Below are 139,608 nucleotides of genomic sequence, written 5' to 3' on the forward strand. Positions count from 1 at the left end.
AATGACAAATTTAACTTACAAGGTTTTTATAAATGTTTTAAGCAACTTATAATAGAGATAGAACACACACAAACTACTACATTGATTACCTGCGCTGCAGGATTTGAGTGGTCAAATGATTGCTTTTCAACTGATTTTGGAATTGAATCATACAGTCCAAAATGATTCTGCCCCAAACCACTAGTTATAAAATTAAGCTTCTATTACAACTAAAACTCACTTTTACTTTTAATTAATTGCCTTTCCTATAGATTTTAGCTTTTTGACACATGATTTCTCTCTACTAAATGATACATTCTTTCATGTTTTCTACGTCTGGCAGTATCTAACCCATAGTCTTACCACTACGGTGTAATAGTCTGACCTGAAGGAATCACTGGAGACTTCTGTTTTATGAGTATCTCATTATAGCTAGCAGAAGATCTAGATCAGGGTTTTGCAAACTTTAAGGTGCATGTGAATCTTCTGGGAATCATGTTAAAACACAAACTTTGGTTTAGTAGGTCTGGAGTGAGACCTGAGATTCTGCATTTCTAACAAGCTCCCAAGTGATGCAAATGCTGCTGGTCCTTGAACCACACTTTGCACAGCAAGTATGTAGAGATTCTTCTCCTGGGTGGTGAGGGATTGAGTCTATGTCATTAATTCTCTTCTTTGGGATATCTCGCTCTTTTATTTTCTTGGAATACATTATCTTCCAGCATGGCTATCTTGTGTACTGAATAATTGTCAAACCCCCATTCTGCTGGTTACTTCATGTGGCTGCTGGTGTCGATCAATTTTTCTCTTTCTTGGAACCATATCTACTTCTTCTCATGTTCCCTGTGTATATTCTTTTCCGTATATAGACATAGAAAAAAGACATTCATAAATTATAAACAGACTGGCAGGAAAAATTGTGAAAGACTTTGAAATAGGCAAAAAAAAAAAATTGTTGGCTGTCCTGACTAGCACACTTTTCCAGGTTTCATTGTCTTTGAACTTGATGGGATTTGGGACATGCTACCCCAAAATACGGCACGTTGGTATACTGAATATTTTAAACTGAAGGAATTTGAGAAATGACCAGTGCAAGAAGGACTTTCTGACCTTCCCCTGAAGAAATGCTCTCCCTATGCCAGGAGGAAAGGAACACCCTTATCTCCAAGATTCCAAGAGGAATCCGAACAAACAGGAACAAACTATACTTAGATGTTTACTATACTTCGTTCATACTCTTTTTTTGTCCTATCACATTTCTCCACCACTCTCCGCTCTTCATCAAGCCTCGCATTACAATACTCAGGTCTTCATTTCTTAATGAAGCCTCCTGTGTCATGTAGAACTTAAACAAATGTGAATGCATTTCTCTTGTGAATCTGTCTTTTTGTTACAGAGGTCTCAGCTGAGAACTTAGAAGGGTAGAAGAAAGTATTTTTCCTCCACTACAAACTATGTTACAACTCTGTAATTTGCAGTAACAAATAGTAGTACAAAGGATTCTTGAACATAGGAATGCAAATTAACTGTTGAACGCAATTTATTATTGTCTGTGGATAGACACATTTTGAATCTATTTGTAAATTCATTTCAGCATTCCTTATTTCCTAAATATGTGTGGTTCTTTGAATTCTCCTTTGACCAAGTGGTAACTCAGGGCTTGTTCCCTCATTAATTAATGAGTTAAACAAAATTTTTCACATGGATTCGTTTTATACCTACATAAGAGAGTCATATAGATACAATGCTCTTTTTTAAAAGACATCCTTTAGCAAGACATTATTAAATAAAAATTCAACTCAGTAAATGTTAAAGATCTAATCAGTTTTATTGAATGATTAACGACTTGGCAGCATCCATCTAGCAAACAGAAAGGAGCTCTGAGGAGCTGTACAAAATGGCAGACTTTTATAGGCAAAAGAGGAAGGGATAAGGAAAGAGCAGATTACCTCATCGTCCTTTAGGGGATGGAAAGGGTCTGTGGGGCAAATTACCTCACTGGTGCTGACCAGAGATTGCAGACTGACTGGTTGAAGGTCACAGTCCTGAGAGGTTGAAATTGCAATTAGATTAGGTATTAAGTCTTGGTTTGCCGACGTGGAGCTTAGCACAAGTGACTCCATTTTAGGCCTCTTGTCTCTTTTTTAAGAACATATAAATTGAAAAGAAGGGGCCAGCCCCATGGCATAGCGGTTAAGTTCAGCGTGCTCTGCTTCAGCGGCCCCAGTTCACAGGTTTGGATCCCAGGTGTGGACCTACACGCTCGTCAGCCATGCTGTGGTGGCAACCCACATATAAAGTAGAGGAAGACTGGCTCAGGATAATCTTCCTCAAGCAAAAAAAAAAAAAAAAGAGGAAGATTGGCAACAGATGTTAGCACAGGGCTAATCTTCCTCAGGGGGAAAAAAATTGAAAAGAAGAAACTACCCACTGTCTTACTTACTTTTACTAATGAATTTCATTAATAAGTAAAAATTAAACAAATCTGTTCATCTTCACCATTCTTTTTTCTTATATCCACCTTTTTTCTTATACTTTATTTTACCTTTTTTTCTTTTGAGAATCATTATGAGCTTAAAATAATAATTTGATTCTTGATTTTTCAAAATATAGCAATAGGAGTACCTCTAATTTGGCTCCTTTGCCCTTTCAGCCTTGACTCTAATATATTTTTAAAGAATCCTTGTTTTCTGGTGATAGGATATTTCCTGATCCATTTAAATATTTTTCCAGACTCTAATCTTGGAAACTACTACAGTCTAAGGAGTCCAGTCTCCTTCTAGTGGAGAAAAATATCAAAGACTCAAATCTGACCATTCTAAGTACACATGAGTGTTGGAGGTAAGTGAGTGCTACTGCTGCTGGGGCATTTGAGAAGTCACAGAGCTGGTAAATACGTCTTTTTAAAGTCTTGGGTTTACACTGATTTTCCCAAGTATATTAAGTTGCTATATCCTACTTTCCCTGTAGGCCAGGGTTTTGTGGACCTCTGAGACTTTCTCCCGTGTGTGTTTCTGCTTGGGAAAAGATGCTGGACCCATAAAAAAGCACAGAGACATAGGTTTCCAGATACAAAGGAGAAGGGTTTGGGGGAGGGCTGCAAAACAAAGCTTTGTATTTTAATTCTATTTCCTTGCATTTTCTTTAAATTAAATAAATTTAATTTTAATTTATTTATTTCTAATTTATATCTTGTATGGATAGTTATTTATATATAACCAGAGAAAGGAAGAGAGTGAGAAACCACAAGGATTTGGGAAAATCACTTTAGAAACAGAATGAGGACAAGATACGAACCATGAGCAAGAAATCAAATATTCTGTCTCAATCAGTCTCCGTTCCTCTGGTTTCAAACTAGGTTCTGAAACTAGATCAAGTAAAATATTCATTTAACCTCCCCCTTAGCAGTGACAGGAGTCAATGTTCTCCAAGGACACTGAACCTGTGGATTATGATCCCCTGGACCTTTCTCTAAAGCAGGAAATACAATTTTTTCCATTGTGGGGTTTTTTGCTTTATCTATGAGAATCAAATATCACTTGATTCTAAAGAATTTTCCTCTTGCCAGCTAATTCCCCACTGAGTTTCCTCCCCTTAGTTGCAGTTTTCGTCAGTACAAATTGCACCCTGCCTTCCTCTACTCCTCTAGAGGACTGGAACCATGGCTAATGTCAGATTCTTGTATCTAGCCGTTAGATACAGCCACGTCCAAGTTACAGGGCTCCAGCATCCTCCCAGTCCCCTTGTGAGGCAGTCAGCAGGCAGAGAGAGAGGACAGCTACTGTCTCATGGATTGGCTGTGCTTAGCACAGACCTCATGTCACCTGGGGCTGATGTCTCTCTAAAAATCTAGATTGTCCATCAAAGACAATCACATCAAACATTTAAGCACCTTCTCTCTCTCTCTTACATACACCACACAAACACACACACACACACACATAAGAATGCACACACAAATTAGTTAAATACTATTGTGTTATAATAAGATTCTTCCCAAGACTATGTCACAGATTACTAGGTGAAAAATATACTCACGGTACCGGCCCTGTGGCCGAATGGTTAAGTTCACACACTCCACTTCGGTGGCCCAGGGTTTCGCTGGTTCAGATCCTGGGTGTGGACATGGCACCACTTATCAAGCCATGCTGAGGTGGCATCCCACATGCCACAACTAGAAGGACCCACAACTAAAATATACGGCTATGTACTGGGGAGATTTGGGGAGAAAAAGTAGGAAAAAAAAAGAAGATTGGCAACAGTTGTTAGCTCAGGTGCAAATCTTTAAAAAATATATAAATATATATATATACTCAATTTTTATTCACTTTGTGGGAATACTATAGGGCCTGTCAACTGACATTATTATATTTCAGTCATGAAAACAGCTTCTTCCCTGCTTGTCTGAAGGAAGTAGCAGTTAATGCCAAGTGAGTATGGAGCAACGAAGTGCTGTGTTCGTTCCTGATCAGCGAGAAGTTATATTACCCCAAAGGACAGAAGCTATCCTTTACAAACCACAAATGAACCAAATCTGGGAGCACATTTAAGTTACTATGCCTTTTGAAGCATTGATAAAAGACAAAGTTTGGGGTACTTAGTGTCACAAATGCAGGAGGATGAAGAAATGCATAAAAGATTTTGCATAATCAAAGACATGAGGGTGAGGTTTACAGGATACTGGATTGCCCCCCTTTCTGAAAAGATACTGAAATTTGAACAGGCAATTCACAAACTCCATTTACCCAATTTTATCACATTCCAGTACTAGGTCAACTTCATGGACAAGCGGTATTTATCATCTAGCTCAGTTTGTGGAGGCTTACTTCATTTACTGAATGCCTACTATGGGCCAGTCCCCATGTTGGGACTAAGGATACAAAGGTTAGGAGGAATAAATCCCTGCCACCAAGATTTCCCTTGGTCCTTTGTAAAACGGTTCTCTGACTCTTGCATTTAAGAGAAGCAGCACTACATGTGAAGGTAGCTAGAAAGGGAACGGTCATTTTGCCTAAAGAGAACTCAATGGGGAATTAGCTGGTGAGCAAAAGAGGTTTCTGAGCAACCAAAACCGATTGCACACATTCCAAATACTAAAAGTCATGGGTTGAATTCCTAGACACGCCTCCTGGAGCCTGTTTATTCCTACTCTATACACAATTCTAGTAATATTGGCATACGAAAATACCGGCTCCCTTACACAGATCAATTTTGAGAACTCTCAGGTTAACATTGGAAGGAGACTCTCCAGCAGGAAGGCAGAGTGAAACCGTGCAGTCCTGGTTTGCCTCACCTGATTCTAGTGGCTACTGTAACTTTGTTTTCAAAGTATATTTGACTAACAACCCACAACTGATAAAAGGGCAAACGGTGCTACAGCCCTGTAAAGTTGGAGGTTACCTTGAAGGATTTGATAAGGTGTTATGATTTTATACCCTTTAGAGGAATTAACACAGAATATGTTATGGTTCTCTTGCCCTGTCAAATGTTAACCAGTTTTGTATCTCAATTAGCAATTTTTTCTTTTACTAACTGTGCACAAATTTGTGCATGTGTGTGTCTGAAAGCATTCACGGAAACCAATCTTTTTGTCTAATTGTCTAATTCCCGGTTCCTTCATTAGTGATTTAAATTAAAATTAGATACACTCTAACAAATAACTTGTTCAAGAATTTTGTTTTTAAAGCTCTGATTGTTCCACACATTATCTGACATACCTACCGCCCTTCAAAGACTGACAGACGTGCACAGGTACTTGACCTATGTCACTTTCTTCTTAGCGCCTACCTGTCAATAGAAGGAGGAAGCCATCTTAACATCCACTCCAGAGTATTGCTTTCTTGATAGTTTGGATGCCTTTGTGCTTGTGAGCAAGAGAGAGATTTTTGGCTAATGGCAGCTCCCCAGACCTCTCTTTGTCAGCCTCTCATCAGCTGACTGCCGCTGTGAAGGATCTGACCTGGAGTTTTAAACACAACACTATAACCATCTTACTGTGAAAAAATATCAAGATCTCACTATAATAAACTACCAAAGCTCTGTGCCAAGAGAAATGGGCCCAGGGGACCTTTCTGAATGAACTTTGCAATATTTGTAATTTTCTTATATTTTCTGTTTCTGTTACTCCTTATTTGTTTGTCTCAAATAAGTGGTAAAACTTAAAATAAGAAGAGCCTATGTTGAGGGGTTATAAGAATATATATTTGTTTATTTATTTATTTCTGTTCAAATATCTTTCATCTCCTATATACAAGTACTGTTAACAATTTGGTTTATAATTTGGTTTCCAGATAGTTTTTTCTATGTATGTTCAATATGTTCGGCTATCTTGCCATGCCAAAAGCCTGTCTTTTTGAACCATTTCTTCATAATTATGAAAGATTTTCCCAACAGATTTTGAATGTTTGGAAACAGATAGCAATGGAATCCTCGGGAATTGTGTTCAACCTGTTTGGGGATTTAGCAAATCACTGTTTGCAATTTTTCTGTTTTTTTATCTATTGTTAGAAACACTTGCGGCCTATGGGGAAAGGTAGGTGGAAACGTGGAGGTGAAGAGAATAGGGAATAAGTCTAGAGAAGCTGGAAAGAGTTACCTAGAAAATCTGGTCTGCAAGTCCTCAGTGAGAAGAGAGTGGGGAGCAGAATTCCTACTGACTTTACAGTCACTCTGATGTGGGTTTGTGGCATAGACGGGAGGGCAGTGAGGAAGAGTGAAGATAAACTTAAGTGTGGGAGAACACAACTGTTCTTAAAAGGAGGGGGAGGCTGGAGGAAAGAGGCAGCAGATGGATATTCAAGATAAGCTGGACAAAGATGTTGAAGCTTGGTGGGAAGGAATTCAGGAAAAGCATGTGCTTCCTCCAGCCAGCTTGATCTGAATTCTGAGGCAGAACTAAGTGCCTTGGACTGAAATCCTTTCATAGAAGGATTCATTGTCCTGTTGTTTTCTTAACTAAAACAGCATTTCATTTACAAGCAATGGTTACAATGAATTAGTGTATGACCCGCAAGCAAAACAGCCAATTAAGCAATTATAAGAAAGGTTCAATCTCCTTGGATTTCCCCTGTGGTCCAAATAATTGCTTGAAGGTATATGAGATATTGTCTTTCATTCCTGAGTCTTTTTCACTAGAGCACCTGTGCATATAATTCACATCTTTTAAACTGAGGATGTGACTAAATTATACTCCCCCCGCCCCTTAAGACGCGTCTGAGTTTGGAAGACTAAATATGTTTGGCACTTGAATGGGAAAATAAAAGAACCACTACATTCCTGGGCATGGCCACTTGAATTGACATATTGACATATAGGTTGAAGACTACCATCTTGTCACTTTCCCATTGCATTTGAAAGAATGTTGACACCTTATACTTTCAATATCAGATTTTCATTTTGAGATTTAGACCAAAAGTAAATGGTTTTGAAAGACATTTTATAGCCTTCTTGCCTGGATGTGAAAATTTTTTGTAGTATAACATTGGGAAAGTCAAGGAAATCTAGTGTGCAATTGAAAAAAAGATGGAGTCTCTCATGTTAAGGCACTAAAATGGAGCCGGGTGGACATGAAGAGGAGAGGAACAAATTGCTCCTTCAGGATGAACTCTTGAACTCATTACATGCCTGAAATACACCTGTAAGTCTTCTCAAGGACCATAAGATTATCAAGACAGAGACTTCATTCCCAAGGACAATAAGATTATTGGGGGCTGGACCCTTAGCCGACTGGTTAAGTTCGCACGCTCTGCTTCAGCGGCCTGCGTTTCCAGTTTGGATCCTGGGCGCAGACCTATACACCACTCATTAAGCCATGCTGTGGGCAGTGTCCCACATAGAAGAACTACAATGACTTATAACTAGGACATACAACTACGTACTGGGGCTTTGGGGAGGAAAAAAAGAGGAAAATTGGCAACAGATGTTAGCTCAGGGCCAATCTTCCTCACCAAGATTATTGGGACAGAGATGTTCTTCCTATCAGAGTCATCTCCCACATTCCTAAGTTTTAATGGCTCGTTTCAAGCAACCCTCACCCTGATGATTAAATTGCCTTGTGCCTGGGATTTGTTAAAGCACATTCCTTTCCCTTTTTTATTTTGCCTTTGTTACCATGACTATAAAACCTTTCCTTTCCCTTCGACCGACCGCCGGAACGCAATTCAAGCGCTACTTGAAACTGTGTTCCTGGGCTGCAGCCCCAACAAACCCCAAATGAACTTCTTTTTGTTTAACTCTATCAGAGCCTACCTCATAACTGGTCAACAGTAGTCACCCAGAAAACCTCAAATTTGAGATATGAAAGAAGAAAATAGTGTTTGGTAGTTGAATTACTCAGCTAAGAGCTCAGAGCAGAGCCCCATTTTTCTGGCTGCTTCTTCTTTCTCATTCAAGGCTCATTTTGATCAGGTCTAGGTATGAAGTGAGAATAAATCAATATGTAGGAAACATGGGAAATAAGTTCCCACTCTCCAAGAAAGATATTTATGCAGTTAATAAAATAATAATAATAAAAACCACAGTAACATACAACACTTTTTGATTACCTACTGTGTGCCAAACACCATACTAAGTGGTCTAATTCCCACAACAATCCTGCAAGACGCACGTTACCATCTCTATTTTCCAGCTGAGGAACCTCAGGTTCAGAGAGGTTAAGTAATGTGCCTAGCATTGCACAGCTAGTAAGAAGTGGAAGCAGGGATGGAATCAGGTCAGTCTGATTCTATTATGCCACTTTGCCTCTTAAAAGTTAAAATAACAAAGTTTTGCCTGAGATCAGGTAATGGAGCCAGGTTTTGTGAAGCCTAAAATTTACGTAATTGGGGAGAAAGAACTCTTTAAGAAAAAGGATACAAAAATATCTTACTTTGCAAATTTTACAAAAATATATGAGCATGTGAATACATTCTGAAGGCCCTGTCACCTGGAAGGGGCCAGGGCTAGTGACACTTAAGCTTCATTGACATCATAGAAAGCCCACCTCAGCTGGGGATTCAAACTTTCAGGTCAACTCTGCCAGGTTAAGAGAGAGAGAGAAGGTGCTTTTGTGATGCAACAGGACATTTTGATAGCACCCTCCCATCCCCAAATGTGTCCATTGCTGTTGAAAATTTAGATGCTGCTGGGAATGAGGGTGAGTCAGTTAGTACCCTCAACACATAATGGTGCTCTTGAGAGGAATGGAAATGAGAACTTGTCACTTTCGCTCCCAAGTTCAAGAGGACCAACCCAAATTAGGAAACAGGAAAGAGCAACAAGATCCCTAGGGTTTAATTACAATGAAAACAGGAAAAGATAGGTGAAGCGATCAGCCGGGAAAGGCGAATCCCAAGTCTGGATTCATTAGTGAATACGTCCCCAGCACAGCCACCCAGAGACAAGCTCAGGTTCCAGGGAAGCACCTGTGTGAGTAAGAATTTGAAGGTGGTAAAGTGTGGTCCTAATTTGGTGTAGATCCCATTTGCCAACAAATTTTGCATTTCTCCTCTGTACAGTGAGGAACGACCACAGCCTGGGTCAGGATCTGCAATATCCCTGGTGGCATAATTAGAGCCACAGCTGTTTGGCTTAGCTTGGGTCAGCAGACAGCAATCCTGAGATTCAGCTTCAGCAACAGTAGCGATGGTGCAGACTGTCAGTGGGCAATGGGAGCATGGCCCGGTAAGGGCATGTCTTCAGACTGGTCAGGTTTCAGAAGGCGGTGCACCCGGTGTCTTAGTCTAGCGCTGCATCAGAGGACATTCTAGAGTTACAGCATCAGGGCCACTCTGTGGAATCCTCTAGCCTCCAGGGGGCATACTGAGTTTTGGGTTTGCTAAGAAAAAAATGATACCTAGAAGGACAAACATTTGGACATGAATCAGCACCCCTGGGGCTTCTTGGATATACTTGGAGAGGAAAACTAAAAAAACACTGGGCTTCCTGCAGTCATGCATGCCACACTAAATTGTACAGTAAAAGGAAGTGTGGCTGATAAGGATCATACGAAGACATGTTTTTTCACGTCACTCTGAATACTTTGCCTCTGCTGGATCCAGTTCCTCCTTGAGCTATGATCAGCAATCTGCTTTTGATCATTTGTATTCTTTTCTTGGAGACCTCATCCTGCATCTTCAGTGATTTACTGGACATTTTTACACATACATTAACTCAAATTCAATTTGCCTAAAACCCACCTCAACAAAGAATGCATACAAATAGATAAGCAAAAAAAGTCCAAAAGAAAAATGCACCAAGGATCTAAATAGGCAATTCACAAAAGAAAAAAACACAAATGGCCAATAAACATATGAAGAGATGTTCAATCTCACTAGGAAATTTAAAAATAACACTGCAAAATCATTTTTTGCCTGTCATATTGGTAAAGCTTTCCAAAACCAAGGGTTCCCCAGTTATAGAGCTCTTTAAAAAGGTGATCCCACTGTCTCCAAACTTGTTACCAGCTTCCTTTGTTACTCAGGACCCTTCCCTCCAGGTGAATGATCTTCCATCCATCAATTATTTTAACAAAACGAACAAGGGAAGTCATCTGACATTTAAAAGCTAAGAAAACAATGTGGGTCCAACTAAACAACCGATTTCTTCTCAGTGTCCATTCTTTCATTTACCCTTGAGCACAGCACAGGACAGAGATAGATAAAAAGACAGTCTTGCAAACCACTCCTCTAACTATTTTCACTTGCTACCTTTGACGCTTTCAGGTGTCTTGTAATCCTAAAGAGAATTGAAGCCTTTGAGGGAGGTAGAGGGAGCCAGGAACCATGTTATATTTCTTTGACTTCTCCTATGGTATTTCTCATAGAAAATGAGAGATAAATGTTTGTTCATCTCTTGATTACCTTCCACACAGTATACAAATTTCAACAATAAATATAATTCAAAAGAGCATATGGCATGGTTGTTAAGCACCTGAGCCCTAGAGCTGGGCAGATTTAGTTTAAAATCTTGGCCTGGAGGCCAGCTCCGTGGCCGAGTGGTTAAGTTCAGATCCTGGGTGTGGACATGGCACTGCTCGTCAGGCCACATTGAGGCGGCGTCCCACATCTCACAACTAGAAGGACCTGCAACTAAGATATACAACTATGTACAGGGAGAGTTTGGGGAGATAAAGCAGAAAAAAAAAAAAAAATTGGGAAAAGTTTTTTAGCCCGGGTACCAATTTTTGAAAAAAAAAAAAAAAAATCTTGGCACTGCCATTTCCCAGCTGTTTCTTAACTTTCCTAAGCCTCGTCTTCTTATCTACAAAATGAGGAAAATAGTAGCATGGTTCTTGACACAAAGTACTCGGTAAGTGTTAGATTTGAGAAGACATCTTGCATCTAGTAAACAAGCTGCAACACTTAAATCTGTTAAATCCTTAGATGCTTTTTAAAAATACAAGCAGTTCAAATAACAAAGTGTTATTGCTGATATATATACAAAAGGATCCATGACCTCATAGTTTTTTTAAAACAACTTCATTGAGGTATAATGGACATATAATAAACTGCACATGTTTAAAGTGTACAACTTGATAATTTTTGATGCATGTATGCAACTATGAAATAATAACCCCAGATAATAATGTATCCAGCACTCAAAATTATTTTCTTTTTTTACAGTTTTATTGAGATATAATTGACATATACGTATGTATGTATTTATAATTGACATATGTAAGGTTAAGGAGTACAATGTGATGATTTGATAGACATATACTGTGAAATGATTGCCCAATATGGATAGTTGACACCTCCATCACCTCACATACTTACCTTTTTCGTGTGTGTGGTGAGAACATTTAAGATCTACTCTCTTAGCAACTTTCAAGTATATAATACAGTATTATTGACTATAGTTACCATTCTGTACATTAGATCCCAAAACTTAGTCATCTTATAACTAGAAATTTATACTCTTTGACCAACATCTCCCTATTTCCCCCACCCCCCAGCCCCTGACAACTACCATTTTACTCTGTTTCTATAACTTTGCCCTTTTTAGATTCCACATATGGGGAGATCATACAATATTTGTCTTTCTCTGTCTGACTTATTTCACTTAGCATAATGCCTCAGGGTCCATTCATGTTGTCACAAATGGCAAGAGTTTCCTCTTTCTTGTGGCTGAATAATATACATATGTCACATCTTCTTTATCTATTCATCTGTGAATGGACACTTGGTTGTTTCCATATCTTGGCTGTTGTGAATAATGATTCAATGAACATAGGAATGCAGATGTCTCTTTGAGATCCTGATTTCATTTCCTTTGGATATATTCCCAGAAGTGGGATTGCTAGATTATATAGCAATTCTATTTTTAATTTTTTGAAGAGTCTCCATACTGTTTTCTATAGTTGCTGTACATTTCCACCAACAGTACAAAAGAGTTCTCTTTTCCCCACATCCTTGCCAACACCTATTATCTCTTGTCTTTTTGTTGAATAGGCCTTCTAACCGATGTGAGGTGATATCTCATTGTGGTTTTGATTTGCATTTCCCTGATGTTTAGTTGAGCATCTTTCAATGTACCTGTTGGTCATTTGTATATCTTCTTTGGAGAAAGATCTATTCAGGTCCTCTGCCCATTTTTTAATCAGATTGTTTGTTTTTTGCCATTGAGTTGTATGAGTTCCTTATATATTTTGAATATTAATCCCTTATTGGATAGATTGTTTGCAAATATCTTCTCTCATTCCATAGGCTGCCTTTTCATTTTGTTGATTGTTTCTTTTGCCATGCAGCTTTTTAATTTATGTAGTCCCACTTGTTCATTTTCACCTTGGTTACCTGTGCTGTTGGTGTTCTATCAAAAAAATCATTGCCATGACCATGTCATGGAGTCTTTGCCCTCTGTTTTCATCTAGGAGTTTTACAGTTTCAAGTTTTATGTTGAAGTCTTTAATCCACTTTTGAGTGCATTTTTGTGAGTTGTGTAAGTTAGGGGTCCCACTTCATTCTTCTGCATGTGGTTATCCAGTTTTTCCAGACCATTTGTTGAAGAGACTATCCTTTACCCATTGAGTATTCTTGGCTCCCTTGTCAAATATTAGTTGACTTTTAGGGGAGGGTCTATTTCTGGGCTCTCAATTATGTTCCATTGGTCTACAAGTCTGTTTTTACGCCAGTATCATACTGTTTGATTACTATAGCTTTGTAGTATAGTTTAAAATCAGGAAGTGTGGTGCTTTCAGTTTTGTTCTTCTTTCTCAGGATTGCTTTAGTTAGTCTTCTGTGGTTCCATAAAAATTTTAGGATTGTTTTTTCTATTCATGTGAAAAATGCCATTGGAATTTTGATAGGGATTGCATTAAATCTATAGACGGCTTTGGGTAGTAGGGACATTTTATTTATTTGTGTCTTCCCCAGTTTCTTTGATCAAAGTCTAATAGTTTTCAGTGTACAAATCTTTTACCTCCTGGTTAAACTTGTTCCTTAGAATTTTGTTGGTTTTGATGCTATTATAAATAGAATTGTTTTGTTTATTTCTTTTTCAGTTTGTTGTTAGCATATAGATACACAACTGATTTTTATATGTTGATTTTGTATCCTTCAACTTTATTGAATTCATTGATAAGTTCTAACAGTTTTCTGGTGGCATCTTTAGGACTTTCTATATGTGAGATCATATCGTGTTCAAACAGAGACAATTTTACTTCTTCCTTTCTGATTTGGATGTCTTTTATGTCTTTGTCTTGCCTAATGCTCTGGCTAGGACTTCCAGTACTATGTTGAACAGGAGTGGTGAGAGTGGGCATCCTTATCTTTTCCTGATTTTAGGGGAAAAGCTTTCAGCCTTTCACCATTGAATTTGATGTTAGCTGTGAGCTTGTCATATATGGCCTTTATTATGTTGAGGTACATTCCTTCTATACCTAATTTTTTGGGAGTTTTTATCATGAAAGGATGTTGTATTTGGTCAAATGCTTTTTCTGCATCTATTGAGATGATCATATGATTTTTATCTTTCGTTCTATTAATGTGGTGTATCACATTTATTGACTTGTGTATGTCAAACAATCCTGCATTCAAAGGGTAAATCCCACTTGATCATGGTGTATGATCCTTTAAAATGCTATTGAACTTGGTTTGCTAATATTTTGTTGAGAATTTTTACATCTATATTCATCAGGAATATTGGCCTATGGCTCTTTTCTTGTAGTGTCGTTATCTGGCTTTGATATCAGGATAATGTTGGCCTCAAAAAATGTGTTTGGAAGTGTTCCACCCTGTTCTGTTTTTTGGAAGAATTTGAGAAGGGTTAGTATTAATTCTTTTTTAAACGTTTGGGAGAATTCACCAGAGAAACCATCTGGTCCTGGCCTTTCTTTGTTGGGAGGTTTCTGATTACTGATTCAATCTCTTTACTCATTATTGGTCTGTTTAGATTTCCTATTTCTTCATAATTCAGTCTTCGTAGGTTGCATGTTTCTAGGAACGTATCCATTTCTTCTAGTTTATCAAATTCACTGGCACATACAATCATACACTCCATAACAATGTTTCAGTCAATGATGGACTGCATATGTGCTGGTGGTCCCATAAGATTAATAACACACAGCCTAGGGGTATAGTAGCCTATATCATCCAGGTTTGATCCTTTATATTTCTGTGGTATCAGTTGTAATGTCTCCTTTCATTTACTGACTTTGTTTATTTGAGCATTCTATCATTTTTTTCTTGGTTAGTCTACCTAAAGGTTTGTCAATTTTGTTTATCTTTTCAAAAAAAACCTGTTAGTTCTGCTGATTTTTTTCTATTGTTTTTTCTGATCTTTATTTCATTTGTTTTTGCTCTGATCTTTGTTTTTTCCTTCTTGCAGCTAATCTAGGCTTAGTTTGATCTTATTTTTCTAGTTTCTTGAGATGCAAAGTTAGGTTGTTTATTTGAGGGTTTTTTTCTTTGATTTAGGCATTTATCACTATAAATGTCTCTCTTAGAACTGCTTTTGCTAGATTTCATAAGTTTTGGTATGTTGTGTTTCCATTTTTGTTTGTTTTAAGATTTTAAAAAATTTCCCTTGTGATTTCTTTTTTGACTTGGTTGTTCAGCAGTGTGTTCTTTAATTTCCATATATTTGTGAATTTTCCAATTTGCCTCCTGTTATTGATTTCTACTTTCAGACCATTGTGGACAGAAAAGATATTTGGTATGATTTCAATCTTCTTAAATTTGCTGAGACTTGTTTTGTGACCTAACATATGATCTATCCTGGAGAACGTTCTGTGCATGCATGAGAAGAATGTGTATTCTGCTGCTGTTGGATAGAATGTTCTGTATATGTCTGTTAGGTCCATTTGGTCTAAAGTGAGTTCAAGTCCAAAATTTCCATATTGATTTTCAGGCTGGATGGTTTATCTATTGTTGAAAGTGGAGTATTGAGGTCCCCTAATATCATCATATTATTTCTTTCTCCCTTCAGATCTTTTGATATTTGCTTAATATATTAGGTGCTACAACATTGGGTACATATGTATTTATGGTTGTTTTATCTTCTGGATGAATTTACCTATTTATCATTATATAATGGCCTTCTTTGTCTCTTCTTGCAGATTTTGAGTTAAAGTCTATTTTGTCTGATATAAGCATAGCTACCCTTCCTTTTTTGGTTTCCACTTACATGGAATATTTTTTTCCATCCCTTTACTTTGAGACTATGTGTGTCTTTAAAGCTGAAGTGAGTCTCTTGTAGGCAATATATTGTTGAGTCTTGCTTTTTTATTCATTCAGCCACTCTAAGCCTTTTGATTGGAGAATTTAATCCATTTACATTTTGAGTAATTATTGATAGGCAATACTTACTAATGCCATCTCATTCATTGTAATGAATGAATAAGAATTCTGTCCTATTGAATTGAATTGAACTGAAACGAATACTATTTTTGTAGTTCCCTTGTTCCTTTCTTCCGCTCTTGGTGTCTTCCTTTGTGAAGTGATAATTTTCCATAGTGGTATGCTTTGATTCCTTCTCCTTGTCTTTTGTTTATCTATTGTAGGTTTTGCTTTGCTGTTGCCATGAGGCTACAAAAAACATTTTATAGATATGAAAGTCTATTTTATACTGATAACAATTTAACTCCAATTTTATATACAACTCTCCTCTTTTTTTTTTTCAGGAAGATTAGCCCTGAGCTAACATCTGCTGCCAATCCTCTTCCTTTTGCTGAGGAAGACTGGCCCTGAGCTAACATCTGTGCCCATCTTCTTCCACTTTATATGTGGGATGCCTACCACAGCATGGCTTGCCAAGTGGTGCCATGTCCGTACCCAGGATCTGAACCAGCAAACCCCGAGCCACTGAAGTGGAACATTGGAACTTAACCACTGTGCCACTGGGCTGGCCCCACAACTCTCCTCTTTTACTCCCTCCCCTTTTATGTTTTTGATGTCACAAAATTCCTCTTTTGATATTGTTTATTCATTAACAAATTATTGTAGCTATAGTTGTTTTTAATACTTTTGCTCTTTAACCTTTTTACTAGAGTTAACTGTAAACATACCACCATATTACAGTATTAGAGGATTTTGAATTTGACTATATACTTACCTTTACCAGTCTGTTGTATATTTTCACATGTTTTATGTTGCTAGTTATCATCCTTTCATTTCAGTTTGAAGAATTCCTTTCAGGATTTCTTGTAAGGCAGGTCTAGTGGTGATGAACTCCCTCAGTTTTTGTTAGTCTGGGAAAGTCTTTACCTTCTTCATTTCCAAAGGATGACTTTGCTGAATAAAGTATTCTTGGATGGCAGCCTTTTTCTTTTAGCTCTTTGAATATATCATCCCACTTGCTACTGGCCTATAAGATTTCTGCTGAGAAATCTGCTGATAGGCTATGGGGGTTCACTTGTAAGTGACAAGCTTCTTTTCTCCTGCCACTTTTAAGATTCTCTCTTTGTCTTTCATTTTTGACAGTTTTATTATATTGTGTCTTGGAGAAGATCTTTTTGAGTTGAATTTTTGCAGGGACCCATGAGCTTCACAACCTTGGATGGCCAAACCTCTACCTAGATTTGAGAAGTTCTTAGACTTTATTTCTCTAAATAAGCTTTCTGCTCTCCTTCTCTCTCTCTTGTACTTCTGTGACTTTAGTAATTCACAGATTGCTTCTCTTGATCCCATAGTTCATATAGGCTTTCTTCACTTTTTAAATTTTTTTTCTTTGTTCTCCTCTGACTGGATAATTTCAAAGGTCTTGTCTTCTACTTCACAGATTCTTTCTTCTGCTTGACCCATTCTATTGTTGGTGCTCTCTGTTGCATTTTTCACTTCATTCATTGTACTCTTCAGCTTCAGAATTTCTGTTTGGTTCTATGTTATGATTTCTCTTTGTTAAATTTCTCATTTTGTTCATGTATTGTTTTCCTAATTTCATTGAATTATTTTTCTGTGTTTTCTGTTGGCTAATTGAGCTTCCTTAAAATACTTATTTTGAATTCTTTACCAGGTAAATCACGTGTTCAGTGTCGGTTATAGGAAAATTATTGTGATCTTCTGGTGGTGTCATATTTTCTTGATTTTTACTCCTCCTTGGAGTCTTCTGTTGCTGCCTTTGCATTTAGTGACTAACTTTGGGAGAGATATACCTTCCATCAGGCCTGCCAGGGATTCTGAGGCTTTCTCAGAGCTTGTACAGATATGCCTGCTTCACACCTTTTGGTCCCTCTGTGGCAGAATTCTCAAGCTTATATGCCTTGTCTGGATCTTGCAAAGCACCAGGTCTAGTGCTGATAGCCTCCCTCTTGCTTTCCCAAGGGTGGTACTAAATGCTTGAGTTTGTGGTCTCTCCCAGGCTCACAGATTTTGGTTGACTTTCTACATATGCTCACTAGCTGTCTGCAAAAGCTCCTTCTCACTGCCATTGAGAGTGTGCACAGGGAGTTGGCCACATGGTGGTGGTGTATGTGAGTGAGGCATGTAGAGTACTGGGGGTACTTATGGGCCAGTCAGGGGGATCTGCAGGCAAGATGTCCCCAGTGGCTCATGGGCAGGCCTCCCAATGGAGTCTGCGTTATGGTCAGTGAGATCTATGTCCCTTTGATACAGTCATTCTGAATCCTGGCTGCTGTTCTCCCAGCCACTACCACCCTTCAATCATGCAGCTCATGACTCAGTACTCTGGATTGGGATGAGAGAGAAATGGGCCTCTTTGGCAGCATCCTGCACAGGTGGGATAGTCAGGTGCTCACTCACATGCTTTCACTTTCTGCCACAGGAGAAATCATGGGCTGAGAATGGCTCTCTTGGGCTTGAACTGTGCTCCCTTGTAGGAGGGTTGACACAGGTAAAGTCAAACTGTTTCTCTTACTCTCTCTAATGCATTCAACCTTGGATTTTTTTTTGCTCCAACAGGTGCTGAACCTTCTCTGTTGGGCTCCTGGACCTCCACAAAGGCTCTCTCATCTGCAGGTGATTGTCTTAAATCAGTGTTCTCCAGGAGCTCCTGGACTTTGAGAGAAGCTGGAGCCAGTTCATGGGCCTCTTTGGGGTTCACAGATTGGACTGAGGTCTGTATGTTTATTACCTGACCCACATTAGGCAACTCTCCTCCCAGGTCCCTTGGTGTATGGTGCTAATGTCAGAATCGAAGCCAAACAGGACTGTAGCTAAGTCGTCAGGGGTAGGGAGATGCTTTGGGTCTATAGCTGGGACCATGGTAGGTGGGCCAGCCACTTGAGTGCAGGCCTGTCTTCTCAAAACAGCTCTCCTCATTCACGGACTGCACAGGAGTTTTACAATCACCTACTTGAACCCCACAGCTTCCAGAAAGGCACTTTTGTCCACGGATGAATGCCAAATTATTGTTGTTGAGGGGGAGATACAAGTGAGGGAAGTCTGATTCAGCCATCTTGTTGACATCAACCCTAGAGCTCCCCCAGTTTTTCTTCATGCCCCTTTCCACCTTGTAATCTTTCCATCTCATCCCTCCCTGTTCCCAACCCATGGCCCAGGCAACTACTGTTCTGCTTTCTGTAACTACAGATTAGTCTGTATTTTCTAGAATTATATAAATGGAATCATATGATGTATATTCTTTTTTGTCTGTCCTCTGCTACTCAGCAAAATTATTTTGATATTCATCCATCTTTTTCATGTATCAATAGTTAATTCCTTTTTATTGCTGTGTAGTATTCCATTGTATGGATACATCACTTTCTTTTAATATCTTCACCTATTGAACATGGGGTTGTTTCCAGTTTTGGGCTATTACAAATAAATCTTCTATAAATATTTTTTACAAGTCTTTGTAAGGACATGTGCTTTCATTCCTTTTGTGTAAATACCTGGAGGTAGAATGGCTGATTCATCCAGTGGGTATATGTTTAACTTTAAGAAACTTCCAAACTGTTTTCCAAAGTGGTTATACATTTTACATTCCTGCTGTCAGTGTGTGAGAGTGCCACTTTTTCTATACCCTCGCCAACACTTGATACAGTCAGTCTTTTTAACTTGAGACATTCTTCTAGGTGTGAAGTGGTATCATATTGTGGTTTTAATTTGTATTTTCTGATGGCTAATGATGTTAAGCATCTTTTTGTGTGCTAGTTTCCTATCCAAATATATTCTTTGGGGAAGTATCTACTCATCTTTTGCTTGTTTCCCCTGCACCCCCAAATGGTTTGTTTGTTTTCTTCCTATTGAATTTTGAGAGTTCTCTATATCTTCTGGAAATGAGTCTTTTATCAGATATGTGATTTGCAAATATTTTCTCCCAGTCTGTAGCTTGTCTTTTCATTCTTTTAACAGTGTCTTTTGAAGAGAAGAAGTTCTCAGTTTTTGTGAAATCCAAATTGTCAGTGCCTAAGGTGTCTGTTAGCTCAGAGGGCCATGTGAAGATGAAGGGAGACAATACAGAGAAAACAGGTAACAGTGATCGGCATGTAGTAAGTGCTCGGGAAATGTCAGTTTTTGTTGATTTTATTGCAGGAAAAAATGGCTTAAATAATTAAGACTAGTTACCAACTTAAATCTCTCAGTTCCTTACCGTTTATGATTATGAGCTATGTGGACAGGAACTGGGGATCTGAATTTGTTGAGCACTTATCCATTGCCAGCAAGAATATAACTCATACAACCACTTTGGAGAGCAATTTGATAAAACCTGGTAAAGTTGACAATGCACATTCCCTATCTAAGCAATTCCACACCTAGACCATAGAATCTTGTACACATAGACAAGGAGATACATACAGGAGTATCACGTTCATAGCTATTTTTCAGTAATAGAAAAAAATCTAACCAACCTAAACATCTACTAGCAGAAAATGGATAAAGAATGAATATTGGTATGATAAAAAATTATATTGCAGTAAAAAAAATGAATGGGTTAGAGCTACAAGTATCAAATAGAAGGGCTTCATAAACATAATATTGAGGAAAGAAAAGAAGATATAGAAAAATATTCCTTGTCTTGTCGTAAGCCCTTAGTTTAATTCCAGCATTCCCAAAAAGTTGATTTTGACAATTTCCCAGTGTTCTTGCTGCTTTTATGGAGGAGTGACTTTTCAGAGGTCCTTACTCTGCCATTCTGTTCACACATAATTTATATGCTGTATTGTAAAACATATGCATGACAAATATATTCCTTCCACTTTTGACTAGAATTCGATGAGTACTAAATTTTTTGCTTGCAATTTTACATATCTAAAGATTGAAAGAATTCTCCACAGACCAGCTTCTGGCTTTAGACATTTCAAACTTGTTTATCCTCCACTCCTTACATACTTCCAGTATCAGGCACTGTAGGACATATTGTGACAAGATCTCTGGGCTTGAGTCTTTGCATTACACCACAGATTGCACAGTGGGCATAAGGACTATTCCTGGAAGCCAGACCTACATCAGAAGGGCTAAAAATAATTTAATTATATGGAAGTAACTATGATTTACAAAAACATGCTACTAAACCTCAACAAAATGTACCCCCAACTTAATCTATCCTTAGTTCCCAAAGTATCATGTCCACTCCAATACTACCTGATAGTGAAAGAAGTATGAGACAGGTAAAATCAGAGTAGAAGGAGACAAAAGACTCAATCTATTGTGGTTAAAATATCTTACCTTTGTAAACTTTTCAAAACCAAATGACCATGTGAACACATTGCTAGGACCCCAGTCTTGAAAGGGGCCTGTTAAAGTTAGAGGTCCTGAATTTTAGGCTTAGTTAACCTCATTGTCTCTCTCTCTCACTCTCTCTCTTACACACACACACACACCCCCAACTGGTCTCTTCCCTGACTTCTCTTTGGGTTTGTTTTACTTTTTTCTCTCTGCAGTCTCTGCAGACTCCCTTTCTCTACTTTTGTACGCATATGATGATCCAAAGATGGCTGTCTGAGCCCCTTGTACATATTCCCCACAGAACTGTCACATGCCAGCTCACCAACATCCATCTATCCAGTCTCCAGAGAGAATCTGATGCTCTTCACCTCAGTTTACTAATTGGCTTTCTTTGGTTCAGGTGTTCAAGCTTGATACCAAGTATAAGTCAAGTCCCATAGAACAAGCGCAGCTATGGGGCCCTATTCTGTAAGTGGATAGAGGATTGAATAATTCATGGAAAATGGAAATGAGCTGACTTGACACCTCAAAAGGCAGTATACTACAGCAAATTTGATTAGGTTCAAGCAACAGGTACAGCAAATCATCTTCAGACACTTAATACGCAAACATACTTGGGATTTTCTCCAAGAAGGACATATTTATTTCCCAAAGTTGTTTTCCCAGGGATCCTATTTTGGGAGGGAGGTAGGGGATGGTTCATAGCACTAGTATTCTGCGGGAAATGCTGGATTAAATAATAATAGTTAATATTACATATTAATTCAGTAAAGTAATACTGTTTGTCTCATGCTGGCACCAAGCTAAGCATGTTTGTAATCCTAATACCAGTTCTGTGTGATAGGGTCTATTTTTACAGATAAGAAGACTGTGGCAGAAGAGAAGTTAAGCAATTTGCCCAAAGTTGAACAATGAGAGCACGAGGGTGCTTGATTTTGAATCTAGGCAAAGCCTCAAGCTTAACCTCTGTGCTACAGAACCTCCGTGGTCTCTTTAAGCTCTGAATCCTATGGCTCTTCCATGACCTTTCGTGTTCTATAGTCTGCAATATGTGAAAGGACTGTTCCAACACCACGGAGGAAGGATGCTCTTCCTTGTCTCTTTTGCCATGTTATGGAAGAGCACTCCATCCCATCACCTACATTTCTGCCTTTGAATCACAGATCCTTCGTGTCTCCCAAGGCCTTGGAGGTAGAAGACAGGTTTCCACTTCCTTTCAATTAAAAATGTTTAAATATGCTCTTATTCTCCAGCATTGTAGGTCATTTAACAAAGTAAAAATTTTCCACATGTCTAATTTCATTAGGAATAAATGGTTCCTATTGTCAGGGTCCACTCTAAAACCTCAAATTTTTGACTAGCTAATATAGAAGAAGATTTGAGAACCTCTAGATTAAAAGAAAAAAGATAAAGTACACAGAGGCATAAATGTGTTACTGTTTTATAAAAATGGAGGCTTATACGCCACTTGCTCTTTCATTTGAGTTATACTATATTGTTTGTCTTCATGAAGAGAAAGTATAATGCTTCAATAGTGTAAATTATTTTACATAAAATGTCTCTGTACACTCCTATATAGACCCAGGTAGAAAATCAAGGGGATACGCAGAAAGTTTTTGTAACGTAAAATAATGAACAATTTCAAATAATCCTGTATATTACCATACATTAGAAAGAATAATTACAGTTACAAACAGCATTTTCATGAGTCCTGTGACTGTCTCGTGTTTCCATAGAACACCTGAGGAAGCCTAACTGAAGATTCGTGGAGCTGACACCTGATGTTAGTTTCAAACACTGAGGAGTAAATCAGCCTAAGCAGGCAGGCGTTCTATATCAAGGAGACACCAATGGGACTGTGTGTTCTCGCTTTATGAATCCCAAGCAAATAAACTTTGTGCTCCAGGTAATAAGCCTTTAACTTGCAGTATATGATAGTCTTTGTCAACTGAAATAGAGTCTAGGTAATATTAGTGAAGGAATTTATTCAATAATGCAAATAAGGAGCTTGAGCCCCAGGAAACAGCTCAAGAGTGCTGATGGAACTGCCCTGAGGTGCGTGGGTTTAAGAGCAGCTTATCTATCTTTTACAAACAGTGTACGTGCAGAAAAGAACTTACAACTAAATTTCACATATGTCAAAAGGGATAGGGTACATCTGTTTTTCTCCAGATTATACATTAAGGATAATATAAACCATAATTTCCTGGTCATACATCCAACAAGCTCTGGGATGCTGACGTATATACGTGCAGAGGGAGACAAAGACCAGGGTCGTTAGTTTTCCCCTCAGTCTCTACGAAATGCAGCTCGGAACGTAGGAGCTAGGGACCTTTTATCTTTCCCTGTTTCTGATTTCTCTAGCTTGTGTCTTCAGTCATGAGGTGAGGAGTTGCAAAGTCTTTTTAACACGTGCTGAGGGCGGCCTGCGTGGCTGCAGCACTGTAGCGGGAATTTTTATTGTACTGACTTAAACCCCACGCAGTTCGTTGTTAGATTTGCCTGTTAGACCAGGGAAAGGGGTCCCAAAAGCTTGTTCACATGTTTCATCGTTTAATAAATACTTACTGAGCCTCTGCAACATGTCAGTCTCTAACAGAGCAGTGAAAACACCAGCCCTGTTCCTATGGAGCTTACAATAATGCGAAACATTTTGGTGTGGTCTACTGCCCCATTACCCAAAAAAGATAATCTTGGGACGCAGTCTAAATTCCTAACCTGCTTTGGACAAAAGAAAACGCACGCGCCACCGTGGACCGCCTCGAGGTCAAAACTGACGCTCCGCAGGGTGGCCACAAACGCGCAACGGCGGCGCCCAGCGTCGCTCGGCGCGGCGGCGGCGTGACGCGAGGCCCCGCCCCCTGCTCCCTTCATCGCGCCCCCGCCCCCGGGGAGCTCAGTGCGCAGGCTCCTCGGCCGGGTTCGGGTTCTGCTCCGGACCCAGCCGAGCCCGCGACTTCGCCTCCCCGGGAGCTTGGGAGAGCGTCGCGGGCCTTGTCCTTCGGCAGTGGCCGCGCCGCCCGCCCGCTCCGCAGCAGGACGCTGCCGCCGCAGTCCCGGCTTTGGTGTTTGGTAAACAGAAGCCCCAGCGTGCCCGGGGCGTGCACCCCCTCGCCCGGAGCGGCGAGCCCCGGGCGGTAACCGAGCTGACGGAGGATGGCAGCCTCCGGGGTGGAGAAGAGCAGCAAGAAGAAGACCGAGAAGAAACTTGCTGCTCGAGAAGAAGCTAAATTGTTGGCAGGCTTCATGGGAGTCATGAATAACATGCGGAAACAGGTACCGCCTCTGTGGGAGCGACGGACGGCAGCGGGGAGGTGGTCCGGGACTCGGGACCCCTTGCTGCCTGGGCCGAACCCCGCGCCCTGTGGGTCGCGATCCTCCTCTTCCTCCGTCCTCGCCCTTCCTTCTATTTTCGCACGCAAGCGAAGCTGCTCTCAGTAAGGGTCGCAGTTTTCAAGCAAAAGTGCTTCCGCGGCTGCCGAGGCTGTAGCTCCCAAATCAGAGTCCTGGGGGACGCTGGCATTCGGCGTGGGTATTGGTTGTATAACAGCTCTGCCCTAGTTATCTCTTTGTCAGGCCAGGATCCCTCCATTGGCCAGCAGTTTTAAGGTGTCGTGAGATCTTGTGCGGAGAAGCCCATTGGCACAGCCCCCAAAGCAGGGAGAAGCGTTGCTGGGCTGAAATCAGCTACTCTTAAATAAGGATCCCCGCCCCCCTTCTGTCTTACCCGGGTGGAGCTGGTTGAAGACAAATCCTCCGGTACGTGTTAATTTAGGACAGAAACAGTCATCGATAAATACTGTGCCGTGTCTTAAGGGCACTGTGCGTCCCTGTTGTAAAGAGGAGCTCTTTGTTCTGTCTTTGATGTGTGGCGCATTAATGAAGGTCTTCAGCACGTCTGCGAAAGGTGGGTTATGGAAAAAACGGATTTTAACGCCGGAGAATGTAGACTAGAGAGGTTTTATTTATTTATTTTAATTCCGTAACGTCTTATACTACTAATAAGCATGGAAAAGTCACTTGGTTACTTTTTGATTCTGTAAGCTATATTAATAGAAAATACGCATCTAAGGAGATTTGTGGAAATGTTTCGGTTTTGTGACTGTGGTCCTGTTTTTCAGGAGGACAAAAGCAGGATGTATGAGTAACTGCAATGACTAGTTCGCTTATCTAGTGGTTCTGTTGGGAATAGGGGCAACAGTAGAGGAATTTAAGATTTTATGAAGATATTAACTTCTGGTTTCCTTAAGCAAAACTCTGACTGCTGGGATCTTTTCTTTGTTCATCAGCTCCTGCCATGGTGCAGGAATGCGGTAGATAACTGTGGGAATGCCTTTAAATCTTTCCTGGCCTTTGTGCTGAAGTAGCCGTGAATGTCTGTATTCTGTATTTTATGTAACTTACTTTCATGTATCTATTTTCATGTAAACGTTAATGTTCCTTTCATGTAAACCTTTTTATATTTACAACACCACTGACTTCAGATAACCGGTGCATTTAACTAGTGTCTGCCTGTAAATGGTAGTTGAACACAGTTCAGTGCTCAAATTTGTTTCCAACACCCCTCCCACTCCCCCAAATATGCGTTTTCGTCCTTGGACTGTAGCATTGTAAAGCATTGCCTTATTCCTTACATAGAGTGCAGCTGGGTTGCAGCATCAACTGTTTACTGGAGGAGGAGGGGATTGTCTGAAACTGTATGTTTAGCTCTTTGGGTTTAAAAATTGATTCAAATCCATTCTTAGACTTAGCTTTAGACTATATTAATATCTGTTTATTTACTGTTAAAATAGGAATACAGTTAGAGAAGAATCAGGATTCTCTGAGTAGGAAGGGGAAAATGGATGCTTGGGGAGCAACCAGGGATCTCTTCCGCAATGTTTAACTGACCTTAGTCTGCTGGATTCTCCTTTTGTCAGTAGCTTTGCATGTTATTCAAACAGTTCTCCAATAACCACTTTTTCCAACTTCCTGGAATCCTATTGCAAGATGTGCAGTTTGATTTACGTTATATTTGTATTCTGTTTAACATCATAACACAAGAGAGACTCGCCAAGAATGACTGACAAGGGCAGTTGATGGTAATTGGCAGAAATAGAAGCTGGTCTGAGTCAGAGGAGGAATGAGGACCAATTTTATAAGTGTTCTTGTTCTTTAGTCAATATTTTTGTATTATGAATTTTTGCCATCCCTTATAATTTCATTACTTTGGGGATCAGGATGATGAGTGCCAGATGGCAAGGACCCCTGTATACACACCCGGAAACATTCCTACAAGAATTTGAGAACACTGTGAAATTAGAATACTTGAATTCCAAACCCTGCTCTACCGTTCATTAGTTTTGTGATCTTAGATAATATGATTTAGGTCATTTTATCTCTCTATAGCATAACAGCCAATCCTATACATAGTAGCAAAAGGGGGTTCTGCAGAGCCAGCAGCCTCAGCGTCTTAGGGAACCTTCTCCTCGATCATCCTTTCAGTCATTTCTAGCCTCTTATTTTTATGTAAACTTTCCAATAAAATATAGGATTCAGGTAAAAGGGTATAAATCATAAACATGCAGCTCAATGAGTTATTACAAGGTGAACATACCAACACCAAGAGATAGAACATGACTAGCTCATCAGAGATCCCCCGTTATGCCTGTCTCAGTCACTACTCCCTCACAGGTAACCACTCTTAGAACTTCTATCACCATAGATTTGTTTTTCCTGCTTTTGAACGTATATAAATGGAATCATACAGTATACACTTTTGCATCTTGGTTTCTGAAAGTCAGCATTGTTTATGGGATTCATCTATGTTGTTATGTGTAGTACTAGTTCATCCTTGTTGTAGATAGTATTCTTCTGTATGAATACACCACAATTTATCCATTCTATCATTGTGGACATTTGGGTTATTTTCAGTTTGGGCCTATTACGAAAGTACCACTTTGAACAGTTTAGTACATTTTGTATATGCCTTTGATGTGTACATATATGCATTGCTGTTGGGAAATACCTAAGAGTGAAGTTATTGAGTTAAAGGTCATAGTACTTTCGGCTCTAATAGATACTGTCATAGGGTTTTCCAAAGTTGTGCCAATTTACACTTCTGTCAGCTGTGTATGAGAGAGGCTTTTGCTCTACATCCTTGTCAACACTTGGTATTGTCAGTCTTTATAACTGTAGCCATTCTAGTGGGTGTGGCATCTTGTTTAATTAGGTTGAGCACTTTTTAATTTATTTCCCTAACTTTCCATTTAGGTTAATTTTATTACCTGTTACACTGGAGAGGGGTCTACAAAGCAGAGCTATCCAGTTGCTGTTGATGAAGTCCAGGAGACCCTTAACATTTGAGGAATATGTTTTGAGACCTTCCTGAGTACCGCTGTAATTTACAGTTTTCTCATGTTAAATGAATTAAGGCATAATTGGAACTTAAAAGCTTATGTTAAAGCCCTTATTGAGAGTTATGTGAGAGAACCACAAAGGTGATGTGAGGATTGGATGCTGGGCAGTCAGCTGGGCTCACTTAGTAGCTAAAATGACTCAGTGTCTGTATACTCACCACTCCAAGACTGTAAATTGCTACATGTCGTTAATATTTAGGGTCTCTTGTGAATAGTAATCTAAACTTTCTGTGTTAAATCCTCAATATTAGAAACCCTTCTTGAGCACTTATTTTCTACCAGCCATTCTGCAAAATGTTTTACATGCTTTGTCTCATTTAATTCTCATAATAATTCCCATCATTCATACCTTTCTATTCTTAGCTCTTTCTCTCTTCTCTTTTTGTCTGTCCAGCTTAGGAGATAGCGTCTCTCTCTTCCCTCTCTTTCCAATGCCCCAAGCTTTCTTGACCCTCTGTTCTTTTTTCACATCTCTCTGGCAAAAAGCGTTGATGACCGTTTACCCTCTGTGTGCAAGGCATCCAAGCACAGCTGGAGAATATCCCATTATTGGGCAGCCTTCTGCCAGGTAAGTCCTAACTTCAGCTGGGACTGAAGTACTGGTCAGTACTGGTGAGCAGTCCTACTTTCCATTTATTTTACTATTTTCCTCTAACCTGGGTCCATTTTCTTTATCCTCATTTTCAGCAGATCATCCCTCTTTTGACATTACAAATAAATAGGAGTCATTAGTCTGGAACTATCTAACTTTGAACTTTCTGTCACCAAATCTATAAACCTTTTTTTGACACTTTCTCTTTTTACTCTGCTGCAATGGAGAAGCTGCCTCTTTTTCTATCTAAGGTCAGTACTTTCACCTGGGCTTTGACTCCCTCAATACTAGCCTTGTCAGAAAAGTTATACTGTTGGTTATTCCATCTCTGTTGAGCATCTTTAACTTCTCAGCTGGATTCTTGTCATCGGCATTGAGGCATGTTTTAACCTCTCAAACTTTTAAACCAACCAACAAAGCCATCCCACCACTCGGAGTCTCAATGTTCCACTGTAAATAACACCTCTCTCCCCCTTGTTAAAACCAAAAGTGGGTAGATTGACTGCCTCTTTCGGCTCACTGTTTATTTATTCCCCTGTCTCAGTTTGGCTTTTTAACTCATCCACTCAGATGAATGCTTATTGAGAACACACTGTGTGCTGGGCATTTTGCTAGATTCTGGGGTTGCAATGGTGAACAAAACCTGACAGTCCGTGTCATCATGCAGTTGATAGGCTAGCAGGAGAGTGAGACATTAGTCAAGCAATCACACGACAAAATGTAAAATTGCAACACTGGTGGGTATTATTAAGAAGAGGGACATGATACAACGAGGGCATATAGATGGATGATTTGGCCATCAGGAAGTTTTCCCTAAGGAAGTGATAATTGAACTGAGCTGAAATAAGAGTGTGTATTAACCAGGTACCTTAAGGAAAAGCCTCTTAGAGGGAACAACATATGCAGAAGCCCTGAGTCAGAGACCTTCTTACCAAAAAATGGCAAGTACAAGAGACTGACCAGTGTGACTGGAGCACAGAACATAAGGGGCAGGATGGTGCAAGATGGAACTGGAGAAGTAGCTGGGGACCTGCCCATACATAGCCTTATAAGTCAGGTTAGGAGATTTTGCCTTTATTCTAAAACCCTTTCAAATGTGTGTATGTAAGGAGGGATGAGTGGGTACTATCTGTCTTTTGAAAAATATGACTGACTGCTCCGTGGTGAATGAGTTAGAGAGCTCTCAGACTGGTTGCTGGCCAACTAAACAGGAAGTTGGTACAGTAACCCAGTGAGATAGTCCCTTGGACTAAGGTGGTAGCAGCAGCAGCAATATCAATGAAGAAAAGATGATATATTCAAGGAATTTAGGAGATACAATCAGCAGGACTTGGCAGTGATAACTACTATATGTGGTTGTGATGACTAAATAAGATAACCAAGTTAAGAAAACTTAAAACGGGCTGTGATAATGAGTAAGTTCTCAATAAATGTTGGCTATTTTTGTTGCTGTTGTGATGGTGGTGGCTGACTGGATGCTGAGGCATTCAATATAAGGTATCACTTATGACCCCTAGGGTTCTCAAATGCATAACTAGCTGGATGATGATGCTATTCACTGAGAGAGGAGATACTGGAAAAGGATCAAGGCTATGAGGAAAGGATTATAAGTTGTGTTCTGGATATCTTCAGTTTGTGATGCCCCATAAGACATTAAGGTATATGATGAATTGTATAGGTATATAAGGTATATGAGAGTTGTGGGTTAAAAGTGTAAATTTGTGAATTGGCTACATATGGAAGACAATGTCTTCATTGAAGCTGTGGAGACTCAAGAGTCTAGGATAAAGGCTAGGGAATGAGCCTATAAAGGAGACAAAAAAGGGATGGCCAGAAGAGTAGGAGAAAAATGAGAGTTTTGAGAATCAGAGAAGAAATTGTTTCAGAAGGAGGATGGAAAAATTTGAAGTTCATGAGAAGTCAGAGTAAGATCAGAACTAAAAATGCTTATAGGACCTAGCAACACACAGGGGTTTGTTGACTGAAGTTGGAGTTGTTTTGATGGGGAGACACAGATGGAAGTTGGATTAGTGTGAGTTGAAGTGAGTTGGATATGAGAAAACTCAGACAGCTTTTTTTTCAGAAATTTGGACCTGAAGGGAGTGAGGGAGTCAAATGAAGCTTGTTTGGTTTTATTTAAATGGGAGAGAATGTTTGTTTAAAAACTGTGGGAAGAATTTACTTGAGATGTAGAGGTTGAATGTATATGAGACAGAATGATAGATGATTCCTGAAATGAGATCCAAAAAAAGGATGGTTAATCTAATATAGGAGAGGACAGTTCTCTTCCATAAGAGAGAGAAGGAGTAGAGGGTAGGTAAGTAGGTAGTTAGGTGTGTTTGGAATTGGGAGAATGAAGAAATGTCTACCTGGAGACTTTTGTTTTCTCTGAAAAGAAGGAGACGAGATCATCTGTTAACATGGAGGCCAGTGCCTATAATTCTTCCCCTCCTACTCATGCTTCAGTTCTTACCTTAAATGCCACTTGCTCCCTGAATGCCCTAGATTATGTTAAGGCGCTCTATAATATATGCTCTTACAGCACTCCATTTCTTTCCTTCCTGTATTTATCATCTCTGTAAAGGCAATAATCACTTTTTAGTTTAATGTGTGTCTTTGCTACTAAGCTCTAAGGTCCACAAGGGCAGTGACTGTGTTTGTCTTATTCAGTGTTGTATTGCCAGCATCTACCACATAGGTGCTCAAATATTTGTTAAGTAAATAATTGATGTCGTAGGTATGGTTCGTAACACCTCAAGGGAAGGAGAAAAGTAGACATAGGATGAAACTGGGGAGCATCAACATTTTAAAGGATAAGAAGAAAAATTCATTGGAGATGAGTGGAAGGAAGAAAGATAGCAGGTGGTAATGTCGTTGAAACCAAGATATATTACAGAGAAGAGACAGGAGTATAAATGTTATAGGGAGGCCAAAAAAGGTAAAGCGTCCACTGGATTTGAAAATTGGTAGTTTTAGCAAGTAAAGTTTTAATGGAATGGTGGGGGTGGGGAGCAGATTTTAGAGGACAGAGGAGGGACAGTGGTGAGCACATGGAGAATGACCTGCCTCCTGTGCAGCCCAGGCTTTCCAGGGTGGGATTAATGTTCCTCCTCTAAATTCCAGCAGTATCTAGTGCACTGCCATCGTGACACTTGACACGTGTGTGCTCTCATGAGTGAGTGCAAAAGCACATCTTGAGGGAGACATGATTGTATTAAAATTCCCTTCTGAGGAGAAGAAAGACAGTTAAGATTTGGGAGCTGCAAGAACCTTTGGCAGTCCCAAAGGCCTCTCTTGCCTTTCCCTAGGACCCTGGCCTCATGCCTCCTCAGCTCAGACTGCTCCCGGTCTGTTCCTCTTTCGCATTTTCAAGTCCTGAAGGGAAAGGGTCTGACAGCTTAGTTGTGGTTCAATGTCAGTCCTCTGAGTCGGTTATCCTAAGAAGAGGGCCGTGTAGCACAAACATGGTCTTGAAAGGCCCATTTTGTGTATCGAAGGCATTTCCTGAGAAATTTAAGTCATTTACATTGAATTGTAAGGTAACTACTCCAGTTGGCATCTCCTACAATCATTCATATCAGTGAAACAGCTGGATATATTATATATTTTAGTATATAATAATACAGCATATAATTTAGTTACATTCTGTTGAGCTGTCAAAAATGTGGTGGATAGAATTAATATTTGAGACACTCTTTAAGAATGTGCCATCTATGCTAAATACCATAAATTCTATACTTACATTGGCTTACTGGAAAATGGTGTGCCAGGATTAAATGAGTTCTTTCTTAGACCTTCTTTTTGAATCACAATTAAATTGAATCACAATCTAACGTTATACTGTAACATTACAATCTAACATTGTACTGTAAGCTTTTATTGTGCAAAACTATTAAAAAATGGTTTTCTATAAAACTTCTTTTAGTAATGTCTTTAGTCACTCATTACTTTGGGAAACAGCATGCTATAGTAGAAATAACATGATCTTTGGAATCAAACAGATCTGGGTTTGAATCCTAGCTCTGTCTTCTTATTAAATGTGTGACATTGGGCGGGTCACAACTTCTTCAGCCTTTTATGTTTTTATCTGCACAACAGTGATCATAATGTCATACTTACCTACCTTACTGGTGTTGAGAATAGTGAGAGAAAGAATGTGAAAACTCTGATAAGTTATTCAGTGTTGTACAGATATTATTATCATGATGAATCTGGGATTCTTGGTTCCCAGCAACAGAAATCTATTCGGTCTTAAATAAAAATGGTTTTTTGCAAGGGTATCAGGAGCTTACAGCATTGACCACAGGCCAGAAGATGAGCGGGTGTGGCAAACAAGCAGAAACCAGGGGTTCTCTGGTAGCTAGGCTGCAGAAACTCTGGAGTCAAGGTTACAGTACAGGAACAGTCTTGACCACTTGCTACTGCTGCTGCCATGAAGACAGTTTTCCCTCCATCTTGCTGTCATTCACGGGAGATTCAGAATCCTGGAGGTGGCGTCTAATTAGCTGGCCTTAGATCATTTGCCAGATTTTGGCTCTGCTAAGGAGTGAATAGAAGAAATATTTGACCTTTGGCTTCCGTAATGAGAGGCAGGCTCTGAGAATTGCCCTCTCACCAAGATAGTTCATAATGAGGAATTTTTCCAGAAATGGAAGCTTGGGGTTCTAATAGGCAGGGCAAATTGGATGCTGGATTGCTAGCATCCACAAATGTCCATTATGATCTACACCTTAGGCTGTCCAATACGAATATGCATGCTCTTATTCTCATTCCTATAATTTAAAAAAATGTCACCAATCAAATTTTTTCACTTAACCATATCTAACTTCAAGATCACTTGGTCATATCCATTCCTTCCATAGTCATTTCAAGATCCGAAGGGCTAAGTAATACTAGACTTTTTTATATGATCGTGATGGAGAAAAGAAACTAGTTGAAAACATATGTAAATAGAAGAAGGATGCAAATAAAAGTAGAAGCTACATTCATTTTTTATTATTTATCCATTAATATTTTTATTGTTTATTCATTGTTGTATTTATGACTTCTTCCTTTACTGCCTAGTCCTATTCTTTGTCTTTAGCCAACTCCTCAAAGTTTTTTATCTGATGGAGTGACCTAATACTTTATTCCTAGGTATCTTGAGTCTTTGATCTTGTCTGTATAGGGTTACTTTGGTCTTTCATTAACATTTGCCACTAGATTTGGCAGTACCACTGTTGGGTCTGGGATTTGATTTATGCTGCTTAAAAGTTGATTAGTGAGCCTGTTGCTGTTTCATGATGCTGACAGAAGACATGAGCCTCCTAGGTCAGAGATAACAGACTTGATTACTCATAGCATAGCATCGTAAGCTATGTATGAATCAGTTCTGCTTGCCCAACAAGTGCTGTGAGGACAACATGGTGGGACCCAGATGGATGTTGTACACACAGTGGGTTTGTGTTGCAGCTAAGGAATGAATACTGAGCTTAAGAAATCTGCTATTTTTATAGCAAGCACTAAGTAAGCCTGCTTTTTGTCCTGAAGGGAAATATTTGTCTCCTTAAGATCACTCACTGCCAACACAATGCTGAGAAATGGTGGCTTGGCTAAAAAGTGGCAGGCCCTTGTGTTCTTGGCATGTCCAGGAAAATATGTGGGAACTCAGAAGACCTACAGAGGACTGAGTCTCCCAATAATGAGAAGATATTTGGGGGGATCTCCTGAGTTCCAGCCATCTTATGCCCCATAGAGAAGAGCGACAGTTTTTCTCCTGATGGCCAGAGTCAGTCACCTATCCAAATGTAATAACTTTTGTTCAGTCCACCCAATGGCATGAGGAGGGTAAAATGGCCAGGACACAGTCTTAACTTCCAATTCTGTGGAAGCATTGTTATATCACTTGATTGAATCATTGTTCTCTTGGGTCCCCAAATCACTAAACTAGCAGAACCTGCCTCTGGAAAGACTAATTGCTGAGATGAGACAAAATTTTTGTAAGTAAATTATTAAGCATAATAGAGAGGAAGCCTCTTTTTTCCCTTGGTTGCCAGGCTGATTCTGGCTACAGAGAAACCATTCTGTTCATATAAATTATATGACATCAGATTATTTGAAAATGGATTCTGCTGCTTAAAGAAAAAGATTGAAAACCATTGATATAATGCTTTTCCCTGAAAGGAGAATATACTCTGTGTGTGTGTGTATCTGTCTGTGTGGTGCTGGGAACAGAGGGCAAAGGGGCTGAGAGAGTTGGAGGGGGAGAACATTTCTGACTTTCTCCTCACCCAAAGGAAAGGAAATGAGGTATCTTGAGCTCATATCTCTCTCTCTTCCTAATTTTGCCCAGTGAGAAGAGAGGTTACTAATGGAATTAATTTAGAACTTGAGACATTGCTGTTTTATTAATGGTGAGGTTACTCTGTTGAGACACATACTTCTACTTAAGGTCTCCATCTGCTAAGCAGGACAGGTAAGGAGTGTCTTATGGCGGACTCCATAAGCTGGGTTTGGGCCCAGCCATCTATTTTTTTTTTTTTTTCCTTGAAGGACATATGAATATGCAGATTCCAAGATTTAGATGACTAATCCAACTTTGTTTTACTAGAGAAGCCCTGCATATGGGGGATTACCAAGTACTGCCCGTCTGCCATGTGTGTGTTTTATGATGTCTCACCTGGCTATTGATCCTTATATAAATTTCCTGTGTTGGGCATCTCAGAGGACTGAATGGCTGAATTCAGGCAGCAGAGCCCCACCCCAACTCCCTACAGAACAAGGACCAAGTAGCTCTGAGTTATTTCCAAGTTTCTGTTTTCCAAGTTTTGGGTTTTCTGTTTTCTTCCTGCACAGGGAGTGCTTGGTTCTATCTTAAATGCTGATGAGGCATCCCCTGTCAATGACTGTTCTTTTGTATATCCTCCAAAGACCAGCTCGGGAGGTTATTTAAATTTTTACTCCAGAAACCTTTGAAAGGAGTAGATATCCATTAAGTTAACTTCAAACTGGAAGTTTACTTCCATTTCCCATCTCAAATTTTTCTCAGCGAAAATGTCATTCATAGCTCTCCGGATTGTCTGCTGTGAGCTAAAGGACAGCTTAAAGCACTCCATCTAATTCCATGCTAGCAACATAAAGTCCCCCAAATTTGACTGTTATGAACTCACTCATTATTAAATTCTCACATCTGTGATCTCCTTGGGAATTAAAATTAAAGCAGTTGAATTCCAAATGTCTGCCCTCCCTGGGTTGTTATACTGCTCAGTCTCAGCCGGAAGGCAGTCACTGTCTGGATAGTGTCAGGGTAGCTTCTTCAGCAGCTGCCGTGAGGGCTCCTCTTCCATTGGGATAGATTGCGTTAGTTTAGCCCCTCCAAAGCTGAATTTCTCACTTTCAAGGTAGTTGGTGCCACATGTTTTCAGTGTCCCAAAGGGTCCCTAGGACTCTTTAGATTAACACATCATCATCCCCACCCCCACAAACCTGGAAAGATGCAAGCAGATCTCCCATATCTACAATAAGCAGTGCAGATGTTGACACCTTATTTTACAGTCCTAACCCACATTCTTGTTCCCAGCCAAAAACAGAACAGAAACTTTGGTTTCTGGGGGAATAGAGGGTTTTCAAAGAAAACATAAGAAGAAAAAATTTTGGCTTTTAATTTCGACAAGTTGCCAGTCTGTGCCGGCTGTCTATAATTTTATAGACTAAGACTAACTCAGCTGGGAGGAATCACTTATCAAGAAGCCGATAGGGGGGCCGGCCCCATGACCGAGTGGTTGAGTGGTTAAGTTCACGTGCTCCGCTTCGGAGGCCCAGGGTTTCACAGGTTCGGATCCTGGGCGCAGAAGTGGAACCACTCATCAAGCCATGCTGAAGTGGCGTCCCACATAGCACAACCAGAAGGACCTACAACTAGAATATACAACTATGTACTCAGAGGCTTTGAGGAGAAGAAAAAAAGAAGAAGATTGGCAACAGATGTTAGCACAGGTGCCAATCTTTAAAAAGAAAAAAGCCAGGGGCCGGCCTGCTGGCACAGCAGTTAAGTTTGCACAGTCTGCTTCGGCAGCCTGGGGTTTGCCGGTTTGGATCCTGGGTGCGGACATAGCGCTGTTGGGCAAGCCATGCTGTGGTAGGCATCCCACATATAAAGTGGAGGAAGATGGGCATGTTAGCTCAGGGCTAATCTTCCGCCAAACAAAAGAAAAAGAAAGAAAGAAGCCAGTAGGGACACTGTGTTTACTGTCTGTGGAAGGAGTTTCATCTATGCATAATAATGCTTCTCCAGCGTTGGACACATTCTTTATCTTAGACAAAATGTTAGAAATTGTCCAGAGTGATATACTCAGCTGCCGGGTCTCCTACAGTTTCCCTTTTTTCTGTATTGTCCGTCCTGCACGTTTAAAGCTTAATTTTCATTTTTTTTTTGAACCCTGTGTTCTTGGCTACCCAGTGCTGAAATGAGTGAGTTCTGTCTGGGGACAGTCTTCCCTCCCTTTTGAAAAAAGAGTGACCCACATTTGTAGCAGGCGGTTGTGCAGAGCACAGTTTGTAGCCTTGCGTTCTCTACATTTCTGATCCTCCTGGTTGTTCTGTGCCTTTGTGTCCCCATTATGATCCTGTCCTGCTGTGAGCTTCCTTACGTCTATTTCTCTAAGGAAGAATGACCTTTAACAGATCCCTCTAAGGCCTGTGTTCCCCACGGGGACCAGTATGGCCCTTACAGTATGCTTCTCGAAACCTTGCCTTTCCTCAGTATTTGAGTTTTCCAGGCCTTGGAAACTCAGTGGCAGCAGGCACATTCCTTTCTGTTATCTTTTTGTGTCAAAATGAGCTGTCTCTCTGGTGCCCCATTTTTCTCTGTTATCCGTTTGTTCCTTTCAGGCAGCCCCAGCGGAGTTTTAACCTGTTTAAGTTGAATCTTTTCCTTTCTACATCGTGTAGCGCTAACTCTTAGATCAGAATGCCTTCCTTTCCCTTTCCTTTTGATTTTGGGCCCAGATACTTGTTTTGGTAACATCTTCCTCTAGTGCGTTTCTTATAGACTCTGCCATTTGTGGAAAATAAGGTCTGTGTGTTCAGGATTTGATTCAGCTACTGCCAGCCCTCACCACTGTCAGTAAGGTAATTCCCATTATGGGCAAGTCCAGCATCCAACTTAGGCCTGGACTATGTCTGGGTTAAGTGGCTTTCTTTTAATGTGACCTAGTAGTTTCGTTTAGTCTTATTTCCACAAACTTCCCAGATAGGTTCCGCTGTAATATGTACCATTCCTGTCTTCCCACCCATATCACCTTGCAAATTACTTAATAATGCATAAAGTACTTGTTGCTGGTCTTCTTCCTTTTCCCTTTTCAAATCTACCTGAACTTACTATAATTACTATTATAACTGTCCCAGTCTTTACAGGCAATCCTGTAATTATGTTTTTGATTTCTTATCTTTAAGAGGAATCTTGCAAAAATTTCCTAGATCTGGGCTCTTTCTGAGAGAACCAGTTTAGTCTCCTACTGAATTCTTTGTTTTCTTCCTTCGTTATATCTCTTTGGCCCATACCACCTTCCTTGAATAAATAACAAAAATAACATTTTTTCCCCCTCCTACTCCCACCTTTTAAAGAATAGTTATACCAAAGTATATCTCCTTTCTCTTTTAGAGTTGTTTGGCCTAACATCCTACTTTTCCCTTACAGAAGGAAATCCCCTTTTCCCTCTATTAACCTAGATTATTCTTTTGTTATTCTTTCACTTTCTCACTTCCCTTATTCTTATTTTATGTGTGTTTAAGTCCAATGCTGTTTTTCTTAATTTTATGCACACACATGAATCCTGGAGAGGCCTTTTTTATTTTTCTCTTGGCCTTTGTGTTTGTTGTGGCTTTGTTGAGGCTTTTCTAGTATCTGAATCGACGAAGATGATTTACCCCCATATAATAAGTGTTCTACTTCCATTTATCTTCTCAGTGATTTAAATCCACCACCCAAGTATAGTTGAATCTGCAGTCTGCTCAAGGATTTATACCCAGGGCCAACTTGAAATCGCACTGGGAAGGACTGATTGCAGAACCTTGAAGACAAGCCATGTAAACCCAAAGTTAGTCATTCCTCAGTCCTCTCCTTGGAATACGATGAAGAATTGAATTTGGGACAGCTGATTGCATAGCTCATACGAATGCTAGTATATATTGTTAAAAGCTAGAACCTCAAAAAAAAAGATGCCATGGAACTTACATGGAACCTAGCTGCTTTTGCAGTCCTGCCTGGCAAACGTGTCGTTCCGCCAACAGGTGCCTAAAATGCTTACTTTTTTTGAGGTGAGTCTTTCCTAACCAAAGGACTCTTCCGACAAAACTGTACAATTTGCAATCACTAAAGCAGCACCAAGGTTCCTGTCGCCCTCTGTGGTGTTTTGAGTGTCTATGCATAAAGATTTGAGGGGCCCTCCTCCACTTCTGGTTCTGAACAGTTGGGAAGTAGACTCAGGAGACAGATAAATTAATAGAGATGACAGACTGGAGAACATGACTTTGACTTGAGTGTGAAATTGGCTTTCTCTTCTTTCTCCCCTGAACTAAAATTACCCACCCATTCTGAGGCAGAGCAGCTGATGCATGGGAACAGTTCTCTCCTGCCACAGGGGCAAGCCTGCTCCAATGAGCTTTGTTCCACTTTGGGGACAGACTTATGGAAGAAGAATGAGCCAGGAGCCAGCTGTGTGTGTCAGTGGCCTCTAACATCCTCTTGCCCATCCTATAGTTACTATTCTGCAAGTGACGGAGGCAGAAAGAACTGGAACTTCCTTCCCAGAACTTACCTTCCCCAGAGGAAGGAGGGAGTACAGTATGAGAGAGAAATCTGGTGTTTCCCCTAAATGAGTAGCTTATCCTAGTGCCGTTTTTTTCAATTATCCAATCTCTCACCATATTTTAAAATTAATAAACTTTATTTTTAGAGCGGTTTTAGATTTACAGAAAAATTGAGCAGAAAGTACAGAGTTTCAATCCCCCCACCCTCCCCCCAACCCCCCGTTTCCCCTATTAGTAACATCTTGCATTAGTGTAGTACCTACATGTTTCAATTGATGGGCCAATATTGTTACATTATTATTAACCACAGTTTACATTAGGGTTCACTCTTTGTGTTGTACACTCTATGGGTTTTGATAAATGTATAATGACAGGTATCCATCGTTACAGTGTTATACAAAATAGTTTCACTGCCTTAAACATCACCTGTGTTGCACCTTCTCACATTTTTGAAGTGGTATCTTTATCCTATACTAATTCCCACTTAATGTAGATCCCTCACATTTCTTAGGTTTACTTCTCGATATTTACTTATTTTGTTGCTGCTATGACTTTTTTTTCTCATTCATGTTTCTTTATGGCATATTACTCATATAAGTTAGCTAATTGCTTTTTCATATTTGTATTATTTGTTTCTAGCCATCTTAGTGACTTTTCATATTAGTTCGACAGGTGTTGATTTGTCTTTATTTTTGTACTGATTGGGCTAAAATTTTCAGAACAATAGTGAATAACAGTAGAGACAGGGCTTTGTGTATTTGGTTTCAAACTTGAATGAGAATGCCTCTCCTATTTCACCATTAAATGTGATGTTTGCTGTTGATTTTTGATGAAAGACCTTCAGGATATAGACACATCATTTTATTTATTAAGGAGTCTCAGGAAATGAATTTTTAATTTTATCAAACCTTCTTTTGCTATCTATTGAAGTTTTTCTCTTTTAACCTCTCAATATGATGAGTTACATTAATAGAATTATTGTTCTTGAACCCCCCTTGCATTCCTGGAACAATATTTGACTAATAACCCTGCTGGGTTCAGTTTGGAAATATTTGACAGATCTATAAATAAGTCGCTAAAGGAAGGAAAGAGTGCAAAGAAAATATGTCCAAAATAGCAGCTGGCAGTTAAAGAAAAAAGAAGACAGCAAGGAAGCATAATAAATAGCATGAAAGAAGATGGCATGTGTAAGATGAAACATAAGTTATCAGTAATAAATGTGAAGGATTACACTAAACCCTACTAAAAATAATCTTTGATAGTGAAAACTTCAGACTAAGTCATGCAAAAGTCTGTGCTGCTTATAAGAGACTAAAGATTCAAAAGCTGGAAATAATAAATACGAAGATATAACAAATATGGGGGGGGCATAAACAGAGAAATTGTGAAGTTTTTTTTCTTGCGTTTTTTCCAGTGAACATATATTGTTCAAAAGGTAGTTTTTTTGTTTAAGTTTGTCTTCAATTCGTCTAGGACTTGTTACTTCTCATATTCTCCAACTTATCTGGGTCTCTGTCTCTTCCCATTTCCTGCTTGTGGATATACCTCTTCCCTAGATGATTGATAGCAGGAGGGACCTCTCTCTTTCGCTCAGTCCCATCTCTTGTTGAAATTTATTAATCTATTGTAGTACAGTCAAATAAATGTACCATTTGGATACAAAAGATTTCTCCCATTTCACCCTCCCCACACACACGCACACACACTCTCAATGTTTATATCTAGCTGGAGATAACCTTTGATTAAGGCTAAATTACCGAATAGAGATCTCTGATATCTCTCCTTCAGTGCCTATAAATTCATTCCTCTAAAGCTGCCTCTTGCTGAGTACCCTTGGAAAGGTTTTTATTGCTGCATTTTAGTTTAGGTCTAAGTTTTCTGGAACTTCCCATCAGCAACCATAGATCCCTTTCCTACAAGAACTCTGTGATCTGCTTTGCTTTCTATCTTCTGTCAGTATTCTTTTCCTTTCCCTCCCTTCTTTCCCTTCCTCCCTTCCTTCCCTTCTCTCGTTTTTTTTTCTTTCTTTCTCTTAAGCCACTTGATCAGCATGTTTTGGTGGTAACCAAATAGTTGGCTTGGTTTTTGCTACTTGGTATTTTTTTGGTGTGGTATGTGAAAAAATGACCTAAGAGCTATGCCCACTCTGTAATCCCCTCCCCAAATGAAAGGAAATAAAAATTTAAAAATTTCAGACACTGTTGGGATAACAATAGCTTTAACTATAAGTAATTTGCATATAATTTCTAAGCAATAATCTATAGACCTTATAAAAAAATCTTCAGATAAGCTGTAAAAGTGAAATTTTGTTCATCTCTTAGCCCACAATTTGGGGCCCATTTTCTTTCTCATTCTAAGCATTACTGTCTTGTTTGAATTTTTATTCAAGGAGTAATAAATACTTAAAATTTGCAAAATGCTGTATCCTCTAAACTACTAAACCATTATTTAGATTTGTGAGTGATAGTTTTTTTTTTACTCTGAATATATTATTTGCCTCATATTCCCAGTGCCTAAGAAAGTGCTTAACATACTGTAGGTACTAAATTTTCTCTGAGCCTAACCTGTACATTGTATCTTTAACTTCATTAAGAAACTGAGATTTTATTTGACAAAAAGGACGTTTCTTTTTTCTTGAAATTCATCTTTAAGGATTCTAGTAAACCTTAAATTTTTCTTTAATATTCCATTTTCCCAATATTTTAGTGAAGTATTTAATCTAGATCTGTCTTCTTTCAGCAGCCTAGTGTAACACCATTTTGGCCTTGGTCAGAAATCACAATTTAAAAGTGGCTGCTCTCCAGCCCCTATCAGAAGTGCATTAGAGAGAAGTGTTATTTAAGGAAAGATTGCTGAGTGGACATTCTGTTCATCCACTCTATGTATTTTGAGTTGTTCTGTTTCAAGTTAGATCTATGAAGGCTGCTTTCTTGGGAAATGCAGTGTGCGCTCTGGATTTTATCAAGGATAGATAATTGAAAAAAAACAGACTGCTATGTTTGAAAAACCATCAAAGACATTGCCGTTATGTCATTTAATGTCCCCATAAAAATCTCACCATGAGAAATATCTTAGAATTTGTGTCAGAAAGAAGAAAAATTGGCTTCCCTAGAGAATTAGTGGACTATTTCTTTTCTGACTATAAGGATCTTTTCTTTTTTTCCCTCACTGCTGGGAAACTGCCAAATTTTGATACTGCAAACTTGTGACAGAAACTCTGTACATCCTTCCTAAATAGGTCATATATTATAAATTCTATGCTGGAAAAAGACTGGATTTAAGTAGAAAATAGAGATAAAGCATTTGGCAGGCACCTGTTTTACATGTTTGCTAAGCTAGGCCCAGTGAATCCCTTTTAATTTTATTTATATCTCTCTTGATTAGAAAACATTGTGTGATGTGATCCTTATGGTCCAGGAAAGAAAGATACCTGCTCATCGTGTTGTCCTTGCTGCAGCCAGTCACTTTTTTAACTTAATGTTCACAAGTAAGTATCTTAAAGTAAAACATATTATTTTTTGTGTGTGAGAATGAGGTTGTGTCTAAGTGAAAATATGCCATTTTTCTTAGTTTTTAAAGCACTTAAGAACTTAAGGCATTGGAACATTGAAGAGATTGAAAAGTGGTCATGGTGATGATTGATCAAAGGACAAATGTTCTTTCATTAGCCCTAAAGGCCTAATGTCTTTATTGATGGAGATAACAGCTTGTACTTAAATGCCCCAGGTTTTTTTTCTTAACTTCAGGTGGAAAGGCAAAGGAGCAGATAAATCTTAGGACATTTTATCTCAGAAGTTAATCTAAGTAAAAATGAAATGTAGCATATCGTACTAGAAAGAACCCTAGATTCGGAGTTGGGAACTGCCTCCAAGTCCTGGTTCCTCTACTTAGTTCTGTTTTATGAGCTTGATCAGGTTATATGATGTATCTGCCTGAAGTTTGCTCTTTAGTGCCCTGGCTGCCTACCAGGGTTTTAGGAAGAGTGAGAGCCTTGCAAGCTATAGCTGACTAGGTATGTAATTGCCATTGTGGTTTTGTTCCAGCTGCATCAGAGGCATTTTACTCATAATGATTTAAAAGAGTGCTACTAAATTATTTTAGGACTTGAGAAATTACCAAATCTAGTTTTATGTCTCTGTTCACTTAGGCTTTTTTTTTAACAAGTATACTAATTCACTAATTTCTTAGCTTATTTTAATTTAAGGCACATCTCATGTGTGAAGAATTAATTTGCATTTATTCTAGGGATGTTGGGCTGTCTGAGGTATTCTCTTCCAGAGAGAACTGTTCTGTTATTCTTCTCCATATTTGACATGCCGGGAATGTTCTGGTTCCTCAGTTAAACTCATGGTAGTACTCCTGCCATTTATGTTTTTTCTCATCATTTTAGCTAACATGCTTGAGTCAAAGTCCTTTGAAGTAGAACTCAAAGATGCTGAACCTGACATTATTGAACAGCTTGTGGAATTTGCTTATACTGCTAGGTAAGTTAAGAAGGACCATTTCTGTTGTGGAGGATGGAGGTTGGGATCTGCCGTGGCAGAGCATTGTTAGAACAGATTGATGTGCTCCAAATTTTTCAGCATGAAAAACTGCAAGGATGCGGGAGTTTGAGGATCCTGTGCCATACTAATTCAGGGACTGAAAAGTTTAATTTTTTATTTAATTTCAGGGGCTACTAGGATACATTCTACAGTAACATTATTTAAATAATTTAAAAATTATGGCAATTAATACTCTAATTTATTTGCAGAATTTCTGTGAATAGCAACAACGTTCAGTCTTTGTTAGATGCAGCAAACCAGTACCAGATTGAACCTGTGAAGAAAATGTGTGTTGATTTTTTGAAAGAACAAGTTGATGCTTCAAATTGTCTTGGTAAGAAATCAGATTCCTGTTTTTTTTTAAATCTTTATATTTTAATACAGGAAAAAAGCAGTTATAAGTACCCTCATTTAGTTTTAAAGACATTGTCCACTAGAAAATTTTCTGTAATACATTTTAAAAGGAGCTTAGGGAGCTGTATATTAACCGAGGCAGCAACAAGTCCATTAAACACTGTCTCAATATTTTCCAAAATATAAAATAGCTTTCATAATGAGTTTTCGTGTATCTAGGACGGGATTGCATCTGGTGGTGGTATGATATGTGATAACATAAACATGAATATTTACCTTTGTTGAAGCACTTATGATTGCTATGGTCTGTCACAGATGAGGAAACTGAGGTTGTGTAATTCACCTGAGGTCACATAGCTAGTGTGTGGAGGAACTGGGTTAGAATTCAAGTAATCTTATTCTTAATTGCTACACTATGCTGCCTCTCCACATTGTTGAATATGCTAACTACTTATACTAGAAAGCTTAAAAATCCTAGACTGTAAATTAAGATACTAATTAACAGACTGATACAGCACTCCATTTTAAAGCTATTAATAAAGTACATATTTTGCATTTGATATCAGAAGAAGCAGAGAAAGTTGATCTTAGTTTTCCAAGTGTGGTATGCTTTCCACTGTGAGATGATCCTTAGCGGCATATGAAAGAACATCCAGATGTTTGTAACTACATTTTCCTGCCCTTGCTGTGGTTCAGAGGGGAAGATGATCGGGCTTAGAAGTGCTATGAAAGCAGAGAGGAAAGGAAAGCAGAGTCAAGGAGAGTAGAGAGAGAGGCTTGGGAATCCAGCCAATGCTAAGATTTTTGACCCACAGTAGAAGATGAGCGGTGCTGATGACAAGAAGCTGATGGCTGGGGCACAGGGCTCCTGGAGATGCATGAGAAGTTTTACAAGCCTCCTCTGTCCCTGCTTTTTATAGACTCAGCTCCTACTAGACAGTTCGTTACTCGATCTGGCACCCCTTGCCCCACTGTGTGTGCAGAGAAAATGGTCTTAGAAGGCAGGTGGAAAGGAAGCAGAATAAATTTTAGGGAAGGATAAAAGGCAGGCGAAGGGGATGGGAATGAGATTGTATCCAGAGAAGGAATTGGATTAGATGGAACAGGAGGGAAATAGCTATGCAGGTGAATATACTGATGGAATTTTTTTGAAAGGTAGCCATGGGTCTACATAGTGAAAAGATTCCTATATTAAGAAATAAAAGGCCAGCCTTTAATCCCATCTATACAACAGAGACACTCTGGGCTGAGTCCCTCCATCTTTCTGGGCTATAGTTTAGGGATTTAAGTTTAAAACTTGGTGCCTCTTGTATAAATAAATATTCTGACAAAATTTATTATAAAAAGGGAATTTAAAGAAGTTTTTAGAAGATGATGGCTTAAGTATGTTTCCCTAACTCTCTAGCATTCTAAATTTCCTACTGGGGTGATTCAACTAGAAAGAAAACGAGCTAAAGTAGAGAGTAGTTTTGGCGGTACAAAGCATAGTGTGGGACCTGGAGCAAGTTTGTGCTAACCACACCTTAGACTTTGGGCTTCTGAGGAGACCATTTAGGAATTTCACCTCTGGATGCCTTCTATCATCATTGTTTACAAAGCTAGGAGGAAGGACAGCCTAACAGCGTATAAGGGAGCCTGATTCTTTGGCTAAGCCTGAGGCAGAGACAGTGGCCCAGCCAGCTGGACCAAGTGCAGTCACTCAGTATGCATGGGAACTGCTTCGTCCAGCTTTCTGTTTAGCTCTGAGCATGACTCTCCCTGTGAGCTGATTGGAGAACTGCTGTTTTAGTTTTCACCACTTGTCAATTCTCTGCTGCCTAGAAAATCCCAACAGTCTGACATCCACAAGCGCTAAAGGAGCCCATGGTGGCTGATGGAATTGGGCAAAGATCATACCAAGTTGAGGGAAACCCTGTAGTTTGAGGGACAAAAAAAATCAAGATAAACAGCCAAAAATGACTGGCTCCTCTAGGTAAATTTAATGTAAGAAATGGAAGAGAACTTGAAAGGATGCATTTGAAGGGGGAAGAAAACATGATTTTCCATGAAATTCAGTTGAATTGAAAAATAGAATGAATATGCCTAAAAATCAAACTAAAGATCAGACAGAGGATACTGCCTCATGATACAAAACAAAAATCAGAGAAATGGAAACCATTAGTGAAAAGATAAAAGATATGGAAGAAAGATACGGGGAACTAATGTGCAGTGGTAATTCCAGGAGGAACAGATGGCAGAAAAGCAATACTCAAAGAAATAATAGAAGAAAACTTATTTGAGCTTAAAAAAACTTTAACTTTCAGACTAAATTATACTAAGTACCAGACCTGTCAATGAACTAAGGTATATCCTGGTGATATAGATCAAGGAAGAACTTATATTTGGGGTGATAAAAATATTCTGGAACTAGATAGTGGTCATGGTGGCACAACATTGTGAATGTACTAATTCATTAGTGAATGTCACTAATGGTAAATTTTTTGTGTATTTTATCATAATTAAAAAAATCAATATGGAGAAAGAATTGATAAGCTTTTAGAGAGGAGGAGGTATAGTAGATTACCAAAAATTGGCCACGAATTCTTTCCATCCTTGTATCCTTTTCAGTGTGACTTTGTAACTCCTCCCATCAAGAGGTGGAGTCTGTTTTCCTTGTAATTCAAGCTTGGCCTTGTGGCTTGCTTTACCCCGTGGGACATTAGCAAATGTGACATGAACAGAGGCTTAAAAAAATGCTTGTGCACTGGGGTTTGCTTTCCTTTGCAGCTGGCAATGCCTCTGCCATTATGACAAGAAGACTAGAGACCGTTTGGGGCAGAGATGAGTTATCTCAGCTGAGGTTCCCTATGCCACCAGCCTGCCTGTTACCAGATAAGTGAATGAGACCAATGTAGACCATCCAGTCCCCAGCTGAGCAGCCAGCTGACTGCAGAGATTAGCTAAGCCAGCCCAGACTAGAAGAACCATGCACTTGACCCATAGAATTGTGGGAAATAATAAATTTTTATTTTACCACTGAGTTTTGAGATTGTGTGTCCTGCAGCAGTGGATAAGTGGTATAACAAGTTACTTAGAAAAGAAAGAGAATCAGAAAGACATTTATTTTTTATCTGGAACACAAAGTTGCAAGATAGTAGCATAAGACGTGCAAATGATAGAGGGAGAAGAAAAGAATTATATTCAAAGACATCATTCATTTGGGATATTGCAAAGAGACAGTATATAATCACCTATATCCTTTCTGAGAAGACTATTGGGGGAAGTACTGCAGCCTCGTGAGAAGTAACGATCTCAAGATAGGGATGTATTGGTAAGCTTTCTTAGTCGCAAGCAAAATAAACTGACTTTTGCTGGTTTAAACAGAAAAGAAATTTATTGAAAAGTTTTTGAATAATTCATAGAATTGCCTAGAAATCTCAAAAATCAAGCTTAGAAGAAGTATAAGGATTTGAATAACACAAACTTATTTAGATAGATGTCACAGAATGTTTTACCCAGTAATCAGAGAACACATAATTTTCAGACCCCGTTGGAAAGTGTTTGCAAATACTGATCACTAGCCACGGAAAATCTGGAGCATCAAAAGGAGAAGAGACACAGGCCACATCCACTGATTACAGTGCAGTGAAACTGGAAATTAACCTCAAAAGGAGAGCTATTTTCTCCCACCCCATTCTCAACACTTAAGAAATTTAACCGAAGAATTATTTAGAAAAATATTTTTAAAGAGGTATTAAAAATGAACTTAAAGCCTATATGGAAACATACGACAATAAGCACAGAATAAATCAACATCTTTGGAATGTTACCAATGTATTTCTTAAAGGAAAATTTGTCATCTTAAAATGTTTTGCAAATAAATGCATTTATTTTTATTTGCTCTTACGTATTTCACTCAAACAGGAAAAAAATTTTTTTAAACATCTAATGAAAGTAGAAAATATTCTTCAAAGCATAAATTAATGAAATAGAAAAATAACACTAATAGACTGTAGACTTGGCCAGAAGAACAAAAGCTAATTATTTCAAAGAACATTATAAAATAGTCACAAAGTTAACAAGCCTAACAAAGAAGGAAAAATCAAAGAACAAACGGTATCAAGAATTAGAAGAAAATCAAAGAAGAAACAAAATCAAGATATGAAAGCAAAAGATAACCAAAATTGTCTTTAAAGGTTGAAAACCTAAAACCAATAACCTCAGAAACATTGGGAAGAGAAAGATCTGTTCCAAATGAATGCTTCAGACTTGATGGTTTTATGTGTTAATTCTACCAAGCATTCAAGGAATAGATTAATGCCTTGTTATATAAACTGTTCTAAATCAATAGACAAGAATGGAAAACTCCCCAGCTCATTCTCCAAGGGTAGGGTTATCATGATGCCAACATTAAACAAAGAACGTGTGTGTGTGCATGTGCAAACACACATAAAATTTTAGTTTCACTTAGCATCAGTGTTTTTTTATTCTAAAAACTTTTAGAGTAAAAGAATCAAGTTGAATCCATCAATGAATATATTTTAAAAAATAATGCTTTACCACTGTAGTGTGGGATACTGATAGTAGGAGAGGTTGTTCATCTGTGGGGACAGGGGTATACAGAAACTCTGTACTTGCTACTCGTTTTGCTGTGAACCTAAAACTAATTGAAAAAATTGTTTATTAATTAAAATAATAATACTTTGTGACCAAGTAGAATTTACTTCAGAAATGCCAGAATGATTCAGTGTTAAAAAATCTAACATAATTTACTATACTAACAAGCTATAGGAAAAAAATAAATACTTATAATCATAGCAACAAATGCTGAAGACACTTTTGTGTTTTCAGTACCCATTCCTGATGTTTCAAAAAACACTTCTTAAACTAGAAATAAAATACCTAATTAACCTATAAGTGTCTGAAACCTATAGCAAATAGTCTTTACAGAGAGACATGCTGCTATTCAGCTTTGTGCTGGAGATTTCCATCATGCCATTGGTCAAGAAAAAATAAATAAAGTAATAGGAAAAGCTTCCTTATCAAGCATAATCAGAGCAGTAGTTGATAGGCCATTTTAAAATGTCATTAAAGCAGTGGGGGTTAAACAAGACAGTATCTGCTGTGGAGTTGTTACTTCAGCATAATACGTAAGTATACCAATCTTCCAATCTTTAAGTGTAAGACCAAGCCTATTATTTGAGTATTGATCCATCGTCTGTCTTACATAAATCAAACCAATAATATATCATCTATGATTTTTTATTTTTAGTTTCCTTAAAATGAATTGAGAACTTAGCAAGGTAGTCTAAGTACAGAATCCCTCTAGAATTTTGCAGTGTTTTCTTGGATCTTGTCACTTGTCTTGGTCATGCCTAATTTGAGCTTTTTTCAAGTCTGTCTTAAACCTTAAGATTAGTTTTCGTAGAAACAACTGCTTTCTTTTCACATTCATATTTTATTGATCTGCATGATATTTAATTGGATTGCTTAATTAAAACAAATTCAACTGCCAAAAATTAGTTAATAAACAAATACTGGTTCTTGGTGAAAATATCTCCCTGATGTATAAGTGTACAGATGTAGCAGACTGCTCGCCGTGAGCATCTAGCCTGCCATGGCATTGGTCAGTACGTTTAGAAAATGACAGCTGATCTGACAAATTCGTTAGCAAGCATCAGTTATGAGAACCTTTATGGTATAAATATGAAAACATCAAAACTAATTATCTGAAGACAACATGAAGTTGAAACATGGAAAATCAAAGATAATGAACTGAAAAAAATTCAACTTATGACTTCGAAAGGAGGCCTGCCACAAAGGTCACATACAATAATCAGTGGTTTTATTTAGGAGAGGGGTTGGCAAACTTTTTCTGTAAAGGGCCGGATAGTAAATATTTAGGCTTTGTGGGCCAGAGACATATGGTCCTTGTCTCCCCCCTCTTCCTTCTCCTTTTCCCCCCTTCTTCTTTCCCTCTCCTGAACACCCCCCCCCCCCACATTTTTTATGACCCTTTAAAAATGTGCAAAAAGTTCTCGGCTGCTGATCCTATAGCTGGATATGGGCTGGATTTGGCCAATGGACAGTACTTTGCAGACTCCTGATGTAAAACATAAATAACCAATTTAGGGGGGAATCTTTCCTCCCAAGCAAAAAATAATAAAACAGCTAGGAAAAGGCTGAAGGGGAAATATATAGGGTTGCTATGAAGACAACTGTGTAATTACAATGTAGATCATAAAAAATCTGAATAAATAGAGATATATGTCATGTTCTTAAGTGGAGCTTCTCCATGTTGTAGAACAGTCACCTGTCCCCAGAGTAATCCAAAAATTCAGTGCAATCCTAGTTAAAGTGACATCAGAATTTTTTTAAGTAGAATGTGATAAGGTTATTTTAAAATTTACTTGCAAGAGAAAATGTTTAACAGTAGCCAAGAAAAGCTTGAAAAAACACTGAAGGAGGATTGTCCTACCAAATATCAAAATCAGCCATGCATAAGACAGTATAATGTTGGCATAAGAATAGACAAGTCAGTGCAATAGAAAAGGATCCAGATTTATGAAATTCATTCACTCTTGTTTTCCTGGAGTCATACTTTATCTTCAATTTGTATTTGGTTTTTTAAAAAATGGTTTTCTATTCATTAATTTTCTGTCTGTGTTTAGGTATAAGTGTGCTAGCAGAGTGTCTGGACTGTCCTGAATTGAAAGCAACTGCAGATGACTTTATTCATCAGCATTTTACTGAAGTTTACAAAACTGATGAATTTCTGCAGCTTGATGTCAAGCGAGTTACACATCTCCTCAACCAGGACACTCTGACTGTGAGAGCGGAGGATCAGGTGACTAAAGTGCCTTCTCACATTTTTCTTAGTGAAAATGTCCTTAGTGATTTCTTATGCCTCGTGTTTGGATACATGACAAGGAAAAGAATTATATTAGGAGAGAATGTGTTCTTTACATTCAACAGAGTATTCCAAAGTCTGTTTCATAGGAAAAGTAAGTCTCGGGTGCTTGTAAAGGCCTGCCCTTTGAGAGAGAGGCCACTTGATAGAGATAAAGCTATTGTTTACCATGGTAGGCAAAACAGTGCCTCCCCCAAAGATGTCCACGTGCTCATCCCCAGGACCTGGGAATATGTTACCTTACATGGCAAATGGGACTTTGTAGATGTGGTTAAGGATCTTAAGATGAGGAGATTATCTGGGTGGGCCCAATGTAATCAGAAAGGTCCTTAAATGTGGAAGAGAGAGGCAGAAGTGTCAGTGTCAGAATGATGCAATGTAAGAAAGACTTGACCGGCTGTTGCTGAATGGAGGAAGGGGCCATGAGCCAAGGAATGCAGGCAGCTGCTACATGCTGGAAAAGGCAAGGCAACGGTTTCTTCTCTAGAGCCTCCAGGCAGCCCTGCTAACACCTTGATTTTAGCCTTGTGTGGCCCATTGTGGATTCTGACCTCCAGAACGGTCAGATGAACTGTCAGAGGTGCAAGCTGGATGCAGGCATTTGGGTGCCGTAACGCTTTGATATGCAGACATTCACTTAATCTCTCTTCTTAGTCCCACATCCTTCTCTATATTATAAGATAGTAAATTTGTGGTAATTTGTTACAGTAGCAATAGGAAACTAGTAGAGGTACTGTAAGACCGTATGCTTTGAGTTACTTTTCTTCTAAAGATAAAAGGTTTGCACTGACCGTGTTTTGTCCTGTCTTCTTCATGGCCCAGAGTATCAGTTTGCAAGTTCTCGGGTTGGACCTGGAAGACCTAAATAGGCAAAAAGAAAAAATTCACTCCTGTGATCAAAATTAACTGACTTGTATGCAGTATGGAAAGGGAATAAAAAGTAACTTTAGACTGAAGAAACCTGACAAACATTACCTACAAGTTAACATCATCAGGGATAAGTCATGTTGATAGCATGCACACTTGGTATAATGTCGTGAGAATAGCACGTCACCTCTGTGGTCTTCCTCACAAAAAGTAGCTCTAGTCTAATCAAGAGAAAAACATCAGACAAACCCACATTGAGGGACATTCTACAAAATACCTGAACAGAACTCAAAACTGTCAGTCATCAAAAACAAGGAATGTCTGAGAAACTGTCACAGTCTAGAAGAGCCTAAGGTGACATAATGACCAAATGTAATGTGGTATCCTTTATGGGATTGTGGGACAGAAGAAGAACATTAGATAAAAACTAAATTTTTTTTTTAAGTATGGACTTTAGTTAATGTATCATTATTGGTTCATTAGTTGTGACAAGAGTATCACACTAATGTAACATTTTAACAACTGGTGCAGGGTATATGCACTATGTTTACAACTTTTCTGTAAATCTGAAACTATTCTAAAATAAAAAGCTTATTTAAAAAAATAGACCAATTCCCATAAAAAATTAAATAACTCATGAGGACATCAGAACTTAGGCCTTATTAACACGACACCAAAATTAACAATTTAACTAGCTCAAACGTGTGTGGTAAATGTGTGTGTATATGAAATAATAGATTTGTTTTCAGTTTGTTTAATGATTTGTAAATCAGTTATGTTAATGAACTTGGACTTCTTCAGTGCAGTTAATGCTGCAGTATTATTTGGAAAATAATTCTTCAATAAAGGCCCTGTAATTTATTTTTTAAATATAGAATTTTTATATCTCAGAGGTTCTGGAAAGTAAATGAGTCTATCAATTCACAATTCAGGAATATTGAAGACTGAAATAAAAGCATAGGCGACCTTGATGTCTCCTAGGATGGAAGGCCTCTTAGGAAATTAACCCGCTTTCCTGGTACCAAATAAGCATATATTCAAACTATCGTTGATGAGTAGATTTTTTTCAGTACCAATGCACATCATATCTTCCAAAAATGAAGCTATATTTTGTTTTGAAAAATGTTTTGAAAGCTTCAACATCTTGTCATTACGTTATGTAGCAGTGATTAGTTCTAAAAAACATACTACCTACAAGAATCTCTAGAGCAGTGTGTGAACTGTCCTGAAGTACAGGCAGGTGTTTGGGGATGAAAACAAATATCTGAATAAAATATTGGAAATAAGTGGTTGTGTCTTTATGAGATTCTCCCCTTCAATGTGAGAGTAAACATAGGTAATTGACAATGTCTCTGCCGTCTATGAACTTTGTTGTTTTTCCCCCTTAGGTTTATGATGCTGCAGTCAGGTGGTTGAAATACGACGAACCTAATCGCCAGCCATTTATGGTTGATATCCTTGCTAAAGTCAGGTTTCCTCTTATATCAAAGAATTTCTTAAGTAAAACCGTACAAGCTGAACCGCTTATTCAAGACAATCCTGAATGCCTTAAGATGGTGATAAGTAAGTTGCCTTGATATCCATTTATAACCTGATCGTGTAGCCAGTTTCTCATGGACTTAAAAGCCGTTAGAGTGGATCAGACTCAGTAGCCAGGGAGAAGCATTCAAGACTTTGCTCTTCCAGGTGATTGATCCATTGGTGTTCTCAGCTGTCTACCTGGAAGGGGACTTAGCCCCAGCTTTTTTTTTTAATAGGGATGTTGTGTGATGGAAGGTAAAAGTTACTTACACTTTTTCTCCTTATGTATACGATAGCCTTTATGCACTTTATTTCTTTATTTTACTTAGCCAAATAGTGTACTGTGATCACATGTTCTTGCTTAAACAGCATTTGTTTGTTTGTTTGTTTTTGGCATGGAGCTAGTAATTGCCGATTTTTTTTCATTTTCTTGACTTGCAGGCCAAGTCTCAACCCCTCAACACCTGTGTAAAATGCCACTTAATAAAATTGTCTGCGCAATTAAATAGTCTGTTGCTTTTATTTTATTTCTTGGAAACATCCCTCATAGAGCCTTCCTTCTGCCTGTTCCAGTATGGACTGTTTGCTCTATGGGTCTAAGGCACAGCTCTCGCCCTGGGGCCTCCCTTCTCTGCTCTGCTGAGATGTCCCTTCGCTCATCTCCTGTGTAGATCCACTGTCTTCCTAGACCCCAAGTCTTCTCCTTCCTTAATTCTGTTTGATGGAACATATCCCCTAAAAGTTTCCTGAGAAAGGGTACATGACCAGTAAATATTTGGAGACTTGACAAATCTCATATCTTTATTTTTATTTATTTATTTATTTTTAAACAACAGAAATTTATTTCCTTATGGTTCCGGAGTCTAGAAACCCAGCATCAAGATGTTGTCAGGTTTGGTTTCTCGTGAGCCTCTCTCCTTAGCTTGTAGACGGCCGCCTTCTTGCTGTGTTGCCACATGGTCCTTCCTCTGTGTACATTCATCCTGGGTGTCTCTTTGTGTATCCAGATTTCCTCCTCTTATAGGGCCAAAAGTCATATTGGATTAGGGCATCCTTTAGTGACCTCATTTTACCTTGATTACTTCTTTAAAGGCCCAGTCTCCAAATACAATCGCATTGTGAAGTACTGAGGGTTAGAGTTTCCACATACGAATTTAGTGGGACACAATTCAGTCCATAACAACTTACACGAGTCTTCCCCATCTGAAGATCGTATTTATGTTTTTCTTGAAGTTTATGGTATCAAATGTTATGTTTAAATGGCATTTGGACTTTATTTTGATGTGCAGCATGATTTTTATTGAGAAATAGACAAAGAAAGGTGTGTAGATAATATAAAGAATAATAGTAAAACAAATACCCGTAGTCTCACCACCCGGCTTCAGGACACTGTAATTCCTCTGTGTATCTCAACCCTCTGACATTCCTGTGCTTTCATTAGAGATTTCCACATGCATATGTAAGTGTTTCTAAACAATACATTGGCTTTTCCTCTTTGGGCTCTTTATATAAGTAGAATCACATTGTGATTATCCTTTTGTGATGTAATTTTTATTTTGTGTTCAGCATTGGTTTCTGAGATTCATCCATGTTGATGCATGCTCTTGATTTATTTTTACTATTTGGTAGTCCTTACTTTAAATATACCAAAATCTATCCAGTCTTTTGTTAATAGATATTTAAGGGTTTCTAGCTCTTTGCTTTTATGGAAATGGTTTACATGTATCTGCTCTATGCCTTGGATAAGAATTAATGAGACACACAGCCTGTGCTTGTCCACCTGTGCTGTGTAACGACAAACTGTTGATACTCCCTTTAACAGGGAGTGACGGTTCCTGTTATTCTAGATTTGAGCCAACCTTTTTATTGCCATTCTTAAATGTTTGCCCCACTGTGAGGTGTGAAATGCTGTTTCATTGTGATTTTAATTTGCATTTATCACAAATGAGATTGAACACCAGTATTTCCTTTTCCAGGAAATGTCTCTTTGTCTTTTTGCCATCCTCTATTTTTAAAAAAATTTATTCAATTTATTTAAACTAAAAAAACCCCAGTTCACTCATTTTTCTCACCCTTTACCAGCTGCCTCTGGCAACTGCTAATCTGTTTCTCTGTATCTATGAGGTTAGGTTTTTTTTTATTGGTTGTTTAGATTCCACATATAAGAGAGGTCATAACAATATTTGTCTTTCTCTGTCTGATTTATTTTACTTAGCAGAATACCCTCAAGGTCCCCATGTAGCAAATTGCAAGATTTCATATCTTTATTTTACCATAAAACATTGAAGGATAGTTAAACTGAGGATAGAATTATAATGAAAGTCATTTTCAGGTAGAATGTGGAAAGCGTTCCTCCATTATTTACTAGCTTTCAGTGTTATTTTTGAGAAATCTGATCCTTTTATTTTATTCTTCTTTGTAAACATTTAAGGTTTTTTTTTTTTTTTTACTGATGTTTTGAGAGTTCGTGATAGTGAACCTTGCATCTTTTTTTTTTTTTTTTTAGTTATCATTTTGGGCATTCTCTTTTCAGTCACAGATTTCTCAGTCCTGTTATTGGTACCATGATTCTTCAGCAATTGGTTATCCTTTTTGTTCTATCTTCTGGGAGATAGCCTTAACTTTTCATTAAACAATTTTATTTCAGCTATTTTTAAAATTTCTGTGAGCTTTTACTTATTCTCTAACTTCTTATTTCATGGCTATAATATCTTATCGTTCTAAGGTAGCATTATAGTGCTTTTGAAGTTTTCCCTTGTCTGCATTTTCTCTATTACCTTTGAGTTTTTTTTTTTTTCTGTTTTTGTTGCTCTTGAAAGCTTTTCTTAAATGTTTGGTTTCATCTGTGAATCATATTTATAAGAGTGAGTTGTTATAAAACTGGTAAGTAAGCCTGTGTGAGTCGGCTTTTCAGTGCTTGGGCTGAACTATAGGGTAATGAGAATAGCCAGACAGTTTTTTAATTGAGGATCTCCACACGTCGGTCTCTGTAGATGTTTTCTCCTGTAGCTGGGTGCAGTCGTTTGGGAGCCTGGTCGGGGAACATTTTGGTATACACACTTTCACTTAATTCCTGTTTTCAGTCTAACACCCTTCTCTGTGTGGTTCCCTGAGTCTGGAACATCTCTGATTCAGTATCACCAAAGACCAATCCTCCTGTCTTCTGCAGTGAGAAGGGCATGGTGGTACCTGAGCGTGCAGTGGGGGAAGCAGACCTGGCAGTTCACCTGTCATCTATTCAGAATGTTAGAGTTCCCTTGTTTTCATCCCTACCCCACCTTCTGAGATACTTGGTATCTGATTATGGGCCTTTCAGGGTTCTGCAGGGTGATTTGGCTTCTCATTGGTGTCTCCTCCCACAACCATTTAGGTTTAACATTCTGTCTATCTGTTAGCTGTTGTTTTTTGGGGTTTTTTTTTAGGTAACGTTGGTTTATAACATTATATAAATTTCATGTGTACAGCATTATATTTCTATTTCTGTGTAGACTATATCGTGTTAACTACCCAAAGTCTAATCCCCATCCATCACCGCATGCACGTGCCCGCGTCCTCCTTTCACCCTCCCCTCTGCTCCCTTCCCCTCTGGTAACCACTTTCTATGTCTTTGTGTGTGTGTGTGTTTGTTGTTGTTTTTGTCTCCCACTTTTGAATGAAATCATGCAGTACTTGGTATTTGGCTTTCTCTGTATCTATGTGTGGTTTTTTTTTTAACCTTTCACATATGAGTAAAATCATATGGTGTTTGTTTCTCTCCATCTGACTTATTTTGCTTAGCATAATGCCCTCACACTCCACCCATGTTGTCACAAATGGCAAGATTTCATCTTTTTTATGGCTGTTGTGTATATATACCACATCTTCTTTATCCACTCATCCACTGATGGGCACTTAGGTTGTTTCTAAGTCTTGCCTATTGTGAATAATGGGGTACAAATATCTTTTCAAATTAGTGTTTTCCTGTTCTTTGGATAAATACCCAGAAATGGAATAGCTGAATCGTATGGTAGTTCTATTCTTAATTTTTTGAGGAATCTCCATACTGTTTTTCATAGTGGCTGCACCAGTTTACATTCCCATCAATGGTGTTTGAGGGTTCTCTTTTCTCCACATCCTCTCCAATGCTTGTTATTTCTTATCTTTTTAATTATAGCCATTCTGATGGGCATGAGGTGATATCTCATTGTAGTTTTGATTTCCATTTGCCTAATAATTAGTGATGTTGAGCATCTTTTTATGTGCCTGTTGGCCATCTGTATATCTTCTTTGGAAAAATGTTCATATCCTTTGCCCATTTTTTTTTTTTTTTTTTTTGAGGAAGATTAGCCCTGAGCTAACATCTGCTGCCAATCCTCCTCATTTTGCTGAGGAAGACTGGCCCTGAGCTAACATCCATACCCATCTTCCTCTACTTTATATGTGGGACGTCTGCCACAGCAAGGCTTGACACGCAGTGTGTAGGTCCACACCCAGCATCCAAACTGGTGAACCCCAGGCCGCCGAAGCAGAACATGGAGAACTTAACTACTGCTCCACCAGGCCGGCCCCTGCCCATTTGTTAATTGAGTGGTTTCTCTGTTGTTGAGATGTGTGAGTTCTTTATATATATATATATATGTGTGTGGTTAGTGTTTGCCTGGATTATCTTTATCCATCATTTCTTTTTAGACATTTTGTGTCCCTATATCTTAGGTGAATCTCTTAAAAATAGCGTATAGCTTCATTTTCTTTTTTTAAGCCATTCTATCTTTTATCTGGTGAGTTGTCCATTTAAATTTATTGTAATTACTATCATATTTGTAATTATTTTTAACATCTTATTTTGTGTGTTTTGTTTGTTTCCATTTTTTTTCTGCTTCTCTTCCCTCTTGTCTCCTTTTGGATTGAGGTTTTTTTTCCTTTATTTTTTTCCCCTCTGCTGTTTGGGAAGTTTTACACTCTGTATCAGTCCTTTTAATGGTTATCCTTTATATTTTAACATATGTACCTTAGACATTAATATTTCTCCTCCTGAAGGAAACAGGGATCTGTGAACGCTTTAATTCATATTACCTCTTTCTTACGTGTTTCTGTTGTCCTGTATTTTAGTTCTCTTTTTTTAACCTTCCAAATGGGACGTTAAAAACAAATTTTTTTTAAATGCAGTGAGTGTTTAGATTTATCCATGTTTGCTAGTTTCTTTGTCCACCATTTCATCTTGTATCTTATCTTTGACCTTTCTTCGGAGAGTATTTTCTGTATTCCAAAAGAACATGCTTTACAAAGCTCATACATTATGGTCTATTGATTATAAACTATTCTTGTTATCTGAAAATGTCTTTTTATTCACCCAGTTCTTAAATGAAAAGTTTACTGGGCATAAGTTCTAGGTTGAACATATGTTTTCTCAACATTTTGAAGATAATATTTCACCATGCCTTCATCATCACTGTTGATAACTGCTTGTCATTCTTTGTAGATAATCTGAATTTTTTCTGTGGCTTTTTAAAAAAGCTTTTCTTTGTTTTTTGTGTTTAGCACCAAATATGTCTGGACATTCATTTTTTTGTGTTTACCTTGCTTGGTATTTGTTTTGTTTCCTGAGTCTGGAAGTCCGTGTTTTTCACCAAGTTTAGGAGATGCTCAGCCATGATCTCTTCTAATACTGCCACTCCTTCAGGAATTTTAATTAGAAATGTCAATCTTCCCTCTATGATTTCTAAACTTTTCATTCATCTTTGTCTCTTTGTGTTGCATTTGGGGTAATTTCTTCAAATCTGCATTCCAGTTCACTAGTTCTTCTTTCATCTACTTCTATTCTAATCCATTGTTTAACTCCTCCTTTGAGTTTTGAATATTAATTAAATATTTCATTTTTTCCAAATCAGCCTTGTCATTTTTGATGGTCTTTTTTCCTTGCTCATGTTTTCAGTTCTTTCATTTCTTTAAACATTTTAAATATAGTTATTTTATATCCTGTGTTTGGTAATACCAATATCTGAAATCTTTGAAGACCAAATGCTACTGTTTGTTGGTTCTGGTGACTTATTCTTGGTGGCTTAATTCTTTATGAGTGTTGTTATTTTGGATTGTAGGTTACATTTGATTGATCTTACTCCCAAGGAATATTGGGAGTCCTGGATTGTATTTCTGGGGATCATCCCTGTCTTCCTCAAGAGGAGAATAGTGTTTGCTTTTGCCAAGTGCCCTGGGACACAACAATCCAGGACTACTTTGAATTTTTCTTGGTTTATGTTTTCCTAGAGTTGCAGGTAGGGTAGAGTCAAACCTCCAACTTGCATGAGGGAAAGGTTGTCATTATAAATTCTCAAAAGAGGGAGACTTCACATCAGGCAGATTTTTTTTTTTCTTAGTTTATCTTTTCACTAAACATACATGCAATCCAAGTGATCGGCTTTAGGCAGAGATCCCGGTTCCAACACCTTATCTTGTGGAAGTCCCAGACTTTCTTCCTTCCCTCATACAACCAGTAAAATCAATTTCTGGGTTTCCAGTATTATCAGAAGTGCTAAGAGTAGCTCCAGGGTCTCTTAGTGCTTACCTTTCTGATGTTTAGTTCCCTGTTCATTTTTGGTCCTCTGATCTTTGAGGTGGGATCTTAGCTATGCATTTAAAAGAATGTTTTATTCTTTCCAGCATTATAGTTATTTTGTAGCAGGGAGGTATTTCTGAAAGTCTAATCTGTCGTACTACTGTAAGTGGAAGTTTACATTGTCTTTTAAACAGGCATGAAATATGTAATAACTATGATATGCTTAGTTAAGTATACTCCTGCTAACTCTCCTGGGCTCTTCTTTTTTTTTTTTTTTTTTTTTTTTTTTTTAAGATTTTTTTTCTTTTTCTCTCCAGAGCCCCCTGGTACATAGTTGTGTATTTTTAGTTGTGGGTCCTCCTAGCTGTGGCATGTGGGATGCTGCCTCACCATGGCTTGATGAGCAGTGCCATGTCAGCACCCAGGATTCAAACTGGTGAAACCCTGGGCTGCTGAAGTGGAACGGGTGAACTTAACCACTGGGCCATGGGGCTGGCCCCACCCTGGACTCTTCTTGAATTCATCCTAAACCAAAAACCACATGGACAGTATCCATCAAAGGGGCAGCAGTACAGATTTCAATTTATATGCGATGAATTAGAAAGCCTCCCCTAGAAGGGAGTTTGAACCTACTTTGAACCCTTAAGTTATTTTTTGGTACCTCATCTGGACATCTTAAATTTCATTTATTGTGTAGCTGGTTTCAGGCACAAAGTTAAGGAAATAAATAAAAGAGGAATGAACTCTTTCACTCCTGCCTAAGATATTGTTCTCAAGAGTGGTAATACATTTCAGTGTCCTAATTATTAAATAGTGTCTCTTGCTCTGGAAGTTAAGTAAAATTTCCATTAGACTTACCACACAGCTACTGCTGTGGTTTTAGGTAAATTGACCCAATATTGTCCCTTAGATTGGAAAAATATTGTGATATATCCATACAATGGAATGCTCTATGGTTACTAAAAATATTTTGGATGAATAATAATATGGAAAATTTTCATAAGTGACAAAAGCATAAAACAGTGTATAAAACCTTTTCATTAAATAAAACTGAAATTTAAAAAGAAAACAGACTAGGAGTATTTGAACCTAGATAAGGTTATCTAGGGAAAAAGAGAAGAGGGTATGAGTCAAGGACATTTCCTTATGAATATCTACATTTAAGGCGTGGAAGGAGGAAAAGAATCAGGAAAGAAGAATTCACAGAGCTACTTGAACCAAGCTGGTGTCTTGAAAACCAAGGAGTAGAGAAAGTTTTAAGAAGTTTAGCCAACTAGCCTCCTAAGTGTAGAGAGATGTCAAAAAACCAGGACCAAAAAGATGCCATTAGAGCAAAGGTTTCATCTTTTGGATTTCATACGTGTTAATATCAGATTTTTTGTTATGTCTCCATTCCCAAACCGTCTGTTATTTTTCTGGCCTGAGAGTCTGATTGGGTTGAGAGCTGCCCCTTGCTTCATACATGCGTGAGCTGTTGAAGACAGTTACCCAGTCTCAGTCAGAGTATAGCGTTACGTGAATTCTGCATTGATTTAGAAACAAGATAGCAGAATTATTGCAGAAATTCACCAACGTGTAGAGATTAGCCACTTGAGCAGGAAGTTTTGTTTAGTTTTTGATTTACTAAGCTTATTAAATTTTTCTTTTCCTTTTTTTAAAAATAAAGAGCAATCAGTTGTTTTATAACTCTATGACTAAATGCAAACAGCTGAAACTCTTCCAGGTTTTGGGGCCTAGGCAGAGCTAAATGGGGAGAAGAAGGCCTCTAGCCTCCCTTCTTCAGATCATCAGTTATCTTCCTACCATCTGACTTAGTGCTGCCTTTTGAGAGTAGAAGAAAAACAGAAAAGATGAAGAAAAATAGAATAAAACTAAAGTAAAAGAATTTACAACTAAACGGAAATGAGCTATAAAATAGAAATGAAGAACAGAGTCGGAGTTACTCCAGGGGCCAAAGTTCTTACTCAGAATTTGCAAACGACAATACCTAACTCTCAAAGGAATAACTCCTGAAGGAATAAGCCTAAGGAGCAAAGAGCACCACCCGGAAAGGTGCCAGAGTGTTTGTGCTCAGCCCTGACCTTGGAGAGGAAAAAACCCCTCAGTGAAGGAGTCGCAGCTCAGCACAGTTGACCGTAGTCAGCTACTTTTACCCAATGGCTTGTTGCCTAGAAACAGTTCCCTCCTGTTTCCTTCCCTGCCACCTGTCTTCACTTGTTGGGGGTTTGTGCTCATAGATTCCACAGATTCCTGTGGCCTGTGTGGAACCTTCTAGAACAGTGACACTCAAACCCCAGAGTTTCTAATCAGAAAGTCTGGGGTAGTGTCCAATAATTTGGATTTCTAGCGTCCCCAGGTGATGCTACTGCTGCTGATCAGGGAACCACACTTTAAGAACCACTGTCTTGGGGGCCGGCCTGGTGGCGCAGTGGTTAAGCTCGGACATTCTGCTTCGGCAGCCTGGGATTTGCTGGTTTAGATCCTGGGTGCGGACATTGCACCACTTGGCAAGCCATGCTGTGGTAGGCGTCCCACGTATAAAGTAGAGGAAGATGGGCACAGATGTTAGCTCAGGGCCCGTCTTCAAAAAAAAAAAAAAACGCCCCTGTCTTAGACCTAGAGCAGGAGGAGTGGGGAGTGAGGTCAGCAAACTGCACCCCACATGGTTAAGCCAGCCTTGAGCTGTGGTGTTTACATTTGTAAAGGATTGTGAAAAACAAATGAAGAATATGTGACAGAGGCCATATGTGACCTGCAAAGCCTGAAGTATGTACTCTCTGGCCCTTTATAGACAAAGTTTGACCCCTGACCTAGAACACGCACCAGGGCCTTGGCCGCTGAGGTTTCTAGCTGTTCTAATGCCAGGGCTGCTACTCACACTCTGAAATGGAAGGAAATGCTAAATATTGATGCTCATTCACTCACAGACTATTCTCCAAACCTGTCCTCTCTCTATTCCTCTTATAAAGGCCAACACAACCTCAGAAGTGTTTTTGCATGTGCTGTTTACAATTGTTTGTTTTATTTTGGGGCCAGTAATACGTACTGCACACCAAGTATAATTCAAAAAGGTATAAAAGGGTGTAGAGTGAAAAGTCAGTCAGTCTGATACCCCTGTTCCCTATCCACTCGTCCCCTCATGCTGGAGGTTACCATTATTATCTTGTATGTCCTTCCAGAGGTGTAAGTGTGTGTGTACACAGTCGTTTTCTTGCATATGCATGTATAACTTACTATATATAAAATGTGTGTAGATATGCATAAACAATGTAAATTTTTAAAACAAATGATATCACACTCTGTATACTGTTCTGTATCTTGCTTTTTTTCATTCCACATTATTTCTTGGAAATCATTCCATGTGTACACGTGTACATATTACTATTTCTCATTCTTTTCAATAGCCACATTTTTTAGCCACTTCCCTGACAGTGTACTTTAGGTTGATAAACTCCTAGAAGGGGCATTCTTGGGCTCAAGGGCATTTGTAATTTTCATGGATCATGCTGTATTGCCCTCCAGATAGTTTGTACCCATCCACATCCCCACCCGCAATGTAGGAGGGTGCTGCCTCTCCCCACTTTATCATCTACTGTGTTTTAGACAGTTTGATCTTAGCCAATCTGATGAGTGAAAAAGTATGATTTTAATTTGTGTTTCTCTGACTTGAGCACTTGAGCATCTTTTCCTAAGTTTAAGAGTTGTTGAGGGGCCGTACCGGTGACACAGCGGTTAAGTTCACACGTTCCGCTTCTCGGCAGCCCAGGGTTGCCTGGTTCGGATCCCGAGTGCAGACATGGCAATGCTTGGCAAGCCATGCTGTGGTAGGCGTCCCACATATAAAGTAGAGGAGGATGGGCACGGATGTTAGCTCAGGGCCAGTCTTCCTCAGCAAAAACATGAGGATTGGCAGCAGATGTTAGCTCAGGGCTAATCTTCCTCAAAAAAAAAAAAAAAAAAAGTTGTTGAGGTTCTTTTTCTGTGAACTGTGTTCAGATACTTCATTTAATTTTCTATTAGGTTGGTGGTCTTAATGTTATTATTAAGCAATGGGGTATCTTATATTTCTTTTATATGATTAATAAATATTTTCCTATTTTGTCATTGTCTTTTGATTGTTTTTTTCTTTTTGCCATTCAGTAATTTACCCTGAAATTTTATGTAGTTAAGTCTAGATATCTTTTTCATGGCTTCTGTGTGTTTTGTCTTTTCTTAGGCTTCCTGATTCTGGGCCTGTTTTTTTTTTTTTAACTATCATATTTTTCTTTTAGTGCATTTATGAAATTTTGCGTATTCAAATATTCTGTTGATTTGGAGTTTACATTAAAGTAAAATATGAGGTAGGGGTACAATTTTTTCTCCATATTATTGTCTAACATCTTTTATTGAATTATCCACCTTTTCCCTCACTGATTGAAGATGATACCTTACAACAGTTTTTGTTAAGTGGCCCTTGACAAAATTAAGGAATTGCTGAAGGGAAAGGGTCCCGTTATATCACAATAGTTCTGAATCTTCATTGCATTTTAGAATCCTCTAAGGCGGTACTTCTCAAAGTTTTACGAGCATCTGAATTACCTTGGGATTTTGTTAAATATGTAGATTCTGATTCACTAGGTCTAGGGTAAGTTCTAGGATTCAGTATTTCTAAGAAACTCGCAGATGCTGAAGCTGCTGGTCTTTGAACCACATTTTAATTGGCAATACCAGTGCCTGGGCCCAGCCATCAGAGAGTTTTCATTGGTCTGTGGTAGGGCCCAGGTGTACATAGTTACAGAGATTTCCTAGGTGATTGTAGTGTATAGTTAAGACTGTGAACCACTGAATTAGGAGATCCGGATTTCAGTAATTATTTTGGTAGCTGTTGCTTGAAGAGCTAGATAATTCACTGGTGTATACTAAGTGGGTGGGGCAACCTTAGAATAGTGATGATTGCTGAGAAGAATCAATTGGATAGGACTCAGATCCTTACACATTTATCCTGCCTCTTCCCCCTCCCTCTTTGCTTGAATACTATAGGGAGATGACAAAAATAAAAGCATGATTATGTCTGAGTATTGCCTTTTCAAACCATTAAAGTGCCTGAAGTTCTTGAAGAGTTACCATGTCTTTTTCTACAGGTGGAATGAGGTATCATCTACTGTCTCCAGAAGATCGAGAAGAACTGGTAGAAGGCACAAGGCCCAGAAGAAAGAAACATGACTACCGCATAGCCCTGTTTGGAGGCTCCCAGCCACAATCTTGTAGATATTTTAATCCAAAGGTAACTAATTTTTATTCTTGTTTTTTGTTTTGAAAGCACGTAGACACTGACCTACCACCAGTAGTAATAACTCATGCCCTTAGGGATGTTACAGTTTATGGTGTTCTTTCACACATCTTATGAGATACATAGTATCTTCATTTTACAGAGAAGGACGTTGAGACTTAGTTTCACATGTTTTGGTAATTGCTCTGGAGCACTGCATAGTAACCACTCTCAAAGAAAATAGAAAGCTCAGTCTCCTATATGTTTTGTTAGCAACTCCTTACTTTCCCTATGTGCTGTTTTCAATGAAAATCTATTTCTGGAGCCAGAATTTTCTTTCTTTAGTAATTATGTTTTAATATAAAATAACACACAGTCATTTTAGAAAATTGGGAAAACCTAGAAAATGACAAAGAAAAAAGATAAAATTACTTTTAATCTAACCTTCTAGAAATTATCACCTATTTTAATGTGTTTTCTAGTACATGTTATGCAAGGTGGGCTAGAAGATCCTGAGTAATAGGTCCAGGAACACACAATTTTTAAAAAATAAATTATTAGTTATAATCTTGAGAGAACCCACTCATGTTTCTACCCCTTGTTTCTTAGAACTGTGGTTTTTGGCTGTGGGAGAGACAATACCATATTTTGCTGGTACTGCATATATTGCTGGGGCAGAGCAAATACCACAGTCCTGAAAGATACCACCCCACCTGTATAAGGTGGTATCCATAACTGATATTGAATCTAAGCACATAATGGTCTCTTTTATCATTTTGTTGCCCCATTTTTGGTTGATGATAGACCTAATGAGTCCAGAGCATCCTGTCAACATCAGGATGCTTGTCTGATACTTCTCGCTCTGTGAAGTGGGTCTGTGGAGGCATTCTGTGTAATACTGTAGTGGTGATATACAAGGCATTTATAAAAACACGTATGGTGGTGTTGTAAAGGGTGCAAGAGACAGCAAAGGCCAATCCAAATCCAGAATAAGTATCATTTCCAATGAGGGGAAAGCACTGTCCCTTCAACAGTGGAAGGGTCCCAGTGTAGTTAGCCTGGTATTTCATAACTGACTGGTTCCCTCAAGGTATGGTAACAAATAAAGGGCTTAGGATTGGTCAATATTGCTGACAAAGTGGGTACTGGCCAGTAGTGAATAGCCATGTTGACCTTAGAGAGGGGAAGTCCATTAGCTTCTATCGCTGCTGGCTTATGCAGCCTCTATCACTGCCACTGTGGTCACTCAGAAGCCCATTGAGCAAGCATCCAATTGGGGAGGAAAGATATAGATGCAGTCCTGTCCATATGATTATTAAGAGACTTTTCTGCAGTTCTGGGCAATCTGATAAGAATTCACATGGGACATAAGTTTCTGGAGGCCCATCTAACATTATCCTTCCTCAAATCTCCTTGTCAGCAATCTTCCATTCTTGCTTATTTCAAATCTACATCCATCTGGGTAAACCATTAGCCACTGTCCAGGAATTGATAAAAACTGACCTTAGGCTTTCTCTCCTGAAAAGTGCAATGGACAATAAAAGCAACTGCTTGAAATGTTGCCAATTCAGAATATGTTTCTTCTGTATCGTGTTATCCTTCAGTACCATTCCTGAAGGGGCTATAATGCTTTAGCAGTCCATTTTTGGCTGTTACTATCATAAATGAATCAAACTCAGTCTCAGATTTATCAGCTGATTTATAGGGAACACCACCATGAAGACATAACCTGGGTTGAGGGCTAAGACAATGAATCAGGTGAAGGTACTGGGTAGGAGTTGTGATTATCCTTTTTAGGTATTCTGGGCCTTTGGGACCTCCATAAGCCCAGTCTTGTGTTTACATACCACATTACTGGTTGAAGGCATGCTATCTGTGTAATTAGGTAGATCAGATAAAACTAGTCAAAATGGGTTAATGATGTGGTCATATGGTTTCCCTTGGTGTCAGACATTTGCTGTCAGAACCTAGCAGCCAGCCAGGAGCTATTTCCTGAAGAAATGGTACCTGCTTAAAGTAGGTTGGCCTACTCCTGCAGCTTAGATTATGGCAGAGCTAGAGAGTCAAGAGATCCTCGAGGTCAGATCATGAAGTTATTTTATTTTCCCTGCCAGCTGAAAAGAAATTCCATCTAATGGACTGGGCAGACAGGAACAGCAATACACATTAGCCAAACTGTTAGCTGTAGGCCAAGTTTTAGTGGTGATTTTAATCTAGTCCAGTAAGAAGACCACGTCTGGCCCTGCTCCAACCATTAGAGTCACCAGTCTCAGCAGTTCCTCCAAGACAGCAGTTCCTCCCCTAATTTGGTAGAGAAGGAGACTTGCAACAGCTTCTCTTTCTTGCCGTAAGTCTTAGCGTCATAACTCAGGATATATATGCTGCCAGATAACAACACCACCTCCTCAAGGAGGCAGAATCAGGTTAGATTGTACTCATTCCTATCTGGACTGTTCTTATTGGTCTGCTCTCAGCTCCTACATCTATCTCTGATTCATTCCTCCATCTCCAGAATGTAGCCTGACTTTTTCCTAAAGACATCTGTCTTCCTTTCTCAGTAGAAGACTGGGTGACTGGCAGGTACCATGAGGCTTCATGGCCTGTGCAGTACAATCCAATAAGCACAATGTTAGTATGCTTAAGAGGTTGATACACCTACACATCTGTTTTACACCAGGTAAAGTTAATACTATTGAAATCTCAGTGGCTATTTAATGTGTTTTTTAGTTTTTCAGGATCCTTTTTGAGCTAAGAGCAGGAAAATGATAAATATACTTTTTTTTCCCAAGCAAAAACTGAAATCATAGCAGTTTAAATTATAATTCTACAAACCACAAGCTTTCAGGTGTTGCTAATAGTTACACCCTTCTTGTTTCCCAAAACCTAACTATGGTGTTGATTTTGGCAGTTAAAACGCAATTAAACCAAGATTTTGTATAAAATAGTTGACCCTAAAATAAAGTAGATGGCTATTGTGATGTACAGAGGGACACGGAGAGTCCTGATTTCATTTAAGAGGCAGTGTAACATTGTCTCTAGAATAAGGCAAATGTGGGATGACTCTTAGCACTTTGTTTTTGGTCTGTGGTTCTAACACTTTCCTTGATTTTTTTTTATTGGACAGTTGAAAAGAGATGCATGTTCTACACGAGCCTGGAAGTGAGATTGTAACTTCAGAATTCTCATTTGATGTCTTACTTTGCTCTTAAAAGTGGTCCATAAGTAATTAATCTTTTGTATGTTCAACCACCAATTTTTAGACTTCTGGTGGAAAAATTAAAATAATTGAAGCAATAATTACCAATAAAAACATCCTCATTTCATCAATTATCCCTTATTTCCTGACACTAACACTCTTAGAATCACATTCATTTATTAAATGTTTCTATTAGAAGTACCAGCCCCTCCCCTCTTTTTTTTCCTGTAAAACTTCATCTTGAAAGACTTTCACTATTTACTATTATTTGTATATAGTATTTTAATGTAAGTAGATTAGTCTTTGTTATTTCTAATATGAAACAATTAGGGGGCTGATTTCATTATAAATTCTCATTAACCTTGAATCTCCCAAAATGAACATTATTTCATTATTCAATTCCAATAGACTGCTTAAGAAGAAATACTGTGTAGGAATTGTTTTATTTTAAAATTCCTGAACTTAATATTTTCAGAAATGTTAAAATGATTTTAACTAGTATTAAATGGGATCCACTTGTGTGTGGCCTATACCAGCCAAAAATGGTCATTTTCATTGAATTGATCTCCTTCAAAGGGGACAATTTAAGCAGTACTACTTAATTGAATTCTCCAGAATTAGGCCAATATCCCTATAAACTGTTATCTTTAGATATTCCTTGGATAGCTGATGAGAGGAGACAAATATTTGTATTAATTGCTGATTGAAAAATGATAAGAAAGAACAATTTTTTCCTGAGTATTAACAGAAAAAGAAGTCTTTGGTTGCTATATTGAATTGAAATGATACTGTTCTTGTTATGGTCCTTTTATAAAGCCTGCTCAGCCTCCCCTTCCCCACCTGTCCCTGTTTTTAAAGTTTTCAAGTGCTTAGTTGTTACTAAAAGAGTTATTTATCTGTATCCAGTGCTCTATTCTCTTAGTATTGGTGTCCTCAAATTGTAGGATGGGAATGTCTTATGGTATTGATGCCTAAATAAAAGTTGACTTAATTGACCAGTTTTTATTTGGACTCTTCTTGTCAGTGTAACAATGGGCTCTGAGAGTTTAGAGCTTTGTAAGCTCCACCACTGTGGAGCTTTGGAAGGCTGGCTACTTTATGTGGTGGAGAATTAGGAGACTTTGCTCTAGAGAAAAAAGGATTCTGCATATGCCCTGCCAAAAACAAACAAGGAGTGAGGGCCAGAGCCTGTAAGTTACAAAGGCAGAAAACCATGGTGCCCCGTTATGTGGAACCATCAGGTTCGGAAGATGTACCCTGAGTACATTTTCTTACTCAGAAATCTCCAGTAGACTCATCACTGAGCTTAGTGTCCCACCCAATGTGGGTACTCAAGTCTGTGAGGATGAATGAACCAGTATAACTTCGTACAGCATTTCACAAACAATTTTATCAGTTGGTTTTATGAGATTGGCTGGGCCCTAAATCAAAAGAAATAAAATTCAACTCGGGACACATTTTCCTGTTGGAAATATTGTTTACTAAAGGTATAATGGTGCCTTTTCTCACAGTGTCATAGCCACCTTCCCTCTTAAATGGGCCCTCACTGCGGAGACAGGGTGAGCAGGATGGAAACCAGCAGTTCCACATCGCATAGGATTTTAAGAGATCATGTGCATAAAAGGAGTATAAAGCTTAAGGAAAATGATGTTATATTAAAAATTAATGAGGCTTTTAAGCGTGTATCAGTAGTGTTTGCCGCAGGCAAAAGAGTGTTGTAGAAGCAGTGCACTAAAGTAAGAGAGCGAGCACTGTTAAAAGGATCAGGAACACCTGCAGGAACAAATGTCCAAAATGGGCAGCAGTCATCCCAGGTGGCATGGACCCATAGCTGTGCGCTCCAGGGACTGACGTTGCTGGAATGCAAGTACGTGTTGTCATGGGTATCCCTTAAGCTTCCTTAGTTGTCGATATAATAGTCCCCTAGGGTAAAAATCGGTGTTCTTACAGCTCGTGCAAAGTAAGTATTCCTCACGCGTGATTTTTTCCAAGCAGTTTGGTTAGATAGGTGGTCCTCACACTCATATAGAAGAAGAGATTGGAACACGTTCCGAGGTAAACTGTGCAGTGCTCTGGCTTCCTAGAGTCTCTTCCAAAATAGGATTATTGAGAGTCTCAGTCTTTGTCTTTTCAAGCATCTCCATAACATACTGTTTTATAGTGTTGTTCTAAAAAGCAACCTCATGGCCCCTTCCACCCCACATGGGTGCAGTGCCTGAAGTTCCCACCTTCAGGGATCTGTTTCCTTTTGTGTTAAGTCACTGCACCTGCAAGAAACCCCAGTGAAAACATGACTAACCCTGGAAGGAATGACATCAAACTCATTCTCCATAAGCCACAGCCAGCCATAAGTAATGTAAATTAATGGATCAGTCCCCTGAAAAGGCTCCAAGAGAGTGGAAACAGAAGGATAGCTATTTGATTAAGGGCTGTAAGTGGAAAGGGATGAGGTAACTAGGAATGGTGTCTCTGTGGGGTGATGTTTTAAGGGACTCGAGCCATCTTCGAACTAGCTGGAGGGTAGCAGGCACATGAGTGCAGGGTTAGAGGAATAACCAACAGAGAAGGCATAGCACCTGAAAATTGCGGTCAGCTACCGCTGGTAATTGTTCATGCAATGACCCAGAGGCACAATAACTAGAAGTATTAAATCATGTTCAGATAGGTTTGGTGTGGATTATTTTCCTTGAAAATTGGTGATCAGGTATAATAGTTATCCTCAGTTGTTACAAACAACAGAGCGTATTGTATGACAGCATATTGTACAGTTAACTGGTTGTAAAAGTATAATTTAAACAACATTTTAGCATATATTTACCAGTATCACAGTTCATCTAGAATTTGAAATTTATGGATTGGGTAGCAGCTGGGAATGTGAAAGACACATATATCATGGTCCTATCCTCCAACTCCTAGTGCATGAGCTGTACACAGAAGCATGAGGCAGTGAGAGAACACAGAAGCTGAGGGCAGTGAGGCGGCCACTGAACGTAGCCAGTTAAATGTCCGATGTGGGATAGACAGTGACGGCCTAGGTGGTGTGAAAGGAAGAGATCCCCCTAAATTGGGTTTGTCTATGGAAGCTTCATGGAGGCTTTTTTGAGGGAAAGTTATTGGTAGAGTTTTGATAGGAAGAAAGAGAAAAGACAAGAATATATGGAATCCTAAGTATGAATGCATTTTTTTGGCCTGATAAGTATGATTATTAAAATTTTTTGTAAACGCTTCCCAGAGTATTTACTTAACTGAATGGAATCTAACTTTGTGCTTTTTTTTCTTTCTTTTTTTTGAGGAAGATTAGCCCTGAGCTAACATCTGCTGCCAATTCTCCTCTTTGTGCTGAGGAGGACTGGCCTTGAGCTAACATCCATGCCCATCTTCCTCTACTTTATATATGGGATGCCTACCACAACATGGCTTGCCAAGCAGTGCCATATCCGCACCTGGGATCAGAACCGGCAAACCCCTGGCCGCTGAAGTGGAACATGCACGCTTAACTGCTGTGCCACTGGGCTGGCCCCTAACTTTGTGCTTTGAAAAAGAAAATAGACATATGTGGGAGAACTGAAGGACTAGGTCATTGTTCTTTTTTCTTTTGTAAGGCCTTTTTCCTTTTCTTTTTTTTTTTAAAGGAAGGCAGTTTTGTAGAAAGAGCATTTCAAGTCTAGGTATATGACCTTAGACAAGTCAGTCAGACTTTCTAAACTTCAGTTTTCTGGTCTGAAAACAAGCAGTTTAAATCTCAGGATTTGTGTGAATATCAGTTGTATTCCTCTGACTCCCTCTTTTTCTTTATCTTCATTCACTCAGTCATTTTCTCTGTGACATCCTTAGGTTTTCTCATTTTCCTGTATTTAAATGTAGAAAGGCTTACCATCATCTCCATTTTCTTTTTTCCCTTCACCTTCCCTACCTCTTCCAAACCTCTTGTCCCTCTGTGTTGCCTCCTATACTCTGCACATGTGAGCACAGAGTGGCTGTTTGTCCCGTTGGCGAGAACATTTTATTAAATGAGTATGATACTGCATTTTTGGATCTGAGACAATCTTTAAAGTGTAGTATACCTTGCAGCCAGCCCCGATGGCCTAGTGGTTAAAGTTTGGCACATTCTGCTTCAGCCGCCCGGGTTTGGTTCCTGGGCACAGAACCACACCACTTGTCTGTCATTGGCCATGCTGTGGCGGTGGCTCACGTGAAAAAGGAGGAAGATTGGCAACAGATATCCTTTGCTGTGCCGAGATTAAAACTTACACGTCAAGTCTGTTTAAAGGCAAATCTTGTGTTGAGGTAACTGGCGGGGAGCTCACACTGGGATTCTTCCCTACCGTTTCATTTATTTTCTACGCAAAGGACAACGGCTTGTATTGAGCATAATATCCATATCAGGTTTCACTTTGGGACTGAGTTTCATTTCATACTCAAATTTCTGAGTAGTTTAGGTTTGAGTTTTGTTTTTTGGTGGTGTGGTTTTGGTTTGAGAGTGGAGGGGAAGAACATTTTGTTACTTTATAAAGCAGCAGTTAATTAGTAATTCCCTTTGAGCTGGTTGCTGTCCTCACTTCAGATGCCTCGCTAATTTTAACAGCTGAGAAATGCCTATTCTTGTGTTCATTGTTCTGAATTTTATCTAACAGCTGACAACAACACAATCAGGCCCTCCCCCAACTATGGAAGTCTTTTTTTCTAGCTACAATGCTCTATTTGTTGAAGAACTTAAGTTACAGGAGTATTTTCTCCTAATGGCTGATTATTAATCCCTTTCTGGACTTGGGATGTTAATATGTTTCCATAAATATTTGTGTAACCCTGTTGAAAATGAGTGCATTTCAAAATGGCACAATCAAGTGTTTACTTCTGCAAAACTGGAGTGTTCTAATAAACATGCCATTTGAAAGAAAGGCAACGACTCTGATCCATCCTGTAGTTGGAATTCAGCCTCATAGTATGATAGCTGTTTTAGTTTTTCAATTTTTAAGGCCTTTGACTTAAATTCATTTTCATTTCATGTTTCTGTTAAAACACTTATTATTATAGGCGTCTGCTGTTAGAAGCAGTTATTTTCCTTGTACCATACTTTTGGCACCATTTCCCTGATTGTTGCATTTACTTTTTCTGTTTAAAGAAAGTAATACATGCTCATTGTAGAAAATTCAAATATAGCAAGATATAAAGGAGGAAGCCAAAGAGCTCCCAATTTTGAAAGACAGTTATCAATAGGTAGTGAACACCATTCCAGTCCTCTCATTTTAAGTATATGAGATCATACCATACATGCTATTTTGCAAAACGTTTTTTACTCTCTCAGTATTATATTATGGAGATATTTTCATGTAGTGAAAATACCATCCTTTTGAAGGCTGCAGAGTAGTCCATCATAAGGATAAACCGTAGCTTATTTAATACCTATCTTCTTCATGCATATTTGGCCAATTTCTAGTTTTTCCCTATTAGAATACCCCTGCAGTGAAACACTCTTGTATATGCCAACTTTGTACACTATCTAGTTTTTTCTTCAGGGTAAATTCCTAGGAGAGCAGTTGTTCTAGTAAAGGGATATAAATGGCAAGTATTCAGATTTACCAAAAAAGGAGATGTAATCCTGGTCCCTAACCCCAGGTAATGTGTGTTGGTTGGTCACAGCTCTCCCTGTTCCTCGGTGTTGCAGCCACTGCAGGACCAGAAGCCATAGTGACAAGAAGCACACAGGAGTCAGTGTAATTTAAAGACAGCACTGCAGTGAGGAACTGGTCCGGACCAGGAGCTGATGCAGCATCTACAGTCTCTGCCCTTTGGAAGGTTAAGAATGAAGGTGGCTCTGTTGGATGATACATTTCTATAAATGTGACCTATCACCCAATAAAAACATTCCCTTCAGTATGCTAAGTCCTGGGCCAGATAGCACACAAAGACATGGGGAAAATCCCTATTTTCACAGAAGCTATGGTTTTGGCAGTTGAGCATTGTGTTTGTAAGTGGTAAGATGTGGAGGCAGTAGAGGACCTCAGCAGCCATGCTGCCAACCTCCTGATTTTACAGATGAGACTGTTGAGGTCATTCAGTGTCAAGTCAAGTGCCCAGAGTCACTTAGCTAGAAAAACAATAGGAACAAGAAGAACCCTTGCTCCACTCCCAATCCAGTGTTCCGTAAGAAGATTTTTAGAGAAGCAGGGCAGTGCAGGGGTTAAGAGCACAGCTTTGGAGTCTGGAGGTGGTAGACTTCAGTCTTGGATTCACCACTTTCTTACTCTGTGACCTTTAATAAAGGGCTTAACGTCTCTACGATTTAGTTTTCTTATCTGTAAAATGGGGATGTTACCTCATAGAGTTATTGAGGAAATTAAATAAGAAAATGTTTTAAGGTATTTCAGCATAGTTCCTGGAAAGGGAAGTGCTCAGTGATGAATAAATTAATAGTAGCTCTTTGTTTAGTGATACATTCTACGTCATTTGGACCCTAAGATCATTGGATTTTAGGGCTGAGAGGGACGGGCCCTTAGATCATCTAGTTTCGTCTTTTTGTTTTACAGATGAGAACACTAACGTCCCTGAGAAGTTAAGTGACTTAGATGAGACCCAGGGCTCCTCCACACAGAGCCCAGCTTGGTGCCCAAGATTCCGAGCTCCTTAGGGCTATATTCTTTGTGACCTTGTGAAGTGAAGGAAGCCAAAAGTGTTGTTATGTAATTTTCATGAAACTACTTCTAGGAATGTTCTGGCATCTGGCATAAACCTACTTTCTATATAGATTGTTGCCATAGTTCTGATTTTTTTGTAACAGCGTTTAGAAATTAAGTCATATAATGGCTTAAGAGAAAGTGTTTATAATTTGATCATCTTAAATTCAAATTGATTACCTCTTTGAGGTTTCTGCAAGGAATCTATGGTTTTATCATTTTGTTAATTTTGCTTTCTTTTTTTTCTAAGACTCTGTCTTCCCTAATTTGGCTTGGTTTCCTCTCAAAATGATGCAAAATAAAGTTCTCCAGTCTTAGAAGTAAAAAGTATTTCTTTTAGTTTGGACTTTAGTTGTCTTCATTATTAAAATCTACATCTGTAGTGTTTCTATTATTTGAGGATTCATGTGCTTTCAGACTACAGATTATATAAAATCAATCCGTAATCTCAAGGAAAATAGCAGGCTGATGTTTTTGCCTTGAGGCAATTAGAGAAAATATTACAGCCCCTCATCTCAAGAAGCACATGCTTTGACTACACTGTCCTGTAGCATTGTACTTCAGTTGGAAGACAACACAGGGCAAGATGTGACCAAGTGCTCAGTCATCAAGTCCACTTCAGTGCAGTGGGGATTCAGGAAAAGGAAATCGGGGAAGCCTGCAAGAAGGAAAGGAATCTTGAGCTGGAAAGAAGTCTAGAATGTGCTATATCACAGCAGAGACAAGAAAGGCTGACTAGGACCAAGGAAGACAGGACTTTCTACCTGGGTGTGTCTGCCTGTGTATATGTATGGACGCGTATGTAGGTGATAGTTCAAAACTTAAGAAATCTTGCTACCTGCGTCTTTTCCAGGCTTTCCAGTTTTCTCATTTTCATATCTTCTCAGCAGCTAAGCACAGACCCTTGCATGGAATACTCAATAAAACTTCACCTGAATTAAATTAGATTTTTAGGGTAACAGTTCTCTGCCTACACACATACTCCTCCCCATCTGTGTCTCGTGCTTCATCCATTTTGTTGCTGACATGAAAGCTGCATGTCCCTCTAGGTTGCTCTGTAGCCTAGGAGTGCAGGGAGCCATAAGTGGCCCTCCCTCCACCTGCAGGTCCCAGGTTGGGAGTGGCCTCATCACTAAGGTAAGGCCCGGTGCTCATACCCACTGAGCTGACAAGCCTCACCTCCCATCTATTTTTGCCCTTCTCTTCTTGCTTCCTTATCTACGTACATTATCTCCTAGGCAGTTTAACAAGTTATTAAAAGGCAAACATCAAATTCCCTTCTGAGTACTCTATTTTGGATGAGGGGTAGATTGGGGGAATTAGGTAGACTTCCCAGGGAGGTCTACCCATGTACATATAAGGAAAAGAAGATCATTAGCTCCCCTCCCCCCATAGACACTCTTCCAAAGCCAGAGATGTTCAAACACAGGTGTATTTAACTCCTGACAGGTGTATTTAATTAGCCCAAGTGTAAAACTTTAAATTTTAGCTGAAATAAAGTCTGGTTTGCAGATTCTAGGTAAAAATTCTTGCAGAGATCATTTTACTTATCTGCCTAGAAGAAGAACTAGTAGGCAGAACATTATACATAGTTAGCATTTATCAGCCTTAGTATCTAACATGCACAATGACCGTTGACAGTATTTGGAGAGTTGGGAAATATTTAAAAACTTGAGGATTTCTAGAGAAATTGGAATCCAGATTACAAGTAGATAGAAGCATGTGTCTATTCCTATGTGTCTCTCACACATGCACACACCACATACACACTTCTTCCCTTAGGCTTATAGTGCAAAGAGAGCAATTTAATTCTTAAATCTGAAGCATAACCAAGCCCTTTATGACAGGTACATATGAGCACCCATTTATTCCCTACTCCAATCCCTGAGTAGCATTAGAAAGTTAGAGCTATTCTGTTACCAGACTCATCAGAATTATTTCATTCTTTGGAACTTCATACCCTAGTGTCTAAATATTTAAGCTCATCTGGCTAAAAGAAAAAGTATTTTGTTTGTTTGTTTAATCCCAGCTCCTGCGTGGGCAGTTATTTTTAATTTGAAGAGTAGCATATCTTGGAGATCATTTAAAAGAATATATGACCAACTTTCTCATCCTGAAATTAATTAAGGAAGATCTTGAAGACATCTTTAGAAATATGGCAAAGTTTCCGTATTGCTTTCTAATAACAAATATCAAATAAATTGGGTGTAAGAGTGACAAGACTTGAGATTCACTGAGTTAACAATGTATCTTATTAATGAAATTGTGTTACTTCACTAGTGAACTGTGTCAGGTAGGAATTAGGTGTAGATTTGCAGAATATGTAAAAGAATCATTTAGTTCACCTTTGAGGAATTGCTCCCTGTAGAATGTGGTCATTATTTTATCTCTTTCTTTCATTCTGTGGTATGCAGTTTCTCTAAGAAAACAAGTAAAAATATTTTTCCCCAGTTTTTCAGTGTCCATTGAGTAAAACTGAAGCTTCAGGAAGATGTTATGTTTATACTGTAGTTTTGCATGCCTACCAGTAGGTTTACCACTGAGTAATCCAGGGAGATACATAGATCCTAATTTGAGCACAAAGTCCTAAGGGATTAAGGCTCTGTTTTTCTGGGCACCTAAAAAGCAGAATGTTCCTCATCACCAAGAGTCAAGTATTCTACGTCAGGGGCTCTTCTTTTTCCTGGGAGACCATTCCTTATCTTCCATGATACTTTGATCTAGTCCTATGAATGCTTGAAACACGGGACACACTAGCATGATAGGTAACAGTCGACTTTTCTCAAAGGAACTCAACATTAATAATCACACACTGCTTTGGTCAGTGAGATGGGGAATTGTTTGGATGTCTCTCTGACCCTAATTATTTTCAGCCGTTTTCAGAAAACAGCAGGAACACAGTAGCTTCCTTGCTCAGTAAAGGGGAGGGTCCGAGATGCTATAGCTCTGGGAGTACATAGAAGGGCACAGGTGTCTTGGATGTCATCACACAGAGCGAGGAAACAGTGGTGCTGTGCACAGCCCTTGCTGTGAGGTATTGATAGGGGCTCATTTGCAATCATTGGGAAGAAAAAAGAGAGTTTCCAGGCTACTCAGAACAGATTACTCAAGTATAAGAGTCCAGCTGACTACACTGGCTCAACTGAATATTTACAGAAGTCCATATAATACCTTCTGGCTTTAGACATCAGTAGGATAATGGCAGCTTAAGCTTCATATTATCCATTGATTCTTTATATCACTCTATGCATCTGGCAGGGAAAGGATGAGGTATTTATATTTGAAAAAAAGCTTTTTTAAATAATAAAACCACTTATTTTAGAATTTTCTTGTATTATTAACCTCAGTAACAGAAAGAATAGAAGACTGTGGTGGTGGTGATATATCCACATGTATTAAAGTTGATTTTAGATCCAGAAAAGAACCAAAGCAGTCAGTGTCTTCTGTTTGCCCTCTGCTCCAACCAACGTTCTGAAGAAATCACACAAGATTAAATTGGATGACAGTTTCAGGCCAAACTTTTTTTTTTTTTTTTGCTGAGGAAGATTCACCGGGAGCTAACATCTGTTGCCAGTCTTCCCTTTTTTGCTTGAGGAAGGTTAGCTAGGTGCCTGTCCAGTGATGCAGTGCTTAAGTTCACATGCTCCACTTTGGTGCCCCAGGGTTTGGCAGTTCAGATCCCAGGCACAGACCTATGTGCTTCTTATCAAGTCATACTGTGGCAAGTCCAACATATAAAATTGAAGAAGATGGGCACAGATGTTAGCTCAGGGCCAATCTTCCTCAGCAAAAAGAAGAGGATTGCTGGTGGATGTTAGCTCAGGGCTAATCTTCCTGGGGGGAAATAAATAAATAAATGAAAAATAAAGATTAGCCCTTTGCTAACATCTGTACCCATCTTCCTCTATTTTGTATGTGAGTCACTGCCACCGCATGGCTGATGAGTGGTGTAGGTCCACACCTGGGATCTGAACCTGCGAACCTGGGCCACCGAAGCAGTGCAATGTGCCAAACTTAACCACTATACCACAAGGCCAGCCCCAAGCCAAAGATCTTTTGTATGCACTCTAGCAAATTAACACATTCTTACATTTTGTATTTTTTCAACTATATCTTTTTGTCCTTTCCAGTTATATTTTTCCCTTGCTAAAAACTTCCTGTCCTTTTTGGTTACAGGATTATAGCTGGACAGACATCCGCTGCCCCTTTGAAAAACGAAGAGATGCAGCATGTGTGTTTTGGGACAACGTAGTATACATTTTGGGTGGTTCTCAGCTTTTCCCCATAAAACGAATGGACTGCTATAATGTTGTGAAAGACAGCTGGTATTCCAAACTGGGGCCCCCAACACCTCGAGACAGCCTTGCTGCCTGTGCTGCAGAGGGCAAAATTTATACATCAGGTGGCTCCGAAGTCGGTAAGGACTTATTCAGTCTTTCTGTTTGGGGGAAGTGCTTTAAAGCCGAGTATCTTGGCTTTCATATTTAAATAAACAATTGGTGTTACTTATCCAGATACTTTTTGATGTAATTTAAATACATATCTGTTGCATTTTAGAGCCCATTTTCCTAAAGGTTTACCTTAACTCCTTTATAAATCAGTAATTTACAAGAACTTCAAATTCCTAGATTATGTTAATTGTCACTGTTTTGTCATGATGGAGCTTTCTTTGACACCACCTGGATTTGGGTTCTAGATTAGTTGTTTTGGATATGTTATATACTTGCTTTAAAGCTTGCAGAATTCTGCTTACTCACAGACCCTTTGAGACCTCTTTACTACGTTCAAGCTTTTAAAATCTGTATTATCTTTGCTTTCTTTCTATGAGAAAAAAGTATGAATGATCTTTTTCATTTGTTTTGTTCTTTAGCTTTTTAATCTAATGACTAGTAGTGGTGTTTGATGCTTATTGATCAGAACCAGATGTGTGGGTGTTAAAAACCTTTCACACTGATGAATAATTTGTTAGTGTCCAGTAGTGATCTTTTCCTAAATGAATGATTTTTCTAAATGAATGTTCTAGGTGCAAACTAGACACATAATAGCTTTTACATGCTTTCATCTTTTCAAGTAATTTCTTTAGCTAAATAATGGGCTTCTAAAGAAAACTAGGAAGACCAAGTAGACCTAAGGTATGGAATTTAAATGTTAATTAGGTCTGTTTATTTTCTTTGATGATTTTGATATTACCTTGGTGAATGTTTTGCTTTTGGGCAGCATATTTATCTGTTCTACATTTTTACCCCTGTCTAGGTGCCAAATGAATACGAGAAATATTGTGATTTCCTAAATGTGACTTAAGAGGTGACCACTTCCCCTTTATAAAAGCATTCTTCACAGAATGTCATAATACAGCCTATTTCAAATCTAATATATCCTAATAATAATAATAATAATAGAAAGTACCTGTTCTGTGGTATTACTATATATTTATATAAAACTTCATTTCTTCAGCATTTGCTCTACTGAGTCAGGTTTTTGCTTAAATATGTTACATCTGCTATATACTGTTTATTTCCCCCGGTGTCAACTAACTGAAGCTACCAAATTGGAAATGTTTAAAAAGAAGTTATCATTAGCCATGACCATTGCTTCTTCCATTTGTTACTCTCTGATCTTTGCTTTCATAGGTCTTGGTTGCAATCGGGAATTATAAGGATGTTGTTGTTGTTTTTAAGCATTAGCAAAGTCCAGAAGAATGGGAAATGAGAAATAATTTGGTAAAGTTCTAACTTCTTTTTTCTTGGGAAGGAAAAAAAGCACTTGATCTTTAATAGGATCATTTTTAAAACTCTTTATTGAGCTCCCATAATGTAGAGAAGTTTTAAAACAGGATGAATATACGTTTTGCCATTAAAATGTATAAAGTACACCAGAAACATACAATGATGTCTTGAGTGTATACCCAAGAATGCACAAGCTTGAATTCAGGGTTTACCCACACAACCACTGAGAGTAGTCAGGAAGAACAGTTTTGTTATGGTGCAGTGGCTGTTATAGAATATTAAATGATAAGCCTTAGTATATTATCAAATAGTAGTTTTCCTATTTTACGGTATGGATTTACCATCTGTAAATAGCTGTTTCTCCCCTCTATGTAAACGTTTGAAGTTTGGGTAATTCTCATCATGCACACCTGAGCTTGAAGACGTACATAATGTTTCTTTTTTTTTTTTTAAGATTGGCACCGGAGCTAACAACTATTGCCAGTTTTTTTTTTCTGCTTTTTCTCCCCAAATCCCCCCAGTATATAGTTGTATATTTTAGTTGTGGGTCCCTCTAGTTGTGGCACATGGGACACTGCCTCAACATGGCCTAATGAGTGGTGCCATGTCCGTGCCCAGGATCCAAAACAGCAAAACCCTGGGCTGCCTAGGCAGAGTGCATGAACTTAACCAGTCTGCCACAGGACGGCCCCAGAATGTTTCTTATTTGACATTTTTTTGAGATCAAACCAATTTTTTTCCTAAAGTTTAGTTACCAATAAATAAGTCTCTCCAATAGATCCTTTTTTGAATATTTTCTAAAGTCTATACAAACAGGGTTAGCTTTTTCTTAATTTATTCCTTCCTTTTGCTGTTATTGTTGATTGACTATAGGAATGAGTCTGCAAACCTTAAAGATATTCTTCCCTCTAGTAACTCATGAGTCAGCACTCCATCAGCTTGCTGCAAGCCCACAAACACACACACACACACACACACTAAGTTAAGCATGATTGGGCCCTTTTCTTTTACAGGAAACTCAGCTCTGTATTTATTTGAATGCTATGATACAAGAACTGAAAGCTGGCACACAAAGCCCAGCATGCTGACTCAGCGATGTAGCCACGGGATGGTGGAAGCCAATGGCCTGATCTATGTTTGCGGTGGAAGTTTAGGGAACAATGTTTCTGGGCGAGTGCTGAATTCCTGTGAAGTTTATGATCCTGCCACAGAAACGTATGTATCAATTTAAAACTCTTATTTCACAGTTAATTGTATTCTGTAAGCTCCGTGGAAGAGGATGTCAAAGGCACAAGGAACCCAAGAAGAGAATTTAGTTCTTGTATTAAGAATGTACATACACATTTGAGTGTGCTAGGGTCAGAATTTTAGGAAAGGCCTCTAAGTGGGAGAGAGCAAGGACCTCGTACATACTCTGCCTGTGAATTACAAGAGGAAGGAAGTATGTTTTGTGAAACTTCCTTTATTCTAAACCTTCAGGAGACTTAGATATACATAAAAACGTGTTCTTCCTTTATGTCATGGACATATTTGGAGAAGAAAGAGGTATGCATATTGAAATTTTCCAAGTCACATCCCGTGTTTACTGCACTTGCCAGCTCACTCTGTAAAGCTCGCTGCATGGACAGGCAATGGAGGCCCAGTACTGGCTTGCCCACGGCCACGCTGTATGCTGGTCTTTTCACCCAGGTGCGCGTGTGTGTTTATCCTGGAAACAGGAGCGGTGTTGCCCACCTTACCTTACAGAGTGCTCTGAAAATGAAAGTGGTGACTGTCAAACCATTTTTAAAACAAACAAAATACATAAATATAAGGCAACAAAAGAGTTGTCAATATTTCAGAGTTAATCATTATGCCCTAATTATGTTTTAAAAAATTAAATTTATTAAATTGTTTGAAAGAAGAGATATAAATAACCATATTATAGAATTACACTTATGCCAGATTTCCCTTTTGTTGTTGTTTGGAGTCTTTGGTTTATGTTATATTAAGAGCACAGGCTTGTGTGCCAGTACCACCTTCACAATCACAAATGTCAGTTGTTTGTATCGGAGAGTACGCAGACGGTGGCATTGACTCTCATAGGAAAAATAGCAAAACACAGTTGTCTGTGTATATGATGCTGCTACCTGCGAATTAGTATCCTTCAACACTTGTGTCCACGTGATATTCTCAATCTTATTCCTAGTAGCGCCTGTGAACATAGCAACATGCTAACAAGTTATTAAACTTGTCAGAATGATAGTACTTTTGTTGCCAGAGCTGCCTGAAGTTCTAAGTGTAGATTTGAAGATGGATGTGAATAGTAACAGATACTACTAATTTACTGATTGCTAGGGGCCCGTGATGAATTCATGTTTTACTTACTCATGTAAGTATTGATTAAAACCTCTTGTGACAGTATTAATGCTTTATATTCTCTTAAGTATCTTCCCCTTCTTTTTTGTTACTATTTTACAAGTTATTGTGAACTACAGCAAATGGATTTCTTCCGAAGACGTGTTAATAGTCTTCAGATAGCCTCTATTTCTCATATCCTATCAGAATTGAAAGGAATAAAATCCCTATTACCCCACCTATAAATAAATTACTCAACACCACTGTTAAACTTTTTTCTAGCCTTCCAGGTGTGTGTGTATGTGAGTGATAAATGAGCACTTAATTGGGATAACAGACCTTTCTTATAAATTAGTGGCAGTCCTTTTACTTCCTGTGAGCAAGTACACTAAAAACTTTCTTTTACTTTTTCAGGTGGACTGAGCTGTGTCCAATGATTGAGGCCAGGAAGAATCATGGACTGGTATTTGTAAAAGACAAGATATTTGCTGTGGGTGGTCAGAATGGCTTAGGTATGTGATGTTAATTCACTGTTCAACTTTCCCAATGAGTTTGCTGATATTTCCTTATCTTAAATTATTGAAATGTTCTTAAAATCTAGATACAAGCATTTATCACTTATGTCGTTAGACTTATTTTTATTGTTTCTGGGAACTAACATATTTTATGAAATATTGCAGTACATTTAACATCCCTGTCCGTGAAATGTGGGTAATGGCCACCAGTCATTGTGACAGTCTCAGACAGCTTCCACACATTTCTAAATACCCTCTGAGGAATGGTATCTGCACTAGCTTAAGAACTATTGAGTGACAAACATTTAAACTTTAAAAAAACATTTTAAACTTTTTAAATACAAGTTTTAGGACTTGTATCCAGACTCTGAATGACAAAATTTCCTAAATACTTTTGAACATTGCATGAAAATATCAATATGGGGGCTGGCCCCGTGGTGCAGCAGGTAAGTTCACACCTTCCACTTCCGTGGCCCAGAGTTTGCTGGTTCGGATCCTGGGTGCAGACATGGCACCGCTTGGCATGCCATGCTGTGGTAGGCATCCCACATATAAAGTAGAGGAAGGTGGGCACGGATCTTAGCTCAGGGCTAGTCTTCCTCAGCAAAAAGAGGAGGATTGGCAGCAGTTAGCTCAGGGCTAATCTTCCTCAAAAAAAAAGAAAATACCAATATTGCTGTTTTCTTAAATGAGTGAATTTAACCTTTTTATTTTCTTAACTAAGGCTGTACAATGCTAAAGAATTTTTAAATGGAGAATCTGGACTGAATCTGTAGATAGTCACAAACCTTTAGTTAGTAGATGTCGGTATAACAAAGAAGCAACTTCCTTCCCTTCTCCTGTCTGTATCTCTTGCTATTTTCCATAAACTGCTGAAAGATAAATACCAGAAGGAAAAAGAAGGGTATTTGAATAATTGTAATAAAAGTTAATCAGAGGGAAAATCCACTGATTGGTTTACTTTTTTGTTTTTCCAAAATGGATAGAACATTTTTAATTTTGTAGAATAAATATAGGTACTTATGGTTCTAAAACGACAAACATTAAGTTAAATTTCTCTGGTGTTAAAGTAAGAATAAGAATTTAGGTGGTAGATATGTGAGCATTCATTGTAAAATCTTACACCTTTTCTGCATGTTTGAAAATTTTCACAATAAAATTTTGGAAAAAGGCAAAGAATTACTACTTTAAGAAATCTCAGTTGGTTCATATAGTTGTTCATGTTGATTTATTCTTTCAAAGGTGGTCTGGACAATGTGGAATATTATGATATTAAATTAAACGAATGGAAGATGGTCTCACCAATGCCGTGGAAGGGTGTAACAGTGAAGTGTGCAGCGGTTGGCTCTACAGTTTATGTCTTGGCTGGTTTTCAAGGTGTGGGTCGATTAGGACACATCCTTGAATATAATACTGAAACAGACAAATGGATTGCCAACTCTAAAGTCCGAGCTTTTCCAGTAACAAGTTGTTTAATTTGTGTTGTTGATACTTGTGGAGCAAATGAAGAAACCCTTGAGACATGAAAAGTGAGTGGACTTCAAGACTCATCGGAGACTCAAAAATATGGCCACCAGTGCTTTGTTTCGAGAGTTTGGTTACAAAGTTTTACTTTGGTGTTTTGTTTTTTTAAAGAAAGTTTCAAGTACAGTAAGATCCCTATAAAATAGATGTTTCTTTTATATGGATTTCCTTACTTAATTCAAAGACCGTATTTTAGCTGGCCACATAACCAAGAACATATCTAGAAAGAAAACTTGAAAAATTATAAGCATTGGGTGAAAATATGAATTCTTAAATGAATTTCACATTTGTAACTATATGATTAGGACAGAGTGGGAGATTGGCTCATCAATGAGACAGTCTCATCTTAGCTCTAGATTCTATTTTCATACGTCATAGAAATGCTATGTAGTTAGGTCTGTTTGTTTCTGTTCAGTCAAGAACTAATAAATAGTATGAATTGTAAGGCAAGACAGCCAACTCTGATGGAGCAGCTTAGTCTTACATAATTTTGCTTGTCTTCATTTGTTCCATTTAGTGCCAAATGTATTCCATTTTAAAAGCAAGCCAGAGTGAGTCAAGGCATTCACATGTTCTCTCACAAGACTTCATAAACACATTTTAGGACTTACAAATGTACCCAACTCCTCATGAAAGATATTCCAATTAAACATAGTGTATCTTTTTAACACAAAATGTCAAGCTTAGCACCCATCATTAATTTATATCACTGTTTTTCCCAGTGGTTAAAAAATGATTATGCCTCCTCAGTCCTCACTGTGAAATCAAATCAAATCATAATAAGAATGATTATCTAGCAAAAGATAAGCGTATTTATAGCAAACTTCTAGGTCACTAGAATAGCACTGATAGTTATACAATATCATTGCTGACTTTGAACCTCTTATGGATTAAAAGGTACATCACTGCTTTTCCTTAACAGGACATGTCAGAGGTATTTGACGCAGTTGTCTCTAATAAAAGTTTTGTAATAATTTGAGTTCAGTATTTGTCATCTCGCATTAATTGCTTTTGTGTGCTCAATAAATCTTTTACAAACCCAACTACTCATTTCTTTCTTAGTAATGTTGTGCCCTTTTACATTATGGAATGTATGGAATGAGCCATGTAAAGCTGTCACCATCAAAGTTTTTATCTGATAATATTAAATATTTTTTAACTTAAAATAGACTGCTAAGTTTTATTCATTCTTCATTTCAAATGTGTTAAGTAATGGTTATTTTTAAAATTTAAGCAGTGTTTCTATTTTAATTTTCATTGTTTTCTTTTTATGGGGGTTAGAATCTTAAACGCTAAAAATGTCTAAATGAAAAAGGAATAATAAAAAGCATAATGATAGATATATTTGTACTTATGTAGGGTTTTTAATGTACATAATAGCTTTATTGAGATATAATTCATGTATCATACAATTCACCCATTTAAAGTGTACCATTCAATGGTCTTTAATATATTCACCAAGTTGTGTCACCCTCACCACACTTCAGGAACATTTTCATCACCACAAAAAGAAACCCCATACTCATTAGCAGTCACTCTCTGTCTTCCCCCTGTATGAGTTTCCTATGGCTCCTGTAACAAATTACCACAAAATTCATGGTTTAAAACAACAGAAATGTATTCTTTCACAGTTCAGGAGGCCAGGAGTCCTAAATGAAGATGTTGGCAAGGTTGCTTGCTTTTGGAGGCTCTGAGGTGCAAACTGCCCAGGCCTCTCTCTAGCTGCTTCTGGTGGTTGCTGGCAATCCATGGCATTCGTTGGCTTGTAACTGCGTCACGTCAATCACTGCCTGTGTCTTCACATGGCCCTCTTCCCTGTGTGTCTCTCTGTGTCTTCATGTGGTGTTAAAAGGACAACAGTCATTGGATTTAGCCCACCATCCCCCGATCCAGGATGATTTTATCTTAACTAATGACATCTGCAAAGAGCCTATTTCCAAATAAGGTCACATTCTGAAGCTCTGGGTGGACAAGAATTTTGTGGGGACGTTATTCAACCCAGTAACATCCCCCAGACACCGCAGCCCTAGGCAACCATTAATCTTTGTCTTTAGTTTTACCTATTCTGAACATTTTTATGTTGGGTTTTGAATTTTGCACCCTATTGAAAAAAATGTGTCCAGTTTAAATTTTTTGAGGGAAAAATATCCAGGTATCATATTACAGTTTTGTTGTATTACTTAATATGATAATCTCCCAAGTGGAAATACGCAGCACTGTTTAAGATCTTTTAAATGGACTAGTCTTTTCTTTAGGCTCTGTCAACTGACCAGAACACGGTATAAGTATGTAGACAGGTTTGATGTAGGTTATAATGAAGTGGTTTTTAAAAATTAGTAATTCCTAATTAGTGTCTGTTTTCTGCCTTCGAAATATTCTACAAAATTGTTAATGCCAGGATAATGAATGAGCAAAATATATTGTCAAATAAACTTTCTACTCCTCGCCCCCCGCCAAAATTCCTGTAAAGTGCTCTACTTTCTTTTTAGTAGATACATGATATATTAATGTTATATCCTTTGCAGTGACATTATTGTGATGATACACCTATTTAGATTAATCTTTTTAAAGTCACAACTTTAACATGAAAGTTATTATGTCTTGAAAACAATTGTAATAAAAACAGTAATTGTGACCTAGCTTTCAAAAACCTTATGTATAGTCTCACAGAAACTTTTGTCATGAAAATGAGCCATTTAATAAATAATTATTCAACCAAGCAATCTATATTCCTTTTGCCTTATATGCTATTAACAGCAAAAAAAAAAAAAAAAAAAATTGGATTTGCTGCATAGGCCAGGGTGAAAGGAGACATTTGAAGGAAATTTTGTTTTTTAAGGGTGGTACTATTAACATATACCAACGACTTCAGAAAATTCATTCCACTCCAACATGGTACCAAACCAGCTCTCACTAAGTCTCAATAATTTGGTGATATGAAAGGACACTTTACAGGTATCATCATTCAACACGTGACAAATTCTTTCTTTAAATAGTCCCGTGTCTTTACAATTGGCTTAAAGGTCTTTTAAAAACTTGAATCCGCTTTCATTTGCTTAACTTTCCCCCTTGCCAAGGTGATTCAAACTACTTTGTGAGAAATAAAAAATCTGTGCTGGAAAATTGTCTGAAATGTTATCCTTACTAACTAGAAAGCTTTTTACTTTACAGAGCTTTAAGCCTCCCCTCATAAGAAAGCTGTAAAATGGGGTTCAAAATCTGGTTTGTTCAATTCTTGTAGAGGATTTTCTCTTCCAACCCTCTACTGAATTTGTTCCCACTATTAATGTTTAATTTCATTGAAATTAATTCACTACCAAGAGCACTTTCTTTTTATGATTGTTCTTTTACATAGCATGCTGTTCTTGTTTCGTGTTAGCCTCTCTGAGGATAGTTTAGGTTAACATTTTTTATACTCTTGGTTTCTGTTTCCTCTGACTTCTTTTTCTGTTTGCTTTGCTCTTTCCTGTTGGAGTCTTTCCTCAAATATCTGGTCCCTGGCTGTGCATTTATATTTAAAATGAGACATTAAAAAGTTGAAGTAGGGGCTAGCCTGGTGGTGCAGTGGTTAAGTTTGCAAATTCCACTTCTGTGGCCTGGGGTTTGCAGGTTTGGATCTGGGGTGCAGACCTTCACACCACTTGTCAAGCCATACTGTGGCAGGCATCCTACATGTAAAGTAGAGGAAGATGGGCACAGATGTTAGTTCAGGGCCAGTCTGCCTCAGCAAAAAGAGGAGGATCGATGGCAGATGTTAACTCAGGGTTAATCTTCCTCCAAAAAAAAAAAAAAAAACCCCACAAAAAGTTGATAGCTTTTGTGTACAAAGGTGAGCTTAATTATCATTGAACTTCATCGTAGAGGGAATGGTCCCATTTTGAGGGAGGATTCATGAAAGATCCACAGATATTTTTCTGGGTTGTTTGATTCTCTGGAAAATAATCTTCCAAACCTCTGCTCCTTGGGTGGGGGAGGGCAAGTTGGGAAGAGGGGGTCTCGAAGCCTGGCTGCAGGATTTCTAGAGCTCAGACAAGGGGACTAAGTGACCATTCAATAAGCATAGCTTAGGCCCTCTCTTGTCAGTACCATAACTTGCCTGTCTGTACTTGATGTCCTGGACTCTGAAGCTTCTCTTGTTCCTGTTTTTCAAGAAAAAACCTCTCTCTCATCAGGTAGGGATAGTCACCTCACTGGGTGGACTTATGGCACTGGGTTCTAACTGCACCTCATGGAGATTTTCAAATAATCCACCCTTCTGTGGTACCTGGTGGTTCTCAATTCCTGAGGCTTTTTTGCCTTCTCTGGGAACATCAGTGTCCACCTTACAGGAATCTGACTTTCTTCCTCTCTTCTAGGTAACTTACTATTTACTCTTCTCAATTGTGGTCATTCACTCTTTCATACACTCTTCATACATTGTGGTCTGAGGAGGTCGGCCCTGTGGCCCAGTGGTTAAGTTCATGCTCCACTTCAGCGGCCCAGGGTTTCACTGGTTCGGATCCTGGGCATGGACGTGGCACCGCTCATCAAGCCATGCTGTTGCAGCATCCCACATAACACAACCACAAGGACCTACAACTAGAATATACAACTATGTACTATGGGGCTTTGGGGAGGAGAAGAAGAAGAAGAAAAACAAGATTGCCGACAGATGTTAGCTCAGGTGCCAATCTTTAAAAGAAATTGTGGTCTGAGATTATAATTATGTCCTAGTATAATCCAACATGATTTTTTTCCCTTTTATTTTGAGATGATTTTCAAGAGGAACGGGAGACAGAAGTATTTTTACTCTGCCAACTTGAAACTAGAAGTTTCCTTGCAGTGGCCCCACTTTCCTGTTTTCCACTTACCTCTCCCCTAACTGATCACTACCAAGTTCCACATGCCTCTGATCTCGGCTCTCATCGTCTCACACAGCACTCCATCTGGATGATCTCAGTCAGGACTCTGGCCTTGCCACCTCCACACCTTCACCGAGCACCATGCTCACTCTCATTTAAGCATCAGCCACCACTGTATTATTTTAGGTCTTTGATCCCAGCAGAGTCCTTATACATGCTGCCATGGACAAGAAGTCAGGGACCACAATGTGAGATTTGTTAATACAAGGGGATTGCTCAAAATAAATGTTAATAATGGGAGCCAAGTTTCTGTCAAAGAAGGAAGATAGAAATATAGGAGAAAAATAAAATGAATCCTGTGATCTTGGGTTGTAATTGGAGGTTATCAGTGGGAACTCAGTTTTTTATAAATATACAGAAATATGTATTGATGTAAATGTGTGTCTGTCTATAGTATGTATTCCGTATGTATGCCCATGAAAGGGCCTGGGAGTGATGGGGTTCAGGGCAGGCCGCCCCAAGATGCGCCACTTTGGTATGCAGATTATTTCGAGCTGAAGACAATCAAGGCTCAGAAGACTCAGGAAGAACATTTGATCTTCCTCCAAATTACCTAAAACAATTTAAGATAGAAGGGCCCATCCCGGGAAGGAGCTAGCACCATGGATAATTCTAGGTCTAGTAGGCAGGAAGGCATCTAGCAAGGGCCATTTTATCAAAAGATCTCTCTCAGGTCCCATTGTCTATAGATAGCCCAGCAAACATTTGTTTACCAAATATTAACTCTTTGCATCTTTCTGTAAATTGCCTTCTCCCTCTTTGAAGTCTCAGATGTCTATCTCCCTATCCTTAGTCCAGAGAGACATATATACCTCATTTTGCCTGACTGTCTTTGGAATTCGTCATGCTTATGTGAATTCCCCATGTACATGCATTAAACTTTGTTTGACTTTCTCCTGCTAACCTGCCTTATGTCATTTTAATTATTTGACCAGCCATAATAACCAAAAGGGGAAAAGGGGAGTGGGTAGAGAATTCTCCCTCTTTTCCTACAGGAGCAAGGACATCACAATAGCAATGAGCAAACTTAGAGCTTAGATCTTGGCTTCTAAGGACCATCAAAAAGACCCAGGGCTCCTTGGAGAAATGGCTGATTCCAGGACTGGAGTAGGGAAAGTGTAAGATGAGCCTGTAGCATCTTTTGGTCCAGGAAGTGAAGAAGTGCCCAAAGAATCATGGGATGTGTCAAAAGGACGAAAGAACTTAAAGGGTCTCCCAATGGCCAAATTGGGGCTAATTTGAGCATCAAAATAAATAATGATAGTAAAGCTTATAACACATTGAGTAAAATTGGAAACCATGAATCCATACTGAGACAAATAAATAAATGAACTAAAAGTTTGGTAAAGTGAGATTTTTTATATATTTTCAAAGTATCTCCCCACCAAATCCTTATTAATAACAAAGAAGAAAAGATTAATTTTACAGTGGAGCAGCTTGGTAGACACCACCTTAATCAAGTGATCAAAGTGAACATAACAGGTAATGGGACAAATTGAAATCGTGCACAACCTGACAGGTGCAATGTGACGACCATGGCATCATTTCCGTGATAATCCTGCCAGAGATGCATATCAGGAGAAAATAGATAAATCTGCATTGAGGAACTGCTGCAAAATAACCAGCTGTAATCGTTAATAGTGTCAAGGTCATGAAAGTCAAGGAAAGACTGAGGAAGTGTCCCAGAATGAGAGAGACTAAAAAAACATGAGTAAAGCAACAATGATTCTGAACTATAGATCCTTTTCCTGTAAAGGACATTATTAGGACATTTGGCAAAACATGAACGGGATCTATGGATTAGATAACAGTAATGCATCAGTATCAATGTCCTGATTTTGGTGATTGCATTGTGGTTACGTAGGACAACATCCTTGTTTGTAAGAAACAGTATTTAGGTGATGGAGCATCAGGTCTGTAATACAGTTTCAAATGGTTCAGGGAAAAAGTTCTTTGTACTATACTTGTAACTTGCCCATAAATTTGTTTCAAAATAAATGAAACCGATTTTTAAAAAATAAACTAAGTTGCACCAATTATTCCTAGTGCTCCTATAGATTCCCCTCTCCTCAAAACCCAAAGTATGTGGGCAAGAACAACGGCCAATCGTTCTAAACCACCAGGGACAAATCTGTAATCCAACAAAGGCAGATTTATTGACTGGTTGCAACCAAGGAGACTGCACACCAGAGGAACGATAGGGTTGTCTCACCATACAAAAGACAAGATAGTCGTTGTAGGATTTGTGGAGAAGGTGGAGGTTATGTGAAATTTAAATGAAAGTTTTCATAGGCTCAAAGCAGAGCTGTGTGTTAAGGCATCGACATCAGACATGGACTGAGAAGTGGATGCAGGGTCATGTTTCCTTGGAAACTACAAAGTTAAGAAAATATGCAATGTTCTTTTCAGGAACCCCTTATCTAAAGCTCTGCACCTGGATAGAAATCGAGGCTGCTTCTCTGCATCAAAGTGTCTTAGATCCTGCAGGCAAGAGCGGGATGTTTCATTCTTACCGATGTAATTTCAAATAGCAACGTTTACATGGACCTTAAAAACAAGGTTTCTCAGCGTCTAAGAATGTAGTACTCATCCAAAGATGGGAGTTACTATGATACTTTTCCCTTGCAGTCAGTCCTTAAAAGAAACACTGTTTCCCGTTAACGTTACAAGTGGTTTTATATGACTCTATTAATCATCCTGATGAACGACTGGGCAAATTTTTACTTTCTCAACAGTTACAAATGAAAAAGTACGACTCGGTCTCTCAAACCACAGTTACTTCTCATCTCAGGGAGGCGGAGGTTTGCTTGACCCGCTTTCCTCTCATTTCGGACCTCAAGCTTCCATTGAAGTCCGGTCCGGCACCCGACTCAAACCCTTCCAAGTCCCCTTTCAAACATTCCGCCTCGCCAGGCCACACTCGGAGCGCGGGGCGGTCCGGCTTCTCTCAAACCCTATTAGGTAAAATCCACGCCTCTCGCTGCACTGGGGCGGGACAAGAGGGAGGACATTTCCCGGACGCGAGAAGATGACGTCACAGTAGCGGGCCCGACCCTTCGGTTGCTTTGGGCTCTCCGCTCGCGAGGGTGCCGACTGAAGACCGCTCGTCGGCGACGCCGGCGCAATGACCATTTGTCAGTTCTTCCTTCAAGGCCGGTGCCGCTTTGGAAACCGGTGCTGGAACGAACATCCCGGCTCCGGGGGTGCGGTCGGAGGACGGCAGCCACAGCCCTCAGGTGACGTTCCCTCCATCCTCCGCCGCTAGCCGAGCGGGGAAAGACCTGGCGCGGGAACTCGCCGTGGGGAACGGGCGTCCCGCGTGGGGCCCGCCGCTCGGCGCAGCACCGCGGCGCACGGGTCACGTGACGCAGACGTGCCTACGTCGCCCCCTTCCCGACCCCGCCTATCGGGCCAGGCGTACAGTTTCTCTCCAATGTTATTTATTCGCGTCTTAGGAGCGTCGGATTTTGTGGGTAGTAAAGGCAGAAAATGAGTGTTTAAGTCGGAAGTATGGTCAGAATCACCTTGTGCCTGGGTGGCAATGGTTCGGCGAATTGGCGGCTCTTTGCCTTACTACCCTTTTGGGTACTTGTTTTTTCGCTTGACACTTTGTAATTTTTACTGAATTTTTTTCTAGGGAGAAGCTAGCAACTCGGGTCAGAGTCAGAACTCTTAACTTTGGGGAAGTCGCAAACTCCTTGGAAAATCTAATAAAAGCTACAGAGTTGTACCTTAGACAAATGCACATGCTCATAAATTTGGGGTGAAAGTGGGAGGGCGGGACACTCCGTGAAGAACTCTGGGCTGCGGGAGAAGGGGATGTGGGGTACCAAGCTGACCTGTTCCCTGGGCCTAAGTTGTTGTCGAAGCTTTTAGAATATTTCACTAAACCAATTGTGGATGATGCAAAAGGACCGTCTTCGAGGAGAGGAGGGATCAGACGTGAAACCAGAGTACAACACAAAGTTTTAAAGGTCAGATGAATAGTTTTTATTTTCTTGGGGTTGGAACTTAGTCCTTAAGGGTATCACACGATGCTAACCCTCTCCCCTCCCTTCCCTTCGTTCGGACTATTCACCTGACCTTCTGATCCCTCTTCTGGAAGATAGCCTTTTTGCATTACCCACAATTGATCTAGTGAAATATTCCAAACCAAAAATTAAGACTTGGGGTCTAATAAATGAGAGTGTATTTCCAGGAACAACATAATGTAATATTTGACATTCTGTGGAGACTCACTCTAAATGTACTAATTAGAAAATAAATGTTGATTGGATAGATTGATACATGAAAAAGTATAAATAAAACTTCTCAAATAAACACTATTTAGCTCCCAGAAACAAACGAATACTTCTGGAATTAATTAAGTATGACACCAAAAACCATATACGAAAGATGGAATGAATTTTTTCAGTTGTGTTCTCTCTCAAAGGATTTGGAACGTTAGAAAAATAAGATACCACTAACCCCTACTTGAGGGATCTGGTCCAGCAGTTTACTTTCTTTTGTCTTTGATTTTATTAAGTAATTTTAGAGTTAGGAGATGAATTTTCGCAAAAGGGTATATCTCCCGTCACTCCATTTTTTAATACATTTAATGGCATATCTCCTAATTCAGTCAGAAACGAGATGAATTATCTTGGCCCCAATTAGGAAGTGATGAGTAAATGAGATAGTTGAAGTGATAAGGTGTTTTTTAAATATAGAGATACGAGAGAGTCATCTTGGCTCATTTTGATAATTATGGAATATTAGAAATCTCATACCAGAGGAACTCAGTGCACTTTATTCACATGTAAATTACCTCTATAATCTCCCTATGAAAAATAGGTGGGTAGGGGTCCTTTTCCAAGAGGGAAGACTGAGCCAAATAGATTTAAGCATCTATTCAAGGACAGAGGGTAGAATCTAATCTTTTACATTCAACGAACTCTTTAATACATCGTCCATTTTTCAGACTTTACTACTATGTAGGGCCCAGTGGGGGAGCAAAGAATGATAAAGACACAGCTTTTTATCTTGAAGAAGCTTATGATTTAGGTTACATGCCGTCTATCCACTCCACTGTTAAGCAGTTGTTTACCTAATGAGCTTATATTAGCTGAACTTAGTAATATATCGTTATTTTTCTATGGATTTACAGAAGTCCTGTTAAACAGAAATGCAATTATACCATTATGTGATTTGTTGATATTATATGTAACTATATAAATCAAAAATGAAGAGTTTTGTGATTTAAAATGAGCAGAAATATAGCGCTTGTTGAATCTTTGCATAATGTCTGCACATAATAAGACAAAATATAATAAAATTTTTGAGATTTAAAAGAGGACTTGCCAGTAAAATTGTCTTATTTTTTATTTCAGGTAGTAACAGACGTGGATGGAATACCACCAGCCAGAGATATTCCAATGTTATCCAGCCATCCAGTTTCTCCAAATCCACACCATGGGGGGGCAGCAGAGATCAAGAAAAGCCATCTTTCGGTTCTTTTGATTCTGGAGCTTCAACTAGTAGGAACAGGGGGTTTGCATTGTCTCAGAATCCATTTGCTTCACCTAGCTCTGATGAAGACAAAGATGAAAAGAAACTTCTGTGAGTGAAAGCCTTCAGAAAAATTACTACTCATTTGCTTACTTTATTCAAAAGTAACTACAATATTTTCTTTAAAAAAGAATTAATACGTTATTAAAAAATCAGATCAAGCAAAAAGAACAAGCACCTGTGATGCTGTCACTCAGAGATAACCACTATTTTGCATATATCCTACTAGACTTTATTTCACTTAAAAATATGTCATCTTTCCATATCACTACAGTGACTTCTTAGGGCTAATTATACTTTCTCTACTTTTCTGTTGATAACACTGTATTGTGAATATCTTTCTAAGGTAGTCCTGCATAACATTTTTGTAAATTATGAGTTCTTTACAAAGTATGAGGTAATTTAAAGCAACTTGTGATCTTGGAGGTCACTTATAGCATCTCATATTTTTCTTTCTAAAACTTTTACTTTGGTTACTTCATTCAAACTGATTTCTCTTGATTTCCTTCATTATTGTGGAGTAGATACCTTATCATATCTTGAGAACATTCATGGTAGAATTTATGACTGGTGCCAAAACAGTGCCGGGCTGTCTGTAACTCTTCTCTCAGCTCCTAGGACAGAACTTAAATATGCTCACTAGTCTTTTACTTCCCATAACCAAATTAGAACCAGTGGTAAACATTTTGAGCCATACACCATATACAGTTGATTTGGAAAAAAGTAGAAGAACAAATGAAACCTTCCTTCTTATATTTGATGTTGTAAAAGTCCTAAATTTAATACAGTACTTTCTGTGGTATCTGTCATTTTATTAATTGTAGCCTTCTGGATGGGGGGAGGGGGGACATTTAATTTAGAGCTGAATCTATCCACAGCTTTGCCAACAAATTAACTGTGTGGCCATGGGTCCATCTCCCCTTTTGCAAAATGTGAGAACTGGACAAAATGATCTCTAAAGTCCACCCACTTTAAAAATGTTACGGTTCTACATTACTTATGTGGTAACATCTTTCCCAGTTAAATGATCATTGATGTTTATGATAACGAACAAAGAAAGATTAAAGTTAGTATTATGTGTTTTATTTTATTGTAGCTCTTTAAAATATATATGGTATGATAGTTCTCACTTAATAAATGTATTGGTTAATGGTTCAATGTACTGGGAAACCAAAATTATGAACTTCTTTGATAGTATAATAATATTTATAATTATGAAATATCGTTCATATTTCTGTAAGTTTGTGCTTTAAAGAACACTTCAGAAAATATAATGGAAAAATTTGGAATTATATATTTACTACAATTTAAAATTTCAGTCATTGAAAATTATAAACAATAAATTTTAACAAGCAGATGAAAAAGATCCTTTGCTCTTTTTTTTTTTTTTCAGGGAAGGAATTGTAAAAGATATGGAAGTTTGGGAATCATCAGGGCAGTGGATGTTTTCTGTTTATTCACCAGTGAAAAAGAAATCTAATATTTCAGGTAACTGAGAAATTGTGTGCTGTTAAAATAAGTTTTACAACCATTATTTTCTAAAACCAAAACCATACCAAATAAAGAAATTAACTACAAATGTAGCTACAGTTGGGAGAGTTTGGACATTGTTAAAATATCTGAGGATTCTAGATGAACTTGGTAATTCAGAGATTGAGGGTGGAAGATACAGTTCTTTTAAGATACATAGTTCTCCTGAGATAATAGTAAAATCAGGACCCACCACAATTTTAATTCTGTAAGCCCAGGAATAGACTGTGCTTTCTTGGTTCCCTGTGGGTACAGCTGTAGAACCTCTGAGCTGCCTACAGTGACTGGAAGAGTTACATCCTGCCTCCCATTAATTGGCTACCTGATTCTGGCTTCCTGACTGTGTACTCTCTTTCTTCCCTATCTCTCCTTCTAAAGGCAGTTATTTTTCATAGACCATGTTGAAACCTATCCTGGAGATAATGTTTGAAGGTAGGGAGCCTTAGCTGGGCTACAGGGATAGCTTTTCTTTAGAATACTCCTTTCCATCCTGTTTTCTTTTGTCCATAGTTGCAAAGCCCTTTCTGGGCTGCAACCTGGACCACTACGCTTTTCTGAGCCCACTCTGGGAGGTCCTGGGCCTCTGCCCTATGGAGTAAACAGCAGGTACCTAATGGGTGAGAGCCCTTGCAATCCCTAGGGACTCTGGGATCTCTACTCTGTCTCAGCTCTACCCGCTCATTCTCTGTGAGCATTTGTGTCACTGCGCTCCTTAGTTATTTATTCACTCAATCATTCAACAAATACTTACTGAATGTCTTTTGTGCCCTGCCCTGTTCCAAGTGCTAGGGATATATTGTTGAGCAAGATAGACAAGATCCCTTCCTTATGAAGCTTATGTTCTTGAGGGAGGGAGACAATAAGTAATACAAATAAGATAATTCCAGATAGTGATTTTTCTATAAAGAAAATAAAGAAGTATTAAGCCTTTTTTAATCAGTTCAGAATTGAACCTAATGCCTAATGCCTTCCTAAAGCAGTGGTTCTCAAAATGTGGGATGTAGATCCCTAAGTAGGGTGGCCAGATAAAATATGGGACACCCAGTTAAATTAAATTTCAGATAAACAAAGAATAATACTTTTAGTATATGAGTATCCCATGTGATATTTGGAATATATTTATACTAAAAAGTATTTGTTGTATGTCTGAAATTCAAATTTAACTGGGCATTCTGTATTATTATTTGCTAAATCTGGCAAACCTATTCCTGAGACCCTTTTAGGGGCTATTACAAGTTCAAAAATGTTTTCATTAATTGCCATTTTCACTGTGTTGATTTTTGCACTGTTGGTACAAAAGCATTGATGAGTAAAACTCCTTGTATCTTAGCGTGAATTAAGGCAGAGGCAACAAACTGTACTAGCAGACTAAGTAGTCAATTAAAAAAATTTTAATGCCATTTTCACTTACGGTGTCCTTGATGAAGGGGTAAAAATTATTAATTTTATTAAATCTTGACCCTTGATTGCAGACCTTTTTATTATTATTATTATTGAGGAAGATTAGCCCTGAGCTAACATCTGCCTTCAATCCTCCTCTTTTTCTGAGGAAGACTGGCCCTGAGCTAACATCTGTGCCTATCTTCCTCTACTTTATATGTGGGACACCTGCCACAGCCTGGCTTAACAAGCGGTGCATAGGTCCATGCCCGGGATCTGAGCCGGCGAACCTCAGACTACCGAAGCGGAATGTGCGAACTTAACTGCTGCACCACCAGGCCGGCCCCAATTGCACACCTTTTTGATATTCTGTGTGATGAAATAGGAAGCACACATAAAGTGTTTCTGCCACATACTCAAGTATGTATGGTTATCTTGAGAGAAAGCACTGGTGGGATCGTTTGAGTTGTGAGCTGAACTAGTCACTTTTTTCACAGACAATTTTCATTTGAAAGAATGACAACTATGGTTATTTAGACTTGGGTATTTGGTAACATTTTCTAAAAAATAAATGAATTGAGCCTGTCACTTCAAAGAATACAACTGGCAGTGTTTATTGCCAATGCAAAAATTCAAACTTTCAAGTGAAAATTAGAATTATGAAAAACTGTTTTCAACCACTGCGAGCATGACAGTGTCTTAATACTTAAAGTCTCCTCTGATGAGATGGATAGTGACATTAACAGCTATGTTTTTTTTGATATTGTAAGATCACATGTGCCAACATTTGGAAGTTCTGAGTAACTCAGTTAACCAATATTTTCCAAATGGCCAATGTATGATGTTACAAAATCATGCATGGCTGAAAAATCCATTCTTAGTGCAAGGTACACCAGTAAATTTAATATAATAGTCCAAAAAGTTCATTAGTAGGGTTTGAATCCACATTATAGCTGACCTTTGAGAAACTACCACCTGTCAAGTTTTGGTGTAGTATCAAAGAAGAATATCCACAATTATCTGAAAAAGCCATTAAAGTCATCCTTTTCCAACTACACATCTGTGTGAGAGCAGATTTTCTTCATACACTTCAACTAAGCAATATATTGCAACAGATTGAATGCAGAAACAGATATAATAACCCAGCTGTCTTCTATTAAGCCAAAAATTAGAGATTTACGTACATAAAACAGTGCCACTCATCTCATTAAATTTTTATTTTTTGTTTTGGAGAACTGTTTTTTATTTAGGTTTCTTATTTTTAAATGTATTAATAAATATTGTCTACGTTTCTCAGTTTTCATTTCAAATATGGTAAATATTGATATGTATAACCCATGTAAGCAAAAGCTCTTTGGGATCCTTAATGATTTCTAAGAATATAAATGAGTCCTGAGACCAAAAAGTTGGAGAACTGCTGACGTCCTTAGGCATCATTATAATGAGTTAACTTTTCTTTTGCAGCTCGAATGGTACTACTTTTGTCCCACCCTTGAGAGAACTGAGAAAACAGTCACTCAGATCATTTTCTGTGCTCTCTGGTTCAGATGCAGAACAGCTGGAGGGAGGAGAAAGTAACTAGAGGGACAATGTTCCTTTTGACAAGGTGGTTATCCATTCTTTGGATGCAATATTGGAGCTGAGTCCTGAATGAGTAGAAGATATCACTTACACGAAGATTGGGGAAACATTCCTAGCAATAGGAATAGCTAGCGCAAAGGCCCTGGTGGGAACAAGGTTGGCATGTTTGAGCACTGGTGAGGCCTGAATCGCTGGAGGAATGTAAATGAGGGAAACAGTAATATGACAGAAGGCCAGAGAGGCAGCCAGGGGCCAGATCACATTGGGCCTAATTGCACTGGGCAGCCTCGAAGAGCTCTAAGCGGGATCGGGATATGATCTGATTAGAAAAAGCTCACTCAGACTCTTGTGTGAAAGGAAATGGTCTGTTGGGGGCAAGGAAGAGGAGGTGAAATAGAGGCAGGGAGATGAGTTAGGAGACAATTGCTAATGACTTGGTTAGAGTTACTAGCAGTGGAGACAGAATTGGTCCAATTCGGGTTCTGTTTTGGAGCTGGAACTGGCAGGATGCTGATTAATTAGATATGGGGAAAGAGAAATGCAAGGTGATTCTTAGGTTTTTTGGCCTGAGCAGTTAATAAAGATAGTAAAGACAAGTTGTTAGAGGTAATCCAGGGTTCTGATTTGAACATTTAGTCTTTTCTTTGTTCCCACCTAGTGGTCCTTGGAGTTAATGATATATAGGTTACATGTAATTCTCTGTAGAAAATATCCTGAACATTTTTTTTCCTTTTTAAAAAAGTTTTCATAGTTATAAAAATTATAGCTGTTGCCATGGAAAACTTGAAAATTACAGAAATATGTAAATAAAATAAAGATCACCTGATCTCACAGAGATAACAGCTGTAACATTTTAGTATATTTCTTTTAAAACATGCACTCACAGGACCAGCCCTGATGGCCTAGTGGTTAAAAGTTAAGTGCTCACCACTTTGGTGGCCCAGGTTCACTTCCCCGTTGCGGAACCACACCACCTGTCTTGTCTGTTGCCATGCTGTAGCAGCAGCTCACGTACAAGAACTAGAATGCCTTACAACTAGCATGTACAACCATGTCGAGGGGCTTTGGGGAGCGAAAAGAAAAAAAGAGGAAGATTGACAACAGATGTTAGCTCAGGGCGAATCTTTCCCTGCAAAAGGGAAAAAAAAATGTACACACAAACATATTTCGTGTTTATGTGTATAATGAGGATCGTAATCTAATTTTGTATTCTACTTTGTTGTTTTCAGTTTGTCTCTATTACTAAAATACTAGAATGACCATCTTTATACATGTTTCCTTTACACATCTGATTATTTCCTGAGGTTAAATCCTAGAAATTTTATTCAAGTCAGAAGTTATGAACATTTTTAAGGCATGTGACACTTATTGACAGTTTTCCTCCCAGAAAAGTTGTACCTTTTTAATTTCCTTAACAGCAATTTAAGAGAATATCCGTTTCACCACATAATAATAATAACAGTAAATATCATCCATTTTTAATTTTTGCCAGTCTAATAAAGCATTTTATCTCTGAGTTGTATTTTTAAATTGAACTTTTCAGTTTCATTTATTTACTGGCTCTTTTTTGCAAATTGCCCATTCATTATCTTTGCCTATATTAACTTATTTTTCTCAGTGATTTGTAAGAGCTGTTTATACATTGTCATTAGCTCTTTTTTTGTCATATATATTACAATTGTGGTTTTCCCAGTTTACCATTTGTCTTTTAATTTTGCTTATTATACTTTATGATATATAGAATATTTTTTAAGACAGAAGTTTGAATGTATATGTAGTCAACTCTTTCTTTTCTTTGTTATTCCTTCCATTCCATTCGTCTTTAGAAAACTTTCCCCCCTCAAAGATGAAATAACCAACTACATTTTATTCTAATTTTGTACTTTATTGAATATTAAATAGAGTGTAGGCTTTGATTTTTTTCCTTATGATTATGAAAATTTTCTAATGATCAACGTTAGCATGTTTTCTTGTCTAGCCCCTCTAGCTTTACTATCCTATCAAAAGTATTAGTATTTATGTTAAAGATTCCAATTAATTCCTTACTTCAGGTTTTACAGACATTTCACCAGAGGAGTTGAGGCTTGAATACCATAACTTCTTAACCAGCAATAACTTACAGAGTTATGTAAGTTTGTTTCGTGTTCCTCTACCTTGGTAACAGATTAGCTGTTAATTGCTATCTTCTTTCTAGTGGCTTGCTTGTGTGTTGGCAAAGTGGATGAGGTCTATAATATTTTTGAGCACAAGGCTACCTTTATTTTCGAAATTACTTTCTTTGGAATTGGTTGGTTATCTAAAATGGCACTAATATATTTTGACTGTAGTAACTAGGAATGGCATTATTTTTATGACAAATTATCCAGCAATCAGTCCCAGAAATCAAACCCTTTCATCATTTGACAAACATTTTATGGAGGATCTCTTAGTTGTAGACACTGTGAAGAATGCCAGAAAAACAAAGTTAAATAAGATGCAGTCTGTTATACAGATTAACATCCTCACATATCAAATATCAAAAAATAAAAACGCTAGACTTTGGGGGCCGGCCCAGTGGCATAGTGGTTAAGTTCACATGTACTACTTCAGCGTCCCAGGGTTGGCAGGTTTGGATCCCAGGCACATACCTGCGCGCCACTCATCAAGCCATGCTGTGGCAGCATCCCTCATGCAAAATGGAGGAAGATTGTCACAGATGTTAGCTCAGCAACAATCTTCCTCAAGCAAACAGAGGAAGATTGGCAACAGATGTTAGCTCAGGGCCAATCTTCCTCACCTGAAAAAAAGCTAGGCTTGAATAAATTGGGAAAGAACATAAACTCTCTATTTTTCTGTTGTTTACAGTCATGATCATGCATTTCAACTAGTGCACATGTTCGCCTCCCATCCAAATATAACTTAACCAAGTACTTGTGATTCTTAACCAGATACAAGAAGTTGGAGAACAGAGAGAGGGACGCCAGCTGGAATATCTGTCAAACAGGGGGAAGTCAATGCAGATTTTACAAGTTGTGGGCCATAAAATGTTTTTAAAACTTTTGTGATTTTTGGCAAATAAAGATGTGAAGTTTTATTGGAGAGATTGACTTAAACACTCAGAATTGACTCATTTTTTTCTGTCTTCTCTCTTCAGCTAAATTCCGTCCAACAGTTAATAAATCAGTGGAGGAACAGGGTAAATGAATTGAAAAGTCTAAATACATCAACTAAAATAGCTTTGGTGAGTATTGGAGAGTTTTCTGCAAGGAAGTGTCTTTTCTGTTGCTTTTTTTACAGAGAATTTCACTTTGGATTTGGAAAGCAAAGCTAGCATTCTCTGTCAAGAGTTGATACACACATTCTCAAGAACTGTATTGTCATTTAGAGTCAAGGTCCTGAAATTGCTTTCTCTCTCTTCCTCAGTCAGAAAAGCACAAATAATTTTGCTTTTCTAAAACTATTCTTAGGGTGAAATTTTTAACTTGATAGTACTAGTTTTGAAAATTGAAAAGTATTATATAAATTCAAGGATTCCAGGTTATCAGCATTTAAAAAGAAACTGCTTTGGAACAATGCTATGAATGCACCTTTAGACTAATGTATCCTTTCGTGACTGAAGGACACTTACTCACCGTATGTTCTTTGTCTTATACAGAAATGCCTGTAGGAGCTATATACCCACTTGTTTCCAAAGATATATGATCCTGACTATAGCATATTCATTATCTCTGTCAATAAAGTTATGTCTTTTTTCTTAGAGAGCCCACCCACAACTGGCTTAGCATGTATCACTAGTTCATTCTTTATTCTTTTAATTCATTGTATGGTTATAATGTAATTTGTTTATCCATTTACCTGTTAATGAATATTACACTGAGGGAGAGAAACTAGACAAAAAAAGGTATATGCTTCTGTTTATGTGAAACTCTAGAAAAGACAAACTTCATCTGTAGTGATAGAAAGCTGATGAGTGGTTGCCTGGGGCCAGGGTTGACTGGAAAAGGACATAGGGAACTTTTAGGCATGATGGAAGTGTTCTAAGTCCTGATTGTCGTGGTAGTTATAAGTTTGTGAAAACTCACTGAAATATATATATATAATGGATACATCTTATTGTATGTAAATTATACCTCAATAAAGTTGATTTTTTAAATATATTATTGGGGCTTCCAAATGAGAGAAATTATATCTGCTTGAGTTGATTAGGAACAGCTTCTTGGAGGTAAGTGAAAAGTTCCTTGAAAGGGAGATTAAGATTTTAGTAAGCAGAGGTGAAGACATTTCTACAGCAGGAAATAGCAAGAGCATAAAGTATTTTCGGAGAATAGGAAATGTTTAAGAGATTATAGTGATAATCTTTTAATAACGTTATTGTGAATCAGCTTCAGTTCAAGCATTAGAGTAAGTAGACTGTGTAGCCTCTAAAGGTCCCTCACCTAATATCTAGATTTCTCTTTTTTTTTTTCCCCTCCCCAAAGCCCCAGTACATAGTTGTATATATGCTAGTTATAAGTGATTCTAATTCTTCTGTGTGAGCTGCCACCGCAGCATGGCAACAGACAAGACAGGTGGTGTGGTTCTACGACCAGGAAGTGAACCTGGACCGCCAAAGCAGTGAGCACCAAACTTTAAGCCCTAGGCCATCAGGGCTGGCTCTAGATTTCTTGATAAATGCAGATCAACCTGTACACACTGAAATGTATTATTAAAAATATTTTTCTGATTTTAATGTGTTCACGGAAGAAATTTAGAAAATATTTAAAAAGCATAAATAAAATTAAAATCACCCAATCACTCTTGATTTATTGAGATTGGTCCATTTTTTCTATACATATACATATTGTGGGCATTTTTCTATGTCAAACCTTTAACTTCACTTTTTTTTTTTTAGAAGATTGGCACCTGAGCTGACAACTGTTGTCAATCTTCTTTTTTTAATTTTTTCCCTTCTTCTTCTCTGCAAAGCACCCCAGTACATAGTGGTATATTCTAGTTGTAGGTCCTTCTAGTTGTGGCATGTGGGATGCTGCCTCAGCATGGCTTGATGAACGGTGCCGTGTCCACGCCCAGGATCGAAAACAGTGAAACCCTGGGCCACTGAAGCAGAGCACATGAACTTAACCCTTGGCCATGGGGCCAGCCCTTAACTTCACATTTTTAAGTGCGCATTTTAAAAATTGAATTTATCTATAAAGTGTATAGAAAAGGTGCTTGAGAATTATTCTTCAAGTACTTTATTATTTGCCTACTTTTTTTTATAGCTCTCCGAGGTAAAGGATGGCGTAAATCAAGCAGCACCTACATTTGGATTTGGCAGTAGGCAAACAGTAACATTTGGGTCACCAGGTAAGTGATCAAAGTAGTACAGGACTTCACTGATTTAGAAAAATAGGATTTTATAGGTTTCAAATCATAAAGCCCAAAGGTATGGTAAGTGCCATTTTAAATTCGACCACCTTCCGTAATGAAGCTTCGGAGAATTTGGCTCATCAAGCATTTGTGAAATGGTGGCCAGAAGGGGCATGTTCTTTGAAAGATGATATGGCTCAGGCTTTTCAAGTATATTTTAGGAATGATTTTTCAAGAGTTTCATAGGAATACGTAGCCATGGGAGCAGCACCTCTAAGGACTTTCTTGTCACTGTGTTTAACAGCATAGTATTGTCCTCAGATGACAGCTTAGGTGTGACCAGGGGGGCTGAAAGTAAAAGTCCGCTCCCTAATCCCTGACTTTTCTCCAGCTGCCTCCTTGAGAGCAGAAAAATCACCGTGCACGTGAGATCCGTACAGCAGCAAGGCAGGGCGGCCGGGTTTAGTGGTGTATTCTAGCTTCTCAGTTTCACTTTTCTCTTCTTCCTTCCAATAAGCTTCTCAACATCAAAACATGGCAGAAATAAGAAAAAAAGGGGCGGGGGGCGGAATATGGCTCCATTTTCTGACTATAATAGATTATTTTTTTCTCTTTCTGGTTTTTGTAGGTTTTCCAGTGAATAACAGCAGCAGTGGTAGTGCTCAGAATTTTAGTTTTAAACCAAGCTCTGGATTTGCCGCTGCCACTTCTGGAAGCGCTTCTGTGTCCCAGAATACTCCAGCATTTGGAGCTGCACCCTCTGCCAGTTCTGCCATCACTACTTCTACTCCAGCTTTTGGATTTAGAAAACCTGAAATCACATCTGCTGCTTCATTTTCATTTAAAAGCCCTGCAGCTTCTGGTTTTGGATTGCCCGGATTTTCAGGATTTCCAGCTTCCATGGCAGCAGGCCCCGTGGGAGTTCCCGTGGCCCCAGCCTTTGGAAGCAGCAGTTCTGTGGCTGGTTTTGGTGGCGCAGGCTCCCGTTCTCACACTGCTTTTTCCAAGTCATCCGGTGATGCCTTTGGAATTAGCAGCATGTCTGCCTCTCTCCCTGTCTCAAGTGGCAGCACCACCACAGATAATGTGTTATTCACACCCAAGGATCAACTGACAGCAGAAGAACTGGAGCAATTTCAATCCAAGAAATTTACTCTGGGAAAAATTCCATTAAAGCCACCACCTGTGGAACTTCTAAATATTTAAAAGGGCAATTTCAAAAACAGAAAAGAACAGCTTTTAAAATTGTTTTGAGTTGTTCATATAAAAGAGCAGACACATATAGATGTATATCTATGTATATATACACATATATATTTATAATGAATATAAGCTTTCAGTAACAACTTCAGGGGTTTTGAAATTTAACGTTTTTTCCTCAAACCTAACTATTTAAGTAAAACAACTAAAAATACTCAGCAAGAGATTTTTTTTTGCTATAATTATGAATGGAAGTGAAAAAACTGAGTGTGCACTGAGTGAAGTACTTTCCTCACTCTACATCATTTTGCTGTCTTACCCTTTAAGTTTTTACCTTTAAACATTTTTGGGGGGGAGGGGGAATAATTTCTAGAACCATTAAGGGAAAAAATGCTTAAATATTTAGTCTACTTAATAATTATCAGCGGCATGACATTCATGTTAGAGAATATAATCTCAAAGGAAGAAATAACAGTTTTTAAAGGGTAAACGCTCTCATTTTTAGGACCTAGGAGGCATTTTCCCCTCATAATTTTGTTTCCCCCTCAATTTTCACTATCTCATGGACCACCATTTGAGTTTTCTTCAAAAATTTTAAGCTACTTTTTGTCTTGGCCTAGTTTTTATATAATGCTATTTATTCCTCACATTATCTCATCAAGTGGATGGATTGTAAAAGGAACAGAAATTGTGATCTCATGTGAATAAATAGTGTTTGAAGAGGGGTCAGGATTTACCAGCTCTGTTTCTATAGCTTCTATTAGAATTCTCAGACATATTTAGATTTCCCTGTGTTCTCAGAGTGAGAAAGTAATATCTTGTACATCTTGTAGATGGTTGATCCAAGAAACCAAAACCTGTCATGAGTTGAGGCATATGTGTCAAGAGTTCTGTGCTCCTTTCTCAAGCCTCAAAAATTACACAGCCTGCACTATGAGAACAGTTGCCTAACAGATCTGATATTGAGCTGACTTTTTAAAGTGAAAATAAAACCTTACCTAATAAAAGATACACACTTCCAATGATTTTAGTACATATGCAAAGGATTCAGTCCTCAGAAGTTCTGGATTCTCTATTACACTTTTTGAACAACTGTACGACTCCAACTACCCCAGCATTTTGGATAGAATCTATACCCAAGGGATATATGTTTGCAACCATCCTAAGTTCCTGCTTTGGTCTCAAGCTCTAAAGACTTTCTGATGTTTGTTCCAACTTTCAGTTGACTCCTAGAATTTTGCTACTCCAACGGAATGAGCCCTGTGCTACCTATAGGTTGGTTATATACCAGCCTCCCTTGGGTCCTAAGTGTCCTGGAAGCTCTGAGGATGCAGGTTAATGGCCCAGACCTTCTAAACTTGCCTGATTATAAAAAGCATTTTGCTAATGTGGTGTTTTGTATTGATTGATTTTCATATGTTGAACCATTCTTGCATTCCAGGTATAAATCCTACTTGATTATGGTGTATAATCCTTTTAGCATGCTGTTAAATTCAGTTTACTGGTATTTTCTTGAGAATTTTTGCACTCTTATTCATCGGGAATATTTGTAGTTTTCTTGTGTCTTTATCTGATTTTGGTATCAGAATAATGTTGGGTTCATAGAATGAGTTTGGAAATATTCCCTCCTCTTCAGTTCTTTGGAAGAATGTGAGGAGGATTGGTATTAATTCTTTAAATGTTTGGTAGAATCTGTCAGTGAAGTCATCTAGTCCTGGCTGGGAGGTGTTTGATTACTGCTTCAATCTCCTTACTAGTTATAAGTCTGTTCAGATTTTTTATTTCTTTATGATTCAGTCTTGATAGGTTGTATGTTTCTTGGAATGTATCCATTTCTTCTAGGTTATCCAATTTGTTAGTATATAATTGTTCATAGTAATCTCTTAAGATCCTTTTTATTTCTGTGACATCAGTTGTAATATCTGCTTTTTCAATTTTAATTTTAACTATTTGAGTCTTCTCTTTTTCTTAGTTAGTTCTAACTAAGTGTTTGTCAGTTTTGTTGATCTTTTCAAAAGACCATGTCTTGGTCTGCTCAAGCTGCCATAATAAAATACCATAGACTGGGTGGCCTAAAAACAAACATTTATTTCCCACAGTTCCAGAGCCTGGAATCTGAGATCAGGGTGCCAGCATGGTCAGATCTGGTGAGAACCCTCTTCCTTGCTTGCAGACAGCTTCCTTCTTACTGTGTGTTCACATGGTCTTGTCTCGGTGCATAGGCTAGATTCTAAGTGCGTGAGAGAGATTTCTCTTTCTCTTCCTCTTGTAAAGGCATCAATCGTGTCATAAGGTTCTCACCCTGAGGACCTATTCTAAACCTGATTACCTCCCAAAGGCCCCATCTCCAAAGAACCATCGCATTGGTGGTTAGGATTTCAACATTTGAATGGTCGGAGGGGGACAAACATTCAGCCCATAACAAACCAACTCTTGGTTTTGTTGATTTTTTTCCCATTATTTTTCTGTTTATTTCATTTACCACTACTCTAATCTTTATTTTTTCTTACCTTCTGCTAAATTTGGGTTTAGTTTGTTCTTCTTCAATTTCCTCAAAGTGTAGTTAGGTTATTGATTTGAGATTTTTTTTTTTTTTTTTTTAAGATTTTACTTTTCCTTCTTCTCCCCAAAGCCTCCCAGTACATAGTTGTATATTTTGGTTGTGGGTCCTTCTAGTTGTGGCATGTGGGACGCCACCTCAGCATGGCTTGATGAGTGGTGCTAGGTCTGCACCCAGAATCCGAACCAGTGTAGCCCTGGGCTGCCAAAGCAGAGAGCACAAACTTAACCACTAGGCCATGGTGCTGGCCCCTTTCTTCTTTTTTAGTGTAAGCATTTACCACTATAAACTTCCCTCTTAGGACAGCTTTTGCTGCATCCTGTAAGTTTTGGTATGTTGTATTTTGTTTTCATTTGTCTCTAGATATTTTCTGAATTCCATTGTGATTTCTTCTTTGACTCATTGGTTGTTTAAGACTGTGTTGTTTAATTTCCACATATTGTGAGTTGTCCTGCTATTGATTTCTAGTTTCATTCTATTGTGGTCAGAGAAGATACTTTGTATGATTTCAGTCTGCTTAAATTTGTTAAGACTTGTTTTGTGGCCTGACACATGGTCTACCTTGGAGAATGTTCATGTGTACTTGAGAAGAATGTGTATTCTGCTATTGTTGGGTGAAGTGTTCTGTACATTAGGTTCAATTAGTTAGGTTCAATTAGTTTATAGTGTTGTTCAAGTCTTCTATTTTTGTATTGATGTTCTGTCTCATGGTTCTATTCATAGCTGAAAGTGGGATATTGCAGTCTCCTACTGTTGTGTTGGTGTCTCTCTCTCCCTTCAATTCTGTCAATGTTTGCTTCATATATTTGAGAGCTCTAATATTAGGAGCATGTATATTATAATTGTTATATCTTCCTGGTGAATTGACCCTGTTATCATTATATAATGTCCTCCTTTGTCTCATGTGACAGTTTTTGTCTTAAAAGTCTATTTTGTCTAGGTATGGCTGCCACTACTCTCTTTAGATTCCTGTTTGCATGGAATATCTTTTTCCATCCTTTCACTTTTAGCCCATGTGTGTCTTCAGATCTAAAGGGTGTCTCTTGTAGACAGTATATTGGTTGGATCTTGTTTTTATCCATTCAGCCAATCTGTCTTTTAATTGGTGCATTTAATCCATTTACCTTTAAAGTAATAAATGACAGGGAAGGACTTAATATTGCCATTTTGTTCATTGTTTTTCTGTATATCTTACAGTTTTTTTTGTCCCTTTTTTCTTCCTGCTGCCTTATTTTGTGTGTGTTTGTTTGTTTGTTTGTTTGTTTTGAGGAAGATTAGCCCTGAGCTAACTGCTGCCATTCCTCCTCTTTTCACTGAGGAAGACTGGCCCTGAGCTAACATCCATGCCCATCTTCCTCTACTTGATATGTGGGATGCCTGCCACAGCATGGCTTTTGTCAAGTGGTGCCGTGTCCACACCTGGAATCTGAACCAGCAAACCCCGGGCTCCCGAAGCAGAACATGCGCACTTAACCGCTGTGCCACTGGGCTGGCCCCTTATTTTGTGTTTTGTTGATTTTTTTTTTTTTTTTGTAGTAACGTATTTTGATTCCCTTCTAATTTCTCTGTGTATATTCTATTCATAGTATCTTTGTGCTGCCATTGCAATTATATAAAACTTCTTAATATTATAACAATCTATTTAAAACTGATACCATCTTAACTTCACCCACATATAAAAGCTCTGCTCCTCTACATCTCTGCCCCCACTTTGTTACTGAGACACAAATTACCTCTTTTTATATCACATATCCATAGATTTGTAATTATTTTTTATGCTTTTGTTTTTAAAATTCTATGCCAGTTTTGAAAGTGATGTATGCGCCTACATTACACCACTACCTAATTCTATATTTGTCTATATATTTACCAAAGAGTTTTATATTTTTGTATGGTTTTGGTTGCTGTTTATCATTCTTCCACTTTGACTTTGACTTCCCTTTGGCACTTTTCTTTTTTATTTCTAGCCAGTTTGTTTTTTATTGACCCTGTAGTGCTTAGGCCTTGACTGCGTACTTCCACAGTGGGTACAGCCATTCCTTTTGCTCCTGCTTCTTGGTCTTCAGGTTCTCCTCACGCTTGCTGAGCCAGCAGCACATGGCACATGTTTTCTTGGGCCACAGTCCCAGGGACTTGTACTTTTTGCCCTCGTAGAATTTCTTGAGGTTCTTTTTCTGAGTCTGGTTAATGACAGTGAGAACAAGGGTGATGGATATGTGAGCAACACAGATCTTAGAGAGCTTGGACACTGCACTGCCTGTCACTTTGGTAACACACAGATGGGACAGCTCTACCTTCAGGTCATTCAGCTGTTTTAGCAACTCCTCCTCCTTCTTGCCTTGAAGGTCTCAAACCTTAATCTTAGTCATGGCTGCACAGGCCAGCACCTCTGCCACCTGCTTTGAGGTAAAGAGCCCATCAGCCTTTCTTTCAGCACAGGTCTAGTTGTGGTGAACTCCCTCAGCTTTTGTTTATCTGGAAAAGTCTTAATTTCTCCTTTGTTTTTGAAGGATAGTTTTGCTAGATATAGTATTGGTTGTAGTTTTTTCTTTCAGTACTTTGAATGTATCATCCTGCTCCCTTCTAGCCTGCAAGGTTTCTGCTGAGAAATCTCTGGTAATCTCATAGGAGCTCCCTTGTACATGACAAGTTACTTTTCTCTTTCTGCTTTCAAGATTCTCCTTGTGAGTTTTGACAGTTTGATTATGATATGTCTTGGTGTAGATCTCTTTAGATTTATCCTAGTTGGAATCTTTTGAGATTCACAAATTTGTATGTCTGTTTTTATTCTCAGTTTTGGGAAGTTTGGGGCCATTATTTCTTCAAATAGGCTCTCTGCTCCTTTCTTTCTTCCTTCTTCTTCTTCTGGGACTTATATGTGTAGATATATGTAGTGCTTGATGGTGTCCCATAAGTCCCTAAGACTCTCTTCATTTTTCTTCATTCTTTTTTCTGTTTCCTGTTCTGCCTCAGTAATTTTGGAAGTTCTGTCTCTGGGTTCACTGATTCTTCTGCCTGGTCAAGTCTGATATTGAATCCCTCTAGCAAATTTTTCAGTTCCATTATTGTTATTTTCATTTCTAGAATTTGTGTTTTGTTCTTCATAGTTTCTATCTCTTTGTTGATATTCTCATTTTGTTCATGCATTATTTTTCTGATTTCATTTAGTTGTTTATCTGTGCTCTCTTTTAATTCATTGAGCGTCCTCATGATGGTTACTTTGAATTCTTTGGTAACTCATATGTCTCCATTTCCTTAGGGTTGGTTTCAGGAAATTTAATGTGTTCCTTTAAATGAGCCATGTTTCCTTATTCCTTTGTATGTCTTATTATCTTCTGTTAGGATTTTGGCATTTGAAAAATCAGCTGTCTTTCCCAGACTTTGCAGTCTGGTTTTGTACAGAGAGGACGTTCTCCATTCAGCCCTGCTAGAGATTATGGAGACTTCTCAAGCCTTTTATGGTGATATGTCCTAGCTGGGCTTGTGTAATCTAATTGAAGAAGTCTGCCTATTTCTACTCAGGAACTCCCCCTGATATGTCTGTGGTACTGTACCACTCTCCATAGTACTGGAACGCCACCTAGTGTCTGTCTGTGGTGCTGCAGACTCTGGTATATATTGGTCACTTTTGTTCTCAGAGGCCAAGCTCCCAACCTGGCTCCTGTTTCTTGTCAGTGCCTGGATTCACGCAAGATAGGAACCAGTCCCTTGGGCAGTCCACCCAGAAATTGAGTGTTGGACATCCATTCTACTCTTTTCCTCCCCAGAGAGAAGATGGGAATTGGGTATTTCCTCCTAATCACACCACACTGTGCCCGGGGGAGGAGCTTTAACAAGAAAGAGTGCCACAAATTTCCCTACCAGGGTTTGATGTGGTTGGCTTTGCACTTGCTTGGAGACCAGGAACCACTTAAGTGGGTTCTAGATTTTTCACAGAGGCAATTAATCCATGTATTGCTGTTAAATCCGTGTCTCCATGGGGGAAGGAGGGCCGAATGCTTTTTAGTCCATCATCTTGCTGATGTTACCTCCAATAGCCTTAGTTTTAATGAGCTTTTGCTGTGTGTCAGACAAGGTCCTCAGTACTTTACATCTATTAGCTAATTTAATCCTCACAACCCTATGATCTAGGTGCTATTATCATGATCCTCATTTTCTAAGTGAGAAAACTAAGGTATGGAGATGTTAAATGACCTATCCAAGTCACTCAACTAGCAAATGGTTAAATTGGAATTCAGACGCAGGACTTGAAAGCCCATGCTTTTAACCACCATGCTAAACTACATACTAAATTATGAGGGTTTTTCCTTTTTGCTTATCAGCATTTTCTACAATACATATGCATTACCTTTGCAATACATGTATCCTCCATTTTTCCTTATGGACATGTAATTTGTGGGATGGATCATAATATTTTTAGATGGCAGAAGCTTAATTTTAGTAGGATTGTTTACTTAAGTGAAATTCATTCCCCTAAGATTCAAGATAAATGAAGTATTCAGAAGATACAGACCTCTTACCCCTCCCTCTGTCCCTAAGCTTCCAGTTCCTTTTCTTACCCTCAGCCAAGGAAGATCCATAAACATGACTAAGATATTCTTCCGGCTGGGTTGGCAGTAATTACTTCTCTTTACTCCTTTCCAGCCCCATTCTTTCAGTTCCGCACTTTCCACTTCCAGCACTTTAAAAAAAAGTTGAAAGCCTTAAAAATGTGAAGGAATCTTTTAAGATTCTTTTTTTTAAGATTCTTTTAAGGTACTTTAAAGTATGAAACAGATAAATGAAAACTTTTTTTGCCCAAAATATTAGTTTATGTTGAGAATTATTAGAGAAGAAGAAACTCAAGAGGTCCATCCTCAGAAGTACTCATGAAAGGCAAATTAATATAACAAGATACCACTTCATGCCCATCAAATTGGCAAAAATTAAAGTCTGACAATAACAGGTGTTGATGAAGATGTCATATTGTGGAGACTCTTGTGAGCTGTTGATAGGAGTGTGGGTTGGTGTAAGCACTTCAGAGAGCAATTTGGCAATATCTAGTAAGGTCAAAGATGCACATCGTCTACAACCTAGCAGTTCCACTCCTCTGCAAGACCCTTGCTTTTCAAGGTGTGGTCCTAGGACCAGCAGCATCAACATCATCCAGGAACTTAATACAAATGCAGAATCTCAGGCCCCATCCAAAACCTACTGAATTAAGAGTCTGCCTTTTAACAAGCTTCACCAAATGATTGTATACACATGAATATATGAGAATCTATTGCATGTGGGAAAAGAAGACATGTACAAAACTGTACATAGTATTGTTCGTAGTAGCAAAACATTGGAAACAACCAGAAATCCATCCACAGGATACCAGATACACTTTGGTGTAATGATACACCAGATACATATCTGTACAACAACTCTAGCCACATGTATAAACAACCAAAAAAGCACAGGTGCAGAACGATATGTATAATATACTATTTAAAGTATAAAATGCAACACAATATTATATATTACTTCTGAATATATAAATGTAGAAAAAGAATAACAGCATGAGAATAAGAAGCACCAAGTTCAGAATAGTGTTTGCCTATGGAGGAAAAAAAGGATGAGGCTTCAGAGGCATATACAGGGGGCTTTATATCTGTGACATTTTATTTTTTTAATCTAAGCAATATGACAATGGTAAAATTTGATAGCATGAGTGATGAGTACATAGTTATTCACTGTATTATTTTCTATACTTTTCCATCTACTTGAAATAAGTTTACAAGTTTTGAAACATTTAATTTAGAAAAAAATGGAATGCTTTCTTTTCCACCCTAAATTTTGTATTATCAAGTAGCTTTTAGATTTCTGAAGTGATCTCTGTGAATTAACTGGTTTGTCAAATTGTATCCAAGTCTTTTGGATGAAGTATGCCATGCAGATGAAGCTTGTCATTCAAATACTGAAGTACAAGGAGTAAAACTACTCTAGAGAAAAGTTGACTGTGAATATAGAAAATGTAATTTTTGCTGCTGGATTAATGAAATGTTAAGGGTAGATATTAAAATATTTGTGGAGCAAAATGCAAATTATATTTGATTCACTAGTTTGGGTAAGGATATATGTTTGTCCCCCTGCTTACACTAGACAAGGAAGATAATCTAGAATCAATATATTAACCAGTTACCTTGAAGCTCTTTCTCAACCACATGTCATCAACCAGCTGGAAGTCTAATCTTGTTTCCTTGGTCATTTATAGTGTAAACAGCATTTAGTCCTGTTAACATTGAAGCAGAAAAATGGAGGAATTCTCTGCCACTAGTATTTTTTAACACAGCGGTTGTCAAGCTTTTTCCGTTTGGAAACCTTCTAGTGACTCTGTATGACTCACATCTCCCCTCCACCAAAAAAAAGTCAAGAGAAGACCTTACTGGAATTATCTATTAGTTTAGAAGCTACCCAACTCAGGGACATTTACATTCTCCACATTCAGTAGAGAAAATATATAGTCCTGTATAAGAAAAAGGCTGCTTGAGTTATTGGAATTGTTGATTATCGACATCAAGAACCCACCAAATGCAAATGCTACACTAAAGATTGAGGCCTAAGACCTGCTGAGCAGGTTTGGAAACAGGCCCTAAAGGATTATGGGAAGTTCCAAACAAATGTCTATCTAGTCTCTCAAGGAGCTCATCATCAAAGATGAAGATGAACAAGAATAGTCTTCTGTGTAAATTCAAATGGTAACATATACAAAGGCACTGCAATAAGTACATCAAAACGCTACTGAGGAGCATTATTGGAGCATGAGGGGCCATCAGCCTGCGGTAAATTCTCAGAGGAAATGAATTTTAGTAGTTTTGAGAGGGAAGTGAAATCATAATGGGAAGGAGAAATAGCCAAAATAACCAGAAGTGAGCTTCTAAATAGAGATAAGCTGAGCCTGAGAATATTACATTAACTTTATTATGTAGAGTTTGAAAAGCTTCTTTATGTCTTTAGATAGAGAATATTTACTAACTGGGTGAACTTGGGCAGGGTAACTTTTCGAATTCTCTTATCTGTAGAAGAGGTAATATCAACCACATAGTGATAGTGTGAATCATAATGAATGTAACATGCTTAGCAGAGAAATTATGCTCAATAATTCCATTCTTGAGCAAAAATAATGCTTGTTCACTATAGAGAGTTCAAACCACATAGAAACACATAAAATATAAGTTATACTCTGTTTCCCAATAATATTGTCTTTAACACTTTGTACACATTTCTCCAATTTTTATTCTTTATACACATTCTAATTGTTATTATCAATGCTATCATACTATTTTGCATCTTGTCACTTAACAGAATGTCTTGATGAACCTTCCATGCCAGCACATATAGATTTACCTCACTGTTTTTAAAGGCCATTCAATATTCCATTGTATGTACATTGCTTAGTTTACTTAACCATGCCTCTATTTATGAGCCAACAATGCTTCAATAGGACATTCTACAACATATATCTTTCCACCATTGTGGGAGTGTTTTGTAAGAAGTAAAATGCTGGGTTGAAATTATGAGCAGTTTTAATTTTAATAGGTTTTGTTAAATTGGTCTTTGAAATGTCTTATCAATTTATCCCCCCCACCACTGTCCTCCCCACCATGTAGGTCGTGAAAACAGAAGACATAACCTACTCACATTTCAAAGGAGAATAGGTAATAAATTTGTTGTAATTGAATATATACAGTAATAGGAGCCATGAGGACTGGGGGCTTCATCAGCAATGTTTCTGTAAGTCCATTCCGGTGAGCCCCCTGGACCAGTACTGTATAGACCTTGCTTTGGGTCTTGTGTCCTGTGTGCTTTTTTTCCATCCAAACCAGAGAGACCTGGAGAGACAGAATTTCCAACTGCTCTGAAGGTGCCATTTCCCCTCAAACAAGTTTTTATGGTGTTTGATGTTTGAATGTACAAGCCTGTCATTGACCAGAGAGATGAATCTCATCAAAAGAGAAGGAAAAAAAACCTTATTGGCAGAAAGTACCAGTTTATGCAGCTCACTGGTGGGGGCAGAGTGGAGAGAGGTAGCTCCAGGAAACATCAGCTTTCTAACTGGCCACACAGCTCCTACCAAGCCAAACCTGAGAATAAAATGGGTGAAAGCTGCAAAAGGAGGAGGAAAACGAAACTCTCTAGGAAAGGAGAGAACTATCCCAAATGATTTAGGCACCTCCTGGCTTCACATGATTCTTTATCTAGCTTAGATTCCATGGCCCATCCATCCCATCGCTCTCGAAGATATGTAACTGCAGCTCCTCTGCACGATCTTCCTCCAGGCACTTGCCTGGCCAACCTGAAACCCTGGGAGGCTATCTTCTGCGACCAGTACACCTGCAGGCAGAGTGCTGCTACAGAAAACTACACTGTGAAGCCATGACCTTCAACCTCAGGAACACTGCCCAGAAATCCACATAGTCCCTCCCAGAGCTTGGAGCCTATTCCCACCTAAGCTATTCTATACCTTCTCTGCTGTCTAATCTGTCTTCTCTCTGAAGGATGACCCCTCCTCATACCTCACAGAGAAATTAGAAGCCATCAGAGAGGACTTTGATCATCCTCTTCTGCACTCCAAGGCCAGCCCTGCACACATGCTGTGTGACACCACCAGTTATTCACTCTCTTCTTGAGTCACCTGTTGTCCCCCTTCACTGAGTCTCCCATAAATGTCACACATGCTAGAGTGTCTCCCTGGGGGAAAAACAAATGCAAAACGGCCTTGGCCTCATCTTCCAAAGTCAGCACCCAGCTCTCTACTCCCTGTAACAGCCACACTTCTCTAAATGTTGGTTTCGCTTGATCGCTCCCCTGCCCCGCCCAGTCTTGCCTCACTCTTCAACCCCGTCCAATTTGTCTCCCACCCCTCATTCCACTGAAGCTGTCCTTGCTAAGGTCTCAGTACCAGTTAGGCTTCTTCTCAGTCTCCCTTTTCACACTGACAACATTCCTGCAGCAGCTCCAGACCCTACATCTTCTCAGAAAGTCAGTGAAGGAAAAAGTCTCTTTCCCAAGATTCTCAACAAAATTCTCACGGCCTCTCAGTGCCTCTGATCAGGGCTATGTGCCCATCCTCGATCAGTTGTGGAATACAAAGGCTCTTCTGATGCCCTGACCTTTCACTCTGGTACAAAGATCCACCACTTTCTTTTTAACAGCTGCATAGTATTCTATCACATGAATGTATCATAATTTGTTTAACCTCTCCATTGCTGATGGACATTTAGGTTTTCTAGCAATTTACTAGCACAAGTAATGCTAGGATGCACTTTCTAGAACCATGTTCACTCACATGCACACTCAGTTCTTTCTTCACTAACCTCATTAAGCATATGACTGTTGAATTGCGCTTTTAAGGAACTTTCCATCACACCACCAACATGTCACGTTGTATGTTCCTGTGACCACTTTGAGGAAGAGGCCGGGGGAGGGGACCCTGGAGGCTGCAATGTCTAGACTTTTTCTTCATTGTCTTAAGCTCACCAAATGTAGTCCAAGTGTCAACAGAGCTTCTAACCTCTCTGGGTCACCTGGGGGAGTGGGTACCTTTCTTCTCACCTTTTCTGCCTTGTGGCCCCTGCTTCCACCATAATGGTTCACAAGAAATGGTAAAAACCTTGATATTTCCAATTTCTGTTCTTTTGCCATTGTCTAAGTTCTGCTATGACCCACAGGGAAAGCCAGTACCACAACCTGCCAATCTCCATCCCCAAAGAGGTGATGTCACCCCCAGACCAATGCCTGACTTCTCAGCCTCCTTGGTCTCAGTCCTCCTTATTTTGTGGTGAATGACCTTGCCTGTCCCACAATGCCCTTATCCTGCCAACCCATCACCTGAAGCCGTGAATCAGCACACCTGGCTGACTGAATCTAGCATCTTTCAGAAGTATGTCATGTGTCCTTTCTGCTCCTGACGCCTGATTTTAAAAAGATAATCACTTTGCAAACCTCTCTGGGCTAACCTCAGTTTTGAAGTCCTAGAACTCAGCTCTAACACTGTCCCGATCCACAGTTAATACCTGATTATACTTTCTGTCCTTGTTTTGTTGCTGATAACTAAGCTATCTCTTCCTTGACCTTGCAGAAACTTTATTTTTCCTATTTTTTGTTCTTTTTGCCTTCACATCCTCAGTCGTGTCATGACAAAACACCACCAACTCCATTTTTCAACCCTACAACAGAGGTCCTCTTTCTCGTCCTCCTCACCCCATGCCCAGCCTGGAGTGAAAACAGACTGAAAAGATCTCCCCTCCAGCCGCTTTCTGCTGGGATCCCCGCGCCTCTCCAGGAGCATTCTCAACGCGACAGGGGCTCCCAGTGAGACGCCCGGCCGGCTGTACCATCCACTCTCCCCTCAGGCCACAACATGTACTGATAGCTTATAAACGAAACTTTCTTTTACTGGCACTTGGTAAACTGACTGAACAAGTACTACTCATAAAACATATAGAGAACTTATTATAACTGCCACCCTTGTTTCTAAAGGGCTTTACCAATGCTGCACTATTGACGTTAGTAAACATATTTCTTTAATGACAATTTTACCAGAAGAAGCCTCGAAACGGAAACAGGAGTGGTGTACAAGTTATAGTCCCTACTTTGTGATTATTTTGGCTTTTCCAAACCTGTTTTTCCCTTTTCTAGATCTGTCTACATTAGTTATTCTTTATTCTGTGAAAGTAGCACTTTATCTCAGCACAGCTCCCCAGTTCCCATTTACTCACAAGATCTAGGAGAGAGGAGCTCAAAAAGAAAGTATTTAACTTGAAAAAAATTTCTACTAAGTAAACAACCAATGTTTGAAGCAGAAGAAAAACCAGCTGGCCTACTTCCATTACCTAAATAAGAAGGTTGAATCAATAAAGTATTTGCTGATCTGATTAATTTTGGGGGTCAATTACAAGCATGACTCAATGTCTCAGTCTATAATCATATATGTATGTATGTATGACTCTTTTAAGGGATAGGTTCCCTAAGACCCCACATCCCACCATAGCCAACACTTTTCTGGGCAGCTCTGTGATACCCAGGATCAAGTTTCTCCTTCAGTGTGTCCCAGAGTGTGACATGTCTACCACAGGAAATACGTGAGATGACTTTAGGAGGTATGTGAACACATTTTTTATTTCAATAGGTTTCCAATTTTTATTTTATAATATATTACTTTTCTATGGATAAATTACAGTAGATTATTTTTTATAGATAGGAAAAAACGTAGCTGGTGGGGCCGGCTTGGTGGCATAGTGGTTAAGTTTGCACGCTCCATTTCTACAGCCTGGGGTTCACAGGTTCAGATCCCAGGCTCAGACGTAGCACCACTCGTCAAGCCACGCTGAGGTGGCATCCCACATAAAATAGAGGAAGATTGGCACGGGTGTTAGCTCAGGGACAATCTTCCTCACAAAAAAAACCCCACAAAAAACAAACAAAAAAAACCTAGTTAGCATATCAAATTCCTGAATTCATGGGTACTGTTGCTTAGGATGAGATTAAAGTATCGCTAATAGATTCAAAGATAAATATTAAGTAGAAACTGTAATAAAAAGTACTCGGACATGACAAAAACCATTCAAGTGGTACAAGAATGACTGAAGTTGAGCACACCGTGCTCTCTCTCATGTTACCTAAAGCATCTTGGTACTTCATCAGAGTTCAATGATGTGATGCCTGATCCTCATCCATCCTTCTTCCTGCAATATTTCAAACAATCCACCACAGGCAAAGTAAGTCAACTTAGTGGCTGGCTTTCTGAGCTCTCCTGTTTCCTGGATAACTGGTGCAGCAAGGCAGAATGCACCTGCTGGACTAATTGTGCTGTGTTTGGGTATCAGAGAAGGCCATTGGGTATTTATCTGTTCAGTTGCTAGTGAGTTGATTTGGATTTGTTTTACTTTTGACAAAGAGGAAGAGAGTGGTTGTGATCTCCTCCCCAGGAGTCCTGGGCAGCTGACTTGGTGTCACGGGGGCTCGCTGATCTGGAGGCATTTCAACACCAGGTTCAGGCCCTTGCAGGCAAATCCCATGACTCCATGGGACTGCCCAGTCATTGTTGTGCCAGAATGCTCTTGTGAATAATACTGCTTAAGAGAGTAGGTCCTGAAAAATCTTTTTATTTCATGGAGATTTTTCGGGTTTTTGGGAAGCTGGCGCTTAATCTTGTAGGATTTGATTGATTTTAACATTGTCATTTATTTATTGAGTCACAATGTTTTTTTAAATTTCGAAATTCAATTTTTCCAAATATAAGATTATAATGTGATATTAAATGTGCTATTTTACAACTAAAGCACTTTTCTATGCTAAGATTTTTTTTCATGTTTTTATTACTTTATTTTCATTACAGCATTTTTGTTCTTTTGTGTGTGGTAACATTGGTTTATAACGTTATATAAAGTTCAGGTGTACATCATTGTATTTCGATTCCTGTGTAGATTACGTCATGTTCACCACCCAAAGACTAATTACCATCCACCACACACATGTGCCCAGTCACACCTTTCACCCTCCTCCCTCCCCTCTGGTAACCACCAATGCAATCTCTGTCTCTATATGTTTATTTTTGTTTTTATCTTCTACTTATGAGTGAGATCATACAATATTTGACTTTCTCCCTCTGACTTATTTCGCTCAGCATAACACCCTCAAGGTCTATCCATGTTGTCACAAATGGCCAGATTTCATCGTTTCTTATAGCTGAGTAGTATTCCACTGTGTATATGTACCACATTTTCTTTATCCATTCGTCCCTTGATGGGCACTTAGGTTGCTTCCAAGTCTTGGTCATTGTGAATAGTGCTGCAATGAACATAGGGGTGCATGAATCTTTACGCGTTTGTGTTTTCATGTTCTTTGAATAAATATCCAGAAATGGAATAGCTGGATCATATGGTAGATCTATTCTTAATTTTTTGAGGAATCTCCATACTGTTTTCCATAGTAGCTGCACCAGTTTGCATTCACACCAGCAGTGTATGAGGGTTCTCTTTTCCCCACATCCTCTCCAACATTTATTTCTTGTCTTGCTAATTATAGCCATTCTGATGGGCATGAGGTGATATCTCGTAATAATAATAATAATAATAATTAGTGATGTTGAACATCTTTTCATGCACCCATTGGCCATCTGTATATCTTCTTTGGAAAAATATCTGTTCATATCCTCTGCCCAGTTTTTGATTGGATTGTTCATTTTATTTGTTGTTAAGTTGTATGAGTTCTTTCTATATTTTGGAAATTAACCCCTTGTTGGATACATGGTTTGCAAATATTTTCTCCCAATTGGCGGGTTGTCTTTTTGTTTTGTTGATGGTTTCCTTTACCATGCAGAAGCTTTTTAATCTGATAGTTCCATTTGTTTATTTTTTCTTTTGTTTGCCTTGCCCGAGTTGACATGGTATTCAAAAAGATGCTGCTGAGACCAATTTCAAAGAGCCTACTGCCTATGTTTTCTTCTAGAAGTTTCATGGTTTCAGGTCTTACATTCAAGTTTTTAATCCATTTTGAGTTGATTTTTGTGCATGATGTAAGATAATGGTCTACTTTCATTCTTTTGCTTGTGCCTGTCCAGTTTTCCCAATACCATTTATTGAAGAGACTTTTCCTTTCTCCATTGTATGTTCTTGGCTCCCTTGTAGAAAATTAGCTGTCCGTAGACATGTGGGTTTACTTCTAGGCTCCTGATTCTGTTCCATTGATCTGTGTGTCTGGTTTTTGTGCCAGTACCATGCTGTTTTGGTTACTATAACTTTGCAGTATATTTTGAAATCAGACAGTGTGATGTCTCCAACTTTGTTCTTTTTTCTCAGGATTCCTTTGGTTAATCAAGGTCTTTTGTTGTTCCATATAAATTTTAGAATTCTTTGTTCTATTTCTGTGAAAAATGTCATTGGAACTTTGATAGGGATTGCATTGAATCTGTAGATAGCTTTAGGAAGTACAGACATTTTAACTATGTTAATTCTTCCAAGAACACGGGATATCTTTCCACTTCTTTGTGTCCTCTTCAATTTCTTTCAACAATGTTTTCCAGTTTTCAGTGTACAGGTCTTTCACCTCTTTGGTTAAATTTATTCCTAGGTATTGTATTCTTTTTGTTGCAATTGTATATGGGATTGTATTCTTAATTTCTCTTTCTGCTACTTCGTTGTTAGTGTATAGAAACATGACTGATTTTTGTATGTTGATTTTGTATCCTGCAGCTTTACTGTATTCATTTATTATTTCTAATGGTTTTTTGGTGGATGCATTAGGGTTTTCTACATATACAATCATGTCATCTGCAAATAGAGTTTTACTTCTTCCTTTCCAATATGGATCTCTTTTATTTCTTTTTCTTGCCTGATTACTCTGTATAGTGTTGAATTCTATTTGATAATGTTTCATTGTGGATTTTTGGCATGTCTATTCATGAAGGATATTAGTTTTTAGTTTTCTTTTTATATATTATCTTTGTGAAGTTGAATATCAGGGTAATACTGGCTGCATAAAATAAGTTCAGAAGTGCTCCTTTGTTTTCTATTTTCTTGAAAATATTATGTAAAATTGATGAGAATTCTTCTTTAAATATTTGGAAGATTTCTCTGGTGAAACAATCTAGGCCTGGAAATAACTTTTTTGGGAGCTTTAAAATTATAAATTCAATTTCTTTGATAGTTATAGGGGTATTCAAATTATCTATTTCAAATAGAAGATGTGTAGTAGCTTGTGCTTTTTGAGAAACTGGTCCACTTGCCCTAAGGTGCCAGTTTGTGTTGATAGAGTATTCTCTTCTTATTCCTTTGACGTCTGCAGGGTCTGGGCTGCTACTCCTGTTTCATCCCTGATATTTATAATATGTGTCTACACTTCATCTTTATCAGTTTTGCTGGAGGTTCGGCAATTTTATTGATCACTCTTTTATTGATTTTATCTAGTTTTCTTTTTTAAATTTCATTGATTTCTGCTCTGATTTTTAGTGTTTCCTTCCTTCTGCTTGGCTTGAGCTTATTTTGCTTTTCTTTATTTCTAATTTGTTAAGGTACAAGTTTAGATGATTGATTTGCGACTTTTTTTAATGTAAACATTTAATGCTGTAAATTAGATCCTGTTGGTTAATACTATTGTCGAGTTGCTTCTTGATGATTTTCTGTATAGCTGTTCTATGTCTTGTTAGAGAGCAGTGTTGAAGTCTGCAACCATAATTATATTTCTTCTTTCAGTTCTATCAGTTTTTGCTTTATGTATTTTGCAGCTTTTTTGTTTGTTGCATACACTTTTAGAATTGCTATGTCTTCTCAGTGAAATTACCCTTTTATCATTATGTAATGTCTCTCTCTGTCTCTGGGAAATTCTCTTTGCTCCAAGGTCTACTTTATCTGATATTAATGTAGCCAATCCTGCTTTCTTTTGGTTAATATTTACATAGCAAATTTCTTTCCATCCTTTTACTTTCAACTGGCCTATATTGATATATTTGAACTGAGTTTTTTTGTAGACAGAACACAGTTATGTTTTTTAATCCACTCTGCCCATCTCTTGTTTATTTTGTTTAGACCATTTACACTTGATATAATTATTGATATGTTAGGGCTTAAGTCTATATTATCTTTTTTGTTTTCTGTTTGTTTTCCCTGTTTTTTGTTTCCCTTTTTTTAACCTTCCTATGGGTGGTGAAAATTTTTTAGAATTCCATTTTGATTTGTAGTTTTCAGTGTATCTCTTTGTATAGTTTTTTGTGTATTTGTTCTAAGTATGACATTATATTTACATAACGACACCATCTACTGATCTCTGCAGTTTACAGTTTGAGTGATATGCAGGAACCTTACCTCCTCTTAGGTCCACTACCCTCCTCTATTTATAATTGTCTTAAATATCTCATTTAATTATATTGAGAACAACCAGCAGACAAAAATCTTATAAATTTTGCTTCAATCATCAAACATAATTTAGAAAAATCAAGAGGAGATGAAAAGTCAATGTATTTATCCATGTTTTCATTCTTTCTGTTTTTCTTTCTTCCTTTGTGATGTTCCAGGATTTCTTTTTGGTTTTTTTAAATTTCTTTCCTCTCAAGAACTTCTTTTAGGGTAGGTCTGATGGTAACAAATTCTTAGTTTTCCTTCATCTGAGAGTCTTGATTTCCTTTTCATTCTTTAAAGATATTTTCACCAGACATAGAATTCTGGGTTGACGGTGCCTTTCTTTCAGCACTCGAAAAATATTGTGCCACTTCTGCTTTCTACAGTTTCTGATGAGAAATCCACTGTCACTCAAGTGGGGTTTTTTTCCCCTATAGGTACAATATCATTTCTGTTTCACTGCTTTCGAGACATTTTCTTCATCTTTAGTTTCAGAAGTTTGATAATTATGTGTGGTCTTAGTCTGCTCAGATTGCCATAAGAAAATACTATAGACTGGGTGGTTTGAAAACCAGACATTTATTTCTCGCAGTTCAGGAGGCTGGAAGTCTGAGATGGGGTACTGGCATGGTCAGGTTCTGGCGAGCACTGTCTTCCTGGCTTGCAGATGGTCACTTTCTCGCTGTGTCGACATATGGCAGGGAGAAAGAGAGTAAAGTCTCTGGTGTCTCTTTTCATACGGGCAATAATCCCACCATCACTGAGGCTGAGCTCCCCTGCACCTGGGCCACCATTCTCCCCACAGGAGCCTGAGTGACGAGCTAAGCACATCTGCTGTATCCTGCCCGGCCCTGCTCGAACCTCCTGTAGCTTCCAGGATGCAAGTTTCTCACTCTCCCCTGCCCTCTGGAGCCACCCAGGCCTGCTTGTCATCCACTCCTTCACTGGCCACCTCTCCTGGAGTGGTCCTCCTCATCTCCATGAACCTTGGCCCCCTGGGGATCCCCTTGAGGATCCTGACAGAGAAGGCCTCCCCCCCAAACCAGCCTGTCACCTAGCCCCCTGCATCCATCCCCTGAGCTCACTTTGCTTCTCCTCAGACACCGGTCCCATGAGGCTGTTAGAGTCATTGCCATTGCTTCACTGGACTGGTATCTGTCCCCTGAGAACATGGCCTTGGTGGGCGCAGGGACTGCTCTGAACCCCTCAATCTAGTCGGCATCCAGTTGGTAGTTTATACTCACAAGTGCATTGCTCTTTAGGCCAGGCCACATTTAAAGAAACAATCAAACTCAGTCTAGTTCTAGCAGTGTAGACTAATATTTTAACAGTAGCTATTCATCCATGGGGCCTACACTGACCCCCAAATCTTTATGAAGCACTTGTACCTTAGAGCATGGTTCCCGTGAACAGGAAACGTTACTCCCCTGGACCCAGCGTAGACCTGCTCTGTTGTTGGTGAACCACACATTGAATGCAAGCAGAGACAATGACTTCCTGGGGCGCATGAAGCCTAGGGAGGGCAGGGTCACGGGGTGGGGAGGGCTGCCAGGGGCAGAAATGAAGCCCCTGCTCCAAGAGGCTCACAGCCATGCAGGTTGGGTTACCGTACAGGCTCCAGGCATTTCTCACTGATATGGAGCAGGTGCTGGCCTCACCCACCTTCTGGCTTGCGCTCCTCAGGGCAGCATCTCCAGCCTCACACAGCCGCCATTCCAGAAAACCAGACCCATTCCTGAACAGAAAAAGGAAAATGAAGAACCAATTTTTTGGAGCTCAGAGAAACATCCAAATAAAAAGAATGGTGGCTTGTCTGCCTGTGGACAGCTGAAAAGGGTGCAGGCTGGTCCAGTTCATGGGCTGTTCACACCAGCAGCTTCTCGGTGGTGCTAGTCTGTTATATCCCGGACACTCACAAGCTTTCGAAAGGCCGTCAGTACCCATGTGTTTCCACCAGCTATGAGAGGAATGAACTCAACACTCCTCATGCATCACTCTTCTGTAACTTTGGATTTAAGGGACAATGGAGGTGAACACTTTTCTCTATAAATGTTGGTGGAAAGTGCTGTATTGAGAGGCACTTAGGTTCAGGCTGAGATGGGGTGTTGATGTAACTTAGTCAAAGAATTGATAACTAATGCTCTCGAAGAGTGTTGTGAATGACTAGCCGCCTCTTTTATATTTGCCATAGCTTGGTAAACTTTTGGTTTTGACAGGTGGGAGGGATGACTGTGATCACCAAAGGATTTGCACACTGCTATGCTATCATTTTCTAGTGTAGTATGCAATCTGGCTTCACACTCTCTTATTTCACAGTTTCAGTAAGTTTTATCACCGTATTTTCTAGTTAAAACAAAACTGTCAAACTAAACTGTCAACCAGTTATTTTATCATATACAGCAAAATTGCGTTACAGCCAATTGTGGAGAAAATGATTATGGTAAAAATGCTTGTGGCAAAGATATCTACAGCAAAGAAGCTTACGGCGAAAGTACTGGACACGCTTTTGGAGGTGGTGGAAATGATCTCAATTTTGATGGTGGTTGTGGTTTCATGCATGTACACAATTAACAAAAAGCATCAAATTATACACTTAAATGGATTTAAATTATACTTTACTTATCTGTAAAATAATCCTCAATGAAGTTGATAAGAAAAAAACAAAACAAAAAAATTTTTTTAAAAGAGTAATTCCATAGGCTCTTTCCTGACTTCTCTGCACACTAATGCCTTCTTGGGGCTTACGATCCAGGAGAAGCAAGAGTGATAGGTGGGCCAGCCCGTGAAAGAGTGGCTAAGTTCTTGCATTCCGCTTTGGCAGCCTGGGGTTTTGCTGGTTCGGATCCTGGGCACGGACATGGCACCGCTCATCAAGCCATGCTACGGTGGCATCCCACATGCCACAACTAGAAGGACCCACAGCTAAAAATACACAACTATGTACTGGGGAGCTTTGAGGAGAAAAAGGAACAATTAAATCTTTTAAAAAACAAAAAAAAAGAAGAAGAATGATAGAAAAGGAGATGTGAGGCAGGAAAGGGGGGAGAACAAATACCAGGGGATGTATTATCAAGCTGCCTCAGCCTTATAACAAACACAGAAAATTCTTCATTATCACAGGACATCTCAAGAGACGCCACATGAAACTACTGCATTTGAAACAATCTGTTGTCAGGGAGAAGAAGCAAGTAATTTATCTACTGCCTCCTTCTCATCTCTCTCTCTCTCTCTCTCTCTCTCTCTCTCTCTCTCTCTCTGGCCAAACTCCCCAGAGGGCATTCCACACCCAGGAGGCCACAGCCTCAGTGGGTCTGGCAAATCGGTGTAGGTCTCTCTGTCAGTTGGCTCCGCACATAAGCACTCCTTGGTCTGAGGTAGCTGCGTCTGTGGTCAGGGTTTTCTAACAGTAGGAGGCAGGGGAGCCTTCACCCTGACCACTCAGGCTGGGAGGAGAGGTGACAGGGTCAGCAAATCTGGGGTGGCACTATATATACTGGTCTGGTAGAGTTGTGTGACTGCAGGCTGTGCACAGAAATCTCCCCATATCTGGATAAAACTGGGGTTTCCAAAAGAGGTTGTGGGGACCACAGGATGAGAAATTGCACCAGCAGAGACTGAGAACCAGGGAACAGGAGAGTGTGGAGTCCTGGAAACCAAGAAAAGACTGTGTTTCAAGGAAGATGGTGATCTGCTCTGTCTGATGGTGGTGTTAGGTGAAATAAAATGAAAACTGAGAATGGAGCATCAGATTTGGCAATATGGAGGTCATGTTGACCTTGATAAGAGCTCTTCCGATGGAATGGTGGAATAGAAACCCTGACTGAAATGGTTTCAAAGAAGAATGGGAGGAAAGATTGTGGGTGTGGTGAACATGGACATTCTTTTCAGGAGTTGTGCTGCAAAGAGCAGCAGAGAACTGGGACGGTAGCTGGCCAGCAAGACGGGAACCTCAGTCCTATAACCACAAGGGACTGAATTCTGCTGACAAGCACATGAGCTTGGAAAAAGACCCTGGGATCCAGAAAGGAACACAGTCCAGCTGACACCTTAATCACACCTTGGAAATTGGGAGATAAAGAATTTATGCTATTTTAAGCCACTAAGTTTCCAGTAATTTGTTATGCAGCAACAGATGACTAATACAATGGACTGAGTATAAAGTGATGTTAAGGAATTATTAACTCATAACTGTTACAACTTGGAGTTACAAGAAATGTCCTTTCTTCTTTAGTGGTACATACTGAGGTACTCAGAAAGTGTCTGGGATTTGTTTTAAAATAACGGTAAAGAAATAAATAGATGAAAAAATATAAAGAAAATATGGCAAAATGTTACTAATTATTAGATCCATCCAGGTGATGGATATACAGGGAATCATTCTACTATTCTGTTTTATGTATGTCTGAAATTTTTCATAATAAAATGTAAATATATATAATATAGATGCACGTGTATAGAGAGAGGGTTCAGTCATAAAGCTCCTTTCTCCTCCTCCTCCACCTCCACCTCCTCCTTCTTTACGTTGTTGTTTCCTGATCGTCTCTTTCATTCGTCTCATTTACGAGGGTGTCCTTTTTTGCCTGCTGTCTCTCTGAAGGGTGTACCTATTAGAGCATATTTTCATAATCTTCTCCTCTGAAAAGTTGGATTAGCCTTTAAACTCCAGCCCTTCATGTCATGGAGTCCAATGTGAGCTGACTCCGAGGGACGGCCACCTCCTCTCAGCAGGTCTGGTCAAACCCCTGGGGGCTGCAGCGTCATTGAACAATGGTCCTTATTCGGCTGCCTTTCAAGGGCCTGGTGCGATCTCCTGGTGCCAACCCAGCTGTCTTTTTTATCATTCTGCCCTCTCCTCCACCACCTCGGCCTGGGCCTTAATTTTTTCTCAGAAACCCAATTCCTTCGGCAGAAGCCACGTGTTCCGCTCAGGCTCCATCTGACAGCTGTGGCCCCTGGCTTGGCCCCACAGACATTCAATGTTCCTTTTCACAGGCTCTGGGGTGTTCCTGCCAGGAAAGTCCACTTCCTTTACGACTCTCTCTTTCATGGTGTCACTCTTTTTGGCCTTGAGTGTCATGCCAATTCCTTGCACACTTGATGAAAGGATTCGGGGGCAGAGAACTTGAATCAATGGGGTCTTTTTATTTCTGAACATCAGTAAACAGAACAAATCAGTTCAATGAGTTCAGACTCTCAGTTATTTCCATGCTTGCTGCAGTCTCTACCCAGCATTAAATGCCACTGAAAATGCCTCTTGTTATCTGCAGCTCATGAAGAATGTCACTCTTTTTTCTTGGTTTGAACACACTCCAAAACATTGGTCTGAAAGATCGGTTTAACACAGGGGGCCCTGAATACAAAAATCTTTAACTTTCCCTTTTACCCAGCTCACTGACATTATTCTAATCATTTTCTTTCCTCTTCATTTTATTCTGCTCTCTGACAGTATTTTTATTTGTTTTGTAGTGTAAAACGCAATCATTTATTCTCCAGACTAATGAAGATATGCCAAAATCTTTTCCATTGATTAAGATACAAATAATTAGTTGTACCTCCACCAAAATGGCCCCTTCTCACCTATGTCATTCTCAGTGTGCACGCCCAGGAAGGACCCTTCACAGTATATTTAGCGGTACCAGCAAAGACCATGCCTTCAATATTTTTTACTTAAAAATAGTCAGTGGTATATCTATTTACTGAGAAATAAAACCACAGAACAAACATGCCTGGAAAGATCTTGAGGTTAAAAAGTCTGTATATTGTCTCCTGTAATACTGAATGCCCCCATATTTTTAAAAAGTTAAACCTTTTATAATGAAACCATTAATCCCAAGAGCATAAGTTAAGTGGTGCAGGTGATACAGCTTCCCCAGATACTGCCAACACCTGTGAAACCCTTAGCACAGTGAATGGATTCAGTGGCAGATTCTGAAACCAGACTGCAGGGGTCCCATTCCAGTACTTACTAGCTGTGTGACCTTGGGTACATTACTTTACCTCTCTGAGCCCTAGTCTTCTCATCTGAAAAATCAGAACAATTAGAGTATCTACCCCTGGTGGATTGTTGTAGGGATGTAAAACATTTAGATTATTGTCCAGCATATGAAAAGCAACCGTCCCGGTCATTGTCATTGTGTCGTCCTGGGTGGATGATAGTTAACTCTCTGATCTAGCCTCACACCCAGCCAGAGGTCTTCCCGCAGAGCTGCCTCCATCCTTCCTCACACTCTTACTCCCTAACACCTGCCCGTGCCTGGCGAAAACCTTGGGTGTTTTCGCACTCTTCCAGGGGTCTGCCACTCCCCCGGGGAGGACGTTCCCTGACTGTGGATGAGAAATTACCCAGCCTTCACCTGAGAAGCAGGAATGATGCGGAAACTCCCAGGTCACAACATGAAACAGATCCGGTTTTTCAAGGTGCTTGTTCACTTTGATTTTTTTTAATATTAACCTAGATGAGGAGAGTTGAGTTAATTTTATTCCTCCCTTTGAAGCAAATTCTCCTCATTAGTCTCCTCATCACTCTGTTCCTTTGCTTTACATTCTCTTTATCACTTTCCCCCCTCGTATCCCCCCACCCCCCATCCTGTGTTTAAGGGACTCTGCTTCCCAGTGTCGGTGTGCAGGGGGCGTCATGGTCGTGAATGCACGTCCTCACCTCGCCTAAGTGTTAGGTGTAAGGTTCCCCTACAGTGTTAGCTCCCCGCTGCTGTGAGGCCCACGGGCCTTCTCCCTGCTGCTGGCTTCCCCGAGGGGCACATCTTCACTGTTCACTCCCCTTCCCAGTTGGCAGACACCCAGCTCGTCCCCAGCCGTCCTCCACAACAAACCAGGGAAAAGAGGGGTTTCTCGGGAAATGGTCTTGGGAAAACTTGCTACCAGGTCGATAGAGATAAAACTGGATCCCCACCTAACACTACCCACAAAGTGAACTCTAGATGGATTAAAGACCAAAATCTGAGAGCTAAAACAACGGGGTTAATAGAAGAACGTGTGGGTGACGAGCTCAGTGACCTGGGGGAGGAAAGAACGTCTTCGACCAAACTTCAAAAGCATGAAAGTCGTTGAGCGTTTCTTCCACTCAAATTGGGCCTCCAGTTCTCTCTCACTCGCCTCTCTGTCAGCCCTTCTCAACCACAGAGAGTTTTTCTTTTAAGGACAAAAGTGGAAGAAAATACAACTTTAAAGACTATCCTTTCCCTAGTTTCAGTTTTCCCTTCCTGTAAAACCAAAAGAGAGTATTTTTCAAAAGCTCCTCCTTGACCCAACACAAGGGTCAGTCATCCACGGCCCACGAGCCTAATCCAGCCTGCCTCGTATTTTTGTACGGCCTGCTAAGAAAGGTTTTTACATCTTTAAACGGTCAAGGGAAAAAAACAAAAACAAAAGAAGAAGGTTTGGGGACGCTGGAACAATGTATGAAATACAAATTTCAGTGTCCAGAAATAAAGCTTCATTTGAACACAGCCACACTCACTCGTTTACACACGCTGTCTATGGCTGCTTCCTCGCCACGACCACAGAGTTGAGTAGTTGTGGCAGAGACTATACGGCCCACAAAGCATAAAATATTTACTCTCTGACCCTTTACTGAAACCAAGACCCAACCCCTGAACTAGACTGGATGGCACCTTGAGGATGGGAGTCATATCCAATATGGCTTTTTTTCTCCTGGTTGCTTAGCACACAGCCTTGTGGGTAATCAGCGCTATTTATAACACTTCGGGATACTTTTGCTGTCGGGTAACAGAATATCCTACTGATAGGGTTTTCAATTTTCACATAACAAGAAATCCATAGATAATACTGACATTGATTCAACAGCTCAGTGATGTCAGATCAGGGCCCTGGGTCGAGATCTCTTCCCTGTCACCTCAGGGTTGCAAGATGGCTGCAGCAGCTCCTGGAATGTTTCCCCAAGTGACTGTGTTCAAAGGTAGAAAACTGGCAGCGACACGGGCAAAGAACTTGATTGAGTATACCTCCCTCTTACAAGGAAGGGAAATATTCCCAGAGGCCCCAACAGACTTCTCGTGGTATTAGCCAGAAGTGATCACATGCTCACTTAGGCCAGTGCGGGCACCCCGCTCCCTTGAGAAATGGAGATCTCCACCCAAAACTCCAACGGCGTAAGGGGATGAGGAATAAGGGAGTAGATTTGGGTTAGGCAATGAATAGTGTCTGCCCTAAGGTTGACTAACGGTGAGGGTGACTTTTGACCTTAGAACGGCAACTCAGAAATCTAAACTATTCCTTTATGAGTGGAACCAAGCAATAGCTTAATTCCAACCTTTCCCAAGACTGCTACCTCATTTTAAAAGAGAATAACCTTCCCAAATCGTTTCAGATGGGTTTCAAACCACAGAAACACCAAAATTAACCGATAGCTTTTACAAGTTCTGCTTGGCCTTGTCTAATGAAATTTAATGTTCCACAGTCAGAACCCTTCTGCAGAGTCCTACGGCATGAGGCCATCAACTGAACAGTGTCCCACAGTCCTCTTGTAGTCAGACCTCTTATATTCATAATGGCCAGCTCATCAGGATCGCTGGAGTGATCTTGTGCAATGGTTAAACAGGCAGTCAAACAGAACCATAGGACTGGCTTATAACCAAAGCACACTGCTACATATCGAAAAGAAAGACTGGGATGTGAACACACAAGTCCCAAGGAGACGCGAAGCCAGCGCCCAGCACGTGATGGCGGTCCCCATCAGTTAGAGCCAGAGGCTCCATGGACATGCCCCGACAGATGGCTCCTTTGATCCTCCAGACTCAAGTTACACGTTCTGTTTATGAATCTCAGCACACTCGATTCAGTAGATGAGCAAATGAAGGCACAGTCGAACAAGAGCTAACAAGAAAGTAATACAACTTTTAAACGTGGAAATCACGAAGTGCCAACTTTATAAAGAGAGCTATGATATGGTGGTTTTTATAGACTTAAAAAATTTGGCTGCTCTGCTTACTCCATATCACTGTTTCCCAACTTTTTTTCAGTCTGTGACTTTGGTGGGATCTGTCCCCATACTCTTTCCCTGTCCTGTTCTGACAGTCCCACCTGCCGTTAAGAACCCATGCAGGGCCATAAATGAGTCTGTCCGCGCAGTCCTCCCCCGCAGAAACTTGGAGAAAATAGGGGCAGCGAGATGAGAAATTACAAGCTTATACACAGCAAATAAAACAGTTCATTTCACAAAGACAACTGTCTTGACCAGTTCAGTGCATAGCCCTGACTTCACAGATGTTTCCAATTGTCAGGAGATAGTGAGGAATTGGTCAAAAGAACAACAAAACTTCTAGAATTTTAAATACTAAAGCCTTGACCACTGCCATGAACCATAGTCTATCCAAACTTCTCCCAGAAATTCAAATATGGCTATGGAGGTGCCCTCTGCTTCAGTCACATCTGGCTAACACACACACACACACACACACGCACACACACACTCAAAAATCATAACAGAATTTGCATTCTGAGGCAAACAGGTGAAAAGAAAGGAAGACAGGAGAGCTGGTGTCAGCTTCCAGCCGCATCCTCTTTCCCACCCAGGATCTGTGGATCCCCGGGCCAAGCGAGGGTGCCGTCTGTGATGTTCGCCCCTTAAGTCTGACTCTGCTCAGAGGTCTCGGCTCTGGAACACCATCGTGTTTTATTTTATACGGCTGGTCACACTCTTCACTGAGCTATATTTCTTTCGCATTTCCATGTTTAGTTAGAGGTATTGAGCAAAACCCTTGTTTCGTTTTGAATCATTTCATGAATGAATGAATGTATACCATTCAGCTATAAAGCTTTTCATTCACATGATTAGCAGTGTTCATATGATTAGATTCACATTCACATGATTAATTTTAAAAAGGTAAATACATGTGCAAGAGAGTTATTGTCCAAACTCAGTGAACTAAAAAAATGCTGAAGGTAAAGAGGACAAGATGGGAAACTTCTGGAATGTAGCCTCTTATAAAAACAAGGAAGAGTGGGTTATTATGTGTGTGAGCTGTCTTGTGTATCTCAAGGTATCTATGTAAATATGTTCTATGAAATCACATTCTAAACATTTTTAAAACTTTCCCATGTGTACTAAAATCAGAACAAGCTTGCTGCTTTTTATATGAATGAAACTTTCATTTGTTTTATAAATTTCATGTGAGATTTAGAATAGCCCTCTCTTATTGATGTGAGGCCTCCAAACCTCAATCTACAAGAATATTCCAGAGCCTACTCTATGCCTTACCCTGTGATAATAGATTGTATATATTTCTGTTTAAATCATATCCTCTTCAATTTAATAAATGGTGTTCAAACATTTTTGGAAGATGTGATGCACTGAAAAAGAATAATATTATTTCTGTGGTATTCCTTCTCAAAATGCAGAACTTGAACCTAAGCATGAGGAAGCATCAGACAACTCCAAAATGAGGGGCATTCTATAAGAAATTGGTCAATATTCTTCAAAAATTTTAATGTGATGAAAGATAAAGGAGGCTGAGAGAATGTTCCAGATTGAAGGAGACTAAAGAGACATGACAAATAGATACAACGCATGATCCTGGATTGGCTCCTGAATTGGGGAGGTGGAGGAATTGCCATAAAGGATGTTACTGGGATAACAGGAAAAATTTGAAAATAAACTGGGGATTAGATAGTAGCATTATATTGATGTTAAATTTCCTGATTTTGATAATTGCACTGTACTTATATTAACAGAATGCCCTTGATTTTAAGAAATATCAGCTGAAGAAAAAAAGGATAGAGGAGCATGATGTCTACAATTTACGGTTCATTAAAAAATAGTAACATGTATGTATATGTACACAAGTTTGTGTAAATTAGCATGCAAACGTGGCAAAGCGTTAAAATTGGTAAACCTAGGTTAAGGGTATATGGGAGTTGTGGTATTCTTGTAACTCTTCTGTATGTTTGCAATTATTTCAAAATAAAATTGAAGTTAAAAATTAAGGGAACATACCTTACCCTTCTGAAATCAGTTGCCTTGAGAGATTTCACTCTTGGCTAACACAGAAACACTATCTTGAGCAAGGCACTGATGACTAAGTTGAGATGAAAAAGTTTTGCAACTGAGCTTTGCAAGATCTATTTCCACCATGAAGAGAATGCTGGAGACGGACAGTCAAGGTGTAGGGGAATGGTCATTAAATCAATTATAGGTAATGGGAGCTTGACCTCCACATGTCTTCTTCTTTATCTCCACTCCTGGGAAAACCGTCAGAGAAATAAATACCACATGTACATTAAAACATCCTCCCTATTACACTCACTTTGCATTCAAATCAAGCTCAACCCTTCCTGGCTGTAGGGTGAGCAGGTCACCCCCACAGACTGCAGAGCTCAGCACCCCTCCAGCCTCTGCTCTTCTCTGGGTCACGGTCCCCACGACTTCTTCTGCCTGGAGCAGCACAAGCCCCAGGCCATGCTTCACCCCCGGGAGAAGCCTTGCTTGTCCCTCCAGAGCTGCGCTGTGCGACGCTCCAGCCCTGGCACATGCAACCAGTGAGCACCTGCAATGTGCTGGTCTAAACTGACATGCGCTGCAAGTGTAGACCACTCACTGGATTTCCAAGACTGCGTGAAAAGAAGAGTGTAAAAGATCTCGTCAATAATTTCATATATTGATCACATGCTTGAATGTTCTTTAGATATCCTGAGTTAAATAGTGCATAGTATCAAAATGATTTCAACAGTTTCTCTTTAATTTTTTTAATGTGGCTAGCAGAAAATTTTAAATCACATACGCAGCTCCGTTATATTTGTATTGGACAGCGCTACCCGGATGGAACGGAGCAGCCTCTTTCTTCATGCCCTCGCTGTGCACCTGACGTATTCCTATGTCACCCACACATACTTCCTCACCTGGCTGCTGCCTCCGACGGGACTGTCAGCTCCACAAAGCCAGGAGCCTATTTTCCTTTTTATCCTCAGTTTCTAGCATTCTGCCTGGCACACCTGATGAAGGGTATGGTGGAGTTAATCATTAATGTTTAAAAAAAGAATCATAATCTTTTTTTAATCAAGATGAAATTCATATAACATAATATTAACCATTTTAAGGTGAACAATTCAGTGGAATTTAGCACATTCACAATGTTTTACACCCACCAGCTCTATCTAGTTCCCAAACATTTTCAACATACCAAAATAAAACCCCATGTCCATTAAGCAGTTACTCCCCATTCTCTCCTCCCTGCAGCTCCTGGCAATCACCAATCTGCTCTCTTTCTGTGGATGTGTCTATTCTGGACATTTCCTATAAATGGAGTCAGAATATGTGACCTTTGTGTCTGGTTTCTTTCATTTAGCATAATGTTTTTGAGGTTCATCCACATTATAGCATCTATCAGTACTTCATTTATTTTACTATTTTTTTTAAAGGTTAAATTTCTTTTTTAAAAATTTAATTGTGGTCACATTAGTTTATAACATTTTATAAATTTCAGGTGTACATCTTATATTTCAGCTTCTGTATAGACTGCATCGTGTTCACCACCAAAAGTCTAGTTGCCGTCTGTCACCTTACACACGTGCCCCTCAACCCCTTTCACTTTCCACCAACTGCCTTCCCCTCTGGTAACCACCAATCTGTTCTCCATATTTATGTGTTCGTTTGTTTGTTTATCTTCCACATATGAGTGAAGTCATACGATAATTGTCTTTGTCTGACTTATTTCGCTTGGCATAATACCCTCAAGGTCATCCATGTTGTTGCCAATGGCAAGATTTTGTCTTTTTTTATGGTTGAGTAGTATTCCTATACTATTGAATATCTATACCTCCTTTTATTTTTTTTAAAATGTTCTTTCTTCTATTCATACCATTCCCTCCTACCTGGAATGTTTGCTCTCTGCATGCCTCCTCTGCACTTTTCCAATTTGACTCATCCTTCAAGACTTAAGTCAAGTCATACTTTCTGCATAAAGACTTCTCTGCATCTTTCATCTTCTTTGAACTCCTTTGACTCTATCTACATGACTTAGTTTAAATATCACACACCAATGATGTTTATTATTGGTTTTAAAATAACCCAACAGAAAACAGTGTGGAGAGGGGGTTGGATGAAACAAGGCTGGTCATATATTGACGATCGTTGAAGCAAGTGATGGGTACACAGAGGTTGATTATGTTATTCTTTCTATTTTTGTGTATGTTGGAAAGTTTCCAGAATAAAATATTTCAAATAGTGTCTCATACTATTACCTGTTCTATGGGTTAATGTCTTATTCTCCCAATAAGGTCCTATGCTCCTTTGAGGTCAGAGATTGCCATTCATGCCTTGGCTGATGATGGCTGCCATAGAAAAGCAGACTTCCATTGGTGCTTGCTGAATTAAATTCTATCTGAGGTGTTTAAAAATTTCATTGAGAAAAAGCCGAGTTTAGGTATGAAAATAAAGATCCAAGACGCTATTTTATCATCAGTTTCCTGGCCTTTCTTCTACAGTCAAAATGTCTTTTGATTTCTGCTCTAGCTTCTTCTTTCTTGGGCTTACAATTGATCTCCAATGAATGAGTGCAATGCACTCACTCCAGTGTTCTGAGACGTTTATGGATAATCCACAATTATCATAAAACTGGAAGCCAGGTTTCCATTTAGATTCCTGTTTTGGCCCCTCCCTTCTTTCTCTCTCCATAGATCCCATTCTATTTCTCCCTTCTCTGTCCACTGTTCTATGGGTACCAAAGGTAGAAAAGAAAGGAACATACTTATCATTGCTTCTACATCCACATGATAAACTTTCATATATCACTCTCCTTCTACACTAATAATTCAGAGAAAGTACTTTAAAAACAAATCTAGGACTCAGTGTGATAATCCACATTTTTCTATACCTACTGCTCTTTCTAATCTTAAACCGGGCCAGTAACTCCATCAGAAGAGTCATGTCAAAAACTGTTTGCAGCCAGCATTCCAAAAAGCAAAACCCTTTGCCTGCATCTAGTGTCCAATTCCTTCAGGTGGAAAATTAGGCTAAAAATACAGCAGCAGTTGTCGCTGTGATTGCAGAGGTGACCAGAAAAGGATTCACTTTGGGATTCATTTTCTCCTCTTTCCCTGAAAAGCAAGAAAAATATTTTGGTGGAAGAATAATTTCAAAACAAAGTAAACCTGGAAACAAGGGAGTTTAATCACTTATTCATGCGAAGAACACCCAGAGAGGAGAGACCGAAGAAACAGACACAAACAGAAGTCTCCAGGTCATTTGTTAATGCTTCAATCCGAAAACCATGATTCTGATTACAACACGTTAAAAAGCCCACATTAGGACAAGGCAGTCACATGGGCTTTCTCTCTCCTTGCACTGATTCTATCTTGAGTTTTTTCTTGCCTTTCTGCTCTGCCAAATATCAAAGGTTTTGTTTCAACAAGTCTGTAACCTCTGGGAGGTACTTCCCACCACTGCTCTCATCACATGCTCTTCCTAAAGAGGATTTTTTGCTAAGTCACCTGCTGCATTACCGAGATGGGCGGAATAATGACCCCCCAAAGACATCCACATCCTAATCCCCGGAACCTCTGAATATGTTATATGGCAAGGGGGAATTAGGGTTGCCAATCAACTGACTTTAGGACAAGGAAATTAATCTGGATTATCCAAGTGAGTCCAACGTAATGACAAGGGTTCTTATAATTGAGAGGGAGGAAGAAGACTCAGGGCCAGAGTGAGTCAACGTGAGAACGGCTGTACCTGCCGCAGCTTAGCTTTGAAGCAGGAAGGGGGCCACTAGCCAGGACGTGTGGGAAGCCTCTAGGAGCTGGAAAAGGCAAGGAAACATTCTTCACTAGAGCTCCCTTGCTGACACTTTGATTTTGGCCCAGTGCCACCCATTACAGACGTCTGACTTCTAGAATGTAAGATAATAGATTAGTGCTGTTTACAAGAGTTGCAGAGAAAATGACCTTAATTTTTATTATCTTGCTTAAAAACACCAATTTGGGGGCTGGCCCAGTGGCACAGCGGTTAAGTGGGCACATCCTGCTTC

At 38.9% G+C, this 139,608-nt stretch overlaps 2 protein-coding genes and 1 pseudogene across 4 annotated transcripts; 2 read left to right on the top strand and 1 right to left on the bottom strand.

Annotated features, from left to right (window-relative positions):
- The first annotated feature begins 23,927 nt into the window (after positions 1-23,927).
- KLHL7 (kelch like family member 7) lies at positions 23,928-85,895 on the top strand. Of its 3 annotated transcripts, none has more exons than XM_046670021.1 (11): positions 23,928-24,296; positions 42,183-42,285; positions 43,189-43,282; positions 43,552-43,676; positions 50,347-50,522; positions 52,841-53,015; positions 64,626-64,768; positions 78,800-79,040; positions 81,363-81,564; positions 83,101-83,198; positions 84,444-85,895. In XM_046670021.1, the coding sequence occupies exons 1-11, from the start codon at positions 24,177-24,179 to the stop codon at positions 84,725-84,727; spliced, it is 1,761 nt and encodes a 586-aa protein (XP_046525977.1). In that variant the 5' UTR covers positions 23,928-24,176; the 3' UTR covers positions 84,728-85,895. The 3 variants fall into 3 exon arrangements, with proteins under 3 accessions (XP_046525977.1, XP_046525978.1, XP_046525979.1); XM_046670022.1 differs by lacking the exon at positions 23,928-24,296 and adding an exon at positions 24,597-24,779; XM_046670023.1 differs by lacking the exon at positions 23,928-24,296 and adding an exon at positions 24,809-24,927.
- Positions 85,896-91,011: 5,116 nt separating this feature from the next.
- On the top strand, positions 91,012-107,576 carry NUP42 (nucleoporin 42). Its single transcript, XM_046670598.1, has 7 exons — positions 91,012-92,862; positions 94,993-95,221; positions 96,564-96,658; positions 101,713-101,789; positions 102,795-102,881; positions 104,902-104,986; positions 105,618-107,576. Exons 1-7 carry the CDS (start codon positions 92,751-92,753, stop codon positions 106,193-106,195), a joined length of 1,263 nt encoding a protein of 420 aa, XP_046526554.1. The 5' UTR covers positions 91,012-92,750; the 3' UTR covers positions 106,196-107,576.
- A 3,170-nt stretch (positions 107,577-110,746) lies between these two features.
- LOC124243465 (60S ribosomal protein L35-like) lies at positions 110,747-111,118 on the bottom strand (annotated as a pseudogene).
- Between the last annotated feature and the right edge of the window lie 28,490 nt (positions 111,119-139,608).

This window comes from Equus quagga, chromosome 8 (genome assembly GCF_021613505.1).
Source record: "Equus quagga isolate Etosha38 chromosome 8, UCLA_HA_Equagga_1.0, whole genome shotgun sequence".
In the NCBI taxonomy this organism is placed as follows: Eukaryota; Metazoa; Chordata; class Mammalia; order Perissodactyla; family Equidae; genus Equus; species Equus quagga.

What these genes read in the sequence shown, in the direction of transcription:
- NUP42 (XM_046670598.1), top strand. Translation starts at nt 92,751, where the DNA reads ATGACCATTTGTCAGTTCTTCCTTCAAGGCCGGTGCCGCTTTGGAAAC. An exon ending in ACGGCAGCCACAGCCCTCAG is followed by an intron (nt 92,863 to 94,992) that starts GTGACGTTCCCT and finishes TTTTTATTTCAG; the next exon opens with GTAGTAACAGACGTGGATGG. An exon ending in AGTAACATTTGGGTCACCAG is followed by an intron (nt 104,987 to 105,617) that starts GTAAGTGATCAA and finishes TGGTTTTTGTAG; the next exon opens with GTTTTCCAGTGAATAACAGC.
- KLHL7 (XM_046670021.1), top strand. Translation starts at nt 24,177, where the DNA reads ATGGCAGCCTCCGGGGTGGAGAAGAGCAGCAAGAAGAAGACCGAGAAG. An exon ending in GAATTTGCTTATACTGCTAG is followed by an intron (nt 43,283 to 43,551) that starts GTAAGTTAAGAA and finishes ATTTATTTGCAG; the next exon opens with AATTTCTGTGAATAGCAACA. An exon ending in GTAGATATTTTAATCCAAAG is followed by an intron (nt 64,769 to 78,799) that starts GTAACTAATTTT and finishes TTTTGGTTACAG; the next exon opens with GATTATAGCTGGACAGACAT.